The sequence below is a fragment of the Moschus berezovskii genome, chromosome 18 (genome assembly GCF_049115385.1).
Source record: "Moschus berezovskii isolate FMDL1 chromosome 18, NW_MosBer_1.0, whole genome shotgun sequence".
Taxonomy (NCBI): domain Eukaryota; kingdom Metazoa; phylum Chordata; class Mammalia; order Artiodactyla; family Moschidae; genus Moschus; species Moschus berezovskii.
This window is the reverse complement of record NC_142477.1, coordinates 46,033,855-46,178,033: the sequence shown is the minus strand read 5'-3', so window position 1 is coordinate 46,178,033 and position 144,179 is coordinate 46,033,855. Positions and strand designations below refer to the sequence as shown.

Sequence of the window (144,179 nt, the reverse complement as noted above, 5' to 3'; positions counted from 1 at the left end):
AGATAAAAAGGAGCACTGAAAATATATTCAATCCATAAAAAGACAATAAAGGAGGAAAAGAGGGATGAAAAACAAACATTTAGAGTAAAAGGAAAAATAAGAAACAATAGATTTGCAGCCAAAACATAAAAATTATATCAAAGATAAATGGCTTGAATATTTGCTTTCAATAGTTAATAATAACTGTCTCTATTCAGATACAGTATGATCAAATACATCAAAAATTATAAAGAACGCACAAGATAGTTCTTAGCACTAATAAGTAAAGTTATTAAGGTGGCAAAATACATGATTGATCTAGAAAAATCAATTGTGTTTCCATACTCTAACAAAGAAAAACGAAGAAATGAAATTTGAAGTATATATATATACACACACACATACATGTAGTAGTAGTAGTTTAGTCGCTAAGTCATGTCTGACTCTTGTGACCCCATGGACAGTAGCCTGCCAAGCTCCTCTGTCCATGGGATTCTCCAGGCAAGAATACTGGAGTGGAGTGTCATTTACTTCTCTAGGGGGTCTTCCCAACCCAGGAATTGAAACCAGGTTGCCCGCATTGCAGGCAGACCTTTCCCAGCTGAGCTACAACACCAGCTCCCAGAACATGACTCATTATTATTTTTCAGACAGAGCTCTATATGCCAGGTACAAGTCAAGATAAATAACAGTCCATTTTGATTTGGGGAATGTTGGACAAAGGAGAACTCTGTCTAAACTTCCCTCTCCTCAAGCTGGTCAAGTCTCTCTCTAGCAGGGGGCTGGGGCACCTCTTCCTACCTCCCCAACACCTACTGGGAGGGTGGGATCCAAACTATCAACACCAGCAGACAGGCACATGCCCTTCCAAAACAGACTGACCACTATGATTTTTTATTACATTTTTCTCTGCTCTATTGTAGTTCCTGATTTTCTAAAATAAGTGTGCTGGGGAAGAAAATATATTATGAAAGAGAAGAATAAAAGAAAGGAAGAGACAGTGAACAGTAAAGGTAAAGAAAAACAGGGGTGTTTGTGGGGGAAGGAAGGATATCAAGGGACACAGAAATAGAAGAAAAGAGGGAAGGAGGGGACTACACTAGTGGTCTTCTGGTTAGGACTTCACGTTTTCACTGCCTGGGTTCAATTCCTAGTCAGAGAACAGAGATCCCACAAGCCACAAGGTGTGGCCAAAAAGGCGGGTGGTGGGGAGAAAACAGGGAAGGAAGTAGAGATGAAGCAATTCTTAGCATTGAACCAGTGCTCTTCTACCCTTTATTTATTCTCAATAAATAAGACTGTGTGCTTGGTCTTGATATGTACACATACATGTACACATTTGTATATACACAAGCACCTAAATGCTTGAAATATTTAGGTATAAATTTAAGAAAATATGTACCAGTCCTGCACACCGAAAGCCACAAAACACTGCTGAGAGAACTTAAAGAAGACCTAAACAAATGGAGAGATATATGATATTCATGAATTTAAATACTGAAGGTTATTAAGATGTCAGTTGACAAACTGATCTGTAGATTCAGGATGATCTCATTCAAAGTTTCAGGAAAGTTGGCAGGGGATTTTTGGAGGGGAAAGGTATTTGTTTTAGTTTCTTTTTTAAATAGTAATTGAAAGCTGATTCTATAATTTACATGTAATAGAAATGCACTGTACCTAAATTAACAGAAGCATTTTTCAAAAAGAAGAAAGACAAGCATTTACATTACGTGATTTCAAGACTTACTTATAAAGCTACAGTAATTAGAACAATACAATAATGGCATATAGATAATTAAATAGAATAAAGAGTTCATAAATAGACCTACAGATATGGGACTAATGGATTTTCAAAAAGATACCAAAATAATTAAACAGGACATTCTCTTCAACAATTAATGTCAAAGCAATTGGACAGCCATGTTAAAAAAAAAAAAAAGGAATTTGACAGCACACAAAAATTAGGTTTAAATAATTGGATCATAGACTTAAGCATAATAGTCCAAATACCATAACACTTCTAAAATAATTCATAAGAGAAAATAGTTTTAAACATGAAGTTAATCAAAGATCTTTAAAAATAAAAAAGTATGTGTGCATACACACACTATGATTCATAAAGAAAAAACAATAACTTAGGCTTTATCAAATTAAAAACTAGTACTCTTTAAAATATGCCATTAAGAAAATTAAAAGGCCACAAACTTGGAAAAAAATATTTTCAGTATTTCTGACAAAGAACATGTATTCAGAAAACAAAAAGAACTCTTAAAACTCAGAGACAAATATAGAGAAGGAAACAGCAACCAACTCTAGTATACTTACATGGGAAATCCCATGGATAGAGGAGGCCCGTGGGATACAGTCCATGGAGTCACAAAAGAGCTGAACATGACTTAGTGCCTGAACAGCAACAGAATATAAGGGAAAAGGCTGAGGAGTTTATACTTTACTCCTGATCTACTGAGTTAATTTTGAGAAGGAATAGCCAGTGATGGAACTCATGCAAGGAGACGGCCTGGGGCCAGCAGGTTGCACTGCTGTAGCATCCAAGACAAACAGAAAAAATAAACAGCTCTTTAAGAAGAAAATTGAAGTTTTCTCCCATTCACATGGTCAGCCCCTGCAAGGGGTGTTGTCTCACTCTTCTGATATTAGTTAGATCTGTGTTGTAATTGTAAAATACACACTAATTTTCAAAGACTTATAAAGTGTGTAAACTATCCGATTTTTTTCTGCTGATAACATGTTGAAATGACAATATTTTAGATATATTGAGTTAAATAAAATATAATAGTATTAATGAAAGTAAAAAAAAAAAAACCTCGGTGACAAATAGCCTAATTTATTTTAATTGGGAAGAAGACTTGAACAAACTCTTCATTGGAAAAGATATATAAATGGCCAAAAACCATGTGAAAAGATGCCTCATCATCACTGGTCACCAAAAAATTGCACATATAAAATTACATTGAGCTAACCAGGGACTCCGGGAGTTGGTGATGGACAGGGAGGCCTGGCGTGCTGTGATTCATGGGGTCGCGGAGAGTCGGACACGACTGAGCGACTGAACTGAACTGAACTGAACCAGGGACAGTGGAGCCTGGTCGGCTGCCATCCATGGGGTCGCACAGAGTCGGACACGACTGAAGCGACTTAGCAGCAGCAGCAGCAGCAGCAACCAGGGAGATCAATCCTGGGTGTTCATTGGAAGGACTGATGCTAAAGCTGAAACTGCAATACTATGGCCACCTCATGCGACAAGTTGACTCACTGGAAAAGACTCTGATGCTGGGAAAGGTTGGGGGCGGGAGGAGAAGGGGACAACAAAGAATGAGATGGCTGGATGGCATCACCAACTCTGTGGACATGAGTTTGAGTGAACTCCGGGAGTTGCTGATGGACAGGGAGGCCGGGCGTGCTGTGATTCATGGGGTCGCAAAGAGTCGGACACGACTGAGCGACTGAACTGAACTGAACTGAACTGAACTATACACATAGCATGATGCTGCGAGAAACTTAGTCCTTAAATCTTTCCCAGCCTTGTTGGGAGATAGGACATGGGCATATTAGTTACCTATTGCTATGCAACAAGTTATCAAAAACTAAGCAACTTAGCAAAACACACATTTATTATCTTACAGTTTCTGTGGGTCAGGAGTTCATTCATAGTTTAACTGGGTACTCTGGCCTAGGGTCACACAACTGAAATCAAAGGTGTTAGTTAACTGCCTTCTCACCTCGAAGCTCAAATGGGAAAGAATCTGTTCCCAGGCTCACTCAGACTGTTAGCAGAATTCATTAATTTTTCAGTGGTTCTAGGAGTGAGGGTACCAGCTTCTTGCCTCATATCTGGAGGCCTCTCTCAACTCTTAAAGGCTACCCTCAACTCCGTGCCTCCAAGCATGACTGCTTATTTCCTCAGTGACAGCATAATCAAGGGAGTAACATCGAATTGCTTGCATGCATGTGTATGCTCAGTCGTGTCCGACTGTTTGCAGCCCCAAGGACTAGAGCTCACTAGGACCCCCTGTCCATGGGGTTTTCCAGGCAAGAATACTGGAGTGAGTTGCCATTTCCTACTCCAGGGGATCTTCCCAATCCTGGGATCAAACCTGTGTCTTTTGTATCTCCTGCGTTGGCAGGAGAGTTCTTTACCACTAGCACCACCTGATAACCCAATATCCATTACCTTTGTTATATTCTATTGGTTACTAGCAAGACACAATTTCTACCTGCCCTCAAAAGGAGTAAATTATACAAGGCCATGAACATCAGGAGGCCCATATCTTGGTAGGCCACTCTAGAGATAATCTTCCTCAGGCTCAAAGAGGAATACAATAAAATATATGACCAAAAGGGAAATGGTATGATACACACCACTGGTTCTCAAAGCACCTAAAAATTAAAGAATATAGAAATTATTAAGTTAGGCTTCATGGAGAAAGAAAGATCTTGGATTGTTTTTGAACACTATGTAGGCTAAAGTTTTCATAAAGTACCTTGGGAAATGACACCATTCAGCATAATGCTACCACAGCAATATAATTGGAGATTTGCTGTAATATGCTGTGACTCACTAGAATCTAATCCCTTTGAAGACTATATGTTACCAGTATTTAAATCAAGAATAAACTCCACTCCCTCAAATAAAAGCCCTATACAAAGCTCATTATCAACTAAAAGAATATAATCATTGCATTCATTCCAGTCCTATCTAATTTGATTCAGTTCAGTTCAGTTCAGTTCAGTCGCTCAGTTGTGTCCGACTCTTTGCGACCCCATGAATCACAGCACGCCCGGCCTCCCTGTTCATCAGCAACTCCCGGAGTTCACTCAAACTCATGTCCATCGAGTCGGTGATGCCACCCAGCCATCTCATTCTCTGTCGTTGCCATCTCCTCCCACCCTCAATCCCTCCCAGCATCAGAGTCTTTTCCAGTGAGTCAACTCGTCGCATGAGGTGGCCAAAGTATTGTAGTTTCAGCTTTAGCATCAGTCCTTCCAATGAACACCCAGGATTGATCTCCTTTAGAAGTTATGTTAATACTATTCCACTTAGTAGAAACAAAAGGGCGGGAAAGGAATAAAAAGAGAAAAGGGGACAGTTTTTATTTCTCCAGCATTTACAGAACACTTACACTGCTGCAGAAAATGGGTCCAAATATGGAGACTCTGATAAACTATTAGCATAGACTACACAATGCAACTGATGATAATTCATGTTTACAATTCTTTACAGTCACCAGAAGCAGTTTCATAACTAAAGGAAGTGGGCATTTCTGGCTTCTCAAATTCAAATGTTATTTTTGATTCACTTCTAACTGCCTTATTTAAACATTTTCTCTCAAATTAGCCAAGAGATTCTTTCTCAGTGAGCACAAACCACATGGAAAGTTACAGTTTTAAGTTGCTCCCAATTTTTGGTTCTCAATAAGCCGAAAGGATTACATTGCTTCAGATCAAGAAATCTAACTTTAAAAATTCCTGTTTGAACAAAAACAGACTTGCAGACAGAGAACGAACTTATGGTTGGCAGGAGGGAATGATGCGGGGAAGGGAGTTTGGGACCAATCTGTACACACTGCTATATTGAAAATGGATAACCAATTAGGACCTATTATATAGCACAGGGAACTCTGTTCAATGTTATGTGGCAGCCTGGATGGGAGTGAAGTTTGAGGGAGAATGGATATATGGATAAGTATGGTTTAGTCCCTTTGCTGTCCACCTGAAACTATTATTACACTGTTGATCAGTCATGGTATTATAGTATTATAGTGTTAATCACTCAGTCATGTCTGACCCTTTGCAACGCTATGGACTGTAGCCTGCAAGGCTTCTCTGTCCATGAAATTCTCCAGGCAAGAATTCTGGAGTGGGTTGCCATTCCCTTCTCCAGGAGATCTTCCTGACCCAGGGACCGAACCCAAGTCTCCTGCATTGGCAGGCAGATTCTTCACTGTCTGAGACACAAGGGAAGCCCTAGTCAACTATATCCAATATAAAAAAAAGTTTTTTATAAACTTCCTATTTGAGTTAAGAAAAAGAATGGAAATTCCTTCCCTAAAAGATAACTCTAGGAGATTCATGTGAATTCAAAAATGCCAACTCTATATTCACAAACACTGATCAAATGATCCGAAATGATAGATGCATTGATGTCCCCAATAATTATACTAAGTGAAGGATAACCATATTAGTGAAATAAATATATGAGAGATAAAAATAAAACTTAGTCAATAAAAACCTGGAATTTTCTGTAATGACAGGTGAATCAACACCATTTAATCTCCCAGATGTGGGTTTCCAGGAAAATATGCAACTCTGAGTCTACTGAAAAAAAGCTCTAGTATAAAAAGTGGTTCTTTCTGAGACAAAGTTTCAGACCAGTTGGGTCTCAATACAAAGACTAAGTTGCACGTAACGGACATTTTGACCTCTATCCACATGACTTACAAAGAAAAAAAACCTTTAGTCGTTACTTATGCTGACGATTATTTGGATAATACCTTAGTTTATCGTATCATATCTTATCATATCATGCTCAGTCCAAACTCATGCTTTGATTCCTTATTACTAGTAATTATAGAACAATTTTCCTTATAGAAACCTGATTCCTAAGGCTCTTCTTGAATCCCACCATGTCTTCACCTATCTATTCAATGAAACACCAAATCCCAGATTATTGCACTTCGCCCCACTTGGTTTCGTGCCTTATGGCCTCATGGCTGGACTACTGAAACTGCCGCTAAGTGATTCACTCTGCCTGGATTTTCTTCAACATGTCCTACCACTCACACTGCTACTGGGATTTAGCACTTCCTAAGAATGGGTAGTAAGAACTCCCTTTGGCTGTTAGAAGGTGCAGATTCCTTGACTTTACTCCACGATATCCCTAAATTTGAGCAAATTCCGGGAGATAGTGGAGGTCAGAGGAGCCTGGGGTGCTACCATCCATGGGGTTGCAAAGAGTAGGACACAACTTAGCAACTCAGTTCAGTTCAGTCGCTCAGTCATGTCCGACTCTTTAATCACAGCACACCAGGCCTCCCTGTCCATCGCCAACTCCCGGAGTTCACTCAAACTCATGTCCATAGAGTCGGTGATGCCATCCAGCCATCTCATTCTCTGTCGTCCCCTTCTCCTCCCACCCCCAATCCTTCCCAGCATCAGAGTCTTTTCCAGTGAGTCAACTCATCGCATGAGGAGGCCAAAGTATTGGAGTTTCAGCTTTAGCATCAGTCCTTTCAATGAACACCTGGGACTGATCTCCTTTAGAATGGACTGGTTGGATCTCCTTGCAGTCCAAGGGACTCTCAAGAGTCTTCTATAGCACCATAGTTCAAAAGCATCAATTCTTCGGCGATCAGCTTTCTTCACAGTCCAACTCTCACATCCATACGTGACCACTGGGAAAACCATAGTCTTGATTAGATGGACCTTGGTTGTCAAAGTAATGTCTCTGCTTTTTAATATGCTGTCTAGGTTGGTCATAACTTTCCTTCCAAGGAGAAAGTGTCTTTTAATTTCATGGCTGCAATCAGCATCCACAGTGATTTTGGAGCTCAAAAAAATAAAGTCTGACACTGTTTCCACTGTTTTTCCATCTATTTCCCATGAAGTGATGGGACCAGATGCCATGATCTTTGTTTTCTGAATGTTGAGCTTCAAGCCAACCTTTTCACTCTCCTCTTTCACTTTCATCAAGAGGCTTTTGCAACTCAACAACAGCCCAAATCTGAGACCATGCTTCACCAAGTTGACTTTTCTCTTTATCTCTACTCTATTTTAATTTATGTTGTTCTTTTCTCCTGGGGCTTCTACTCTGCCTCTTCTTAGCTTAATAGCATGTCTTCATGAAAATTCCCATAGACATATCACCCTTCTTATTCTAAATGCAAATAGCACTCTGCACCAAACTCAACTTTTTATCAATGACTGTGTCTTACTCTTATAATTACTCTTGACTAAGCTTTATCTCTCTTACTATTGTATGAGCATAATGGACTATTTATGCTTTATCCACAAATACATTTTGAACAACAACAACAAAGGTCTTAAAACTACTTGTAGAATGAATGTAATAGAGTAATCTTTGAAAACCAAATTGCCATCTATTGCTAAGTATGATGACTATAAACAGAAGTTGTACTTAACTGATAAGTACAACTAACAGACTCACAAACTCTGGATGGAAAGTTATTTCCTATTTCAATTCTGAAAGTTTCTGTAGAACTAGCACAAATGACTCCGAGCCTGATAAACTTGAAGTGGCATTAATAAGAGGCTGCATTAACAAAACACACCTGAAACGGATTTTTATTAAAGTCCAAGAGGGAATCCAATTGAGCTTTTCTATAAAACACATACAGATTGCAAGCTTCAGTCATTCTGAGTTTCACATTTCATAAGAGAGTAGCCATAAAATACATACATCCAGATGAGAACTGACTCCAACATCAGTCTGGTCCATTACATCATCACATCTGACCATGTATGTGTGTGTCCGACTTTTTGCAACTCCATGGACTACAGCCAGCCAGGCTCCTCTGTCCATGAAATTTCCCAGGCTGGAGTGGGTTGCATTTCCTTGTCACATCTGCCCAGGTGTGGATGATTATTTGCTACACTTGTATTACACTTTCTGCCCAGCAGTCCTCCTGCTGATGGTCCTTAGTGCCTACAAGGCCTCTGTCATGGAGACCTTCCGCCACCTCTGTCTGAGCACTGATGATGGGAATGCTGGCCCTCCGCACCCTGGTCCTGTGTGTCACCTACCTTTGTCAATGTGCACGCCTAGGCTTGGTGTCCCAGACTTTCACATACCTTCTCCCTGTCTTCAGGTTTTAGTGAAGTAAACAGTAAAAGTTGAATAAAATAAAATATGATTTCAGAAGTTTTCAACCCAATAATAATCATAGCCTCCAAATCCACTGAAAATAAAAAATAATTGTGTAAGGAATATTTCACAAATATTGCCACTTTTGTCAACTTAGATGGATGATTATATATACATATATATATGAAAAATGCTAATATAATTTCAGAAATTAACCACTTTACAATGTTACTAGAACATATTTAGAAACATGGACTTCATCAATATACCTAAGGACTTTATAGAACTAATGGTTAAAATAAAGTTACCTTATAAAGATTGAGAGGATATCTTTTAATCTAAAAATTTAAAACATAACCCAACTTCTTAAATGTTCTATTTCTTTGTGTACACTGGTTAGAGACCATGGAATTGTGATTCTCTCTTTTTGTTGTTGTTGTCAGTGGAGAAAATATTTTTTCATGCTTGCTAAATTCCTGAGAGATAGCTGTTCCTTCAGTCATTTATTCAATAACTAAACTATTTACTGAACACCAACTGCATGTCACCCATTCTTCTAGGTACCAGGGATACAGCAGTAAGAAAGGCAAATAAGATTCCTACTCTCCAGAGCTTAACAATGACCAAGGTAAGGTCAATGAGTAATTACACAAATCAACAAGTAAGGAAATTTTAAGAATTCTGAGGGCACGAAAAGTAGCTAACGCAAGAAAGAGCATCTCAAGAGCAACATTAAATCAGGTGGTTAAGGAAAGTTACTTTGAGATGATAATCTTTGAACCTGGAATTAAATGAAAATAAGGAGTCAGACTCATGAAGATCTGAAGGAAGAGCATTTCAGGTGTAAGGAGTGATGCAAGCAAAGGACCTAAAATGGAAAGGAGCTTAACCAGCTCAAGGAAAAGGAGGGAGTCCAGCATGCCACAGCGGTGCAAGCAGAGGAAGATAGGGAAGAAGACAGTGCTGGAGAGGTAGGAGAGTCAATTCTGTGCTTCATTGACCTTGTGAAGACCTTTAGATTTTATGTGAATTGCAATAGGAAGCAAGCATATAAGTAAGCAAGTGAATGATATGACTTGATTCATACTACACAGAAGATGAGGTCCCAACTGTTTAAACAAACAAACAGTTTATTCTTGGGTACAAAAATAGAATTACAATGAATTTAAACTCTGGCTTGGATTTATGGAGTAGCTTTCTTCCATAGAAACTCAATATGCTATGTAAATCACCATCTATTTTATTCTTCTAGCATAGGTGCTGTTATTCATTTCACAGCTGGGGATGGAGTTAGTGTGTTTCATTTTTTCATTCCCTAAATATAATAATGACCATCACATGGACTATCCACCCCGGTAGCAACTTTGTGGCTGCCGTCTAATGAAGGCAAATATCTTGTCTTGCTGATTTTATTGAACACTTTTCCTCATCTGTTACTTCTGAGAGAAGAATTTTTCTAAGTGCTTCTGGAAGACAAAATGCTGTTTGCCAAATTACAAGCAGACAGTCAGCCCTGCTTTAATTGATGGATGGTATGAGTGTTATGAGTCACTAAGCTCCAAACCAGCTCAATTTAGCCACTTGAACTATTCAGCCAAATCCTACCAACACACAGTAGGGAGTGAGAGTCTTATTGCTTTTAGGAAACAGAATTCACAAATAAAAATAAGATGGTATTTGGGTGTTTTACTGACCTCATAGTACAGACAAGTCAAATAAACACCATCTTCTGTTTTTCAGCCCAGAGATCAGAAGCTTAAAAGAAGTCAATCTTGAAAGTCAACCCATTAACCTCTGCCTTTCCATTATCTCGTGTTAGACTTTTAGAGAAAATTCTGTATAGCGGCAGCTTCTTAAAACTCGTAATCTTGAGAAGAACTCAGAGGACTTGACATGTCTTAGGGGCCATTAAAGTGGGGTTAGGAGACTTAGTGAAAATTTAAAAGATCATAGAAACATTTTTGCAGGCCAATGAATTTTTTTCTTAATCTTTCTGCAGGTCTTTTGTTGTATAATAACATATCTGCAAGAAAAGTTGCCACAATCATCACTCAAAAACCTGACTTCTCTGCATGTTTTCTTTGAAATTATTAAAGGCAAGTAAGTGTTGATGGCAGAGTTCCTAAAGTTGTTCAAGTGTCACTTCATTGCAAGGGTTCGTGCTGGCAAGTCCCATTGTGGAATAGCCTTCCTTCTGATAAGTTGAAAGGGAATAACAATTTCCTGCTATAGGCGGTCTTTGGGTATATCATCATCTTTTGTTGGTTTCCTTAACCCTGTCCACACTTCTGTTCATAGTGCCCTCCAATTCTTTCCAATTAAACCGTTTGACTGTGACATCTGTTTTCTGTTGGGATACTGACTGATTCTGTACCTGACCTCTGGTCCAAAACAGACCAGAATGCTATTGAAAGGATCACCTCTTAAAATCTTTCTGAGCCTTCAGGACTCTCTTGTCCTTTGCCCCTTGCTGTCCTTGCTGCTGATATTGTGCTGTCACACTGATTCCGGGGACCTAGTTTAGTGAAGGAAAAAAAGCAAACACACAAATCAAATCAAATTAACCAGTATTTCTTGAGCATCTACTATTTACCCAGAATTGTGCAAGGAACTGGAAAGACAGAGATGTAGAAGAGTCTTCCGATGGATGCTCTCTGAGATCTCACAGCATCCTGAGTTAGTATACCATCTCTAAACTAAAAACCTCAAAAAAACTTTCTCATGGATGTTTCTTCACATAAAACCAACCCATATGTGACACAAAGAAATACAGAAGCTGCCTCTACATAATTATAGTAGAGGTAGTAAACTATTGGTGTTTAGAGAGCTTGGTAGGAATTCTGGTACATGAGGGAGAGTAGTAGAAAGAAAAGACTTCAAATTTGTCTGAAACCAGGTAATAGAAAGTGTTGAATATCATACTAACTTATTTGGGTATAAATCAATAAAATAATAGACCTTTAAAGAGGAGTGTGAAATGACCAGATCTAAATTTTAAAAATATCACACCAGACATCCTTGAGTGTGAAGTCAAGTGGGCCTTACGAAACACTACAAACAAAGCTAGTGGAGGTGATGAAACTCCAGCTGAGTTTTTTCAAATCCTAAAAAATGATGCTGTAAAAGTGTTATACTCAGTATGTCAGAAAACATGAAAAACTCAGCAGAGGCCACAAACTGGAAATGATCATTTTTCATTCCAATCCCAAAGAAGACAATGCCAAAGAATGTTCAAGCTACCATACAATTTTGCTCATTTCACATGCTATTAAGTAGGGTTATGCTCAAATTCCTTCAAGCTAGGCTTCAGCAGTACGTGAACTGAGAAATTCCAGAGGTACAAGCCAGGTTTACAAAAGGTAAAGGAACCAGAGATCTAATTGCCAATATTTGCTGGCTCATAGAGAAAAGAAAGGAATTCCAGAAAAAAATCTACTTCTGCTTCACTGACTATGGTAAAGCCTTTGACTATGTAGATCACAACAAACTATGGAAAATTCTTAAACAGATGGGAATACCAGACAACCTTACCTATCTTCTGAGAAATCTGTATGCAGGTCAAGAACCAACAGTTAGAACCAGACATGGAACAACAGACTGGTTCAAAATTGGAAAAGAAATATATACATCAAGGCTGTATACTGTCAAGTCTGCTTATTTAACTTATGTGCAGAGTACACAGTGCAAAATGCTGGGCTGTATAAATCACAAGCCAGAATCAAGGTTGCCAGGAGAAATATCAACAACCTCAGATATGCAGTGACACCATTCTAATGGCAAAAAGTGAAGAGGAACTAAAGAACCTCTTAATAAGGATGAAAGAAGACAGTAAAAAAGTTGGCTTGAAACTCAACATTATAAAAAAACAAAGATCATGGGATCTGGCCCCACCACTTCATGGCTAATAGAAGAGGGAAAAGTGGAAGCAGTGGCAGATTTTCTTTTCTTGGGCTCCAAAATCACAATGGATAATGACTGCAGTTATGAAATTAAAAGACTCTTGCTTCTTAAAAGGAAAACTATGACAAAGCTAGATAGTGTATTAAAGGGCAGAGACATCATTTTGTTGAGAAATGTCCACATAGTCAAAGCTATGGTTTTTCCAGTAGTTATGTACAGTTGTGAGATTTGGACCATTAATAAAGCAGATCACAGAAGAACTGGTGCTTTTGAATTGTGGTGCTGGAGAAGACTCTTGTGAGTCCCGTGGACTTCAAGGAGATTAAACTAGTCAATCCTAAAGGAAATCAACTCTGAATATTCATTGGAAGGACTAATGCTGAAGTTGCAACTCCAATACTTTGGCCACCTGATGCAAAGAGCTGACTCATTGGAGAAGACCCTGATGCTGGGAAAGACTGAAGGCAAAAGGAAAAGCAGGAAGCAAAGCATGAGATGATTAGATATCATCACTGACTCAATGGTCATCAATCTGAGCAAACTCTGGGAAATACTGAAGGGCAGGGGAGCCTGGCATGCTGCAGTCCATGGGCTCACAAAGAGTCAGACACGACTTAGCAACTGAACTCTGGAATATACTAACTTGAATTAAAGAATACTGAAAAAAAGAGGAAAGAAGACCAGGTTTAAGACAACAATATCCCCAGCAAAAGGCTGAAATAATGAACACAAAAGGGAAGCAATAAATAGAGTAAACTGCAAATACTGAAAAATAAATGGAGATTGCTCATTAATTCCAGCAGTAATATTGAAGGACAGAAAATCTCTAATAAATTTTTGCTGTTACATAACTGTTAACCCAGAATAGCTTTGGTCTCAGTTCAGATTTACTTTTCCCTCCTACCCCATACTACTGCTCTGTGTGGATTTTTGGCATATTTTTTACTTAGAAATAATTAAACAAATATTCATTTCACCCACTATTGCTCCATTTTAGAAGAGTTTCTGAAATGCATCTATTTCAATGAAATAGCATGGTGGTCATCATTCTATTAGAAAGAATGTGGTGTGGTTTTTCTCTCTTACATCAGATAATAAGGAAAACGTTGGAAGCTTCATAATGAGGAAGTGAAGCTATAATCATGGCTCAACATGAGTCCGTAACATTTCACTTTCTCCATAAACTCTCTTTGAAAATGACTGAGAAAAAATTGGAAACATTCCTTCAACTTTTAAGACAAGGGAACAGAAAGCAACATAGTTTTACAAATACAATGTGACTTGATTTATATGGAAAAGGTTGTTATAATAGTATCAATCATTCTTAAAAACAAAAGTATTTAAAAAGATTGAACAGCAAAGTCTCTAACAGAAGATCTCTCATATGCAAAGGAGAAGTTCTTAGAATTCTCCTCTACCATTTATTTCTCCATATTGGATCACAACAAACTGTGAAAAATTCTTAAAGAGGTGGAAATACCAGACCACCTTATCTGTCTCCTGATTAACCTGTATGCAAGTCAAGAAGCTACAGTTAGAACCAGACATGGAACAACGGACATGTTCAAAATTAGGAAAGGAGTATGTTAAGGCTGTATGTTTCACCCTGCTTATTTAACTTCTATGCAGAGTACATTATGAGGAATACCAGGCTGGGTGAATCACAAGCTGGAATCAAGATTACCAAAAGAAATATCCACAACCTCAGTACACAGACTATACCATTCTAATGGCAGAAAGCAAGGAGGAACTATAGAGCCTATTGATGAAAGTGAAAGAGAAGAGTGAAAAAGCTGGTTCAGAACTCAACATTTAAAAAACTAAGATCATGGCATCCAGTCCCATCACTTGATGGCTAACTGATGGGGAAAAATGGGAAACAATGGCAGATTTTACTCTCTTGGGTTCCAAAATCATTGCTGATGGTAATTGCAGCCACAAAATTAAAAGATGCTTGTTCTTTAGAAGGAATGCTATTATAAAGCTAGGCAGCATATTACAAAGCAGAGACATCATTTTGCTGAAAAAGGTCCATATAGTCAAAACTATGGCTTTTCCAGCAGTCGTGTATGGATGTGAGAGTTGGACCATAAAAAAGGCAGATCACAGAAGAATTGATGCTTTTCAATTGTGGTGCTGGTGAAGACTCTTTGGACTTCAAGGAGATCAAACCAGTCAATACTAAAGGAAATCAACCCTGAATATTCATTGGAAGGACTGATGCTGAAGCTGAAACTCCAATACTTTGGCCCCATGATGCAAAGAGCACCATCAGAAAAGACCCTGATGCTAGGAAAGATTGAGGGCAGGAGGAGAAGTTGGTGACAGAAGATGAGATGGTTGGATGCCATCACTGACTCAATGGACATGAGATTGAGCAAACTGTGGAAGATGGTAAAGCATAGGGAAGCATGGCATGCTGCTGTCCATGGGGTCACAAAAAATTGGACATGACTTAGCGACTGAACAACAATTGAATCCTCAGATAAATAGTCTAAGACAAAAATCAAAGATATATATCTCAGCATCCTGAAAGGCTCAGTTCTTAGCCCTTGACTCTTCCTTTTTCATGTTCCTTTCATCTGAGAGCTCATCTATCAATATTTCATGGGATCATTACCTTCTCAATAGTCTGCAACTCTATACCTACCATCTCTTCTAAACTGAAACTCCCTTTTCTCTTTGTCTACTGGACATTTCTGTGTGATTTCTTGCAACTGCCTCAAAATCACTGTAAAAATCCTCTAAAAATCTTTTTTTTTTTTAATGTCTAAAATCTAAAGCAAAATCCATCATCCTCTCTCTTCAATTCACTATCATCACTGTATTCAAAGCACCACATTCCACCATCACCCAACCTTAAAATACTGACATTTTCTTTTTTCCACTTCTTTATCTCATTCATTCCCATAAATGTTTCCTTCCAAATATGCACCATTCTTCACCTCTAGTGCCTTCATGTCTGGATAAATAACTATACCATTTTAGTTGTGGTCCTGGGTATTCATTGGAAGGACTGATATTAAAGCTGAAACTCCAGTATTTGGTCACCTGATGCAAAGAGCTGACTCATTTGAAAAGACCCTGATGTTGGGAAAGACTGAAGGCAGCAGGAGAAGGGGATGACAGAGGATGAGATGGTTGGATGGCATCACCAACTCAATGGACATGAGTTTGGGTAAACTCTGGGAGTTGGTAATGGACAGGGAGGCCTGGCATGCTGCGGTTCATGGGGTCGCAAAGAGTCAGACACGACTGAGTGACTGAATTGAAACTGAACTGACCCATACTAGACACTCTTGCATAGCAAAATGTTGAAAACACTGCTGTGAATTCCAGGACCAGCCCTGACCAAACTTTGTAGCCTTAAGCAAGTTAAACTTCTTAAACTCTAATCTTTTCCTCTGTAAAACGGGGGTAATAATAATAATGCCTCATAGGACATTCTCCTGACATAAGTCAGGAGAATGAGATGACATGACATACACATAAAAATGCATAGCACCATAATTAGTACCTAATAAGAACTCAGGAAGTTTTAGCTGCTGGCATCATCACATCCTCATCTGGATTCAATGCATCATATATTATAGCTTGTGGTGGGTGGTTTAGTCACTAACTCGTGTCCGACTCTTGCAACCTCATGGACTGTAGCCTGCCAGGCTCCCCTGTCCATGAGATTTTCCAGGCAAGAATACTGGAGTGGGTTGCCATTTCTTTCTCCAGGGGATCTTCCTGACCCAGGAATCAAACCCGGGTCTCCTGCACTGCAGGCAGATTCTTTCCCAGCTGAACAACAAGGGAAGCCCATATTATAGCTAAGCTAATCTTAACTGAGCATATATCAAGACAATGATATATTGTTCTTGCTGAAACTCCATTTATCAGCCACCTAAAACATCAGAATTAATTGATCAAATTTTTCTCTGCTGGAACTTGTTTTAATTGCATTTAAAGCATTTCTTATTAATACTTATGATGGTACTGAAACCACCATTTGAAAGGCCTCCCCACTTTGTCATCAATTACTCCAAGTACAAGGCTCTTAAAGATTATCCTTTTTTGGTCCTTCTAATTCAAAACCTAAAAAGGAAATGCCAACCATTCACACATTTCGTGTTAAACAAAAGCCGTAAAAACTCTAGTAAGGTCATTCACTTTTGACTTTGAAAAACTGGAGTTCAGTAACAGGTGCAAGTATAATTTCTTTTGGAATGTGATGTCTATGGTCTGGTCAGGCAGATCACGGAATTTGAATAACTGATTCAAGTAGGGAATTTTCACAGGCAGGTGGAGTCCTGCAGGATCCTCTGTCAATGTACTCTGATAAGTGAACACGACAAGCACTCTGACGCTGGGAAATGTTTCAAACCCTTTTATAAAAATTGAGGATTTGGCATTATTTTTTTCTCCCCATAATTTTTAAACCCTATTGTGTTTCAAAGGAAATTCAACCCAGCTGTTTCTGCTTCTTCAAGACACTGTTGTTTTGCAAGAGCTATTTGATGTCACAAAGCCTGATGAGTCTCAACAAAGCCATTTGCTTCCCAATAGAAGGCTACAGCTCTCTCCAAGGAACTGATGAAACTAGAACCTGAGGCATCTTAGACCTCACAGACCTCTATCGCATTTCTAGAGTTTCTCTCAAACTTGAGTTTCCTTTCATGAAGAGCATCTCATTATGAAGTTGCTCCCAAAAGCTTCATTAATCAGATATTTCAAAATGTGGTATCTTGCTTATCTTTATCTTTTCAGTACATTTTAATTCTGACCACTGTGTCACAAATAGGGAACATTCTGAGGAAATAAAGCGCTTGTGATAAGCATTTAAATATTTTATTTCTGTAACAATGACATTTTGCTAGGGGAAAAAAAATGTTCCCTCATACAGCACATCTTACAAGCTTTTGAGGAAAACATCTTATAATATATAGAAATTAAAAGGTAACAATAATGAGAGGGCTTCCTTTGCCCAAACAGCCATTTGATAAATTTCTAAGAAATAAATATAAACTAGTAGGTACAGAAATCATTTCATAAGAATAAGCTAAAGAGTATAGCTTTTCTCCTTCTTACAGTAAGCTACAATTGTAAATCGAGTCCCAGGGCTCTGAACTGAAGCAATGAGGGAAATTAAATTGCAAACTAATTAAGAAAGATGCAATTTCACCAAATTATAATTTTGCCTTCCTGATGTCACCAGGCTTTTGTTACTGCTTTCTCAAAGAAGCCAGTGAATTTAAAAGGAAATAACTCAAATTAATGTTTTGATCTCCATCAATTTGCTATTTGTAAGCTTTTCTATGGAAAGCTGAATTTAATCAAAACAGGAAAGAGAATTGTTCATGCTAAATTTTAAATATTACAGTTTGAAGAGGCCAGGATTCTAAAATGCTTCCACAATTAATTGATATGTGAGAATGCCATCACATTTCTTTTTACAAAACTTTCCCTCTAAATATATATTTACAGTGATGAGTATCTTATAAACATGGAGCTCATATTGACATGAAGATTGATATAATGTCAACCAAACCCCAAAATGGCCATTCTCTGGCAATAGGATAAACAAATTGGGCAACAGGAAGAATAAATATCCTAATAGGTTATCAGAAATAGATCAGTATATATGCTAGAATTTCATCTTTTCCTAGTCCTTCTCACTTTACTTGGTTAGTTTTTATCGATGGGTCGTGAATTCTTCCATAAGATAAAATTCTCCAAATTATTTTCCTTTCAAATAAGACACTATTAGCTAGGTAAATAATGTTCAAGCTAGTCAAATGTGAAACATGTCCATAACCTGGGGTGCAGACTTCAGGTGAGACTGCTGAGAAACCAGATTCCTTTCATTCAGATCACACAAAGTTACAAGACCCCAGGATGGGTGGGTATGTGTGCTCACGACACTGACATCTTGCACACGTTCCTTTTCCTTTGATATAGACATAATCTAGTTAAAATGGAAATGTATTAGGAAAGTCAAACAATTAATTGATGCAAGAAAGGTTGTTTCATGTTTTGTATAAATCAAAGCTAAAAATTCATTTGAGGAACAGCCCTGTATTGTAGACTAAACACAATTTGGCCTGAGTATAAGGTTTGGTGTGGGTGTTAAAGTTGTTCTGGGCTACACATGGTCGGTAATCCTCAGCAGAAATGTTAACTCAATTTGTCAGTATTATCTTTATGTCAACAGTAATGCTTAAATATTTACAATAGGCATAGTACGCTGAGAGTTAGTAACGCAAGATAAATTGGAAAAATGCTAACAAAATGGATGGTACTAATAGAAAGCCCTGGCACTATAGTCTCTGATTTTATATACAAGAGGCTTGCCTGAAGGTAAGATTTTATTAGGTTCTATCATTGATATGCTGTTCCAAAAGCTTCCTTAAAATATAAAGAAAAAAAGATAAGTTTTTTAAAAGGAAGCAAAGCGATGAGTTTTCTAAATTTATACTACAGAAGTCAACATTTGAGTCTGAAGTACATGCTGCTACTATTCTTTTTAAAAAGACATAAGTAATATTGAACAACTTGAACGTCTACACATTCTCCAGATATATTGCGTTTTTAAACTCTCCACAAAATTAAATAGCTACCATGTTAAAATACAGAACAAAGTGCTTTGAAGAAAGCTAAAATGCTCTCTTTCTTTTTTCATTTCCCCCGTCCTGCTTCTGTTGCTACTGTTTGTTGTGTTAAAGGAGTGCTGGGTGTTGAAAATCTTTGTGTCCTGAGTTCTTGGAAAAACACAGATAAAACTAATAAATACATCTCCTGGACTACAACACTGCCACTGTACCCAGTCACCTAACAAAAAAACAAATAAATCTTTAAAAGCATGAATCCCAGGTACCAAAAACAAAAGAAAAATTCGTATACCAAAAGCTTCACATTTTAGGAAGAAAAAGAGAAAAATATGAAACAAATGAAAGAAGTACACAGAAGTGAAAAACATAAAATTAGGAATTTGTGGAGTTTTTTGTTGTTTTTTTTTGTTTGTTTTGTTTTTTGGTTTTTTGTTTGTTCGTTTTAAGGAAGGGAACAAAACATTTGTAAAACTCCAAAATAAACACCTGCTTATAAAAGACTGGTGGCTCATACAGTAAAGAATCTGCCTGCAATGCAGGAGACCTGGGTTCAATCTCTGGGTTAGAAAGATCCCCTAGAGAAGGGAATGGCAACCCATGCCAGTATTCTTGCCTGGAGAATCCCATGGACAGAGGAACCTGGCAGGCTACAGTCCATGGGGTCACAAAGAGTCAACACAACTGACTTTCACTTTACTTCACTTATGAAAGACTAGCATTTGTTATCCACAAGAAGGTTAAATGAAAAGAGCAGACCAAATGATATTTCCACTATAAATCCACTTTTAGTTTTCAATGTTTCTTTAGGATTAATTCATTTAATTGAGTCTGTGTTTAAAGAGAAAGACCAAGGCCACTTATGATTTGATCAGCCTGCATCTTTATGCTGTGCTCTTCTCCCCATTCAAACTGTCCTGTAATAATTTTGTTATAACTTTTTAAGGAGAATTAATGGGAGATGTTCTATGCTGAAAAATATGCAACAGTCTTTCTGTGACACCTGTCTCAGGGCCTAACATAGCATCACCAATTAAATGGACATGAATTTGACCAAACTCCAGGAGACAGTGGAGGACAGAGGAGCCTAGTGTGCTGCAGTTCCTGGGGTCACAAACAGATAAGCATAGCGTTCTGAAAGACTGCATTTTATTGTAAGAAAAGAACACTAGCACTCTACTGAAAAGAATCTTCACTTTACCTTTATGAGGACTTTTCAAGCCAGAGGTAGTCCTCAAAAGTAGCAATGTCAGCCATTGCTAGGTAGCCTTCTGGTTTTCACTAATCTCTTCTCCCTATGCCACAGGTATTCGAGTACAAGTACTAATGGCCATCAGTTCTTTGTTTCTATATGTAAATTCATAACACTAATACTATTGATTTTGATTGTAGTTACTTGTATAATATTCAGTATTTGCTGTTATTACTATCAATAATGATACATTCATAGAAGAGACAAATTGACCACAGTTTACTCGAAGACATGCATAGTGGATTTATTATGAACAATTATAAACAAATGTTGTCCTGGATACTCCAATAGTAAGTTGAATACCAAAAGTGCCCAAGACCCATCCCATTTGGCTCCAACCAACCTCTCTAGCTCTGCCTCCTACAACTCTTCTTGCCTTTTTCTTCAATGTACTTCCTGTTATTTGTACATGCTTTACTCTCTATCTATGTTCCTCTCTCTTCCCCTTAAGGGGAATTCTTGTCCATTCTTCAAGAACGTGCTTAAATGTCACCTATTTTTCCCAAACCCTCTCAGATGGCTGTGTGTCCCCCTTCTTGGTTCTCACACCATTATTATTACTATTATTATTAGGCAGTGATCCCATTGCTGTTGGCTCCCTCACCAGAAAATGAACACCCTTAGGCTGTTGTTGTTCAGTTAAATCTGATTCTGGGACCCCAGGAATTGCAGCACTCCAAGCTCCTCTGTCTGTCACTATCACTAGAGTTTGCTCAGATTCATGTCCATTTAGTCAGTGAAGCTATCTAACCATCTCATTCTCAGCTGCCCTCTTCTCCTTTTGCCTTCAATCTTTCCCAGCATCAGGGTCTTTTCCAATGAGAAAAGACTTTGGCTTTTTGCATCAGGCAGTCAAAGTATTGGAGCTTTAGCTTCAGCAATAGTCCCTGCAATAAATATTCAGTTGATTTCTTTTAGGATTGACTGCTTTGATCTCCTTGAGGACAGGGCCATTTATTATTTACCTTTGTATTTCCAGTGCATATCACAATGTCTGGTGTGTATCAAGTTATCTATTGCCACAAAAAAGTTGTGTTACAAATTACCCCAAAACTCAATGGATTAGACAACAACCATTTATTACTGCTCACAGGTCAACTGAGTGGTTTCTTGGGTCACAACTGGGTTCACTCTTCCACTTGCAATGTGCAGTGGATTGGACAGGATCTGCTGTCACCTGAAAATCCTTTCACATCTTTGGATTTAGCTGGCTTTAGCTCTTCTTCATGTATATGTCAAAGACCTCCCTTAGACAGGTTCAGGCACATTGTGAGCACTCAGTAAATATCAGTTCTCTTCTTCTTCCCCTTTTTCTTCTTTGTTTTCTTTTCCTTTTTACTTAGCCTTCTATTTTTCAACACTATCTTCTCCAATCCCCTATCAATCTCATACCAAGAATGATAGATATTCCTGAGATAACACTCTCACTTTACTTCAGATTTTATCTTCTTTATACTGTATTTCCTCAAGAAGTTTCAAGGATTGGTTATTATTTCTACTTAGCTAATTTTCCAGTGTTAATGACTATAATAAATTTTGCATTTTAAACACCTTAACTTAAACTAATTAGTTATTTCAGGAACCATAAAGGAAGGTAGAGTCTTTGGACACTCCTAAAACCAATTCATCAAGTTCCTATTCCAATTACAGATCTGGTCTGAATTTTGTTTGATCTGCTCTGAATTTTGTTTTGAGTTTTAAAGATCCAAGGCAGATGAACAGTAGCCATAAGAAACTGATGTCTTCATTCCTAAAAATTACAATTAAATGAGTTACATCGCATAATTATTTTTACATGTATTATCAAAACTAAAAGGGCCACAATCATTCTCAAAACCAATTAAACGGGGAAGGAACAAGATGCGGGAGGAATATGATGGCGAGACCACTCTCTCCCCCACAAATTCATCAAAAGAACATTTGAACATGGAGTAGGGTCCACAAAACAACTTCTGAATGCTGGCAGAGGACATGAGGCATCCAGAAAAGCAGCCCATTGTCTTCTAAAGAGGTAGGAAAAAACATAAAAGATAAAAATAGAGACAAAAGAGGTAACGACGGAGCTCCATCTGGGGAAGGGAGTCTTTAAAAAGAGAGAAGTTTCCAAACACCAGGAAACACTCTCACTGGCTAGTCTGTGGTGAGCCTTGGAATCTCAGAGGGCCACATAACCAGGAGGAAAAAAAAAAGAAATAATTAAACCCCACAGATTACCCGCCAAATGGTAACTCCCAGCGGAGGAGCAGCGCAGACACCTGCATATGCCCTTAGCAAGCGGGGGCTGGGCAGGGAGGAGCCAGCTGAACTGCTTAGAGAGAGGACTGGGCTTGAATGCCGCAAGAACAATCTGAGAGATATAACAGGGGATAGCAAAGCAGACTGGGATAGCTTCCCCACAAAAAGTCAGAAAGCTCTAACCTAAGACTCGGCCAGCCCCACTCAAAGAACAAAGGGCTGAGCAGAGTGAGCCGGCTGCGGTCGGCCCATCCCCCATCCCCCACGAGACAGGCAGGGAGGGCAGCCAGAGCCGGAGGGGGCAACCATGGCCCCAGAAAGGCATCCGATACAAACTGCAGACAGGCTTCTTGCTAATCAAGACTTCTTGGGCTCGGGCCGGTCGATATCCCCCTGAGAAGGTGCACCGGTTGTACAACGAGAAACCCGAGTGGCAGGGACTGGGGAGGCGATAAGTCACAGTGACCGCGCTCGCCAAACACCTGGTCCCCTGAGCTGCTCGGACAGGGGAAGGCACAAAACGCAGGCCCAACCAAGTCTGCGCCTTTGTGGAGTACCCGAGAAACTGAACTTGAGACACTCAGACCTGGGAAGTGCATACAACCCAGCGCCAGCCTCGGACAGTTCCCGGCAGAGCAACCTAGAGCCTGTGCAGTGTAGACTGGGACAGCACACGCGCTGTGAGCAGGGGCAAACCCAGTGTGGCCAAGACGCTGCGAGCACTCCCCACAGATGCCAGAGATATTTGTCAGCAGCGTTCCTCCCTTCCCAGAACAGGACTGAAAAACTGAGTCTTAAAAAGTGTCCACCCGCCCCCTAGTATCAGGGGTGGAAATTAGACACTGAAGAGACCAGCAAACAGAAGCTAAAACAGAGGGAACCACCTCGGAAATGACAGAGAACTCTAGAGACTACTCCAAGAATAAGACCAAAAACCAGAGGCAAGAGGATTAAGCCTGAATCCTGAGAACACCAGAGAACTCCTGACTCCAGGGAACCTTAATCGATAGGAGCTCATCAAACGCCTCCATACCTACACTAAAACCAAGCACCACCCAAGGGTCAATAAGTTCCAGAGCAAGACATACCATGCAAATTCTCCAGCAACACAGGAAAATAGCCCTGAGTTTCAATATACAGGCTGCCCAAAGTCACTCCAAACCCACTGACATCTCATAACGCATTACTGGACACTACATTGCACTCCAGAGACAAGAAATCCAGCTCCACCCACCAGAACACCGACACAAGCTTCCCTAACCAGGGAACCTTGACAAGTCACCCGTCCAACCCCACACACAGCAAGGAAACTACATAATAAAGAGAACTCCACAAACCGCCAGAAGAGGGAAAGGCCACCCCAAGCAAAGCATTATAAGCAAGATGAACATGCAGAGAAATACCCAGCAAGTAAAAGAACAAGATAAATGCCCACCAACACAAACAAGGGAATCTACCTGATAAAGAATTTCGAATTTTGATGGTGAAAATGATTCAAAATCTTGAAAGCAAAATGGAGTTACAGATAAATAACCTGGAGAAAAGGATTGAGAAGATGGAAGAAAGGTTTAATAAGGACTTAGAGGAAATAAAAAAGAGTCAATATACAATGAATAATGCAATAGATGAGATCAGAAACACTCTGGAGGGAACAAACAGTAGAATAACAGAGGCAGAAGAAAGAATAAGTGAGCTAGAAGATCGAATTGCAGAAATAAATGAAACAGAGAGGGAAAAAAAACGAATTAAAAGAAATGAGGACAATATTAGAGACCTCTGGGACAATGTTAAAAGCTCCAACATTCAAATCATAGGAGTCCCAGAAGAAGAAGACAAAAAGAAAGACCATGAGAGAATACTTAAGGAGATAATAGTTGAAAACTTCCCTAAAATGGGGAAAGAAATAATCACCCAAGTCCAAGAAACCCAGAGAGTCCCCAACAGGATAAATCCAAGGTGAAATACTCCAAGACACATATTAATCAAATTAACAAAGATCAAACACAAAGAACAAATATTAAAAGCAGCAAGGGAAAAGCAGCAAATAACACACAAGGGGATTCCCATAAGGATAACAGTTGATCTTTCAACAGAAACTCTTCAGGCCAGGAGGGAATGGCAAGACATACTTAAAGTGATGAAAGAAAATAACCTACAGCCCAGACTACTGTACCCAGCAAGGATCTCATTCAAATATGAAGGAGAAATCAAAAGCTTTACAGACAAGCAAAAGCTGAGAGAATTCAGCATTACCAAACCAGCTCTTCAACAAATGCTAAAGGATCTTCTCTAGACAGGAAACACAGAAAGGGAATATAAACTCGAACCCAAACAATAAAGAAAATGGCTACGGGATTGTACTTATCAATAATTATCTTAAACGTAAATGGGTTGAATGCCCCAACCAAAGACAAAGGCTGGCTGAATGGATACAAAAACAAGACCCCCATATATGTTGTCTACAAGAGACCCACCTCAAAACGAGGGACACATACAGACTGAAAGTGAAGGGCTGGAAAAAGATATTCCACGCAAATAGAGAACAAAAGAAAGCAGGAGTAGCAATACTCATATCAGATAAAATAGACTTTAAAACAAAGGCTGTGAAAAGAGACAAAGAAGGAAACTACATAATGATCAAAGGCTCAATCCAAGAAGAAGATATAACAATTATAAATATTTATGCACCCAACATAGGAGCACCGCAATATGTAAGACAATTACTAACAAGTATGAAAGGGGAAATTAACAACAATGCAATAATAGTGGGAGATTTTAATACCCCACTTACACCTATGGATAGATCAACTAAACAGAAAATTAACAAGGAAACACAAACTTTAAATGATACAATAGACCAATTAGACCTAATAGATCTCTATAGGACATTTCACCCCAAAACAATGAATTTCACCTTTTTCTCAAGCGCACACGGAACCTTTTCCAGGATAGATCACATCCTGGGCCATAAATCTAGCCTTGGTAAATTCAAAAATTTGAAATCATTCCAAGCATCTTTTCTGACCACAATGCAATAAGATTAGATCTCAATTACGGGAGAAAAACCATTAAAAATTCCAACATATGGAGGCTGAACAACATGAGCTAAATAATGAACAAATCATAAGAAATAAAAAGAGAAATCAAAATATGCATAGAAATGAATGAAAATGAAAACACAACAACCCAAAACCTCTGGGACACTGTAAAAGCAGTGCTAAGGGGGAAGTTCATAGCAATACAGGCACACCTCAAGAAACAAGAAAAAAGTCAACTAAATAACCTAACTCTACATATAAAGCAACTAGAAAAGGAAGAAATGAAGAACCCCAGGGTCAGTAGAAGGAAAGAAATCGTAAAAATTAGCGCAGAGATAAATGCAAAAGAAACAAAAGAGACCATAGCAAAAATCAACAAAGCCAAAAGCTGGTTCTTTGAGAAGGTAAATAAAATTGACAAACCACTAGCCAGACTCATCAAGAAACAAAGGGAGAAGAGCCAAATCAATAAAATTAGAAATGAAAATGGAGAGATCACAACTGACAACACAGAAATACAAAGAATTATCAGAGAATACTATCAGCAATTATATGGCAATAAAATGAATAACCTGGAAGAAATGGACAAATTCCTAGAAAAGTACAACTTTCCAAAACTGACCCAGGAAGAAATAGAAAATCTGAACAGACCCATCACAAGCAGGGAACTAGAGGCTGTAATCAGAAATCTTCCAGCAAACAAAAGCCCAGGTCCAGACAGCTTCACAGCTGAATTCTACCAAAAATTTAGAGAAGAGCTAACACCTATTCTACTCAAACTCTTCCAGAAAATTGCTGAGGAAGGGAAACTTCCAAACTCATTCTATGAGGCCACCATCACCTTAATCCCAAAACCTGGTAAAGATCCCACGAAAAAAGAAAACTACAGGCCAATATCACTGATGAACATAGATGCAAAAATCATGAACAAAATTCTAGCAATCAGAATCCAACAACATATTAAGAAGATCATACATCATGACCAAGTGGGCTTTATCCCAGGAATGCAAGGATTCTTCAATATCTGCAAATCAATCAACATAATACACCACATTAACAAACTGAAAAATAAAAATCATATGATTATCTCAATAGATGCAGAGAAAGCCTTCGACAAAATTCAACATCCATTTATGATAAAAACCCTCCAGAAAGTGGGAATAGAAGGGTCATATCTCAACATAATAAAAGCTATATATGACAGACCCACAGCAAACATTATCCTCAATGGTGAAAAACTGAAAGCATTTCCCCTAAAGTCAGGAACAAGGCAAGGGTGCCCACTCTCACCACTACTATTCAACATAGTTCTGGAAGTTTTGGCTACAGCAATCAGAGCAGAAAAAGACATAAAAGGAATACAAATTGGAAAAGAAGAAGTAAAACTTTCACTGTTCACTGATGACATGATCCTTTATACAGAAAACCCTAAAGACTCTACCAGAAAACTACTAGAGCTAATCAATGAATACAGTAAAGTTGCAGGATATAAAATCAACACACAGAAATCACTTGCATTCCTATACACTAATAATGAGAAAATAGAAAGAGAAATTAAGGAAACTATTCCATTCACTGTTGCAACGAAAAGAATTAAATACTTAGGAATATATCTACCTAAGGAAACAAAAGACTTGAACATAGAAAACTATAAAACACTAGTGAAAGTAATCAAAGAGGACACTAATAGATGGAGAAATATACCATGTTCATGGATTAGAAGAATAAATATTGTAAAAATGAGTATACTACTCAAAGTAATTTATACATTCAATGTAATCCCTATCAAGCTACCAATGATATTTTTCACAGAACTAGAACAAATAATCTCACAGTTTGTATGGAAATACAAAAAACCTCGAATAGCCAAAGCAATCTTGAGAAAGAAAAATGGAACTGGGGGAATTAACCTGCCAGACTTCAGGCTCTACTACAAAGCCACAGTCATCAAAACAGTATGGTACTGGCATAAAGACAGAAATATAGATCAATGGAACAAAAGAGAAAGCCCAGAGATAAACCCACGCACCTATGGACACCTTATCTTTGACAAAGGAGGTAAGAATATAAAATGGAGAAAAGACAGTCTCTTTAACAAGTGGTGCTGGGAAAACTGGTCAGCCACCTGTAAAAGAATGAAACTAGAACACTTCCTAACACCATACACCAAAATAAACTCAAAATGGATTAGAGAGCTAAATGTAAGTCCAGAAACTATAAAACTCCTAGAGGAGAACATAGGCAAAACACTCTCCGACATAAATCACAACAGGATCCTCCAAGACCCACCTCCCAGAATATTGGAAATAAAAGCAAAAATAAACAAATGGGACCTAATGAAAATCAAAAGCTTCTGCACAGCAAAGGAAACTATAAGGTGAAAAGACAGCCTTCAGAATGGGAGAAAATAATAGCAAATGAAGCAACTGATAAAGGATTAATCTCCAAAATATACAAGCAGCTCCTGCAGCTCAATTCCAGAAAAATAAATGACCCAATCAAAAAAATGGGCCAAAGAACTAAACAGACATTTCTCCAAAGAAGACATAAAGATGGCTAACAAACACATGAAAAAATGCTCAACATCCCTCATAAGCAGAGAAATGCAAATCAAAACCACAATGAGATACCATTTCACACCAGTCAGAATGGCTGCTATCCAAAAGTCTACATGCAATAAATGCTGGAGAGGGGGTGGAGATAAGGGAACACTCTTACACTGTTGGTGGGAATGCAAACTAGTACAGCCACTATGGAGAACAGTGTGGGGGTTCCTCAAAAAACTGGAAATAGAACTGCCATATGATCCAGCAATCGCACTCCTGGGCATACACACCGAGGAAACCAGAATTGAAAGAGACACATGTACTCCAACGTTCATTGCAGCATTGTTTATAATAGCCAGGATACGGAAGCAACCTAGATGTCCATCTGCAGACGAATGGATAAGAAAGCTTTGGTACATATATGCAATGGAGCGTTGCTGCTGCTGCTGCTAAGTCGCTTCTGTCGTGTCCGACTCTATGCGACCCCATAGACGGCAGCCCACCAGGCTCCCTCATCCCTGGGATTCTCCAGGCAATGAGTGTTACTCAGCCATTAAAAAGAATGCATTTGAACCAGTTCTAATGAGGTGGATGATACTAGAGCCTATTATACAGAGTGAAGTAAGCCAGAAAGAAAAACACCAATACAGTATACTAACGCATATATATGGAATTTAGAAAGATGCAAATGATAACCCTGTATACAAGACAGCAAAAGAGACACAGATGTATAGAACAGTCTTTGGGACTCTGTGGGAGAGGGTGAGGGTGGGACGATTTGGGAGAATGACATTGAAATATGTATATTATCATATATGAAACGAATCGCCAGCTCAGGGTTGATGCATGATACAGGATGCTCGGGGCTGGTGTGCGGGGATGACCCAGAGGGAGGATAAGGGGAGGAGGGAGGTGGGAGGGGGGTTCAGGAGGGGGAACTCACGTACACCCGGGGCGGATTCATGTCAATGTATGGCAAAACCAACCAATATAATATTGTAAAATAATTCAGTCAGTCCAATAAAAAAAAAAAAACAATTAAACTGCAGTTGATAACGGTATGGCTGCAAACTTTCCATCTCTAACCTTTTCATGACTTGCTTTCCAGAAAGTTGAACTTCTGAATCATTAGTAAAGAATCTTTCCTAAAATTAAAGACAAATGAGCAGTCTGCCAAGAGGAAAAAATAGCAAATAAGAAAAACAAGCATATATTTAGTCACCTCTATGTCATTTATCATCATGACCCAGAAAACTGATCTCAAAATATACCACTTACAGACATTTGCACATCATTATGAAATGTCTGGTCCTCTGTATAGGTAATAGAAGGAAGAAACAACAAATGTTTACTGAATACTACAACATGTATACACTCAGTAAAGGCAACTGGGATTTTGAAAGGACACTAAGATAAAAGAGGATGTCTTCCCTCAATGGGGATTCCTTTGGTGGTTCAGGGGTAAAGAATCCACCTACAATTCAGGAGCCACAGGAGATGCAATTTGATCGTTGCTTCGGGAAGATCCCCTGGAGGAAGGAATGGCTACCCACTCCAATATTCTTGCCTGGAGAATCCCATGGACAGAGGAGCCTGGCGGGTGTCACAGAGTCAGACATGACTGAGCAACTAACACTTTCACTTTCACTTCCCTCAATGATTAAATTTATAAATCCAGGGCAACATACAGACTTTCAATCTCACCATTGCATACTCTATCATATGCATTTCCAAAAATCTAGAGTTTTTTTTTTTAAGGCACTGTGAGCCACCAAGGAAGAAGTGATTAATTTCAACTGAAAGAAAATCTTGAAGAATATCCCATTCAAGCCTTGAAAGATTTGTTTGATTTCAACAATGGCAGTTAGAAGGCATTCTTGGCTTAATGAGTAACACAAATCAAATGTAATGTGAAAAAGTTTCTAGTGTTCACTGAGAAGCAGTGAGTAACAGAGTGGCAAGGTGTAATGTGTGCATGTGAGGGACTGTCTAGGAAGAAATGTACCTGGAATTGCATATTTGAAATCAAATTGAGTACAGAATACTATACTAAACATTTAACCCAGAAGTCATCCACAAATTCCCCTTCTCACATTCAATCCATTTGTATTATAGATGCTAGCTCCTGAAATTACTCATTAGTTTAAGGATTTAAAATTAAAATATTATAGCTGTTAAACTTAGAAATTAGCTACCTAGAATGGATAACCAATTTTTTACAACTTCTTAGGAAATATAAACAAATAAAAGATTATTGTAGCTGCAGTTTGGAGAAGGCATTGGAGATGAGCAAGAAAAAAACAGGGAGGCCAGAAAGAGGCTAGTGTTGAAATCCAGTCAAGAGATGATAGTAGCATTATTTAGAGGTGCATGATGGATAATGCAGAGAAAAGTAACAGACATGACAGCTATTGAAAAAAGCATTCATAACACAGGGCGACCTGAATCAGTATCTGTGGAATAAGTAGATTTATCTCGAGGCCATGGAGAACCAAATATTCTTGAGAGTGAAAATTTGTATTTCATAATTCTGACAAGTGTGGCCATTGGATAATGGTGGTTTAGAGATCAGAATTCTGAAGGTAGCAAAATTAATTAAGAAGCTAGGATAAATATGTAGGAGAAAGAGGCCTGTGGTTCAGAAACAGGATAGGGCAGAATAAAGGAAATTCAAAAGATGGAATTTTAAAGAAAGGGCTGGGTGAATCTAGAGGTTAATCCTGTAGAGCGTTCAGAGAACAATAAGGAACTAAAAGACTCCCAATGCTGTATAACCGAGAAGGCAATGGCAAGCCACTCCAGTACTCTTGCCTGGAAAATCCCATGGATGGAGGAGCCTGGTGGGCTGCAGTCCGTGGGGTCGCAAAGAGTTGGACACAACTGAGCGACTTCACTTTCACTTTTCACTTTCACACATTGGAGAAGGAAATGGCAACCCACTCCAGTGTTCTTACCTGGAGAATCCCAGGGACGGGGGAGCCTGGTGGGCTTCCATCTATGGGGGTCACACAGAGTCAGACACGACTGAAGTGACTTAGCAGCAGCAGCAGCAGCAATGCTGTATAAGCATAGTGCCCTCAACAGAAATAGGGCACAAAGATAAACCAAGTTCAAGGTAGAAAAAGCTGGTAAGTCTCTTTTAAACATGTTGAAATTGAAATGAGAGGTAACCATGTAAAAAAAGATAATCACAGTTTCTCTGGTCCATACCAGGACCAAACTAGGGACCAGGTTCATAGAGCCTAGCCACAATGCAGAGTGGCTAGGTTACAGGGCATGCTGCTCTGTGGTGGATAACAAAAGCATACAAGTCAGAAGACATGAGGAAGGCTAACCTCTTTGGGCACAAATGCTGCTGTACAGGGAAAGTTGAAGAGGACCCTTCCTCATGCACCTTGTTTCTTGGTAAGGACACAAAGAAGATCCGAGGTCTTACTCCTGACAAAAACAAGTTTACTGAAGAAAGAACAGAAAGAACACCTCAAGGGAGAGGTGGGCCAAAGCCAAGAGAGGCACTGGTGCCAGAATGAAGAGGTATTTAAGACAGGGCTTTTACATTTTCATCTAGGCAGGTGTAGACTGACAGTTTTGACTGACAGTTACAAGTTGCATCAGCTCAGTTCAGCTCAGTTCAGTCGCCCAGTTGTGTCCGACTCTTTGCGACCCCATGAATCACAGCACGCCAGGCCTCCCTGTCTATCACCAACTCCCGGAGTTCACTCAAACTCACGTCCATTGAGTCAGTGATGCCATCCAGCCATCTCATTCTCTGTCGTCCCTTTCTCCTCCTGCCCCCAATCCCTCCCAGCATCAGAGTCTTTTCCAGTGAGTCAACTCGTCGCATGAGGTGGCCAAAATATTGGAGTTTCAGCTTTAACATCAGTCCTTCCAATGAACACCCAGGATTGATCTCCTTTAGAATGGACTGGTTGGATCTCCTTGCAGTCCAAGGGACTCTCAAGAGTCTTCTCCAGCACCACAGTTCAAAAGCATCAATTCTTCGGTGATCAGCTTTCTTCACAGTCCAACTCTCACATCCATGACCACGGGAAAAACCATAGCCTTGACTAGACAGACCTTTATTGGCAAAGTAATGTCTCTGCTTTTTAATATGCTTTCTAGGTTGGTCATAACTTTCCTTCCAAGGAGCAAGCGTCTTTTAATTTCATGGCTGCAATCAGCATCTGCAGTGATTTTAGAGCCGAAAAAAATAAAGTCTGACACTGTTTCCACTGTTTTTCCATCTATTTCCCATGAAGTGATAGGACCAGATGCCATGATCTTTGTTTTCTGAATGTGGAGCTTCAAGCCAACATTTTCACTCTCCTCTTTCACTTTCATCAAGAGGTTCCTTAGTTCCTCTTCACTTTCTGCCATAAGGGTGGTGTCATCTGCATATCTGAGGTTATTGATATTTTTCCCAGCAATCTTGATTCCAGCTTGTGCTTCTTCCAGCCCAGCGTTCCTTATGATGTACTCTGCATATAAGTTAAATAAGCAGGGTGACAATATACAACCTTGACGTACTCCTTTTCCTATTTGGAACCAGTCTGTTGTTCCATGTCCAGTTCCAACTGTTGCTTTCTGACCTGCACACAGGGTCCATGACAGGCTCTATTGTGCATGTCTTTCTATAATTCAGTTCATTATAATCAGATGTGTGTATGTATAGACTATTTATGAACGCTTAATAGACTTCTGGGCTTCCCTAGTGGCTTGGTGGAGAAGGCAATGGCAAGCCACTCCAGCACTCTTGCCTAGAAATTCCCATGGATGGAGGAACCTGGTAGGCTGCAGTCCATGGGGTCGCTAAGGGTCGGACACGACTGAGCGACTTCACTTTCACTTTTCACTTTCACACATTGGAGAAGGAAATGGCAGCCCGCTGGGGTGTTCTTGCCTGGAGAATCCCAGGGATGGGGGAGCCTGGTGGGCTTCCGTCTATGGGGTCACACAGAGTCGGACACGACTGAAGTGACTCAGCAGCAGCAGCAGCAGTGGCTTAGTGGTAAAAAGTCTGCCTGCAATGCAGTAGCCGCAGGAAATGTGGGATCAATCCCCAGATAGGGAAGATCCTCTGGAGGAGGGCATGGCAACCCACTCAAGTATTCTGGCCTGGAGAATCCCATGGACAGAGGTGCCTGGTGGGCTACAATCCATAGAGTCACAAACAAACACAACTGAAGCAACTTAGCACGCAATAGGCTCCCAGCTGCTGAAGGCCACTTGAGGACATAACTGTGCATTAAGGGCATATGTGCCAGAATTGAAGTCCCTGTGGTTAGTTTATATCCACTGTGAACCTAGGGTGCATGTGCAGGAGTTGGAAAAGTCTCTGCAGTTATTTTGCAGCATATCTGTGAACTCTCCTGGGCCACACTAGTGTGGGTCTGGAGTGGGGTTTAGAGATCAGTTTGAAGCTTTTTCTGCTAAGCCAGCCTGTTTTGCCTAACTTCCTGCCTAATACAAATACATCGTACAAAAAAAAAGATAACAGTAGGGGAGATATAGCAACAGATGAGCATGCATGCATGCTAAGTTGCTTCAGTCATGTCCGACATTTTGAGACCCTATGAACTATAGCCCACCAGGCTCCTCTGTCCATGCAGATTCTTTAGACAAGAATACTGTAGCGGGTTATCTTGCCCTCCTCTAGGGGATCTTCCTGACCCAGGGAGCCAACCTGCATCTCTTGTGTCTCCTGCATTGGCAGGCAGGTTCTTTACCACTAGCTCCACCTGAGACATCGTCCCAATTTTACCCCAGGAAAGCAAGACACACTAGAAAAGGAAGTTAACCCTGAGAGAAGCTCAGGTAAGTTTCTTGCCCAGACTCCCAACTGGGATTCTGTACAGAGAGTCTCACCACAAGAAAGAAGCCCTGAAGTGTCAAGAAAATGAAACATTCTGGTCAGATAGAGGGAAACCATGAAGTGTGGTTTTCCTCAGCTATCTTTCCATGTAGTATAGGCAGGACAGAACCCTAGAGAAGTGAATCTGAGTGAGGCATTTTCAGAGATTAGGGGATTAGAAAGCCCTGAATTAACATCTGTAAAGTACAATACCCAGAAAGGGCCTAAAGAGCTCTGTGGCACATTCATAAGGTGGATACAACTAAATTTGCCTGGGAATACCAAGGTGAATACCAGTTGCTGACCTTAGCTGCGAATCTGAGCAGAATAAACACCAATAATATGGGCAAGGGACATTGACACAGAGACCAGAGAAGCAAAGGATACCTTGCTCAAAGGAACCCTAGTTTTCTACTCGGATATATCCATTCCCCACCACCACCCTACCCCCACAAGATACCCATCAGATACCATCTTATGAGCCAGGATGGTAGAAGATTAAAACATCTAACAGACTGAGCATTTGCTCCCAGAGAGATTAAACATTACCCACGTAAAGTATTTAAATTACAACTAGTCTAAGGCTTAAACACAGTTGAACATTTAGTGTAGTTTCTTTGAGGGGAGGGGATCTCAAGGACAGAGGTTCCTGCCACCTAGGGTAAAGTTGAGTAGGGAGCAAGAAAATCACTGATAAAACTAAAAAATTGTATTTCTCTACACAAGTAAGTTTTAGTATGAGTTAAATTTATGACCCTGGAAAGGTAATAATATAAGAGTGGTAATGTTAGTAATACTGACCAGATACATTTCTTAATTGTTCACATTAGTAGGTAATATTCACCTGTCATGAAATAACATTCTCAGTATCAGGCACCATTTGCCCTAATAAAAGAAGCAACAAAGCATAGTTCACTGGATGGGCAGTGAGTAATAAAACCACTCAAACTGAAAGTCACTCAGTTGTGTCCAACTCTTTGCGACCCCATGGACTGGGGCCTGCCAGGCTCCTCTGTCCTTGGAATTCTCCAGGCAAGAATACTGGAGCAGGTAGCCATTTCCTTCTCGAAGAGATCTTCCCAACCCAGGGATTGAACCAGGTCTCCCACACTGCAGGCAAATTCTTTACCATCTGAGCCACCAGGGAAGCCCCATACTGAAATAGAGTGTTCATTAATATGAATAGCTAGAGATGACACTGAAAACATAAGAAAAAGCTCATGAAAACTCTTAAACATCAGACTAAGGAATTACTTCTATAAGTAGAGAGTAAACTCACATTTTTAAGGATTAGAATAACATTCAAGAAATCTGTGCTTTAAGATTAACCTGACAGTTATGTGGGGGATAGTTTGGGTATGGGGTGTCAGAAAATATGGGTCTCACAGACAGGGCAAACTTGAGAGATATGGGCCCTAGGGCCCCTTTCAACTATGAACATTCTGTAGTTCTTGGCTTCAAAAAAAAATACCTGGAGCATTTTACCAGAAGAAATGAAGTTAAAATGAATACCGGAAGCAGTCTTTAAAAAAGACAGAAAGCATGCCAAGTGACCTCTGGAGGGAAGGGTGTAAGAGAAGGAAGGAAGAAGTCTTGGTTACAAATGGATAGATGGAGACTGGTGCTGAGAGCACCATCTATCCTCACCCTCCTACCTCATTGCCAGCTTACTGGGTATACTTAGGGCACAAGAGTGGGATTGCATTGTGGCACCAGACCACGTGGGAAATGGTGAAGACTCAAGACTGGTGATGAGCCATGAATGCTAGGATGCAGGCAGATGTGACTGGTGCTCTGAAGGAACCAAGACCTCAGAAGGCAGTTAGGCAGTTAGAAGACCCAAGTTACAATCCAGCTCTGCCATTAACTAGCTACATGACCATGAGAAAATGATGTAATCCCTCTGAGCTTCATTCATTCTATCAAAATGAGACACAGTACACATTCAGTAAGTTTACCTCTCACAGACAATGACTCTAAGATCTCAAAGGTTATTCCTTTCTCCCCTAAAATTCACAAATACATATGTGTCAAAAGTCATGTTGTCTAAAATCCAGTGCAGCAGTAGCCTTTTGAGGGTAAGCTTACAAACTGAAGATAAGTTTCTCTTCCTGAATTAGTTCTATTCTAGTTCCCTTCAAGGAGACTGTTCAGAAGCTAAAATGGAAATTTATGTACTCTGATAAAGTAATGCTTAGGATTTTCTAGTTTGCCACAGAGGTTGTTTTCACTTTCATGCACCTTAAAATAAAGCCAAAAAGATTCTTTGCATAAATACTTTGAGTATACCTCTGATTATATTATTTTCCCATTTCATTTCCTCTATTAAAATTTTGTGGTAAAGCCAGCTTTTTTTACAGCCCAGTTATTCAACAAAATATCAAAAATAAAACTTACACTCTTTAGATGATTTTTAACTGATCAAAATGTTCCACACTAAGGAACTAAGGAAACTTACCCCCAAAAATACATTATAACATAAATAGTTCAGGTGTTCTTGTTATTAATATCAGAATATAAAATTCTTCTTTTAAAAATGACTTTAGCTTCAAAATCCTATGATAGCTTATAGCCAAAACTCATGTCATCTCATTTTACTTAGCCAGATCATGTATAGTTTGATTTGCCACTCCTACAAAATAAATAATTTAAAGGGCGTAATTACCCCAGATTGTGCCTTTCAGCTATCTTTCAAACTTGTAGTCTTTGGTCCTATTTCACATTATTTGACCTTATCATTCCCCTAGGTACTTGCTTCCTAGTAACGTGAACTTACCTTTCACAAAAATACCACTCAGAATACTACATGTCTCTGAAATATCTAGTAATTCTTTTTGCTAGTGATATTACAAGAGTGTCCCATGTCTCTAGCTTGCCCTAATTAATATCACTTAGATCATTACAGATGAGTTTGCTAGAAGAGCACCTTTATAAAGGAAAAACACAAAATATTCCTATGAGTATTTTCAAAATTACACAGCTAGAATTATTTACATGCATTAACATATTAACAGATGTTTGCATTTCTTGACCTTAGCTTTTATAAGTAGACTGATTATTTTTTAATTTACATGTGAAAATAATAGTTCTATTTTACTATCATAGTATTTTCGATGAGGAAAAATAAAATTCTATTTACAACATATACATATAAAGAACTAATCTTTAAAATACAACTGAAAATGTGAATCTTTTAAAAGGATCTAGTTTCTAAATGGAGTCCAATAAAATATGAATACTTCTACCATCCTTGAATAAACAGAAGCTCATATATATGCTTGAATATTGAATATTTACTGTCACCTGAATTCAAGAAAAGCAGCCGATGCTTTAAAGTTGAGCACAAAAGTAATGTTTTGAAAGTGGGTGAAATCCCATCTTCTCTTTGAGCTGTCATTCAAGCCCTTAGACTTTGACCATATATTCTATTTGATATTCTTGTTCTCAACCTGTGATACCTGATTCCCAGTTCAGTTATTTCCACCTTTTGTGCACAAGTATTTCCCCCTAACAATACACCATTCAGAAAAAGGTATGTCTTTGAATTGTCAACTAGTACTTTGTTCTGACAAAAGACACTCTAGTGTTTCAAGACTTTATGTTAGAAATCTTGAAATTAACACTGTTTGTTGACTATCAAAAATGAGTTTATTTCACAAGTGATACTTTAGAAAGTACAGTTAATAACACTGAAAAACAGAATCATACATTCTAAAATGTGCAAATATTTACCATAGGTTTACATAATATCTTTTTAAGGACTCTAAAGGATTATTCTCAGGTATGATTTCAGCATACATTTGTTATGACATATTCATTATATAGTAAGGCCTCTATTCCCTAGCCAAAGGAGGGGAAAAAATTAGGCAAATTAAGTAACTGAAGGAAAAACTAAATGGCCATAACTTCCTTGTAAAATTTATGTAGGTCAAATATACATAATAAAGCAAGGTCTTAATTGCCCAGAAAATGAAAGAAATAGAACTGAACTAAAAAGAGAGTTAAATTGGAACAATTGCAGTGTACTTTCCTCAAGCAACTATCTACCTTATTTTTGATGTAATACTGCAACATTAATGAAAAGATTATACTTTAAAAAATAAAATTATAATATAATTTAGGAATATTGAAATTGTTTAACTATGCTAAACTCCACCAATGCACATTTTATTAATATTATATTTATAATAATATATTTGATACACTATTAAATATAATTTAAATATAGTAAATTAGATTAACATAATTTGTCAAAATGTTTTAAAGAGCATACCACATATTAATAATATGAAAAATTATAGTTTATTACATTTTACTCCAAAGCTTAAAATGACAATATTCTTAATATTGTTTAAAAAATTGTGAGATAGATTGCTTTGATTCATTAATTATGGCACATATTTTCAGTTCTTGATTTTTAGATTTAAATTGGTAGCTGTATATAGTTAAATCATCTAAGAAAGCTGAGTGTCGAAGAATTGATGCTTTCTAATTGTGGTACTGGAGGAGACGCTTGAGAGTCCCTTGGATTGCTCGGAAATCAAACCAGTCAATCCTAAAGGGAATCAACCCTGAAAGGACTGATGCTGAAGTTGAAACTCCAATATTTTGGCCACCTGATGCAAAGAGCCAACTTATTAGAAAAGACTCTGATGCTGTGAAAGACTGAAGGTAAAAGAAGGGGGCGTCAGATGATGAGATGGTTAAATAAAATCACTGACTCAATGGACATGAATCTGAGCAAACTCCAGGAAACAGTAAAAGACAGGGGAGCCTGGGCCTGCTGCAGTCCATGGATTTGCAAAGAGTTGGACACAACTTAGTGACTGAAAAGCAACAACATTCAGCAACTAGTTGATCAAAAGTGCTAAAGTAATAAACATGTTTGCTTTTTTTAATTCTTATATTAATGTTTTCCTTTTTTTTGCTTTTACAAAAATATACCTCAACATTGAAATGGATCATATGAACAATGAACTAGTCAACATCTTCCATGTAATAGTATTTCAAATATTTTATAGATTATTCCAAAGACATTGAGACATATGCAAGTATATATATGTGAAATATATTTGAATATTACTTTTTCACAAATGATAGCAAACTATACGTACTGTTCCTAACTGGTTTCTTTAACAAGTATTCTCAGAGGTCTTTTCATATCAATAGTTAAACAACTCTCATACTTCTGTTTTATAGCTATATCTAATTCCATTGTGTGAAAGTGAAAGTTAAGTCACTCAGTCCTGTCCGACTCTCCAATCCCAGCCTACCAGGACTGCAGCCGACCAGGCTCCTTCGTCCATGGGATTCTCCAGGCAAGAGTGGGTTGCCATTTCCTTCTCCACAGGATCTTCCCAACCCAGTGATTGAACCTGAGTCTCAAACACTGCAGCCAGACATTTTACTCTCTGAGCCACCAGGGAAGTGCATACAATTTATACACTATCCATTACTGATAAATATATAAATTCATCATCTTTCCTTATTAAATGCCATTTCCCACATAGGAAAGTCTAGCTATAGAATAAGCTATCAGTGCAATCTCCAGTACAAGAGGTACTTTGCACATGTAAATTTGTTATTTGCCAAATTTCCCTCTATGCAGGCTGTACCAATTATGCTCTCACCAGCAATGTATGGGAATAACAATTTCTCTACATTCTTCCCACACACTGTATTCTCAAACTTTTTTTAATCTTTGCCAGTCTAATGAGTGAAAAATGGCATTTCACTGCAGTTTCATTTCCATTTATCTTACTCAGTGAGAATGAGAGTCTTAGTGTGTTGAAGGATGCTTTTGTAAAAGAAAAAAAAAATCTGAGGTACAATTTGTTAAATTGGTCCCTAACAATGTGAAACAATCAACTTATTGAATCTAATATTATTCCTGTACCACAGTCGTTCTTCCCAAAGGTCACTATCTCCACTTGTACACAAGATGCCATCATCACTCAGCTGCTCAGTGATGAAGCTCCAGCAACTCTCCTCTCTCTCCTGTACCACAGTGGGGTACTGACATTTGTATCCAAGTGCCTTATACTCCCTCTTTAAACAAAACAAAATCAAAATCTTTCCTGATCCCATATCTTCTTCCAGATTTCATCTCATTTTTGTTTCCTTTACAGCAAAACTCTTCAAAGGATGTATCTATACTCACTATTTGCTTTTCTTTTTGCAGAAGTGCCTTCTGCACTTTATAGTTAGTTTTCCTTCCTCAACACTCCAGAGAAATAACTCATGTCAAAGTCACAAGGGAACTCCAGGTTGCTGACTCAAATGGACATTTGCCAAGTCATCTTATGGACCTTATTAACAAGACTACCAAGTCATCTTATTAACAGCAGTGTGTGAAATTCTTGATCACTCTCCACTCTGAAACACTGTTTGCACTTGGCTCCCAGGATACCACATTTGTTGGCCTTCCGCCTTCTTCACCGGCAACTCCTTTTCAGTCTCTCTGCTTATTATTCCTCATCTCTTCAACCTATAAATTTTATGTGTTAGAGCATCCCATAGCTCAGACTTTAGATCGTTTTCCTGTTTAGACTCACACCTTAACAACAAAATCCATTTTCTTGCTTTATATGCCAACTACATTATGAATGACACCATATACTTCCAGCCTAAACATGTGCCTGAAGTTTAGACTTATACAGTCTACTGTCTCCTTGACATCTCATCATTGGTGGCTAACGCAGGAATCTCGAATTACTGCCAACAGAACTCCTAATTTCTGTATCCACCCCAAATCTCTTCTGATCATATTCTTCTTCCCCATCTCATAAATTATGACTCTGTCTTTCCAACTGTTCAAGCCAAAAATCTTGAACTCTTCCTAGACTCCTTTCTTTCTCTCACACCTCAAATTCAATACCTCAGCAAATCCTACTGGTTTTCATAGTCAGAATGCAAACACTTCTTATCGCCTCTACCTAAATCATTCTAGTCCTAGCCAGCATCATCTCTCACCTGGATTATTACTAGTCACTATCCTGATTGGCATTCATCTTTGTCCCATAAAATCAAATCTCAGATACTAGCAAGAGTTATTCTTTTAAAATATGTCAGATTAAGTTATGCTTTATTAAAATCCCTCCAATATCTTACAATCTCACTCAAAGTAAAATCCAAAGTCATTAATGGCATGTTAATGAAGGTCTGGCATACCTTCATTTCTGGACTTACCTCCCATACAGCTGCCCGCTGCACTCAGTCTGCTCCAGTCAGTTATGGACTGAGACCCTTTGCTACTCCTGGAGCTTACCAAACGTGATCTTCACAACCTTTGCACTTGGTGTTCTCTTTCCCTAGAACACTCTTCTTGCAGAGAACTATAAGCCTGGCCCCCTCCTTCCTCTCAGATCTCTACTCAACTCTCACCTTATCAAAGAAAACGTCCCTAATCAACTATGTAAAATATTATCATTTCAATAAGTAATCAATGGGAAAGAGTTCTCAATGAGGCATTCTACATTCTTTTTTGTACTGTTTCTAAAATCCAGTACGTATTTAATACATATAACACGTCTCAATTCAGATACTAAATTTTCATAGGAAATACTTGCTGTGTATTTAGACTTCATGTATTTACTCAAAAAGTAAACTGACATACCCAGGTTGTTTCAAACATTCACAAAAGTTTTCCAATGACTGAACTATATGTGAGTTTTTTCAATTTAAAATAACTAAAATCAAGTAAAATTTAAAATTCTTACCATATTTCAAGTACTAGGTAACCACATTGGCTAGTGACTACCATATTAAGCATCAAAGATTTATTCTTTTTGTTAGATCATTAACTGAGTACAGTATCTTATATTGCTATCGGTATGTGGTTCGTTATGATAATAAAAGTTATCTCATTGATCACCAAACTATTTTGTCCTCTATAAAATATTGTTACCATTAATGTTAGCTAATTCAAATGAATGTTTTAGACACAATTTCCAATATGAAGCATTATTTTCTTGAGACACTAAATTCCAAAAGCATACGTATATTTGCATGCATGTAAGAGAGTTTATTTTCCCCTTAACATTTCTTGACCTCTTAGTACATCTCTATTGATCTAAATAAACAGAATTAAATTAGAATTAATCTGGTATTTCATTTGATCTTGCCACAGACAAGACCTGACTCGTCAGGCGAAACTTGAGCAGATGAGTTTACTATTATTGCTTTCTGACCACCAATAGGTCTTGCCTCATTTCCTAAGGAAAGAAACTCTATGTAGATCAACAAGGATGTGAGTTCCAGAGACACAATAATTGCATAGAAACTAACTCTATTCCACATGCCACAAAATTGTGTTTAGGAACAGTTGACTTTAGACATAACACTATAAACAGTAAGACATTAGTTTTGAAAATTACTGAGGACCAATATTCATAGACATATCACCTGAATGGATATTTAAGGCACCCCCAAATATTGTTGCAGATTCTATTATCATAAACAGCCTACAGGAAATAAACATATCTATGATATTTTCCTAATCTGGGCATAGCATTATAGTTCCAGGAGGTTTTTAAGCATGCTTGTGCAGCCTGAAGAAAATCCAAGATGTAGCTGAATGTCAGAGTGCAAGAACAGCAAAAGAAAATAAAAGCATTTCAGGAATTTAGGATCCATGAAACCCTCAAAAATTCAGACGTGAGCTGCATCATGAACAATAAACGTTTACCGAACACCTGCTGTATGCAAAACACATTGCTTCTTGCTGTGATTAAATTAAATCCTCTCTACTTAAGCATCAGAGACCACCCTACTTGTGTTCTCTAGAAGCATAAGTCCATATCTATTAGGCCACAGCATTCCTTCTTATTATAGTTGACAACCCCTTTCAACCTAGTCCTTGACTCAGAAAAATGCTGGAAAAGTCCATGGATCCCACTCATGGGATAATTAATCATACCTATGCTCCTTCTCAGTTTGCCCACAATAAGTGTCTAAAATACTTTGGAAATCTATTTCTATCTAATGGGACAATTTTTAAAACAAGTCTTTGTCCCTAATTCATCACATTTATTCCACAATAGTCTATTTTGTCTTACTAAAACATCCTTATAAACTCACCTAAATCATCCCACAATTTTCTGATCAGAACACTTCTATCTCCAAATAAACACTTCATGCTTCTAAGCGTGTATATGCTTTAGATAGATAGGTAGTTGGCTATGAACTTCACTCATATCTAAAATATATTGTAAATCTCTTTAAGTCAGAAATCACATCTTCCACTGTTTTCCTACTATTTAATCCACAATTTCATGTGGATTTCTATCAAACTATCCACATTCAATTTGATGTGGATTCCGATCAAACTTTTGCATTGAATCAAACTGAAAGCATGAGATAATTCTGGTAGATAAGATTTCATTTTCAGAATAGGAATAAAGTAATCCCCACAGATTCCACTCTAGACCTCCCCAGCCAGCTGCTGTGACTTTTCACCTGGCCCCTCTTGGGAAACACAGGAAAAAGAAAAATGAGAGATCAGGACACAGCCTGGACATGGCCCTAGGCTAGGATTTGCTAGTAAGCAAACAGCTTCTGACCTGAACTTGCTTTCATTCTCTCTCTATGAGAGAGCAACAGAGATGGAACGTGTACAATGGGGCTTCTAATTTTCAGTAGGCCTTCAAGTCAGATCACTTTACACTTGTACATTTTATCACTTGAACACACCAACTTTCCCAAAAGGATGCCCTCTCAAACTGGATATTCAGGATCAAAAGACAAGTCGCTGGAATCAAAGCCCACCAGCCACAAAGAAGATCCACTTAGGTTAAATATATCCATTCAGTTGTCCAATTTGGACTCTATTTCGAGTACATATGGATCATCATCACTTTCCTTTCTAGCAATGGTGCTTTTACTTAGCGCTAAAGAAAGTTTCAGTTCAGTTCAGTCGCTCAGTCGTGTCCAACTCTTTGCGATCCCATGAATCACAGCACACCAGGCCTCCCTGTCCATCACCAACTCCCAGAGTTCACTCAAACTCATCTCCATCGAGTCGGTGATGCCATCCGGCCATCTCATTCTCTGTCGTCCCGTCTCCTCCCACCCCTAATCCCTCCCAGCATCAGAGTCTTTTCCAGTGAGTTTACCTCCATCTTTATCATATTTCCTGAAAAGGTCCAAAATAAGTTTATCTTATCTATGAAATGTAAGATAAAGAAGAAAAAGAATCTGCTTCAAACTGTAATCCTGTATGTAAAGCTACAACATAATAACAAAATAACAAAAAATTATTAATAATAATACTTTACACTTATATGGTGTTCCTTTTTAGAACAGGAACTTTAGGTATATTAAATCATTTAATCACAATTTGTCAATTTCAACAAAATTTTTCCAGCAGTCATTTCAAGTCCTATGGAATAAAAAAAAAAAAGAAAAGAAAAATTGTTCTTCTGATAGGCTTGCATTTGCCTTTTCCTAAAAGGGTAATGTCGGGAGGACCAGTAGAATGTGTAAGATGACAAAACACTTCCCTGTCCCAACAGTCCTTTTTCACTCCCCATCCGTAGACGTTATCTTCATAATAACTGAGCCTGCACGACACTTCACCCTTCAGGAAAGCAGACTTGGCCAACTGCCCTTCTCAGCAGCCCACAGAGGCCAGATGGAGGAAGTGTATTTGCTCCCCTCATTGACTCCTCCCTGGCAGATTGCAGAACTGTTATTGGCTGTGGCTTCAAGCTTATCTAGGGATGTGTCACATGTTTGGGCTGTTATGTGATCCACCCTGGCTGCCTTGTACTCCTGAAAGCTTTTTTCAATTCAATGACTTTTACACATTTCTAACAATTGTGAATGAGGTGCCATGTGAGTCCATAGTGCAATCCCTAGGAAAGGAGCTCTCTCACCACCTGAAAGCAGACCAACTGTAAAAGCAGAGCATTCTTCCTGGCACTTACTCCACTTCCCACCACCAACCCCATCCCAGCTACTCAACAACCACCCTTCACCGTCACCTCTAGCCCACATCCCTCTTCACTGAGCCCTCTCTTATCAAATTACATAACTGTCAAACGCAAGGACACTTCTTGGCCTCATTTGGCTTTTCTGAGGCATGCTGACCATCCTGCCCCTGGAACTGTCTTCTCCGGGCTTCCCAGGATCATACTATGTTCCTCCTCCCTCCACGGCAGCTTTTCAGCTCCCTTTCCTGCGTATTTTCCTCCAGTTTCCCCTTAAATGTTGGCCTTACCCAGGTATCTTAGTGAATTCAGGCCACTATCACAAAGTACCATGGACTTTGTATAACTTATGCAGTATAAACAGCAGACAGGTACTCCCCACAGCACTGGAACTACAAGTCAAGCAGATCAGGGTGCCAACCTGGTCAGATTCCAGTGAGGACATTCTTTTGGTTACAGACTGCCCCCTTCTCATTGCATCCTCAGATGGCAGAAAGAGGATGAGAAGGTGTTCCTCTTTAAAAAGACACTAATCCCATCACAGGGGCTCCATCTCATGACCTAATCACCTCCTGAAGGCCCCACCTCCTTACACCCTCACATTGCAGGTGTTAGGATTTCAACATGAATTTGAGGAGGGTAGTGATAGTGCTAAAAATCCCACCTGCAAACTCAGGAAACTTAAGGGACACAGGTTCCATCCCTGGATCAGGAAGATCCCCTAGAGGATGAAATGGCAATCCACTCCAGTATTCTTGCTGGAGAATCCCATGGACAGAGCCTGGTGGGCTACAGTCCATGGGGTTGCAAAGAGCTGGACATGACTGAAGCGAATTAGCACGCTCCCACCTTCTTTCTATAACACCAAGTCTATGTCCAAGCTTCTCTTCTTCTCTGTAAAATTTCCCCAGAAAATCTTACTTGTGCTTATGCTTGCATAGCATCAACCTAAAATGAGGGTCTAAACCTTAACCTTCATTTTCAACTCCCGCCTCTCTCCTGAGCTCGACATACATCTTCCTAGCTGTCCCTAGCATCAGCACAGGATGCTTTCCTGTGTCTCATACCCAAACACATTGTTTTACCTGCTTTCTTACCCAGTAAACTCTCTTCTACCAGATCCCTTATGTCAATTAGTGGCATCACTAGCCCCACAGTTGCTGTGCCAGTTTGAACCATGGCTATAAATTCTTTGACATGCCTGAGACTCTCAAGGGTGCAGCTTCTGCTTTAGTTTCTGGTAACACTTGTTCTTGGAGCCCTGAGCCATGACACTAAGGCAATCATGCTTGAGAGGTCACATATAGGTGCTCTGAAGAGGGTCCTCCAGCACCACCCTTCCAGCTCCCAGCCATTCTAGGCACACCCTGCCATTTGCATCAACTTCAGCAAAGATCTCAGACATTGTAAAGCAAAGGGGAGTTGTCCTCACTGTGGTCTTTCTGAATTACAAACCCACAAAAACCATGAACATTTTTTAAAAACATTGTTTTATGCCACTAAATTTCGGGTGGTTATATAACAATAAACAACTATAACAGTTCCCCAAGCTTCAAACATGAGGGCATTACCTTCGTCTCTCTCTCCCATGTTTTTAACTAACACATAATTTCATTAAGGGCCTACTAGGTGCCAGGCACTGTACCAAGCACTGCTGCTGCTGCTAAATCACTTCAGTCATGTCCAACTCTGTGTGACCCCACAGACGGCAGCCCACCAGGTTCCCCCGTCCCTGGGATTCTTCAGGCAAGAACACTGGGGTGGGTTGCTATTTCCTTCTCCAATGCATGAAAGTGAAAAATGACAGTGAAGTCACTCAGTCGTGTCCGACTCTTAGCAACCCCATGGACTGCAACCCACCAGGCTCCTCCATCTATGGGATTTTCTAGGCAAGAGTACTAGAGTGGGATGCCATTGCCTTCTCCGATGAAGCACTGGTGATACCAATAAATATGATCTAGTGGAGAAGGCAATGCAAGCCACTCCAGTACTATTGCCTAGAAAATCCCATGGATGGAGGAGCCTGGTAGGCTGCAGTCCATGGGGTGGCTAAGGGTCAGACAAGACTGAGCAAATTCACTTTCACTTTTCACTTACACACATTGGAGAAGGAAATGGCAACCCACTCCAGTGTTCTTGCCTGGAGAATTCCAGGGACGGGGGAGCCTGGTGGGCTTCCATCTATGGGGTCACACCGAGCCGGACACGACTGAAGTGACTTAGCAGCAGCAGCAGCAGTGGAGACAACAGTTCAAAGAAAACAAATTGTAAGAAAATGAGACAGCAAGCATTTCCCAACCTTGTTCCAGGGAAATCTGCAGATAGATGTTTCTCCAAAGAGCTATTTTATGGAAAATTAATTCTGGAAACATTGGATAAAAATAAGTTTCTTTCCTGAATATCTTCTCAGGACCACTAATACTCAAATCAGTATGGTACATACGTAAGATGAGTCTAGAATACAGTTTTCCAAAATTATTTGACCACAAAACAGGTCTGGGGTTTGTTTGTTTTGCTGTGTTTTGAAGAGATACTCAAGGAACTAGATTTCTGCAAAGCACTGTGGGAATAATGCCCTTGATTATTAGATGTGTGTATAAAATAAACCGGGAGCCTAGAACGGCCATGGAGACTTTCTTTGGTTATCAGGCAATGCCTCATGGAGGAAGTGGTATTCGAAGTGATCCATAAAGAGTAAGGAAATGGCAACCCACTCCAGTATTCTTGCCTGGAGAATCCTATGGATGGAGGAGCCTGGCGGGCTACAGTCCATGGGATTGCAAAGAGTCGGACACAACTGAGCAACTTCACTTCATAAAGAGTAAGAGGAAGGTGCCAGGTGGCAAGCTGTGGGAAGGAAGGCAAAAAACTGACTAGTGTAGAGGGCCTGAAACTGGAGCGGGCCTGCGTATTTAGGGAAACAGTAAGGAAATATTTTCTGTCTCTTCTGCAAGAGACAGATGCTACAATTTGAAGTTCGGGTCAGAAGTTGTTTACTTACTAGCAAATCCTAGCCTAGGGCTGTGTCCAAGCTTTGTCCTCATCTCTTATTTTTCTCTTTCCTGTTTCTCAAGAGGGGCCAGGTGAGGAGCCATGGCAGCTGCCTGGCATTTTCTTATTCTTTTATTTCTATATCTACAGTAAATGTTTTCTTACTTCTAAAATCCAATTCTCATGTCTGCAGTTTGAAAGCAAGAACTCAATCTGATCCAGTGAACCCACAACTTTTATAAAACTGCACACAAGATACTGAGGTTTAGATCAGACAGACCATGTCCAAGATGTATTCCCTCACTTAATAACTTGTGTATTTCATGTAATATCCTGAGAGGATTTCAAATATATGCACCCTGATTCCATGTGAAGAATTTCTACTGAAGTTTTGGTATTTTACATAACAAATGCTGAAGAGATTTTTATAGAAATTTATGAAGCCTATTTTAAGATGCTAGATCAGATTATAACAATATAAAGGTAACAATTGGAGGATATAGATACACTGAGTTGTGATTTTTTCATGTAGAAATTGGCTGCCAGAACATATAAGCAGACTTCAAAGTCATTTATATACAAAAAGGATTAACTATCTCTCTCTCCTCTTTCCAAAAAATGGAGTATCCATAAGAGAATTCTAGCAGTTGAGAACTAATGAAGCATGGCTAAAGACCAAGAAAAATCTACTAAATGGCTTTGATTTGGGGAGGCTTAAAAACAAATAATATTTAATTCTGTAGCTGATGAGCCATTAACTGCAAAATGAAAGCATTCCAGGCTAGAATTTTTCTTGTGAGGACCACCCAATCTCTGAGGCTAGAAAGATGTGAGTAATAAAGCAAGGTGTGGCAGATCTTATCTCATTCTAAACTGAGACTTTCACATAGAAGTACTAAGGACATCACTTCAACAATCCGTGTAAAAATGTCTCTAGTCTGACATATTCAAGAATAAGAATGGAATGAGACCACCAAATGGTGAAGTAGGAAACCCCAGCCTCTGTCTTCCCACAAGATCAGCAAACAGCTATCCACAAACAGAACCAGCTCTGGAACAGCCCAGAAGTCCACTTAAGAAATTTCAGCAACAAACATAACAACAAAACTGAGAACAACCTCACTGAAAGGGGAAGAAAAATAATTTCATTTTGCTGGCATCATCTCCTCCCCCAGGCAGGCACTGTCCAGAGCCCAGAGGGAACTCCACAATTAAAAAGATCTCTCCTGGCTGGGAAAGAGAGCAGGGTGAGCAAGCAGCTTCCCCTGACTTCCAAGGCACTATGTGAGAGATCCACTTTGGCTTCACATCACCCAGAGACTGGCAGAGTTGAGACTACGGAGGTGACGAGAAACAAGAAAGAAGAGAGAGCACCGATAGCAGTCATACGGGAGGAGTGCCCACGATTCCCAGTGACTCACTGTGCAGAGGACCCCAGCAGCTTTCACCACAGACTGCCCCCCTGAAGATTTTACCGATTTCCACCCCACAGGTATTGGCCAAGCAGATGCCAGCTAGCTGCCTGAGTCCCTCCTCTTCCCTCCCCTGCTATATCCTGGAATCCATAGCAGCTGGCTCAGGCCTTTGCAGCTGCATGAGTGCAAGACCTCAGCCTGGAGCCCCGAGGCTGACCCCCACTGCTGTAGGTATTTCAGGGCTAACCCCTCCAACTGCGCGCTTGCACACCTTGGCCTGACTCCTCTCACCAACCTCCACTGCAGCAGGTGCTGGGTGAGACCTGAAGCCACAGAAATGCACACGAATAGCCAGAGCCCCCACATCTGCTCTAGGCTCAGCTCTGGCCCTGTGACCTTCAAAGTGAGACAGAAAGGAGTGATACCACCAAATGGGGAGGAGGTACGTGTGCCCAAGGTGAGACAAAAATACATGCCAACCCTCAAGTGCCCCAGCAGCATCCAGCGTACCTGCAGTAGGTCCTGGCCCTAGCTGTTGGCCCCAGTCCCCGCCCCTACATGTGTCTACAACAGCTCCTGTGATACAGAGCCGGTACCTGCAGTCCTGTGTTTGCATATGACTGGCACTGCCCACCACCTCTGCCTGCCCTGATCCCTAGCCACTGAACCCGGAGGTGCTGTGAGGACCTCAACAGCCTTTAGTACCACTGTGGACCCCTGCAGCAAGTGCCAAGATCACTCAGTCATCAATCCTGTGAACATCGGTGGCCTGAGCTAACAAGACATCATACCTCCCTGGACCAGAGCCACCATGCACTGTCGCACTTGGTGCCCAGCAGCACAAGACCCAGAGTCACAGCACACTCTAGCACACCACACCAGGTGAAGGTCTTTCCCTGTTGATCAGTCCATAAAGTCTAAAAGAGGCAGATAAAGAACGAAGGCAAATAAAGACTTCCGAACAAACAAGAGATGAGGAGACCACTAGACCTGCCTATACAAAAAATGCTGAAAGGAGTTGTTCAAACTGAAATGAAAGGATATAATTAGTAAAAATAAAATTGTATGAAAACAGGAAATATGCAAAACACTGGTAACATTCATAGATTTCAGTTCAGTTCAGTTCAGTTCAGTCGCTCAGTCGTGTCCGACTCTCCGCGACCCCATGAATCAAAGCAGGCCAGGCCTCCCTGTCCATCACCAACTCCCGGAGTACACTCAAACTCATGTTCACAGAGTCGGTGATGCCATCCAGCCATCTCATTCTCGGTCGTCCCCGTCTCCTCCCACCCCCAACCTTTCCCAGCATCAGAGTCTTTTCCAGTGAGTCAACTCGTCGCATGAGGTGGCCAAAGTATTGGAGTTTCAGCTTCAGCATCAGTCCCTCCAATGAACATCCAGGATTGATCTCCTTTAGAATGGACTGGTTGGATCTCCTTGCAGTATAAGGGACTCTCAAGAGTCTTCTCCAACACCACAGTTCAAAAGCATCGATTCTTCGGCGATCAGCTTTCTTCACAGTCCAACTCTCACATCCATACATGACCACGGGAAAAACCATTGCCTTGACTAGACGGACCTTGGTCGGCAAAGTAATGTCTCTGCTTTTTAATATACTATCAAGGTTGGTCATAACTTTCCTTCCAAGGAGCAAGCGTCTTTTAATTTCATGGCTGCAATCAGCATCTGCAGTGATTTTGGAGCCCAAAAAAACAAAGTCTGACACTGTTTCCATTGTTTTTCCATCTATTTCCCATGAAGTGATGGGACCAGATGCCATGATCTTTGTTTTCTGAATGTTGAGCTTCAAGCCAACCTTTTCACTCTCCCCTTTCACTTTCATCAAGAGGCTTTTGAGTTCCTCTTCACTTTCTGCCATAAGGGTAGTGTCATCTGCATATCTGAGGTTATTGATATTTCTCCCAGCAATCTTGATTCCAGCTTGTGCTTCTTCCAGCCCAGCGTTCCTCATGATGTACTCTGCATATAAGTTAAATAAGCAAGGTGACAATATACAACCTTGACGTACACCTTTTCCTATTTGGAACCAGTCTGTTGTTCCATGACCGGTTCTAACTGTTGCTTCCTGACCTGCATACAGGTTTCTCAAGAGGCAGGTCAGGTGGTCTGGGATTCCCATCTCCTTCAGAATGTTCAACACTCAAATACGTAAAAATGGTGGTGTGCTAACCATTTGAGTCTAGTATAAATGTTAAAGGACAAAAGTGCTAAAAAATAGCTGTATCTACAATGATTTGTCAATGGATACACAATATTAAAAAGATATGTGCTGTGCTTAGTCGCTCAGTCATGTCCAACTCTGCAACACCACGGACTGTACTTCACCAGGTTCCTCTGTCCATGGAATTCTCCAGGCAAGAATACTGGAGTAGGTAACCACTCTCTTCTCCAGAAGATCTTCCCAACCCAGGGACTGAACCCAGGTCTCCCACATTTCAGGCAGATTCTTTTACTCTCTGAGCCACCAGGGAAAGCCAAGAATACTGGAGTGGGTAGCCTATCCCTTCTCAAGGGGATTTTCCCAACCCAGGAATTAAATAGGGGTCTCGTTTTGGCACTGAAAACATAAAACACAGGGAGGGAGTCAAAAGGTTAGAATTTTTATATACAATGAAAGTTATCGTCAGCTTCAAATAGACCGCTATATGAGCACAGGGAACTTTATTCAATATCTTATGATAAAACATAATGGAAAGTAATATGTATCAGTTCAGTTCAGTCACTTAGTCGTGTCCAACGCTTTTGCGACCCCATGGACTGCAGTACGCCAAGCCTCCCTGTCCATCACCAACTCCTGGAGTTTACCCAAACCCATGTCCATTGAGTCAGTGATGCCATCCAACCACCTCACCCTCTGTCATCCCCTTCTCCTCCTGCCCTCAGTCTTTCCCAGCATCAGGGTATTTTCCAATGAGACAGCTCTTCACAACAGGTGGCCAAAGTATTAGAGTTTCGGCTTCAACATCAGTCCTTCCAGCGAATACCCAGGACTGATCTTTTTTAGGATTGACTGGTTGGATCTCCTTGCAGTCCAAGGGACTTTCAAGAGTCTTCACCAACACCACATTTCAAAAGCATCAATTCTTCGGCATCCAACTTTCTTTACAATCCAACTCTCACATCCATACATGACTACTGGAAAAACCATAGCCTTGACTAAACGGATGTTTGTTGGCAAAGTAATGTCTCTGCTTTTTAATATGCTGTCTAGGTTGGCCATAACTTTCCTTCCAAGAAGTAAGCGTCTTTTAATTTCATGGCTGCAGTTATCATCTGCAGTGATTTTAGAGCCCCAAAAAATAAAAGTTTGCCACTGTTTCCACTGTTTCTCCATCTATTTGCCATGAAGTGATGGGACTATAAAGAAAGCTGAACGCCGAAGAATTGATGTTTTTGAACTGTGGTGTTGGAGAAGACTCTTGAGAGTCCCTTGGACTGCAAGGAGATCCAACCAGTTTATCCTAAAGGAAATCAGTCCTGGGTGTTCATTGGAAGGACTGATATTGAAGCTGAAACTCCAATACTTTGGCCACCTGATGCGAAGAGCTGACCCATTTGAAAAGACCCTGATGCTGGGAAAGATTGAGGACAGGAGGAGAAGGGGACGACAGAGGGTGAGATGGTTGGACGGCATCACCGACTCAATGGACATAGGTTTGGACAGACTCCGGCAGTTGGTGATGGATAGGGAGGCCTGGCGTGCTGTGGTTCATGGGGTTGCAAAAAGTCGACACGACTGAGAGACTGAAGTGAACTGAACTGATGGGACCGGATGCCATAATCTTCGTTTTCCGAATGCTGAGTTTTAAGCCAACCTTTTCACTCTCCTCTTTCACTTTCATCAAGAGGCTTTTGAGTTCCTCTTCACTGTCTGCCATAAGGGTGGTGTCATCTGCATATCTGAGGTTATTGATATTTCTCCCAGCAATCTTGATTCCAGCTTGTGCTTCTTCCAGCCCAGCATTCCTCTGGATGTACTCTGCATATAAGTTAAATAAGCAGGGTGACAATATACAACCTTGACATACTCCTTTTCCTATTTGGAACCAGTCTGTTGTTCCATGTCCAGTTCTGACTGTTGCTTCCAGACCTTCATACAGGTTTCTCAAGAGGCTGGTCAGGTGGTCTGGTATTCCCATCTCTTTCAGAATGTTACACAGTTTATTGTGATCCACACAGTCAAAGGCTTTGGCATAGTCAATGAAGCAGTGAGCAGTGACTGTGTGGTCCTGGAGCAATGGTAAGGAGATAATATGTATATGTACATGTATAAATGAGTTGCTTTGCTGTATTGCAGAAACTAATACAACATTGCAGTTCAACTATACTTCAATAAAAAATGAATTTAAAACAAACGGACTGCTGTATCCATAGGGTGTTACAAGTGAGCCTCATGCATGAGTGAGTGCAAGGTCACTTCAGTTGTGTCCGACTCTGTGCAACTTTATGGACTGAAACTTGCCAGGCTTCTCTGTCCATGGGATTCTCCAGGCAAGGATACTGGAGAGGGTTGTGCTCTCCTCCAGGGGATCTTCCCAATCCAGGGATCAAAGCCTCATCTCTTAAATCTACCTGCATTAGCAGGTGGGTTCTTCACCACTAGCGCCACCTGGTAAACCCCAAGTAAGCCTCAAGGTACCACAAAACTAAAGCCTATGGTAGATACACATGAGATAAAAAGAAAGTATACTAACTATGAAAATCACCAGTTCACAAAGGACAGCAAGAGAGGAAGAAAGGAACAAAGGAACTACAAAACAGCAAGCAAGCAATTAATAGCATGGCCTTGGTAAGACTTTACCTATTAGTAACTATTAGAAATGGAAATGAATTAAATGTCCCAATCAAAAATTTTAGAGTGGCTGATGGATCAAAAAAATAAAAGACTCCACTAAATACTGCCTAAAAGAAACTCCAATAGCCATGATGGGGAAACAACCTAAGTGCCCAATGGCAGATGAACTGATAAAGAAAACGTGATGCTGTCTTGAAATGAAATGTTATCCAGCCATAAAAAGGAATGAAACCCTGCCATTTTTTATGACATAGATGGACTTTGTGTGAATTATGCTAAGTGAAATAAATTAGACAGAGAAAGACAAATACTATATGACTCACTTACATATGAAATTTAAAAATAGCAGACTCAGAAATAGGGAGTAAAGAAAGTTTCTCAGGACATTATTGTTTCTATGTTAGAGTATATGAGCTACTCACATTTGTGACTCCAGTGATGAAAAAGAGCTAAATCATTTTGTATTTACAATCCCTAGTTAGACATGTGATGCATAATAATAAAAATGCTTGAAATTGAAAGCACTGACACGTTAAAATTATCTTTTATGGAACACTGCCATAATTCTGTATTTTGCATTCCATATAAAAAAGCTATTCACATACCAGATGTCAACTACTCAGAAAATAAACTTTGTATCTAAAATATCTTATTTATTCTTTTCTTGACCACTTTGAAATTGCTTGTTGAGAGCTCTTTGCAGGCATTTCATCTTGAATCAGTTTGGCACTCCTAAAAGCCATAATTTCTTCAATGTTTGGAAGTGGTTTCATTTAGATTTCAAGTTCTTAAGCCATTGTTTTTATCCAAAATCCATGCAACATCAGTAATAATAAATGCTAAATCTCAGTGATATGCCATACAAGCTTGGCAACCAAAAAGAAACTTTACCATCCAAGAACACTGCTTTGATAATCTCTACATATTATGGAAGAATTGTCTCATCTTCTCCCAACAGATTACTCCTTCCCTGCATCCTTGTAATTTTCCTTTTAGGTAGTTGGAAGTCAATATCTTTTCTGTGGCTTACATTTTTCTTAAAAACTCTTAGTGATAAGAAAGAGAAAAAAATTAAAACTTAATTCTATCTTAGTAAGCATGGTTTGTGGTTTAGTCACTAAGTCGTGTCCAACTCTTTGCGACCCCATGGACAATAGCCTGACAGGTTCCTCTGTCCATGGGATTCTCCAGGCAAGAATACTGGAGTGGGTTGCCATTTCCTTCTCCAGGGCATCTTCCCAGCCCAGGTATCAAACCTGGGTCTCCTGCATTGCAGGCAGATTCTTTACCAACTGAGCTACGAGTTGCTGCTGCTGCTGAGTCACTTCAGTCGTGTCCGACTCTGTGTGACCCCATAGACGGAAGCCCACCAGGCTCCCCCGTCCCTGGGATTCTCCAGGCAAGAACACTGGAGTGGGTTGCCATTTCCTTCTCCAATGTGTGAAAGTGAAAAGTGAAAGTGAAGTCGCTCAGTCGTGTCCGACCCTTAGTGATCCCACGGACTGCAGCCTACCAGGCTCCTCCATCCATGGGATTTTCTAGGCAAGAGTACGAGGGAAGCCCCTTATTAAGCATATATTGTATCTAACAAATTGATCCAAAATTCCTTGACTCAAAGAAGAGAATCAATACTTTTGGAGCATGAATTAATAATATTAAGACTCAACAAGCTAACTCTCAGTAGTTGCACCCAGCAAAGTATTTTCTCCCCAAATAAAACAGCAAAACCTTAGTTTGAGGTTATTTACAGATAGGCTTATCTGGGAAGAACCTTATCCAACATAGACAAAAATGGACACTACATTAGAGAAACTACCAGCATGATCTGAGTCACTTTCTCATGGTGACCTCTGCCACATGATTGCTTCTCAGATAATATGGGCTTTCTCGATCATTAGACACTATTTCTTAGTTAATAAGCTTATCGTTTGAGGTGCATTGAAAGCATTGAATGCACTCTAAGGTACATTAAAGTTCTATTCACATTTAGCTTGTTACCAAAATATACACATTTGTGTGTACATGTGTATGCTTTTGTCTAGAGAGAGAAAAAAATTATGGAAAAACATTACCTCTGTTTTTCTTCGTTTATATTAATTTTTCTACAAAACATTCATACTTTCATAATAATAAAAATACAAGTTTTTAAGTTAAAAACTGAGAACTCAGCTGTGTCTTTTATAGAGTTAAGCATTGCACAGCAGAATAAAATAATTAATTCATATGTTAAAAAGTAAAAAACATTTTCAACATCTTTAATTGCACATGTTTAGAAAGGGAGAGAGTAAGAGAAAACTGGTCCAAAATCCATCTCCTACAGGCTACCTATTTTCCAGTAGTCATGCATGGATGTGAGAGTTGGACTGTAAAGAAAGCTGAGCACTGAAGAATTGGTGCTTTTGAACTATGGTGTTGGAGAAGACTCTTGAGAGTCCCTTGGACTGCAAGGAGATCAAACCAGTCTATCCTAAAGGAGATCAGTCCTGGGTGTTCATTGGAAGGACTGATGTTGAAGCTGAAACTCCAATACTTTGGCCACCTGATGCAAAGAGCTGACTCATTTGAAAAGACCCTGATGCTGGGAAAGATTGAGGGCAGGAGGAGAAGGGGATGACAGAGGATGAGATGGTTGGATAGCATCACCGACTCAATGGACATGGGTTTGGGTGAACTCCAGGAGTTGATGATGGACAGGGAGGCCTGGCATGCTGCAGTTCATGGGGTCACAAAGAGTCAGACACGACTGACCAACTGAACTGAACGGACAGGCTACCTCTCAGAGGGAAGTTTCAGTTCAGTTCAGTTCAGTTCAGTCACTCAGTCGTGTCCAACTCTTCGCAACCCCATGAATCACAGCACACCAGGCCTCCCTGTCCATCACCAACTCCCGGAGTTCACTCAAACTCATGTCCACAGAGTCGGTGATGCCATCCAGCCATCTCATTCTCGGTCGTCCCCTTCTCCTCCCACCCTCAACCTTTCCCAGCATCAGAGTCTTTTCCAGTGAATCAGCTCGTCGCATGAGGTGGCCAAAGTATTGCAGTTTCAGCTTTAGCATAAGTCCCTCCAATGAACACCCAGGATTGATCTCCTCTAGAATGGACTGGTTGGATCTCCTTGCAGTCCAAGGGACTCTCAAGAGTCTTCTCCAACACCACAGTTCAAAAGCATCAATTCTTCGGCGATCCGGCCTCCCGCAAAACTCAATGGAAGCTGGCAGTGGCCAAGGGCTTAAAACAAGCAAAACTGATCAACAGAAATATCCAGACCCCAGCTCCCCATCAAGTCAGGAAAACAACTGGTGCTCCCTTCAACACTGATAAGAGTAATCTGGCTGAGTCTGCCACTTCATAAGCTGCAAATACACTGTGTGGGCCCCAGAACCCTGATCACCCCTGGAGAGAGGCTGGTGCTTCCCCACCAGCACCACAGCCCCTAAGGTGAGGTGGTGGTTTAGAGCTGCAGACCAGCTGAATGTCTCCAATGTCATATCGCTAGTACCCGACTCCAATCATATTAGATGCTGTCTGTGCTTCCCTAACCATGCAGGATTTGGATCCCCCTCCTAGAGGACATTTATATATACCTTTGAGGAAACAAATGAAATATAAGTGACATGCTTACCACGCATACCAGTCTGTGGTAAAAACTAAAAGATGAAGGCAGTCCTACAAAAATATTTCTCTAGATTAACTCCCACCTGTTTCACAAAAACTCTAATCTCCTTCCAATTCCTCCCAGATAGATCCGGGGGTCCACAATCTAGTGGGCTGTCCGATGGTCTGGTTGTCTGCTCATTATATCAATTTTTCCTCCTCCCGTTCCATTTTAAGGAGGTGATGTGCCCAGTCACTGCAATAATAGAAAGCAGCCTGCTGCCACAGTGCCCCAAAGGCATCGGTGCCACCTTTTCTCTGCTGAGGTCACAGTAGCAATGTTATGCTAGCTCCCTGTGTACCAAGGATGCTGCAAAACACTTAGGATGAAGAAAAGGAAGAATATTCCAGAAGTTCAGTATCTGGACCATGAGAGAGAGAATGTATCCAACTGCAGTGGATTAACTGGAGATGAATATGTGCCAAACAAATTCACAGTAATTCTTAGAGAATCAATCTCAGAGATAAAGACATCTGAAACAGATGAAGCATTATCAAGACATCATTTAGCGAGGAGCTAAGATATACCATAAACATATGGAAAGCAATAAGGTAAGCCCATATGGGGGCTTCCCTGGTGGCTCATATGGTAAAGAATCTGCCTGCAATGCAGGAGACCTGGTTTTGATCCCAGAGTCAGGAAGATTCCCTGGAGAAGGGAATGGCTACCCACTCCAGTAATCTTGCCTGGAGAATTCCATGGACAGAGGAGCTTGGTGGGCTACAGTCCACAGGGTTGCAAAGAATCAGACACAACTGAGCGACTAACACAAGCCCATAAGACAGGTACACAGAGCAGTGGGAGTTGAAAACAGGAAGAAGGTATTTCCCAACTGTGAAAATCAAGGAACGTTGGGGCAGACAGTCTCTGCAAAAGGATGGAAGAGGATTTTCACGGAAAAGCAACAGCCCATGATCTTCGCGGCCTGAACCTGGAGCAACATATTGATAAATGGTAGAACTATATCTCAGAAAAGTATGTTGGGCCAGATCCTCAAAGGCTCTGGATGTCAAATTATTCACATGTCCCCACTGCTCTCACCATTAGGTCCTAACTCCTTCCCCAGCTTACAACCTGTAAGCCCCCAGCTTCCACATCAGCCTCATCTCAGCACCACTCACACTCTACATTCCAGCCAGACTATTTGGTTCCCTAAATAGGTCCAATTCTCCCTGACCAATGGACACATGCTATTCTCTCTTCCTCTAATGCTTTTCACACTTTTCCTTCTCTAATCTCATCCTCCTGTAACTTCTACACCTATATTTTCCTTATCACACTTTTTGTTAGGGACTTATTTGCTTTCCACAAGTCTATAAGCTCCCTGACGGCAAATGACTGTGGCTTTCTCATTCATAATTTCATTCTCAGTGCCCTACACAACAGCTGATATACAGTAAGTGCTCAATTAATAATTGTTGACTGAATGAGTACATGGGTAAATAAATGACAAAATAAATGTTTTGACTAATCAAGCTATTTTAAAACTATAAACAAACTAGGGCAAATGACAGCAACAAATATTTTATGCTTATTCAACATCTTTAAAAACATGAAGTATTTTATTGATAATAAACATTTCACAACCAGATGGTTATTTAACAAATACTAATTGCTAAAAGGAAAATTCCGTGCAGTTTTCAGGTTATTTAACTTTTATGTATCCTATCTCAGAGACTTAATAAGCTTTCTATCTCTGATTATGTGGTGGTGACTGCAAAAGATAAAATTCTGCCTATGGTTTATTTCAGAAATCTTCAATGATGTATTACAAAGAAAACTCCTCTCCTCAAACTTCCAAGGAAAATCAAAATTCTGCTGTCTCCCAGAGCTGACACAATTGTAATGTGGATTTTTAATTTATGAGTGTTTATACTGAGCAAAATGTGGGAGAATTATACTTATGATTTGACAGAGGGAATGTAATAGTAAAGTGAAATGTTGACATTTTAAAGAGAAATAGAGTTCAAAAACATGAAGAAGTTGAAAAATAAGAAACCAATTCTACATGTTAGGTAGAGATATCCCAAAGTATCGTGCATGCATGCTGTCATGTCCAACATTTTGGACCCCACGGATTGTCGCCCAGTAGGCTCCTGTGTCCATGGAATTCTCCAAGCAAGAATACTAGAGTGGGTTGCCATTTCCAAAGGATCTTCCTGACCCAGGGATCAAATCCATGTCTCTTTCATCTTCTGTATTGGCAGGTGGATTCTTTACCGCTGAGCCACCTGGGAAGCCCATACGGAAGTATCATGACACATTTAAAACTGAAGAAGAGAACGAGATGGAGAACGTGAAGAAATAAAACAATTCAGAATGACTTCCACAAAAGAAAAAAAAATTATTGCTATTCAAACTATCGAAAAAGGGTTTATCATTAAGAAAGACAAAAATTTGCTGCTCTAGAAAGGAATGCTGGAACTTAAATAAGGTTGAAATGCCTAAAGAGAATGCCTGTTTCAACCTGGAGTTGAAAGCTAAACCAATAGGCCAAGAAAGCAAAACTAAGTGACCAGAGAATTTAACCTACCATACCTGGGTAGCCAGTAACATAAACAAACCAAGAGCCTCATATGCCCATTGAAGAGTCTATGTAAATGAAGCAGCAGAAGAACGAGGCTGTGAATTTGAAACTTCCAGGTCATATGTAACTTATATCCAAGATCTCTACAAACAGCAGTAACAAATCCCTATACATGGGAGACATAATTTATCATTCAAACTGGAACAGTTTTAAGATGTAAAAGAGTGCCACTAATAATTAAGCTGGTACTTAATTAAATTAAAACGGTCTCAGTCAAACTGAGATGTAAGGTCAACCTTATTACATATTAAACCCCTGTGTTATACCAGAGAAACACTTTGAAGAAAGGGCACCAAAGGTGAAATCTTCAGAGGAAAAACACAACTTCTTTGAGGAGGCGGCCAAAAGTTTCCCAAACAGGAAAGAACTACAGGGCCTTCTGCTAGTTGCTGACCTCGATGAAAGTGGCTGCACATGTAATGTCCTATATTATTGGGCATACACACCATTTGTGCAACTTGTAAATAACATCTCTGAAATTTCTCAGTGTTTACATGCCCTTCCACTGCTTTTTTCTACGTTGATGACATCTATGAAATTTTAAGGCCCTAAACGTCAGGAATTTTGTTTCAATTTCCTGTATATAGCCTTAGTCAGGGTTGATTTTGCATAATACATACAGGAGAATATGAAGATTACTTCCATCTCTGAAGAAATATCTTGTTACAGCTCATGGATTAACCACCATCATTTTCGTAAGCATGGCACATTATGTGACGATGCAGTACAGATGTCTTTGGATTACATATAGGTCAGAGCCCCAACAGCACATAGATGGCACACTCAAAAGGGGTGAATAATCTCAGTTCAATGAAGGGCCATTTACAAAGGTTGCGGGCAGAACAAAGGAAACTGTAAGGTATGACAAAAACACCCAAAGGAGACCACTATCATTCCTAGGCTTGAAAGGGCAAGGGAGAAAGCCATCATAGGAACATGGCGAACTCTATAACTGTAGAAGCCTGCCAGGCAGGAGTTGGCCAAAGGAGCCTTCTTTGGTGAAAAAACACAGCCACTGCCAGTATACAACCCTGTGGAAAAGAAGTTGTGGAGTAAATACTCCAAATTCTCTCTTTTCCAGCCATCTAGTCTCTAGCTGGCACTTTCCTTTGGCCTGATCCTTAGGGCAAGAGTGCCTAACCATTAATAATCTATAGAGATCAGCCTCCTAGGAAACAAAAAAGAATGGAGAAGACAAAAGATTGTATCTTAAAAGATAAATGGAGATTATCTGGCAGAATTTAATTGAATACTATAAAAGCCCATATTTCTAAAGCCCAAATAGATCACAAACATCTTTTAAATTTATAAGTGAAAACTAATAATAATTTGATCTTCACAGGGATACTAGAGATAGAGAGGATGTTATTAGTATTACCTTCATTTTACAGAGGAAGAAATCACGGACAGAGAAGAGAAATTAATTGTCTAAATCACCCAAGAAAAGATTTAGTGAAGGCCACTGTGTCCATGGACCTGTCTGAGACCAGTTATTTCCCAACTTCAGCTTCAACCTCTAAATCTAGAGATCCTTCCACTTGGCCTTACGCATATTAGCCGCTATGTATGTGTGCTGCATCTAAGTCACTTCGGTCATATCCAACTCTTTGAAACCCTATGGACTGTAGCCCACCACGCTAATCTGTCCAACGGATTTTCCAGACAAGAATACTGGAGTGGGATGCCATGCCCTTCTTAAGAGGATCTTCCTGATTTAGGGATCGAACCTGTGTCTTATGTCTCCTACGTTGGCGAGTGGGTTCTTTACCACTAGAGCTACCTGGGAAGCCCAAAGTGCAAGTGTTAGCCACACAATCATGTCTGACTCTTTGTAACCCAAGGGACTGTACCCCACCAGGCTCCTCTGTCCATGGAATTCTCCAGGCAAGAATACTAGAGTGGGTAGCCATTCCCTTCTCCAGAGGATCTTCCCAATCCAGGGATCAAACTAGGTCTCCTGCATTGCAGGCAGATTCTTTACCATTTGAGCCACCAGGTAAGATATTCCCCACTGTATGGCAGAAAGAGACTAAGAACTAATTAAACAAACACATACCAAAAGAGATTTACAGAATGAAAGCATTGTCTGTGCCTGCCAGGGGCTCTCAGATTATGGACTGGAAAGAACACCACACTGAAAAATATAGGAAGACTATATGTCAGTCAAGGAGCATTCCTCTAACACCTACTATGCACTAACTGTCTAGTACATAAAACTCGTGTGTAACTTCAATTAGCCATTTTATTTCTGGGGTCATTTATTATAATGATTTGTAGTTTATAAGGCAAAGGGGATTGGTGGTAAATTGTCAAGACTCTGACTCACAATGGAACAATGGTTGACACACAGAGTGTAAGTGGGCCAAAGAAATACTAAAAACCTGTTCCTACGCTTCTTCATATAGAACCAGGCTGCCAACATTAAGTTATGGTGGTGGCAACAGTAATGAGAATTGGTTACAAAATCAAGTGATGATATATATTGCTCTTTGACTGAAGCAGAGTCCTGGTAAAGCCAATGACAACTTAAAAACACAGGAAAGCATGAGAATGACTATACACGTGATCCAGGATCTAACCAGAGACTGCTCTGGATATACCAAAACCTTTTTTCTCCTGAGCATACAGGCCAGCCACACTTCCTACCCTTCTTAGAACTGAACTTTGGTCAATGTGGGAGAACATTGTTAGCCTAACCCATAAAACATTCCAGAGATCTTCCACTTTTCCTCTTTTCCCATCTGCCAATTGATAGTCAATATCCAGGGGACACTGAAAATTCTGAGTTAAAGATGGTGGAACCTATGCCAGCCTGAATCCTTGAATGACTATGTGGAGTAGCCCCACACCACCCTGAGCACCTCTCAGCCAACAACTGATTCAGTAAAATTATTGACGTTACTACATTGACCTTAAGAAAGACATTACCTCTCAAGCATAAGCTCTCAACATTTTTCATATTCATGTGTAAATAAAGATATACATGTACAAAAAGTATACTATATTATACACATTGTCATGTAACCATTTCATCTGCCATCATATTGTGAACAATTTCCCATATTCACTTAACGCTTTAACATTACAATTCTTAGTGACTAGAGTGTTCCAAGTTGTGATTATAACATGCTTTCAATTTCTAACTTTTTTTTATAACTTCCAATTTTCAGTCTTGCTAGTACACGGATCCAAAGACTTTTGAGATCCTGCTAACATAAACAAACATCACTTCTTCATTATAATTATTTGCTGATCTACAGCTGCCATTCAGATTAATGGACCATTGATTTTTGTGCTGTTCAACCTCACACAAGTTAATAATTTTCCTTGAGTTTGTTCCATATGATAAACCTTTCTTATGTCTCATAGGAAGATATTCCACAAAAGTTAATAAATGTCTTTTAAAAGGTTACAGAATAAAAGGCCTGGTATGAATCATCAGACATTGGTATCAACTCACTGACTGCTCTGTGACCTCTATTAGTATACAAAATGATTTATTTTCTTGTCCTAAACTGAGGATGATAAAATCAAAACTAAAATGTAGACCTATACACTGTGAGGCATATTTAATTTCTTGCTTCCAAAAGGAAACATGTCTATATAATCAGCTGCATTAACAGAACACTACCTGCTTTCTCACTTTCTCTATTAAAAGGGTAAATATAATCACCTTTTCAAAGTTTTTGAGAATAGTAAATGTCTCCATGGGCACACACAGCAAATTCAAGAGAAAGTGAATAATGTTGCCCTAGATTTTGTATAGTGCATGACTGCAACAGGATAGAAAATAGCAGCTATCTCAAAATGTATAAGGTGATGCAACCTTTGAAAATTATTTAAATCAGGGATATAAACATTTTTCTAAAATGTCAAAGAACGCTGTCAATTTGCAGTTAATATTTAAATGTAATTTCATTCAACACAACAGTAACACAACTTTAGGGGGATGGATAAATTAGGATCTTGAGATTAACAAATATACACTACTATATGTAAAACAGATAAATAACCAGGCCCTACTGGACATGGAACAACAGACTGGTTCCAAATAGGAAAAGGAGTGCGTCAGGGCTGTATATTGTCACCTTGCTTATTTAACTTATATGCAGAGTACATCATGAGGAACGCTGGGCTGGAAGAAGCACAAGCTGGAATCAAGATTGCCAGGAGAAATATCAATAATCTCAGATATGCAGACGACACTACCCTTATGGCAGAAAGTGAAGAGGAACTCAAGAGCCTCTTGATGAAAGTGAAAGAGGAGAGTGAAAAGGTTGGCTTGAAGCTCCACATTCAGAAAACAAAGATCATGGCATCTGGTCCCATCACTTCATGGGAAATAGATGGAAAAACAGTGGAAACAGTGTTAGACTTTATTTTTGGGGGCTCCAAAATCACTGCGGATGCTGATTGCAGCCAGGAAATTAAAAGACGCTTACTCCTTGGAAGGAAAGTTATTACCAACCTTGATAATATATTAAAAAGCAGAGACATTACTTTGCCAACAAAGGTCCGTCTAGTCAAGGCTATGGTTTTTCCCGTGGTCATGTATGGATGTGAGAGTTGGACTGTGAAGAAAGCTGATCGCCGAAGAACTGATGCTTTTGAACTGTGGTGTTGGAGAAGACTCTTGAGAGTCCCTTGTACCGCAAGGAGATCCAACCAGTCCATTCTAAGGGAGGTCGATCCTGGGTGTTCACTGGAAGGACTGATGCTAAAGCTGAAACTCCAATACTTTGGCCACCTCATGTGACGAGTTGACTCACTGGAAAAGACTCTGATGCTGGGAAAGGTTGGGGGCGGGAGGAGAAGGGGACGACCGAGAATGAGATGGCTGGATGGCATCACCGACTCTGTGGACATGAGTTTGAGTGAACTCCGGGAGTTGGTGATGGACAGGGAGGCCTGGCGTGCTGTGATTCATGGGGTCGTGGAGAGTCGGACACGACTGAGTGACTGAACTGAACTGTAGAGTACAGTAGGGAATTAGTGATCAACAATGTAATACCTTGTAAACCTATGATGTAAAACCTTGCAATAACTTATAAGGGAAAAAATTCTGAAAAAGAATATATGTATATATATATATAAAACTTCATCACTTTGCTGTATACCAGATTCTAATATAATACTGTAAATCAACTATTCTTCAATTTTTAAAAAAAAGTAAAATTTTGAAATGCTTTTCCCAACAGATCCTAAAATAAAGGATATAATATAATTATGACACAATGTTGATTAAACAATTGACAATTATATTTCTAGAAATATTATCCAACTCCTTATATGTGATTATTTTTAGATATAAATATTTTTAAGAAACTTTGTAAAAGAAATGTCAAAACTCATTGACGTCTATCAGAGGACACTATGGCACTAATGACCCATCTTACTGTCTTTCTCTGCCTCTTCATAAGAAACATGGTTAACGTAGAAAGCTTATGATATGTGAAATCAGTATTATCTTTGAAGGGCTTCCCAGTGGCTCAGTGGTAAAGAATCCACCTGCCAGTGCAGGAGACACAGGTCCTATCCCTGGGTTGGGAAGATCCCCTGAAAGAAGAAATGGCAACTCATTCCAGTATTCTTGCCTGAAAAATTTCAGGGACACAGGAACTTGGTGGGCTGCAGTCACAAAGAGTCAGATGCAACTTAGTAACTGAGCACACACCCACACATGAAGAAACTAGCATAGTACCTAGAACAAAGTAGTCAACAGCTGTCCGTTCCCTTTTTCACCAGTACATTTACTGAAATGATTTCTCCCTAATACTGTCATCTAGGACTTTTGCTTAAGGCAGCCAGATTTTGTATCATTGAATAGTTTCTTTGAGATCTATTTACACTTTTCTTATCCATTCATCCTTCTAATATACATTTGTCATAAATCCACTATGTTCCTGGGACTGTTCTGGGGGCCAAGGATACTACAGTGGAAAAAAACAAACCAAAAAAATCCTGACATTTATGAAGTTTACATTCTTATATAGGAATATATTTTTAAGTAAAACATGCTATAACATCTGGGTATAGGTGTTATGAAGAAAAGCATGGCAAGAAAAAGTTGCACAAAGTGATGTGACTGACTGTATTTGCAATTTTAAATAGAATGGCCAGAGTAGGCTTTACTGAGAAGGATATATTTCTGCAGATATTTGAATAAGATGAGGGAGAGCCATTGGAATATCTGAGGGAATAATAATAAGAGTGAGGAAAAAGTAGATGTAAAGATCCTAAGACAAGAACAAGCCAGGCATGTCAGAAAAATATCAAAGCCAGGGATGGCATGTCAAGAATGGCAGGATATAGGTGGGTTAAAATGGGGACTACATCATCTACAGCCTTCTAAGCCATTTTAAGAACTTCAGATTTTACTCCAAGTTAAATGAAAGGCATCTAAAATTAACTAGATGACAGCAAGTGTAAAAGTAACAAAGGTGTAAAAGGTGACCAATATTGTGCATTTTGCAACATTCCAAGTAAAAGATAACGGTGGCTTGATCAGGATGGCAGATATGAAAACAGTGAGGAAGTGTCAGATTCTGATGTTTTTTAAAGCAGAGGTGATTGGATTTGCTGATAGATTGGATGTAAGATGTGAGATCATGAAAAAAGGTGACAAGGATAACACCTGAGCTTTTGGCTGTGGTAGCTGGAAAGATGAACTTGTCACTTATGAGAAAAAGTATGAAAGGAGAAGCTTGGGGAGGAAAGAACAGGAGTTTGGCTTCACACATGCTAAGTTTGAAACATGCACTAGACATCTAAGTGGATACATAAAGAAGGCACCTGGATAATAAAGAGTCTGAAATTGATGATAAAATTCAGGCTGGTAATCAAAACCTGGGATTCAAGAATGTATAGATAATATTTAAAGTCATGAAACCGGATGCATTCTCCAATCAGGAGCCAGTGTAGACAGGGCAGAGACGAGATCCAGGGCTAATCCTGGGAGCAATCAGTGTTTAGAGTTTGGACAAACACAGAAGGGGTGGGTTTATCCTCAATTCTACTTTCCAACATCAAGAATGTGTCTTACAATTCAATTCTGACACTCACTACCTAGAGTTAGCATCAGACTCCATAGGTTTAATAGTTTACTCCCATGAGATTGCCCCACTTCAGATACCACTTGCTAATGTCAAAAATCAAAACAAGCCCAAAATGGAATCATTTATGCTAAGCCTCACGTCATCAGACAAAGACCTGACTTGATTACAGTCTGACTCTTCCAGAAATGGAATCCTAAGCCAATCAGTAATCACCCGATCAGCACTAGTTAGGTAAGTCTGCCAGACAGACCCTTGCCATCCCCTAAAGGAAAGTAACTTTGCAATAACCAACCCGCTTTTTTTGCCTAGTATAACTTCCATGTTCCCACTCCCTGCTGCCTGTAAAAGTCTTTCATTTTGTACAGCTCTTCAGAGTTCCTTTCCATCCATTCCAGACCAAATGCTGTACAATTCAAACTGATTTTCACTCAAACTCTTTAAATCTTTAATATGCTTCAGTTTATCTTTTAACAGTGTCAGAAGAGAGAATTGAAGGCGATGCCAACTGTCCCCAGGAGCAATAAGCAACCAGACATAAGCACTTGTTGAGCCCCTTGAGCTTGCTGGTTTCCTGATGCCTCTGGAGGTCATGGGTAAGTCCCTCTCAGATCCTGGCTCTACAGATTTTGCAGTATGAGCTTTCAGACTTAACCTGAGTATTTCTTTTTCTGGACTGGGTCCAGAAACAGCCAGAATTGGACTGGATCTGCCTTAAAAACCAGATTGGGTCTGGGGGCAGAGTGGTTCTGACTGACGCTGGATCCAGTCCAATTTCTAAGGCTGAACAAACAGGTTAACCTTACCAAAATAACCTTGAATTCAAGTAGTCACAGTGGAGAACTTTTAACCTCGTAAGCTTATCCATTAATATTTATGAGATGCCCTAGAGAAAATGGGGTCTCAGCCAAACATTTGGCACAAAAGGTAGAGGAAAAATTATTTTTCCCTCCTCTGCAGTTTATGGCACCAGAATGAGACCTGCTGGAATATCTCTACTTGCTCTAGAAACTTCAGACAGAAATCTGGGGAAACTGACAGAAACCTATAAAGGGTGGGAAGATACTTGCCCAAGTCAGTTCTCCCAGATTTCCATCTGTGGTGCCTAGTTGAGAAAGAAAGGTAAAATTTCACATTATCCCTTTCTTTCCAAATTCAAATTGGCAGGCAAAATAGTTTGGAAGAATTAGATCTTTGAATTGTGAATCAAGAATTTGCTTTTAGGAACCCACTGGTTGTCAAGTCTTTGTCCACCAGGAACAGGTATTGCCATCCTATTTGCCTCGTTTTGTGTCCTGAGAACTTGGCTCGGCAACCATCAGGTTGACACGGCCAAATATATGGCTAAATATAAATGTCGGTTGCATCCCATTAGTGGCTAGAAATGTACTCCCATTTGTAGCTAGGGTCCTGCCAGCTGTTGCCAGCTCTCAGGGGAATGATGTGAGTCTCTTTCTCTAAGCTATCCTTGAGAGTGAGTGACTCTGGATCTTGGGTGGGTGGTGTGTTTTGCACCATTTGTGGGGATGTACCCTGGAGAAGGAAACGGTGACCCACTCCAGTATTCTTGCCTGGAGAATCCCATGGACGGAGAAGCCTGGTAGGCTACAGTCCACGGGGTCGCAAAGAGTCGGACACGACTGAGCGACGGAACGGAACGGATCCTGTGGCCAAAGTGTTGTTCAGCCCTGCCAGGAATATTTACTGCTTGTCCTGGCTGAAATTTGACAAGATATTTGAGAGGATTTTTTTAAGTAACTCTATGGTCAGAAGTTGACCAAATTAGAAGCCAATATTCAAAGCCTGATAAGAACTTTTTTCAAGGCTTTCTCCCCTAAGCTAAAATGAACTCATGAGCCTAGAGGGAAAGAAAAACATTCTGAAACCTTTAGGAAAGGATTTACTAAAACATTCCAAAGACACCAGCTCTGAATCTAGGACATAGGAAATTTTTAGTTTCCATTTTAGTTGAAGATCTTCTCCTTGACATAAAGAAGCAAACTGAGATAATATAGTTCAGTGGGTGGAGCAGCCTCTTTACATTATTCAGTTTCTAACTCAATTCTTTGAGGAATTAAAAATAACTGAACTTATCTTTCAAATCTCATCTTTATAAGAACAGAAATATGGCTCTAAAAGCAATTCAAAGTTCATCTGTTTTTTAACCAATCTCAAAATCTCCATAGTCATTTCAAAGGCTTATGTTTATTGTAAAGATCTAGATTTATGGACCCTGGAAAAGGACTCTTGGAAATGGACCCTGATGCTGGGAAAGATTGAGGGCAGGAGAAGGGGACAACAGAGGATGAGATGGTTGGATGGCATCACTGACTCAATGGACATGAGTCTGAGCAAATTCCGGGAGATGGTGAAGGACAGGGAAGAATGGCATGCTGCCATTCATGGGTTGCAAAGAGTCAGACATGACTGAGTGACTGAACAATAAGACTTATGGAACAAAAGTCCCTCTTGGCGGAACTTGCATTCTTTCTCTGTATCTTTTGAGATGTAAGTTTTCTACCTAGTCTTCTTCAGTAATCAAGGTAATTCTTATCAGAAGAAGGAAGGGGAAAAAAGGAAAACCTACTTTGAAAACTAGACCTTTAAAAAAATGTGAAAAGTATCTTCCACAAATATTAGTAAAATTTTTACCATCTGAGAACGTAAACTTATTCCACCTGCTAGAAACATGATTTTGATCCAACTGTTCTTTTATAAACTAATAAGTTATAAATTATTGTGCCTGTCTTATGGCTAAAAGTTTAAAACAAGTCTTAAGATCTGTTAGCACATGTTTGTATGTTTATGTATGTCTGTGGTGGTTTAGTCGCTAAGTCGTGTCCAACTCTTGCGACCCCATGGACTGTAGCCTGCCAGGCTCCTCTGTCCATGGGATTCTCCAGGCAAGAATACTGTAGTGGCTTGCCATTTCCTTCTCAAGGGATCTTCCCGACCCAGGAATCGAACCTGGGTCTCCTGCACTGCAGGCAGATTCATTACTGACTGAGCTACGAGGGAAGCCTTGGCTATGTATGTATATTATAAATGTGATTTTTTTTCCACTTCCCAATGGGGTGTGTGTATTTTTGTGCTCAGTTACATCTGATTCTTTGTGACCCCATGGACTGCAGTCCACCAGGCTCCTCTGTCCATGGGATTCTCCAGGCAAGAATACTGAATGGGTGACCATTTCCTATTAAAGGGGACCTTCTTGATGCAGGGATTGAACCTGCGTCTCTTGCATTGGCAGGCAGATTCTTTACCACTAGCAGCACCTAGGAAGCCACCCAAATGGTATTGTAAAAATTAATTTGCAAAGAGATCTATTTAATTGGATTAAAGACAAGCATTTGTATAAATCAAGTATACTCTCAGAAATACAAAAACTAACACAATTATTTTTTTAAATTCACACAATCTAGGGTATTCTTCAGTAAATTAAAGCTAGTTTATGCTTTTTGGTTTAATTAAAACGCATATCTTTAGAGTTATCAGCATTAAATATAATACTTTTATTCTACCTAGGTTACTAACAGTCAAACAAACTCATGTCATCTCTGTCACAGAATTAGTCAGCAAGAAAGTGAAAGTCACTCAATGGTGTCCAACTCTTTGCAACTCCGTGGACTGTAGCCCACCAGGCTCCTCTGTCTGTGGGGTTCTCCAAGAAAGAATACTGGAGTTAGTTGCCATTCCCTTCTCCGGGAGATCTTCCCAACCCAGAAATTGAACCTGGGCCTCCCATATTTTTCACCTTCTGAGCCAGAAAGATAACTTAAAATGATAGTTTTAATGTCTCATGAAATTTTTGTGACTAATCTAAACATAATTGTTAACAACAAATAAATTAAATAGATGTAAGATAAAAGTTTGTAAATGAAATTTCCAACTACAATTATGTTTTGTGATATGTCTACTTAAAAACAGTTTCCAAATTCTTATCGGTAGCTTGAAATCTTAAAGCGCCACTGAAACCAGTTAAAAACGTACATTCATTGAAAGTCTAGATAATTTCCAAATACTGAACATTAATTATTTTGCATAGTTTTATTTACTTTTGGTTTCTTTTTTACAGTGGGACTAGAGATATTTGCGTTTATTAATGAACATGTTTTATACCACATTGAAAAATTTACTCTAAGAGAGACTATACTGCTAGAAATTATAAAATGTATGTATAAGTTTAGCTAGAACTGAAGGCAATTGTCCCAAGGCCACTCCAGCCTTCACGTGTGTTAAAATAGTCAAGTACAGGCCCTTTCTCAATACTGGGTTCTAGAAACATTCAGTGTTATATGTTGAGTTTGACTGATCCACTTTGCTAACTTCCTACCTTCCTAGTCTGACGTCCACCCTTTGCCTTCCTCCTAGAGAGAACACCCTCTGATAGGTTTTTCCGAGTTAAAAAATTCTTTTCCTTTGAGTGGTACTCCTCTTTAGAAACAAATTCAGTTTGTCTCAGGATACCTAGACTGGCATCGATCTCCACTAAAGCCTTTTCTGTCCTATGAGCCAGTGTTATTTAATCTATCATGCATGTTGCTGCCATTTTGTGCCAATGCATGTTGGATTTAGAATGCATGGAGTTAGAATGCATGCAGTTAGAATGCATGTTTTGCACCCCAAAATGTTTGAGCCCCCATACTAGGGTTAGTTAGGTGTTATGCACACCTTCAGTAGTACAGTCTAGTATAAACCATTTCCATTTTAAACCATTTCTGGTATAAACCATCTTATTGTAGAACCCTTCTGGGCACTGTTCTCTCCATTAGAATGTTTCTTTAACATCATCCATGAATTGGTGCTGTTCTAGAAAATCCCATTCCTGATGCCAAATGATTGGCTTTTTCCTCACACCAACCAATTTTCCAACTCTCTGACACCAACCAAATGTCCTACAATGTCACACTAACTATCCAGAGCTAGTGTCAGATGCCACGGGTTTAATAACTCAGTCCCACAAGACTACCTCACTTCAGGCACCAGTGGTCAATATCAAGTCCTCAGCTTACCATACTTTCGTCCAACTTGGTCACAAAGTCAGCGATTCCCACACATCATCCCCTCAGGTTCAGTAACGTGCTACAAAAAAAGCTGAGAGGAAAGATAATGAAGGAGGAAGAAAATTACAAGAGCATGGTGTCCTGAAGCCAAGTGAAGAAAGGGTCTCAAAAAAGAGGGATGATTGAGTGTATAAAAAATCACTGATAGCACAAGAAAATTAAAGACAAATGATCACTAGATTAAACAAAGGACATATGATTGGTAACATTTCTGAGAAATGCTTATCTGGAGTGGCGGGGATAAAAGTCTGGTTGGAACAGGTTTGAGAAAGAATGAGACGAGAAAAATAAGGGTACATGCTGCCCTTAAAAAAATGTGAAGTCAAGAGAGATTTCAGGAGGGTTGTTTGTTTTTATTTTTATGATAGGAGATAATATCAGCATATTGTTTTCCTGATGGGAATGACCGACAAGGGAGGATATCAGAATTCAAGACATAAAATGGAAAACTACTGGCACCCTGTCCCTGAGTAGAGGAGAGGGAATGGGACCCAGTACACGTTTAGAGGGCTTGTCTTGTCAGGGCCAGAGACAGCCATCCATAGTAAGGAAGGAAAGCACAGATACAAGACGGTAGGAACGCGCCGATGTGCGCTTCTGCAAGTCTCTTGAAACTGGTCTTTTCAAGTGAAAAAAGAAAACCATTAGTTGAAAGTACACATTAGAGCAAGTGTTGGAAAGTTTAAAGAGAGAAAAGATGTTACATGTTTTACACAGGGATTCTCAACCTTAGTACTACAGATGCTTGTGGGATGATAATTCTTTGTGGGGCAGGGTGGGCAGTCTGGGCATCATAGGATGTTTAGCAGCATCCCTGATCTTTACCTATGAGATGCCAGTCATATTCCCTCCTCCAGGTTATGACAACCAAAACTATTTCCAGATATTGCCAATGTCCTCTGGGGGTGAAATCACCCTAATTGAGAACCATTGATTCTACTACGTGATGGAGAGAGGGAATGGACTAGGGAAATGCAAACATTGTGGTCATCTTGAGGCTCACTTGAGGTTAGTGGTCACGGATTTCAAATGAGGCCAGTACCCTTGCTTTTCAGTGTTTTTCCAGCTATGTTCAGCTGCACAGGATTGGAGCAGGCAAGTTAGTACAGCAAAGTCAGAAAAAACCAAAGAGTTGAAGATAATATGCAAGTAGGTGATTATAATGATACATTGTAAGTTAGATAAGGAGCAAATGAAGGGTGTGAGACCATGGAGGGACAAGGAAAGAAGGAAAAACAGATTATAGATCCCAGGTAGATGTAGCTGGCTGGGTACCAGAGGGTATGAACTGAAAAATTATGAGGTAACAGGGAGAGAGATGATTGGAACTCATATAACATTATATATCCATAATGTTATATATATATGCATACCATATATCTATCATATACAATATTATATATATATACTATGTATTATATTATTATATAGCAATGTGTCCAGGTGATCAGTAATAACTTTGAGCAGTTATAAATGAGTTCCAACCATCTCTCCCCCTAAGCATTACTTCATAATTTCTCAGTTCATACCCTCTGGTACCCAGACACCTACATCTATCTGGGATCTATATAATCTGTTGTTCCCTCATCTTTCCTTGATCCTCCACAGGAGAGTTGAACTGTAAAGAAGACAGAACACCAAAGAATTGAGGCCTTCAAACTACAGTGCTATAAAAGACTCCTGAAAATCCCTTGGACAGCAAGGAGATCAAACCAATCAATCCTAAGGGAGATCAACCCTGAATATTCACTGGAAGGACTGATGCTGATCTCCAGTAGCACACTGGGCACCTACCTTCCTGGGAGGCTCATCTTTCAGTGTCCTATCTTTTTGTCTTTTCATACTGTTCGTGGGGTTCTCAAGGCAAGAATACTGAAGTTGTTTGCCATTCCCTTCTCCAGTAGACCACATTTTGTCAGAACTCTCCACCAGGACCCATCTATCTTGGGTGGCCCTACATGGCATGGCTCATAGTTTCATTGAGTTAGGCAAGGCTGTGGTCCACGTGATTCGATTGATTAGTTTTCTGTGATTGTGGTTTTCAATCTGCAATCTGTTTGTCCTCTGATAGAGAATGATAAGAGGCTTATGGAAGCTTCCTGGTGGGAGAGACTGACTGAGGGGAAAACTGGGTGTTGTTCTGATGGGCAGGGCCATGCTCAGTAAATCGTTAATCCAGTTTTTTGTTGGGTGGAGCTGTGTTCCCTCCCTGCTATTTCAGTTCAGTTCAGTTCAGTTCAGTCGCTCAGTCGTGTCCAACTCTCCGCGACCCCATGAATCACAGCACGCCAGGCCTCCCTGTCCATCACCAACTCCCGGAGTTCACTCAAACTCATGTCCATCGAGTCGGTGATGCCATCCAGCCATCTCATTCTCCGTCGTCCCCTTCTCCTCCCGCCCCCAACCTTTCCCAGCATCAGAGTCTTTTCCAGTGAGTCAACTCGTCGCATGAGGTGGCCAAAGTATTGCAGTTTCAGCTTTAGCATCAGTCCCTCCAATGAACATCCAGGATTGATCTCCTCTAGAATGGACTGGTTGGATCTCCTTGCAGTATAAGGGACTCTCAAGAGTCTTCTCCAACACCACAGTTCAAAAGCATCGATTCTTCGGCGATCAGCCTTCTTCACAGTCCAACTCTCACATCCATACATGACCAAGGGAAAAACCATTGCCTTGACTAGACGGACCTTGGTTGGCAAAGTAATGTCTCTGCTTTTTAATATACTATCAAGGTTGGTCATAACTTTCCTTCCAAGGAGCAAGCGTCTTTTAATTTCATGGCTGCAATCAGCATCTGCAGTGATTTTGGAGCCCAAAAAAATGAAGTCTGACACTGTTTCCACTGTTTTTCCATCTATTTCCCATGAAGTGACGGGACCAGATGCCATGATCTTTGTTTTCTGAATGTTGAGCTTCAAGCCAACCTTTTCACTCTCCTCTTTCACTTTCATCAAGAGGCTTTTGAGTTCCTCTTCACTTTCTGCCATAAGGGTAGTGTCATCTGCATATCTGAGGTTATTGATATTTCTCCCGGCAATCTTGATTCCAGCTTGTGCTTCTTCCAGCCCAGCGTTCCTCATGATGTACTCTGCATATAAGTTAAATAAGCAAGGTGACAATATACAACCTTGACGTACACCTTTTCCTATTTGGAACCAGTCTGTTGTTCCATGTCCAGTTCTAACAGTTGCTTCCTGACCTGCATACAGGTTTCTCAAGAGGCAGGTCAGGTGGTCTGGGATTCCCATCTCTTTCAGAATGTTCCACAGTTTATTGTGATCCACACAGTCAAAGGCTTTGGCATAGTCAATAAAGCAGAAATAGATGTTTTTCTGAAACTCTCTTGCTTTCTCCATGATCCAGCGGATGTTGGCAATTTGATCTCTGGTGCCTCTGCCTTTTCTAAAACCTGCTTGAACATCTGGGAGTTCATGGTTTATATACTGCTGAAGCCTGGCTTGGAGAATTTTGAGCATGACTTTACTAGCGTGTGAGATGAGTGCAATTGTGCGGTAGTTTGAGCATTCTTTGGCATTGCCTTTCTTTGGGATTGGAATGAAGACTGACCTCTTCCAGTCCTGTGGCCACTGCTGAGTTTTCCAAATCTGCTGGCATATTGAGTGCAGCACTTTCACAGCATCATCTTTCAAGACTTGAAATAGCTCAACTGGAATTCCATCACCTCCACTAGCTTTGTTCGTAGTGATGCTTTCTAAGGCCCACTTGACTTCACATTCCAAGATGTCTGGCTCTAGGTCAGTGATCACGTTATCGTGACTATCTTGGTCGTGAAGATCTTTTTTGTACAGTTCTTCTGTGTATTCCTGCCACCTCTTTTTAATATCTTCTGGTTCTGTTAGGTCCATACCATTTCTGTCCTTTATCGAGCCCATCTTTGCATGAAATGTTCCCTTGGAATCTCTAATTTTCTTGAAGAGCTCTCTTGTTTTTCCCATTCCGTTGTTTTCCTCTATTTCTTTGCATTGATCACTGAGGAAGGCTTTCTTATCTCTCCTTGCTATTCTTTGGAACTCTGCATTTAGATGCTTGTATCTTTCCTTTTCTCCTTTGCTTTTCGCCTCTCTTCTTTTCACAGCTATTTGTAAGGCCTCCTCAGACAGCCATTTCGCTCTTTTGCATTTCTTTTCCATGGGGATGGTCTTGGTCCCTGTCTCCTGTACAATGTCACGAACCTCCGTCCAGAGTTCATCAGGCACTCTATCAATCAGATCTAGTCCCTTAAATCTATTTCTCACTTCCACTGTATAATCATAAGGGATTTGATTGAGGTCATATCTGAATGGTCTAGTGGTTTTCCCTACTTTCTTCAATTTAAGTCTGAACTTCGCAATAAGGAGTTCGTGATCTGAGCCACAGTCAGCTCCTGGTCTTGTTTTCGCTAACTGTATACAGCTTCTCCATCTTTGGCTGCAAAGAATATAATCAATCTGATTTCGGTGTTGACCATCTGGTGATGTCCATGTGTAGAGTCTTCTCTTGTGTTGTTGGAAGAGGGTGTTTGCTATGACCAGTGCGTTCTCTTGACAAAACTCTATTAGCCTTTGCCCTGCTTCATTCCGTGCTCCAAGGCCAAATTTGCCTGTTACTCCAGGTGTTTCTTGACTTCCTACTTTTGCATTCCAGTCCCCTATAATGAAAACGACATCTTTTTTGGGTGTTAGTTCTAAAAGGTCTTGTAGGTCTTCATAGAACCGATTAACTTCAGCTTCTTCAGCACTACTCGTTGGGGCATAGGCCTGGATTACAGTAATATTGAATGGTTTGCCTTGGAAACGAACAGAAATCATCCTGTCATTTTTAAGATTGCATCCAAGTACTGCATTTCGGACTCTTTTGTTGACCATGATGGCTACTCCATTTCTTCTAAGGGATTCCTGCCCACAGTAGTAGATATAATGGTCGTCTGAGTTAAATTCACCCATTCCAGTCCATTTTAATTCACTGATTCCTAGAATGTCAACGTTCACTCTTGCCATCTCCTGTTTGACCACTTCCCTGCTATTTACCTGGGGTCAAACTACAAACTTTATTTTTGGGGGCTCCAAAATCACTTCGGATGCTGATTACAGCCATGAAATTAAAAGACGCTTACTCCTTGGAAGGAAAGTTATGACCAACCTAGATAGCATATTAAAAAGCAAAGACATTACTTTGCCAACAAAGGTCCGTCTAGTCAAGGCTATGGTTTTTCCTGTGGTCATGTATGGATGTGAGAGTTGGACTGTGAAGAAAGCTGATCGCTGAAGAATTGATGCTTTTGAACTGTGGTGCTGGAGAAGACTCTTGATAGTCCCTTGGACTGCAAGGAGATCCAACCAGCCCATTCTAAAGGAGATCAATCCTGGGTGTTCATTGGAAGGACTGATGCTAAAGCTGAAACTGCAATACTTTGGCCACCTCATGCGACGAGTTGACTCACTGGAAAAGACTCTGATGCCAAGAGGGATTGGGGACGGGAGGAGACGGGGACGACAGAGAATGAGATGGCTGGATGGCATCACCGACTCGATGGACATGAGTTTGAGTGAACTCCGGGATTTGCTGATGGACAGGGAGGCCTGGTGTGCTGTGATTCATGGGGTCGCAAAGAGTTGGACATAACTGAGTGACTGAACTGAACTGAAACTATGGTGGAGGTAATGAAGATAATGGTGACCTCCATCAAAAGATCCCATGCATGTACCGCTACACTCAGTGCCCTCAACCCTGCAGCAGGCCACCACCAACCCACGCCTCCACTGGGAACTCCTGGACACTCACTGGCAAGTCTGGGTCAGGTTTTGGGGTCACTGCTCCTTTCTTCTGGGTCCTGCTGCATAAGGTTCTGTTGTGCCCTCCAAGAGTCTCTTTTCCAGGCCTGTGTAAGTTCTGGCAGCTCTATGGTGGGGTTAATGGCGACCTCCTCCAAGAGGGCTTATTCCATACCCAAGGCTGCTGCACTAAGAGCCTCTGTCCCTGTGGCCGACCACAGGAAATGCTCAAGCACAGTTCTGTCTCAGTCTTTGTGGGGTCCCTGGGTCCTGGTGCACACAAGGTTTGTTTGAGCCCTCTGAGCATCTCTGGCAGGAATGGGGTTTGATTCTAAATGCGAATTCACCCCTCCTACCATCTTGCTGGGGCTTCTCCTTTGCCCTTGGATGTGAGGTATCGCCTCACAGCCACTCCACCACCTACCGTCTTATTGGGGTTTCTCTGACCTTGGACGTGGGGTATCTCCACAGGGCCAGTCCAGCGAAGTGCGGCCACTGCTCCTGACCTTGGACGTAGGGTATCTCCTCTTGGCCACTCCAGCACCGTGCAGCTGCAGTTCATGCTTAGTGGGATACTAATATCCCATTAGTAAAGTTTAAGTTTCAAATAGAGCTTCCCCTGTGGCTCAGTGATAAAGAATCCACCTGTAATGCAGGAGACACAAGTTTGAACACTGAGTCAGGAAGATCCCCTGAAGGAGGGCATGGCAACCCACTCCAGTATTCTCACCTGGAGAATCCCATGGACAGAGGAACCTGGAAGGTTACTGTCCACAGGGTCTCAAAGAGTCAGACACGACTGAAGTCACAAAGCATACATAAGATTCAAATATCCTTTAGAGTTTACCTTTAGAAAACATAGTCTAATATATCCTATTTAGCCAAGCCTTGCTTTTTATTTGATAATAATTCTCTATATATCTCAAAAAATAAATGAAGGCACCAGGATTCCAGCTTGATACAAGTTCAAGGATTGACATGATATTTAACTTACTTACCTGTGAGGCAAAAGGCCTTTTTCTCTGAAACGGGGCTATCAAGCTTGTGGAATCAAAGCAGCTAAACAAACCTCTTATTATTAGAATAATGACTATGATATTCAATATCCTTCAGGGAAAATTTAACCTGGTCTTTTAGCTACTTTGAAATTAAATCAAACAATAAAGAGGGGAAAAGACTACAGGACAAAAGACAAAATAATGTCATATACCAATTTTACTTCAGCATGTCTGAAAGAAAAATAAGAACAAAGTATATTTTCCTTAAGTTCTAACTAATGTTTCACCCTTCTCCTTCTGAAGAATAATGTGTTTTTCTGTGGTTTTATAATAAATCTAAAACACTATCATTTTTACCATGAAACACTAAGTGATTGTTTCACCAAAAATAGTCACCCTGTATTACAAACATCTAAGTTTGTTTTAATAATTCTCAGATACCCACTTCCACTATGTCAGGCCCCTTAGTACACCACTATGATTATCTGTTGTTTAAAAAAAGATGTCCTAAGTACGTTATCTAAGTGAACAAAAGCATAAACATTTCAACTATCAAATCATCAGAACTGCTTAGGCAAGCATAAATATCTCCTGGCTCCAGTGTATCCCTTATGGAATTTTTGTGTGTGTGTATTACTTGCTCTGCTGTTGCAATGATAGCAGGCCCACGCTGAGATAATAAAATTATGGATCTCCTTTTTATAGCTTAAGTGCTTTTCATTTCTTATGAAATAGAGGTTTATTTCCAGATAGTGATACATTTTAATATAGTACAAATAAAGGAAAAACAAGATGTTTAGTAAATCAGGAACACAATAAATAAAAAATACCACAAGGAAAAATAAATTGAGTTTAGGAAAAGACTCAAGCTTCTTGACTGGATTACAATAGAGAAGGCAAAAAGTAATATACTTTTTATATACTTCAAGTTATTGATATTTTTCTCAGTTTCATCAGCAAGCCGAGTTCTTCAAGCCCTGCACTAATTTTCCCAACAATTCTTTGGTTTTGCAAAAAGTGAAGTACCCCTCCAGAGTGATGTAACTCAGTGACTAACTGACTTAGAAATTTCCTTTTTTTTAGGTCTCATCTTCATATCACACAAGAGCACTGACTCTGGCTTGACAACAAAGGTGACATGCCTTAGAGGATTACAGAGCAATACAAGAGAAACCAAGTCCTATTATACCCTCCACTGGTGAAATAACTTCTTTTGCATTGGTATCAGATTCCATTTAATACTGTCAATTTCTGGGATCTTTCTTTTTTCCTCCAACAGAAGTCCTCTCAACTGTCATACTGACAAGACAGCCTTTTTCTCATGTCCCTAAGTGTCTGCACTACCAAGGTTTCAGATAAGAACTGGAGATGAGTGACTGGGTTAATGTTAAAATTGCTAATTAAAGCCCTGTTTTCAACACTCCTGAAAGATTAACCAACTGGGCCAAACTATAGAACACAGAGGAAGTTTTGCTTTTAACAGCGTACACTGTTTGATAAACAAAAGGTTTTAACAATTTCAAAGACAGTAATGTCAAGAAATTTCCAAAGACATGTTTCCCTCCAACACAGTACACAGATGGACAATTTAAGCAAAGCTTCATAAGGGTTTTCTTCCTAGTGAGCACTGTTGCTTGACAGGAAAGCACAGAAGTTGATCAATTGAATGTTTATATATCATTGAGCAGACACAACAAAAGCAACACAAATCTAGAAGCGTCATTTTCTTTCAAAAATTAACCTAATTATTTCAATTTTAAAACTGGTGAGAAACAAAAAAATTCTATTTCTGACTTTCTCAGTGAGAAAGTCAGAGACATAGTATAATGGTGGCCAAGAGCCTTGCTTTGGACTCTACATCTGCTACTTTCTAACTGGGTAACCTTGAGCTAGTTACTTAACTTCTCTATGCCTCAGTTATCCCATCTGAAAAACTGAAACGAGAACAATAGTACCTAACTTGTAGTGTTTAGTGAAAGTAAAATGAATTAAATCAAGTGCTTGGAAGAGTATGAGACACAGAAAATCATATAGGAAGTGTGTGTTATTATTATTATTATAAGTACATAAACAAGGATGACCATTATGTGTCTCAACATAAGATTTAACTCCCCTTTGTGTGTGTATTATAATGAAAAATCACTTCTCGGAGACCAAAAACATCATCTATAAAATGAATTTCTTGTACAATGTGATTGCTAAACTTTGTTCCTGCTCAAATGATCATCAGTCTTAAGTCTGGAATCCCTGACTTCCTTGGCCCATTGGCTAATTATCATTCTCTTTTGACTACTTTCCAGGCGTGCTGTAAATCTACCAAGTGCCCAATCCCAAAAATGAATATAACCCACTCAGTTGGGAAAAGCTCACATAAAATTCTCTATCATGGAATTTGTCTTTTTTTTTTAATTGTAAAAAGAAGTGGGTTCATTATTCCTGAGACGTCTTGTTTTTCCCCCAGAACAAGTCAATCCCTCTAGTGACAGATGTGTGGCATATGGATAGTCTGGGGAAGGAAAGATGGAGAGTGGGTGGGCAGGAGAGTTAAAAGCAGGGAAGAAATACAGCCTCACCAAGTTTTCCCTTGCCTGTTGCCCTCTCTGTGACTGAAAGGCCATTAAAATGTGACCATCTTTGATATCACTGCTAATATGGCTGGAAACAGGACTCTTGCAGTTCAAACGTGGGGTGTTTAGACTGTATTAAAACATGAGGCTCCAGGAACATCAAAGGCTACTCGTGGGTGGTTTGGGCCAGTGCGAGGTCACCACTGCTCACAACTGTAATAGGTGTGGAGACACTGTGTACCTGAGAAATGGTGGTGTTTGCTTTTTTCCTGCTGATAAATGTGGAGCTTGGAAAGAGGATGCCTTTGTGTGCTTGAGGGATGATCTACTGTGGAAGGTTTAAAGGCAAACAGGTATCAGGTTAGGGTTACAGGGGGCAACTTTTTGAACGGGATGTCCTTTGTTCTCAGAGAATAGGCTTCTTAAATTGGTGGAGCAAGGACAGACATTGATAGGAAAGGCTTCCTGCTTGACCACCAAATTTAAAATAAAGGTAATGTTATTCTGTCAATAGGAAATTTGGATGACATCAAGAAAGGATAGATATAAAACATGAGGGGACGTTAAACTCATTTTGCTTTTTTATATGTAAATATTTTTGTCTTACAATAGTTCGGCAACACTCATCCAATATCCTTTTTTTAACTGCAATAACATAAAATTGAGGTAAGAAAACTTCACATAGTTTCTTCTAACCTATAGGACATGTTCTAAGAAATATCTCTCTACTTACTATTATTTATATTTATTTATTATAAATAAATCTATTTATCTATCATGGTTTCAAAGGTTTTAGCATAATATTCTAAAGTAAAAGTGTCCCCGTGGACTGTAGCGCACCAGGCTCCTCTGTCCATGGAGTTCTTCAGGCAAGAATACTGGAATGGGTAGCCATTCCTTTCTCCAGGGGATCTTCCCAACCCAGGGACTGAACCCGGGTCTCCTACATTACAGGCAGATTCTTCACCATCTGAGCTACCAGGTAAAAGTTCTTAAAATTAGAGATTTAGCTATGATAGAGACCTCATTGAAATAATCCTAACCATTTTTCAGAGAAAAAGTTAATTCGATATCCACAGGAAAACGGATAATAAATAAATATTTTACTTCTAATATAGACAGCAGAATAATACAACAAGAAAAAAGCCAAACAGAGACCAACCAAAACAAAGGAAATGAGAGAGAGTGACCAGACAGATTCTAAAGGACTAGTTCAGGGAAATGCTATCTCCACCTCTCACAGTTTGGACTTGGTGGCATTCTCATTCTCCGCCAGAAACCTGTTCATTAGGAACTTCACTTGAGGGAGTTCATTCCCTAATTCTCAGGCTCTCCTGAGTTCTATCAATACTTATCCGTCTCATTGGAGCTCATGAATTGCCTCAAAATTATAACATATATATTGTAACTCCTCAAATAATTGCAAATTCTAGAAAGTAGTTTGCTTCCTCCTTTCTTTTCCTCCCACATTCATCTAATGCAACACTATGAAAGAGAAATTTATTTATTATTGGTTGAGGTAGAAATGACGTCTCTACCTGATAGGAAGAAAAGAAAGAGTAACAGGAAAATCTCACTCTCTGCATCTTCTGAGTGAACTAAAAGCGCATACAGACTTTCGTTTCTAATTGTGTGTTATACATTTTAGGGGAAAAAATCATTTTCTGCTTGACTCAGGTCCAATTTCCATTGTGATTTTTTTCCCTCCAGAAATAAATATCGTGGTCAGGATGTCTGCCCGGCATCCTTCTGGCCCAACAAGACGGTGGTTTTCTATGAAATGCAAGTGCTCTGGTGAGACTGTGCGGGCTCCAGTGGCTGCAAACTCATGAACCACAGGTTTTTTAACCACTGGCAGGATTTCAGACCACTAAATTCAATGACAAGTCCCTTAAACAGCTGTCACTTAAGATTCCTGGGTTTCTATGAAAGGCCAGAAGTACTTGCAATTACTTCCCTCTAGCACCCTTTTCCTAAACACAACACACAGCACTGGCAACAATTCTCAATAAAATAACCAGTCTGAATATGGGATGATGAAGCAGGCATCTAATGACTGATAGAAAAAAGACAAAGAGGCCTTTGTTTTCTTTTTTTGTTTTTCCAGTTACAAGAAAACCCCAAGGTCTAAAAACAATTACATCTCTTAAGGCCCCACTAATTTTAATCTCCTTCCATCTTTCATTGGCTTCCAAGGTTCAGTTCCCTGTGGCAACTTTGTTGAACCCCATTTCACCTAGAGTAGTTCATCTGAGATGGGAACGCTGATTTCCTGAGTGGAGGAAGTCATTCCTTTGGATGCATATCATCATTCCACTTGGAACTTTGATACTGATAAAGTCTAACTTCTCTAAGAAAAAATTATTGTAATTGCTGAATTTAAACAGTGTTTAGTTTAACTTTAATGATCCCTCACTCCAAAGAAATATTTATATATGTACATATATACATAATATGGGCTTCCCAGGTAACTCAGTGGTAAAGAATCCACTCTCAAATGCAGGAGATGCAGGTTGTATCCCTGGGTCAGGAAGGTCCCCTGGAGCAGGACATGGCAACCCACTCCAGTATTCTTGTCTGAAGAATCCCATGGACAGGGATACAGTCTGGCAGGCTACAGTCCATGGGGCCACACAGTCGGATGCAACTCAGCACATATACTCATACATAATATGACCATACTAAAATGACTATAAAGACAAAAGAGTGAAAAATGTCTGGCAAGTGTCATTCAGTTCAGTTCAGTTCAGTTCAGTCGCTCAGTCGTGTCCGACTCTCCGCGACCCCATGAATCACAGCACGCCAGGCCTCCCTGTCCATCACCAACTCCCGGAGTACACTCAAACTCATGTCCACAGAGTCGGTGATGCCATCCAGCCATCTCATTCTCCGTCGTCCCCTTCTCCTCCCGCCCCCAACCTTTCCCAGCATCACAGTCTTTTCCAGTGAGTCAACTCGTCGCATGAGGTGGCCAAAGTATTGGAGTTTCAGCTTTAGCATCAGTCCCTCCAATTATCCTGATGTTACACATTGAGCAATAATGTTTAACTGTTAGTTTTCTAGCCCTGAAGCTCTATTAGCTGATAGTCAGAACTGAAATTCACAACCCAATGATTTCAAGTCTAGTTAATAATCATACTTGAAAATGCAGTCACTTCTTTCATATTCATTTCTTCTTGCTATACCTAATCAGCTGCATTTTCTGATCCAGTCATTCACACTCAGCATCCTCCTAGCAAACCTCCACTCTTCTATTAGGTCAGTATGAAAGTAATTGTGGTTTTGGACCATGAATTTAAATCATCATCATTAGGCTCAAACACATCTTTATCAATCAAAATAGGAACCATTGCAATCAATTCATTTTTGCAAACAAGAAATAAGTTTGTTTATTCCTGTAGCACAAAAATCCATGCTTCAGAATTCAATGAAGAAACAATTTTCTTCCTCCTGCCGCTTATGGAAGTGTTTTCTCTGAAAAAAAAGTTGTCGAGATGCTCAAAGAAGTAATAGTCAGCTGGTGAGAGATTGGGTGAATGTTGGATGAGGTAAGACTTTGTAGCCCAATTTGTTCAACTTTTAAAGTGCTGATTGTGCAATGTGCGGTCGGTGTTGTCTCAGAGAAGAATTGGACCCATTCTGTTTACCAATACCTGCTGCAGGCATTGAAGGTTTTGGTGCATCTCATTGATTTGCTGAGCATACTTCTCAGATTATAATGCTTTCATCAGGATTCCGAAAGCTACAGTGGATCAGACCAGCAGCAGACCACCAAGCCGTGATCATGACCTTTTTCCTGGTGCAAGTTTGGTTTTGAGAAGTGCTTTGGAGCTTTTTCTCGGCCCAAGCACTGAGCTGGTCATCATCCAGTGTCATATAAAATCTACTTTTCCTTGCATATGATGATTGAATTGAGAAACTATTTGCTGTTGTGTAGAATAAGAGATGACACTTCAAAATGATGATTTTTTGTTTTTCAGCCCACGAGGCACCCACTTATAGAACTTTTTCACCTTTACAATTTGTTTCAATGCCAAATACCATAGAATGGTCAACATTGAGTTCTTCGGCAACTTCTTGTGTAGTAGTAAGAGGATCAGCTTGGATGATGGCTCTCAATTGGTCACTGTCAACTTTTGAAGACCAGCTACTGCACTCTTCATCTTTAAGGCTCTTACCTCTTTTGCAAAACTTCTTGAACCATCACTGCACTATAAGTTTGTCAGATTTCCTGGGCCAAATGGGTTTTTGATGTTGTATGTTGTCTCCTCTACTTTATTACCCCATTTTGAACTCAAATTAAAAAAGTGCTCGAGTTTGCTTTTTGTCTAACATTCCTATAGTCTAAAATAAACGTAAAAGTAACAGCAAATAATAAGTTATTATCAAGAAAACATGAAGTGAAATGCACATTAAAACGATGTATAATATAACCAAATTTATTTAAGAATGTATTAATACTCCAATATCAAAGGGCAAGGTTCAACAATGTAAAACCCCAATTACTTTTGCACCAAACTAGTAATTTCCTCCATGCTTTTTCTTATTCCACATGGCCACTCCAATGCCAACACCTAGTCTACCCAATCTATCTCTCCCATTCTGCTCTGTTGAAGTCCTGTTCAATCAGCAACAAAGTTTGAGAATCTCTAAAGGCTCACAGTTTTATTTGAACTGTCTTTCCACAACCAACTCTTAAATGTACCCAGGTCACCGCCATCCAGGGAAAGCACAAGGCCAATAGATATATATCCAGGGTTGAATACTCCATCCTGGGCCTTGTTGTAAAAAAATCCCATTTCCTCCCAAATACCTTTCCTCATCCTATTTTCCATCAAATACCAGTTTCTAGAACACTCCTCTCTTTTTGCTGTATTTACCATTTGCAAACTGTGGAAAATTCTTAAAGAGATGAGAATATCAGACCACCTTACCTGTCTCCAGAGAAATATGTTTGCAGGTCAAGAAGCAACAGTTAAAACCAGACATGGAACAATAAACTGATTCCAAATTGGGAAAGGAATATGTCAAGGCTGTATATTGTCACCCTGCTTATTTAACTTCTGTGCAGAGTACGTCATGCAAAATGCCAGATGAAGAACAAGCTGGAATCAAGACTGCCAGGAGAAATTGCAATAACCTCAGATATATAGATGACACCACCCTTATGGCAGAAAATGAAGAGGAATTAAAGAGCCTCTTGATGAAGATGAAAGAGGAAAGTGAAAAATTTGGCTTCAAACTCAACATTCAGAAAATTAAGATCATGGCATCTGGTCCCATAACTTAATGGCAAATAGATGGGGAAATAATGGAAACAGTGACAGACTTTATTTTCTTGGGCTCCAAAATCACTGCAGATGGTGACTGCAGCCATGAAATTAAAAGACGCTTGCTCCTTGGAAGGAAAGCTATGACAAACCTAGACAAAAAGCAGAGACATTATTTTGCAGACAAAGGTCTGTATAGTCAAAGCTATGGTTTTTCCAGTAGTCATGTATGGATGTGAGAGTTGGACAGTAAAGAAGGTGATCATGGAAGAATTGATGGTTTTGAACTGTGGTGTTAGAGAAGACTTGAGAGTCCCTTGGACAGCAAGGAGATCAAACCAGTCAATTGTAAAGAAAATAAATCCTGAATATTCATTGGAAGGACTGATGCTGAAGCTGAAGCACCAATACTTAGGCCACTTGATGCATACATCTGATACAGTAAAAAAAAAAAAAAAAAAAAACACCCTAATGCTGGGAAAGACTGAAGGCAGGAGAAGAAGAGGATGACAGAGGATGAGATGGTTTGATGGCATCACTGACTCAATGGACATGAGTTTGAGCAAGCTCTGGGAGACAGTGAAGGACAGGGAAGCCTGGTGTGCTACAAGTCCTTGGGGTCACAAAGAGTTGGACACAACTGAGTGGCTGAACAATGACAACCACTTGCTCCTAATTCTCCTTTACACTCTCACAAGTTATCGCTCTTAGTGTCTAGATGCTGGCTGATAATGATTCTATTGCCCCAATGTCTAATTTCTAGAAAGACTAGTAAGACAGATACGCAGAGGTTAAGCGAAGGAACTGTGTTCTAAGAAATGAGACTATATGAGAAATGACAAGGAGGTTCCAGTGTGTCTTGCATTTGTGAAAGTGAAAATACAGGCATACCTCAGAGATACTACAGGTTTAGTTCTGGACTGCCACTATAAAGCAAATATCACAATAAAGCACATTACACAAATTTTTTTGTTTGCCACTGCATATGAAATTTATCTTTACAACATGCTGTAGTCTATTAATTATGAAATAGCACTATTTCTAAAGAAATAATGTATGTACTTTAGTTTTAAAATGCTAATCATCATCTGAGCTTTGAGCAAGTCATAATCTTTTTGCTGGTAGAGGGTCTTGCCTTGATGTTGATGGCTACTCACTGATCAGAGTGATGGCTGCTTAAGATTAGGGTGGCTATGGCAATTTCTTAAAATGAGACAATGAGTTTGCTGTGTCAATTGATTCTTCCTTTAATGAACAATTTTTCTGTAGTATATGATGCTGTTTGATAGCACTTTAACCACAAAAGAATTTCTTTCAACATTGGAATCAATCCTTTTCAAACCTGCCACTACTTGATTAACTAAGTGTATGTAATATTCTAAATTCTTTGTCATCATTTCAACAATCTTCACAGCATATTCACATAAATTTCATCTCAATATACTGCCCTGTTTACTCATGTATAGATGGGGAAACAGTGGAAACAGTGGCAGACTTTATTCTGGGGGGCTCCAAAATCACAGCAGATGATGACTCCAGCCATGAAGTTAAAAGATGCTCGCTCCTTGCCAGGAAAGTTTTGATCAACCTAAACAGCATGTTAAAAACCAGAGACATTACTTTGCCAACAAAGGTCCACTTAATCAAGGCTATGGTTTTTCCAGTAGTCATGTATGGATGTGAGAGTTGGACTATAAAGAAAGCTGAACACTGAAGAATTGATGCTTTTGAGCTGTGGTGTTGGAGAAGACTCTTGAGAGCCCCTTGGACTGCAAGAAGATCCAACCAGTCCATCCTAAAGGAGATCAATCCTGAGTGTTCATTGGAAGGACTGATGTTGAAGCTGAAACTCCAATACTTGGAAACCTGATGCGAAGAGCTGACTCATTTGAAAAGACCCTGATGCTGGGAAAGATTGAGGGCAGGAGGAGAAGGGGACAACAGAAGATTTATGGTTGTATGGCATCACCAACTCAATGGACATGAGTTCGGGTAAACTCTGCGAGTTGGTGATGAACAGGGAGGCCTGGCGTCCTGCAGTCCGTGGGTCACAAAGAGTCAGACACGACTGAGTGACTGAACTGAATTGAACTGAAGAAGCAACACCTCATCCATTAAAGTTTTGTCATGATATTACAGCAACTCAGTCACACCATCAGGCTCTATTTTTAACTGTAGTTCTTTGGCAATTTTCACCACCTCTGCAGTTACTTCTACTTAAGTCTTGAACCTTTTCAAGTCATCCATGAGGGTTGGAATCAACTTCTTCCAAACTCCTATTAATGTTAACATTTTGACCCCTGCCATCATGAATCATGAATGTTCTTAATGGCATGAAGAATTATATATCCTTTCCAGATTTTCAATTTACTTTGCCCAGATCCATCAGAGGAATCATTGTCTATGGCAACTATAACCTTATGAAATGTATTTTTTAAATAGTAAGATTTGAAAGTTGAAATTTTTCACTGATCTGTAGGCTGTAGAATGGATGTTGTGTCAGAAGGCATAAAAATATTAATCTGTTGTATGACTACATCAGAGATCTTGGGTAACCAGGTACACTGTCAATGAGCAGTAATGTTTCAAAAGGAATCATTTTCCTTAGCAGTAGATCTCAACAGTGGGCTTAAAATATTTTATAAACCATGCTGAAAACAGATGGGCTTTGTAGGCTATTGATAGAGCATAGGCAGAGGAGATTTAGCATAATTCTTAAGCACCCTAGGATTTTAAGAATGGTAAATAAGCACTGGCTTCAACTTAAAGTCACCAGATGCATTAGGCCCCTAACAAGGGAGTCAGCCTGTCCTTTGAAGCTTTGAAGTGAGCTACTGACTTCTCCTCTGTAGCTATATAAGTCTTAAATGGCATCTTCTTCCAATATAAGACTGTTCTGTCTACATGGAAAGTCTCTTGTTTAGGGTAGGCACCCTTATTAGTGATCTTAACTAGATATTCTGGATAACTTGTTGCTTCACTTGTACTTTTATGTTATAAAGATGGCTTCTTCCTTTCAATTTCATTCTACTTCATTCAACTTCCTTCTTAGAGCTTCAAACTTTTCTTCTGCAGCTTCCTCACCTCTCTCAGCATTCATAGTATTGAAGAGAGTTAGGGCCTGGCTCTGGATTAGATTTTGGCTTTAGTGATGTTGTGGCTGGCTTGATATTCTATTCAGACTACTAAAACTTTCTCCACATCAGCATTAGAATTGCTGCTATGCTTCTGCTTTCTTATCATGCATCTCTTCACTAGAATAGCACCTTTAAGTTTCAAGAAATTTTCCTTTGAATGAACAAGTTTGTCAGCTGAATGGTGCAAGAGGCCTAGCTTTTGACCTATCTCAACTTTTGACATGTCTTCTTGAGTAAGCTTAATCATATCTAGCTTTTGATTTAAAACAATAGATATGCAATTCTTCCTTTCACTTTAACACTTAGATGCCATTGCAGGATTATTAATTGGCCTAACTTCAAAATTCTCAGGGAATAGGGATGCCTGAGGAGAGGGAGAGAGTGGGGCTGATCAGTGGAGCAGTAGGAAAACACACATTTATTAAGTTCACCAACTTATACGGACACAGTTCATAGCATCTCAAAACAATAGTAAATCAAAGATCACTAATCACAGATCACCATAATAAATATAATATTAAAGAAAAAATTGAAATACTGCAAAAATTGCCAAAATGTGACACAGAGACATGAAACAAAGGCTGTTAGAAAAATGGCACCAATAGACCTATTCAATGCTGACTTGCCACAAACCTTTGACCTGTTAAAAAAAAGGCCATATCTGTGAGGAGTAATAAAGCAAAGTGCAATAAAATAGATATACCTATAATACAGTTTGCCTAAATGATAGAAGACAAGAAATAGAGGGAGATAAGAGTAAAAGACTATTCAGCTCTTCATATTTATATATATCTTCATTACTTAATCATAAGGTTCATGAAGGCAGAGGCACCTCTGAGATCACTTTCATTTCCCTACATTCAGGTGTCCCCAACTTACATGACACTCTGTGCTTCCAATGGAAAGTTAATTAGATAAGACATTCTCTACTAGACATTTTTAAGATTAGAGAGTGTGCCCAAGAGTCCACTCTTCAGTTAGAAGCTATTAAATTTTCAAAGAACTTTACTGTTTATAACTCAGGATCTTCACTTTGTATATTCAGTTCAGTTCAGTTCAGTCACTCAGTCGTGTCCGACTCTCCGCGACCCCATGAATCACAGCACTCCAGGCCTCCCTGTCCATCACCAAATCCCAGAGTTCACTCAAACTCATGTCCATCGAGTCGGTGATGCCATCCAGCCATCTCATTCTCTGTCGTCCCCTTCTCCTCCTGCCCCCAATCCCTCCCAGCATCAGAGTCTTTTCCAGTGAGTCAACTCGTCGCATGAGGTGGCCAATGTATTGGAGTTTCAGCTTTAGCATCAGTCCTTCCAATGAACACCCAGGATTGATCTCCTTTAGAATGGACTGGTTGGATCTCCTTGCAGTCCAAGGGACTCTCAAGAGTCTTCTCTAGCACCACAGTTCAAAAGCATCAATTCTTCAGCGATCAGCTTTCTTCACAGTCCAACTCTCACATCCATACATGACCACGGGAAAAACCATAGCCTTGACTAGACGGACCTTTGTTGGCAAAGTAATGCCTCTGCTTTTTAATATGCTATCTAGGTTGGTCATAACTTTCCTTAACTTTGTATATTACCTACATCCAAAACAAGCTACTTCTTACTATTCACAAATATGGTCTATACCTATTTGAATTTCTCACCAATCAAGATGCTTTGCTTCAAACTGTGTTCTATTTTGTTCTTGTACTATTATCAGACGTTGAAATTCTCCGTGGCCAAATCATTAATGATTGCTCCTTAAAATTGTCTCACATCTTTCTCATCTACATCACCAAAATACTTCAGTGTTTTAGTTAAGAAGATAAATTGCTTCCTTTTATTTTTCCACACAGAACTAATGATTTGTTTCTCATGACATTTATTGCTTGAGTAAAACAAATACCTCTCTAAAGACCATAGCTTAATCATATTACTGAAGTTTCCATCTCAAATAGACTGCCCAGTGGTCACCTATAATTTAGGGGTAAATCAGTCCAATAGTGAAAAGAATTTCACTTCTCTCTTAGATATCAGTTGGGTAAATCGCTTACGGAATAATTTGCATCAAAGTAACACAATCCGACATACTCCTTCTGGGTGATAATGTGGCAAGTATAGTAGACAGATGGGCTTCCCTGATGGGTCAGTGGATAAAGAATCCACCCACAATACAGGAGAGGCAGGAGACATGGGTTTGATCCCTGAGTCGGTAAGATCCCCTGGAGGAGGGCATGGCAACTACTCCAGTGTTCTTGCCTGGAGAATCCCATGGACAGAGGAGTCTGAAGGGCTACAGTCAATGGGGGTCACAAAGAGTCAGACACAACTGACCAACTAACACACATAGTAGAAAGAGTGCTGGACCAGGACCCAAAATACATGGCTTTTAGTTAGTTGATACACATGGTTTCACAAATAAAAATATTCCAAATGTAACACTAAGAAGAAATCTGAAATCATGACTCTGCTGAAAAATTAAGATTGCTGTAGCTCTCATTCGACTTCTTGTATTTACTGTCTCTGAAATTTTGTACAAGTTATGTCACCATTCACCTATCTCATCTGTACAGTGGAAATCATATCTACCTAACTGAACCCAGAGCACCAGTTATTATAACACAGAAAATGGAGGTTCCTCTCATTCCTCTCTGTGACTATCCCAGCTTCTACTGGCAAAAATTAGCCCATTACTCTACATCTTATTTCTCAAAATAACATGTCAAGATTATTTGACTCTTCCCTGATCCTCCTTCTTTCTTCCCTTACCACTTTTGTTTTCTTTATTTATTCCCATGTCAGTCTTCTTCTGAAGGATAAGCTTAGCATCAGCTGGGTTTCTCTGATTCATGGGCACATGAAATGGAAGATATTGCCAATTGTTCTATTTTTCTTGCTAAGAGACTTAACTTTTTACCAAAAATAGGCTGCTCAAAGAAAAGCAGCAAATTAACCCAGACTAGACTCATGTTTTCTGTCTGCAATGTTCCCATAAAATTCATAGTCTGCATGTTTTCTTTAATGCTTCATCCAAAACTTTCCCATTCTGGAATACTATCTAGCCATCTACTTTGTGTAAGTGCCCAAGTTAAAATTGGAGTGTGTGTTTCTATGGACAATTAACATTACTTTAAAAGTCTGAGAATCGAGTCATCATCCTTAAGACAGGATTGTTTATAGTTAGTCTATATAGGGGTTGAAAGTCTGTTTTAGTCAGTGAACTGTTGTTATTGGGCATTTACTTAACTCAAGACATTTTTGCCATTATAAATGTCTCAAAAACAAAGTACAAACACTTGACACAGTAAAATTGGACTTGTCTTCTCACATGATCCTAAGTTCTTTGATTTCCTCTTTCTGTACTCTCTGCTCTGGGAAACTAATATGATCACATCTTTTCAACCACTGGTACAAGTACACAATGGCTTTTAAATATTAGTTTAAAGATCAGTCTTAAAAATAAATGACCCAATCAAAAAATGGGCCAAAGAACTAAACAGACATTTCTCCAAAGAAGACAGAAAGATGGCTAACAAACACATGAAAAAATGCTCAACATCCCTCATAAGCAGAGAAATGCAAATCAAAACCACAATGAGATACCATTTCACACCAGTCAGAATGGCTGCTATCCAAAAGTCTACATGCAATAAATGCTGGAGAGGGTGTGGAGAGAAGGGAACACTCTTACACTGTTGGTGGGAATGCAAACTAGTACAGCCACTATGGAAAACAGTGTGGAGATTCCTCAAAAAACTGGAAATAGAACTGCCATACGATCCAGCAATCGCACTCCTGGGCATACACACCGAGGAAACCAGAATTGAAAGAGACACATGTACTCCAATGTTCACTGCAGCATTGTTTATAATAGCCAGGATATGGAAGCAACCTAGATGTCCATCTGCAGACGAATGGATAAGATAGCTTTGGTACATATACACAATGGAGTATTACTCAGCCATTAAAAAGAATGCATTTGAACCAGTTCTAATGAGGTGGATGAAACTGGAGCCTATTATACAGAGTGAAGTAAGCCAGAAAGAAAAACACCAATACAGTATACTAACGCATATATTTGGAATTTAGAAAGATGCAAATGATAACCCTGTATACGAGACAGCAAAAGAGACACAGATGTATAGAACAGTCTTTGAGACTCTGTGGGAGAGGGTGAGGGTGGGATGATTTGGGAGAATTGCATTGAAACATGTATGTTGTCATATGTGAAACGAATCACCAGTTCAGGGTCGATGCATGTTACAGGATGCTCGGGGCTAGTGTGCGGGGATGACCCAGAGGGAGGATAAAGAGAGGAGGGAGGTGGGAGGGGGATTCAGGAGGGGGAATTCATGTACACCCGGGGTGGATTCATGTCAATGTATGGCAAAACCAACCAATATAATATTGTAAAATAATTAGCCTCCAATAAAAAAATAAAGATCAGTCTTAAAATCATTACCCAGTAATTTTTGTGCTTCGCTCCCTCTCTTAAACTTTGCATCTTAAATATGAAGCAATTTCTTTCTCCATAAATTATCAATTCTTAATTCTCTGTGACATTGAATGACATTTCAACCTCTTGATCCTTCACTCTCAAACATTATAATGGATATTACTTCAATCTTTAATCTTCTTACTCAAGAAGGGAACTATTCCTGAAATTGAGATCAGGTTACATAAAACCTATCTTATCACTCCTGGAATAAAATTCCTTACTATGGCCTACAAAGCCCAAGACCCTCAGTGATATGGATTCTGCCTGTTTCTCTAGCCTCATCTCCTAATACTTTTTACTCTAACCCCAGTGACAGTAGCTTCCTTTTTGTTCCCGTGCTATGGATACCTACCTTCTTGTAATGCAAGTCTCAGCCAAAATTCGACCTTCTAAAAGAGAATTTCCCTCCACCTATCTCTTGCCAAGTCACGATCTCATCATCTGCTTTTATTTTTTTCAGAAAACTCACCATTTACTTGATCATCTTCCCCAAACACCCACCCACACAGAGAGAGAGATCTGAATGCAATCCACAAGAGTGAGAGCTTGTCTGTTTTGTTCTCAGTTGTTTCCTCAATACCCACTAAACCAAATGGAGATGCCCTGGGTTCCATTATTCTTTCCCAGGATACTCTCTACTTGGCCTTTCCACTCACTCATCACACGGCATTCTGTCAGGTTCTGTCTACCACCATCGACTGTAAGTTCAAAAGGAAGATGAAATAGATCTGTCCCACTCACCACTATTTCTGAGCCACTTAGCACAGATATTGACATAACAGGCAATCAGTAAATATCTGTGGAAGCAAGGAAAAAAAGAAAGAAGGAAAGAGAGAAAGAAAGGAGGGCAAGAGGAAGGGAGGGAGGGAAAGGAAAGAAAAAGGACTTGACTTTAGAGTGACCAACCTCCCAGCATGCTTGGGACTGACAAATTTCAGTTTGAGGGACTTTCAGTGCTCAAACCCAGAAACACTCAAGAAAGCCAAGACAATTTGGCCACACTAGCTTTGAAGGAAACCATTAGAAAACAGTCATCTCAGACATCAAAATGCCTGCAGATGTTATATGCAAGTCTCTCCTACATGTTTAACAAAATAGAAATCATTCTTATTTGTCTGGTTGAGTAACGTACTTCATAATTATATTGACAACCTCAGAGAAGTCTTCAAGTTCTTCCAAATCCACAAACTCACAAATAAGGAAGGTATCCTAATACCCTGGTCTTGATGTGTGGACAAGGAATGTGCTGCTGACCCAGAAGCTGCCATTTAGAGGTTGGCTACTAGACTGACAAGTAATCTCCATGAGAAATCAGTCCACTGTGGGAGCTAGGAAAGCACTTTAAAATAGATGTTGATTAACTATACCACCCTTGGAGTCGGGGGGTGGATCAAGCTTAATGTTTAACCAGGAGGAGGTCAGGGAGAAGTATCATAAGTAGTAGATCCAGAAATAGCAAGTAATGTCAAGATAATATAATGGTGACATGTAGAATAGGGAGTCAGAGAAGGCAATGGCAAGCCACTCCAGTACTCTTGCCTAGAAAATCCCATGGATGGAGGAGCCTGGTAGGCTGCAGTCCGTGGGGTCGCTAAGGGTCAGACAGGACTGAGCGACTTCACTTTCCCTTTTCACTTTCATGCATTGGAGAAGGAAATGGCAACCCACTCCAGTGTTCTTGCCTGGAGAATCCCAGGGACGGGGGACCCTGGTGGGCTTCTGTCTGTGGGGTCACACAGAGTCGGACACGACTGAAGTGACGCAGCAGCAGCAGCAGAATAGGGAGTAAGAGGTTTCTGGAGTTTCTGAGTCTCAGGGTGATAGAGCTAAGAACTATATCCTAAAATACACTGTGGTCTCCTAGAGGCCTGAATGTCTGGTGTTGAAACTGTTTCTGGCTTCCTTATTTCCCAGTGTATCATTACAATAAATTCCATTAAGTAAGGTAAACATGTCTCTGCTTCTTGGAAGTTAAAAGAATCTAAAAGACAATTATTTCTTCAGTTGAGGAATGGGACAAAAAGTAAGAATCAAGACCTAAAAGTCAGAAGAAGAAAAGAAAAAAAAAAAAAAAAAAACAAGTCCTTAGGCTATCAAGTGATCATAAACCTCTAGTAAAGAAAGATTGGTGGCCAAGCAACCAATAGTATTTTGAATTATTAAGAGCTGTCTCTATGAGTTATATGTACTTGTCTGGCTATTTTGAATAATCACTTGATGACTCAATTGTATTTTTGAAGGGTTCTTTAAAATTTTGTTTGATGAGGTATTACCTCACACAAGCTAGAATGGCCATCAGATTAAAATCTATAAATAACAAATGCCGGAGAGGGTGTGGAGAAAAGGTAACCCTCCTACACTGTTAGTGGGAATGTAAATTGGTAAAGCCACTATGGAGAACAGCATGGAGATTTCTTTAAAAACTAACATTAGAGTTACCATGTGGTCCTACAATCCCACTCCTGGGCATATATCTGGAGAAAATTATAATTCAAAAAGATAAATGCACCCCAATGTTCATAGCAGCACTATTTACAATGGCCAAGATACAGAAGCAACCTAAATATCCATTGAGAGATGAATGGATAAAGAAGATGTGGTACATATATACAGTGGAATACTACTAGGCCATGAAAAATGAAATAACTGCTATTTGCACAACATGAATGGACCTAGAGAATATCATACAAAGTGGCATAAATCAGAAAGATGAGCACCACATGATTATCACTCATGCATGGAATCTAAAATATGACACAAATGAATTTATTTATAAAATAGAAACAGACTCACAGACATAGAGAACAGACTTGTGGTTACCAAACAGGAAAATGACAAAGGATGAATAAATTAGGAGTCAATGATTAGCAGATAAACTACTGTCTATGTAATACATAAACAACGAGGTCCTACTGTATAGCACAAGAAACTGTATTTTATACCCTATAATAAACCATAATGGATCAGCATGTGAGTTTTGACCTGCTCCATTTTGGAACTGGGGCAGTTCACCCTCTCCTTATGCAAACTGGTGGTCCCTCACTCCCAGGAGGTCACCATATTGATGCTGAATTTAGTGCAGACACCCTATTGGTAGAGCGTGCTACAGGCCTGCTAGGCTCAAGCAGTCCTCCTGCCTCAGCATCCTGAGTAGCTGGAACTATAGGCACAGACTGTCATGCTTGGCTGTAATAACCCATAATGGAGAAGGAAAAAATTGTTTACAGTGGAAACCTGAATTTGATTGGATAAACTGCAACTCATTCAGTAAAGAGTCAGCCTGCAATGTGGGAGACCAGGGGTCTCTGGGTCAGGAAGATTTTCTGGAGAAGGAAATGGCAATCCACTCCAGTATTCTTGCCTGGAGAATCCCATGGATGGAGGAGCCTGGCAGACTACAGTCCATGGGGTCACAAAGAGTCGGACATGACTGAGCAACTAATGCATACACACAAACTGCAATAACCTTCTGATAGATAATGTGGAATATAAGTAGGATTGAAGTACTTTGATTTGAAATATGTCCATCCATATTTGGGGGCTTCCTTTGTGGCTCAACTGGTAAAGAATACTTCTACAATGCAGGAGACCTGGGTTCAATCCCTGGGTTGGGAAGATCCCCGGGAGAAGGGAAAGGCTAACCACTCCAGTATTCTGGCCTGGAGAATTCCGTGGACTATAGCCCATGGGGTCGCAAAGAGTCAGACTCGACTGAGTGACTTTCACTTGTCACATTTATTTATCCATATTTGGGAGGAGACGGAGACAGAATTATATAATTATATGATTGCCAATATAATTACCACATAATATTTTGTGTTTATTTTAAAATAAATATAAGATAACACAAATAGAGAACAAGAATATAATCTACCTATTCATTTTCTTAGTTCTATAATTTCCATGGAACTCTGTGTGTATGTGTGTGTGTGTGAGTTGCTCAGTCATGTCCAACTTTTTGCTACCCCATGGACTGTAGCCCACCAGACTCCTCTGTCCATTGAATTTCCCAGGCAGGAATACTAGAGTTGGTTGCCATTTCCTTCTCCAGGGGATCTTCCCAAATTAGGGACTTACCTGACTCCTATATTTCCTGCATTGGCAGGCAGACTCTTTACCACAGCACCACCTGGGAAGCTCACTTGTTGCCAGACTCATTACCAAATATTTGGAAGATTTTTTTCTGCATCTGCTAACAGCAAGTTGGAAGTATCCTTACTGTCTGTGACTTCTTTCACCTGCTTACTTTGCTTGCTTATCTTTCTCTCAATGCTTCTATTATCTCAGTTCAAGTAAGCTGCTGAGAGGTTAAGCAATAGGCAGAATGAGATTAGCCACACAACCATGCCTGTGATATATACAGATACTACCACTCCTAAAAAAAAATCCATTTTTTTAAATTAATTGATCTTTTCACAAAGGCAAAAGCACAGTCAATGAGAGAAGCTATAAACAATAATGTAAATACATTGTGTATTTTTTTCTTATTATTTCATCTGTATATATAAATGTCAAAAGTTTGGGGAGTAAAATAATTACAAAATAAGAGAGGAAAAATTAGCATATGATAAATCAACCTCATATCCTACAGCATTTGATTGACTCTACATCACACTGTTCATGTAATATGATTAAATGTGGAGAGAAACATTGTCTGCTCAAACATAGCCCCCTCCACCATCACCAGATGGAATAAAATTCAATATTTCACCATTAGAAATTTCTTTTGCTTAAAATGACTGCATTTTCAAAAGACCCCTATCAAAATTATTCTACCTGCATACAACTTTATTTGCATAAAATAATTGTATTTAATCCTGACCACAAACCAGTGAAGCAGATATCACTGACCTCATTTTAAAATAAGGAAACTGAGGCTAAGAAAGCCAATTCATATAGTTTGTTGCAGGCTGGTTGAGAATTCAAACTCTGAGGCCAAGTTCCATGTTCTGTTTGCATACTGCCCACTCTGGACACAGATGTGCAGGGCAGAGTTTTGTAGTAGAATCCTCCCTGCCACATGCCATCCTCAGGAAATCCAACTCAGATTTCCTTGCAGAGCAGAAACAGGACATTATACCACTATAATCATGTAACAAAGTCTGCTTATTTATTTCCAGATGCCCCCTGGCCAAAGAATCCCTTTTCCTTATGTTTCTACACAAATACTATCTCCTCATTTGGCAGAAAACATGATAATAGCAATGACAGAGTTACAGAGCTTCACGACACTTAAGGAATTCTCCTTTTTTAGGATTCCAGCCAAGTAACCAACAAGCTATGCAGACCTCAGTATAAATGGTATTTCCTCTACTGAGAAATAAGCTCACCCCTAAAGGGGTGATTCTTTGCTGAAATAAGTGGAAAATGCCTAATTTTCCAAAGGTCAGAAAGCCAAGCCTGGCAAGCTCCTTATGTAACATAAACTGATAAGATTTCATAATCATAAGAGTTCAGACATATTTTTAAATAGAAAAGTCAAAATGGAAACTATTTCTCCTTTATACTTTACTAATGAGTCATTCTTTAAAGTATGAAACAGTCATTAAAACAACAGGCGTTTGTTAGCACCTGTGTATAGAAGCTAGTTGGTACCAACAATTCACATCAACAAGGTAAAAGCTGTGAGAAGCCACACCTAATCCTACCTTGAGGAAGCTACTCTTAAATTTAACCTGAAGAATAAGTAGGAGTTCTTTGGGACAATAAGGTGGAGAAGTCCTTTTGCACAGAATATATAGCACATTCAGAAGCATGGGTGCAAGATTAAGAAAAATACAACTACCTGGTTCTAGAGGGAACCACGGATCTGCCAGGGAAATTGCCCAGAACAAGGGTGGAAAGATGAGCAAATATTTGATCCTTAATTGCTGGCTGCCTACAAGGCTCAGTGCAAGGTGTGAAAACTCTTATCCATCATTCTTCAAAACAATTGCCTACAAATTATAAACTCAGAATCTGAAAAAACTAATGTTGGTGTATGATTTACAAACCCATATATGATGCACCACCAAGCATTTTCTTACTTTCTTTGTCAGATAAGTACTATTATTCCTATTTCACAGAGTAAATTAAAAGCAAAATAAGTTTAAAAACTACCCAAACTTGTACCATTAGTGAGAGAACCAAGAAAGCAATAACTCAGCCTAACACCTAAGTCCAATGAAATTTCCATACACTACATGAAAAAAATTAATTCCAAAAATAATAACTACCAACACTTGTTCTATTAATTTTACAGAATAATTTCAAATGCATCATTTGTATCAATCCTTATGAAAACCCTATAAAAAAATTTAATACTCAGCTACCCCATGTTTGTTTGACTGGTTAAGTGGTGAATCACAGGCCCGAGAAATCTTAGGATGCTGACCTATTTGTTAAGCCATTATTTTTCTAATAAAAGCTATAGATTTGGGTTTACAAAAGAATTTAAATCCTTTAAGGAAAAATTTGGAATAAAGTTACAAAAAATGCAACCTAGAAATAAATGAAAGAACTAACTGATCTGAATTTTCTCTTTACCTCTCCACCGAATACATTCTTATTAGGGTCACCACAGATCCTTGCTTCATAGAAGCTATTAGAGTGGGAGCATTCCAAACCACTTCTAATTTGTTACTCCCAGATTCAAATCAATTTTTTCTCAACCCCACCACCACCACCAGCAGCCCCCAGGAGCAACCAAACCTAGGTATCTGTGGAACACGTGACCTCAGGTTTCTTGCTGCTTCTGGAGGTTATGGGCAAGTCCTTGGATCCTGGAACCTAGCTCCACAGCTTTCGTATTATGAGCTTTTTTACTTTATTTGAGCATTTCTTTTTCGAAACTGGTCCAGAATCAGCCTGAGAGTAACTAGGTCCAACTTAAAAAAAAAGTATGGGTCCAGGAGCAGCCTGGGTCTGATTTAAGCTGGACTAAATCCAGTGTGAGGCCACACGTGAATAAAATTTTGTTTTAAAGCTGAAGGAGTGGGTTAACCCTACCAAAGAGAACCTTGAATTATAGTGGCCACCATTGGAGAACTTTAAATATAGATACATTTATTTATTCATGAGGTATCCTAGAGAAAAGGGGGTCTCAGCCAGGGACTCACCATAATGGGTATTCAGTTCAGTTCAGTTCATTTCAGTCACTCAGTCGTGTCCGACTCTCCGCGACCCCATGAATCACAGCACGCCAGGCCTCCCTGTCCATCACCAACTCCCGGAGTTCACTCAAACTCATGTCCACAGAGTCGGTGATGCCATCCAGCCATCTCAGTCTCGGTCGTCCCCTTCTCCTCCCACCCCCAACCTTTCCCAGCATCAGACTCTTTTCCAGTGAGTCAACTCGTCGCATGAGGTGGCCAAAGTATTGCAGCTTCAGCTTTAGCATCAGTCCTTCCAATGAACACCCAGGATTGATCTCCCTTAGAATGGACTGGTTGGATCTCCTGGCGGTACAAGGGACTCTCAAGAGTCTTCTCCAACACCACAGTTCAAAAGCATCAATTCTTCGGCGATCAGCTTTCTTCACAGTCCAACTCTCACATCCATACATGACCACGGGAAAAACCATAGCCTTGACTAGATGGACCTTTGTTGGCAAAGTAATGTCTCTGCTTTTCAATATATTATCAAGGTTGGTCATAACTTTCCTTCCAAGGAGTAAGCGTCTTTTAATTTCATGGCTGATAGGGAAAGGCATTTTCCTCCTCTACCGCTTCTGGTGACCATAATGAGAGCTGCTGAGACAAACCCATTCACTCCAGAGCCTACAGATGGGATCCTGGGAAAATTGGCAAAAGCCAGAAAAAAGTAAGAATTCTTACCAAAGTCAACTTTCTCAATTCTCTATCTGTGGTGCCTGGTCAAAACAGGAAGGTAAAATTTCACATGGTCGCTTCCTTTCCAAATTCAGATTGTCAGGAAAAAAAAGAGGTTATCAATCCTTTCTCTCCCAAAGACAGCTATTACCTCTTTGTTTATCTCATTTGTGTCCTGAGAACTTGGCTTGAAAATTGTCAGGTTGTGGCGGGGGCGGTCCCAAAAATATGACTGGACAGAAATGTGAGTTGTACCCCATTTGCAGCTATAAACGGTTATTGCCAAAATTAATTTATAAAGAGCTCTATTTAACTGGCTTAAAGACAAACAAGCATTTATATAAATCAAGTATATACTCAAAAATAAGAGAACTAGCCCAAATGCTTTTCAAGTTCATGTGATTTAGGATAATATTCAGTAAATAAAAATAGTTTAAGTTTGCTAGTTTAATTAAGACCAGCATGTTTTAGAGTTAACAGCATTAAATATAATATACTTTATTCTACCTAAGTTGACTAATAGTCAAATAAGCTCGTGTTATCGCTGTCACAGAATCTGTCAGCAAGAAAGATAACTTAAAATGATGGATAGTTGTTTAAAGTCTCGTGAAATTTTTAAGAGTAATCCAAACATAATTGTTAAGAACAAGTGTATTAAATAGATGCAAGATAAAAGTTTACAAATAAAATTTTCAACAATAATTATACTTTATTTTATGTTTACTTTAAAATTTTCCAAAATCTTTTTGGTAATTTGAAAGCGTAAATTTACACTGAGATAAATTAAATGAATATTCAATACTCATTGACTATCTAGACAATTTCCAAAAGACATAAAAGTACTAAAACATTAACTATTGAAAATAGATTTATCTACTTTTACTTTTCTATTTGTTCTATTAATAAACATGTTTTGTGCCACATTGAAAATGAATTCTTCTTTGAAGGAAGAATATCCTTCTGGAAATTGTGAAATATGTTTATAAATTTGTCAATCCACAGAATGCTAGTGAAACAGACACAACTGCTTACTTCTTAGTTTTCACTAGGAATAAAGGGTTCTAAAGGTTAAGAATTCTAATAAATATGTGTAATTAAAACTACTTAGAAATTATAAGGGTGAAAAGAAACAACTGTGTATGAAATGTAGGTAAGGAAAGGAGAATAATCAGTTATCCAAGATTGAGAAAGAGGAAAACCATAGGACAAAACCTGAATGGATATCTTAAAGTTTCAAAAGGTTTATGGAAAAGTAAACTTGGAAAAAGAATTCATCTGTGGTCAAATTGACTAAGATTTGAATGAATTTATTTAAGGTTTTAAAGCATGAGTTTTAATATCAAAAGTACAAAATTAGAATTTGGTTTTCTCTGTTGAAAGGACAAATTTATTTTAGACTATTGGTCTGCTCTTAGTAAGAGACTGTGAAAGGCATTTTTTAATCTTTTAGGTAATCGACTTCAAAAGCAAAAATTTTGTATCTTACCAAAATAATTTACTATGCCTTACATTGTCTTTTAATTAATTTATTTTTTATAGACGGATAATTGCTTTACAGAATTTTGCTGTTTTCTGTCAAACCTCAGCATGAATCAGCCATAGTCTTTGATTACTTAAGAAAACCTAGGCTCTTCAGTATTAAAAGAGAGTTTTGTTCATAACTATGTAATCTTTATTTAATTTTAAAATCTTCTATTGTCACTTTGGTTAAATAATCAAGTATTATTTCATTATGATCTGGGATCCTGTATAGTGTTTGAAACTTTTGACATTTTGACAACTTCCTCAAATCAAATTCTAAGTGGAGTCTTTCTGATCTCAAAGTAACAGATTTTCCAGAAGGCTCCTAGAAATCTCTAAGGATTTTTCTATTACCTTGCAAAAGAGAGATGGTAAACTAATCAATTTATTCTGTATGTTAAATAACTTGGGAAGCATTGTCAAGTAAGAAGTGATAATAAACCTTCTTAGTTTATGTGTATGAATATATATACCTAAATGTGTATTCCAGAAATTGTTCACAGTTTCTCGATATTTGTCAATACTCTCCTTGTCCAGTTATTATCACAAATTATTGTATGTGATATAAATAGCAGTTCCTTATCAAATGAATCTCATCAGATTTTTAAATATGGCCAATATTTTTATATCTTTTTGTCATTTATTCACAGTTATTGTTTTACTCTGGTGCTTTTGCCCAGGTGATTCATCTTTAGAGAGATTCATGGAAGGATCCTGACAAGTATTCTAGAATATAGGCTTCTGATAACTTTAAGATTATAAAGCTGAACTGGGTAAGAAGTCCCAGAACTAATGGGAAAACTGGATTCAAACAGAATAAGAATTAATAATATGGAATTGAATAAATGAACTAGGACTGTTTTAATTTTTTATATTTTTTCTTTGAGATGGGCTTTCCTCATAGCTCAGTTGGTAAGAATCCGCCTGCAATTCAGGAGACTCTGGTTCGATTCCTGGATTGGGAAGATCCGCTAGAGAAGGGATAGGCTACCTACTCAAGTATGCTTGGGCTTCCTTTGTGGCTCAGCTAGCAAAGAATCCACCTGCAATACAGGAGACCTGGGTTCAATCCCTGGGTTGGGAGATCTCCTGGAGAAGGAAAAGGCTACCCATTCCAGTATTCTGGCTGGAGAATTCCATGGTCTGTATAGACCATGGGGTCACAAAGAGTGGGACACGACTGAGCAACTTTCACTTTCTTTGAAACACTGTTGGATCCTTAATGCTTTACTTTTCCAGATTTAAGGAAAGTATCTTTTCTTTTCTCTTAAACTATCTATGACTAATTTTTTTATATCTCTAAACAGAAGTGAAACATATACTATTTCTGCTTACTTGATCTCTCTAGAACTCAGAAATGTACTGAGTATTCTTATTTTCATGACAATACAGCAATTTTATAAGTTCAGTAAGAATCTCTTCTCCTTATAATAGACACAATTGGAAACATTGATTATATTACCAAGGCTTTGACTATCATATTTGAGAATATGCATAAAATCAGATATGTCTAGACAGTTTCACGGCAGTAAAGTTGACTTTATAGCACCTATAAAAGCATCTTTCCAAAACTAGCCTGGTACTCCGTCAGAGTTTCCGGTAATCATACTAGTTAAGTAAGAAAGATCATTTCCTGGCAGACCCAAGTACCTCATAAAGATGAATTAACCCCAAAATACAGGAATTTCAGGTGAAAGTATGTCTAGGATGTGAGAGTTGGACTGTGAAGAAGGCTGATCGCCGAAGAATTGATGCTTTTGAACTGTGGTACTGGAGAAGACTCTTGAGAGTCCCTTGGACTGCAAGGAGATCCAACCAGTCCATTCTAAAGGAGATCAATCCTGGGTGTTCATTGGAAAGACTGATTCTGGGAAGGATTGGGGGCAGGAGGAGACGGGGACGACAGAGAATGAGATGGCTGGATGGCATCACCGACTCGATGGACATGAGTTTGAGTGAACTCCGGGAGTTGGTGATGGACAGGGAGGCCTGTTGTGCTGTGATTCATGGGGTCGCAAAGAGTCGGACACGACTGAGTGACTGAACTGAACTGAACTGACTGATGATAGTTCTTGGCTTGGTTTCTTAGCCTAGGGAGCTTATAAAAGTCTAACTTAAAGATTCTTATCTAAAGTTCCAGCAAAGCAGGTTTTTAAAAACCCTGTATAGTCAATCATTATTCTTGAGACACATATAAATAATCAGGCCCATTTAAAGAGACTATACTAACTTTGCAAAGAAATTAGTCTCACTGTGATATCTTTGAAAGAAAATGAATCTTGACTATGCTAAAGCCTTTGACTCACAATAAACTGAAAAGTTCTGAGAGATGGGAATACCAGATCACCTTACCTGCCTCCTGAGAAATCTGTATGCAAGTCATGAAGCAACAGTGAGAACCAGACATGGAAAAATGGAATGGTTCCAAATTGGAAAAGGAGTACGTCAAGGCTGTATATTGTCACCCTGCTTATTTAACTTCTATGCAGAGTACATCCTGCAAAATGCCAGGCTGGATGAATCATGAACTGGAATCAAGATTGCCAGGAGAAATAGCAATAACCTCAGATATGAAGGTGACACAACCCTAAAGGCAAAAAGTGAAGAGGAACTAAAAAGCCTCTTGATAAATGTGAAAGAGGAGAGTGAAAAAGCTGTCTTGAAGCTCAACATTCAAGAAACAAAGATCATGGCATCTGGTCCCATCACTTCATGGCAAAGAGATGGGGAAAAATAGAAACAGTGACAGACTCTAATTCTTGGGCTCCAAAATCACTGTGGACAGTGACTGCAGCCATGAAATTAAAAGACACTTGCTCCTTGGAAGGAAAATTATGACAAACCTAGACAGTATATTAAAAAGCAGAGATATCACTTTGCTGACAAAGGTCCGTATAATCAAAGCTGTGGTTTTTCAAGTAGTCATATACAAATGTGAGAGTTGGACCATAAAGAAGGCTGAACACCAAAGAATTGATGCTTTCAAAGTGTGCTATTGGAAAACACTCTTGAGAGTCCCTTGGACAGCAAGATCTAACCAGTCAATCCTAAAGAAAATCAGTCCTGAATATTCATTAGAAGGACTGATGCTGAAGCTGAAGCTCCAGTATTTTGGCCACCTGATGTGAAAAGCTGACTCACTGGAAAAGACTTTGATGCTGGAAAAGACTGAGGGCAAGAGGAGAATGGGGCAACAGAGGATGAGACGGTTGGATGGCATCATCAACTCAATGGAAATGAGTCTGAGCAAACTGAGAGACAGTGAAAGACAGGGAAGTCTGGTGTGTTGCAGTCCATGGGGTCACAAAAAGTCAGATACAACTGAGTGACTGAACAACAACAGAGGAAAAAATTATGCTTCAGTAGAAAATTACTGCATGACTTACAAGATTTTTGGCCTGTTTATTGTTTTTGAGATTTCAGGTGCTGTTGTTGTTGTCGTTCAGTTGCCAGTCGTGTCTGACTCTTTGTGACCCCATGGACTGCAGCACAACAGGCCTACATGTCCCTCACCATTTCCTGAAGTTTGCCCAAGTTCATGTCCATTGCACTGGTGAGGCCATCCAGCCATCTCATCCACAGTTCAAAGGTATCAATCGTTTGGCATTCTGCCTTCTTTACAGTCCAGCTCCCACAAACTTATGTGACCGCTGGGAAGACCATAGCCTTGACTACATGGACCTTTGTTTCAGTACATATCTGTGAACCAAACCGGATCCTGAATTCCAGTTTCCTCAAATATCTGGCGAAAACACTCCAAACTAACATTTCCAATTTTCTCCCACCCTTCTGTTTTGGATTCACTAAAAACAAAGAATTCTCTTGAACTCCCTTGGAACGTAACGTACCAGGTCACCCTCACCACCTCAGTTCAGTTCAGTTGCTCAGTCATGTCCAACTCTTTGCGACCCTGTGGACCGTAGCATGCCAGGCTTCCCTGTCCATGACCAACTCCTGGAGCTTGCTCAAACTCATGTCCATCCAAACATCTCATCTTCTGCTATCTCCTCCTCTTCCTGTCCTCAATCTTTCCCAGCACCAGGGTCTTTCCTAATGAGTCAGCTCTTCCCATCAGGTGGCCAAAGTATTGGAGCTTCAGCTACAGGATCAGTACTTCCAATGAATACTCAGGACTGATTTCCTTTAGGTAGGATTCACTGGTTGGATCTCCTTGCAGTCCAAGGGACTCTCAAGAGCCTTCCCAACACCACAGTTCAAAAGCATCAATTCTTCAGTGCTCAGCTTTCTTTATAGTGCAACTCTCACATCAATACATGACCACTGGAAAAACCATAGCTTTGACTAGCCGGACCTTTGTTGCCAAAGTAATGTCTCTGCTTTTTAATATGCTGTCTAGGTTGGTCATAGCTTTTCTTCCAAGGAGCAAGAGTCTTTTAATTTCATAGCTGCAGTCACCATCTGCAGTGATTTTGGAGCCCAAAAAAATAAATTCTGTCACTGTATCCATTGTTTCCCCATCTATATGTCATGAAGTGATAGGACCAGATGTCATGATTTAAGTTTTCTGAATGTTGAGTTTTAAGCCAACTTTTTCACTCTCCTCTTTCACTTTCATCAAGAGGCTCTTTAGTTCTCCTTTGCTTTCTGCCATAAGGGTGGTGTCATCTGCATATCTGAGGTTACTGATATTTCTCCTGGCAATCTTGATTCCAGCTTGTGCTTCATCCAGTCTGACATTTCACATGATGTACTCTGCATATAAGTTAAATAATTAGGGTGACAATATATAGCATTGACTTACTCCTTTCCCAATTTGGAACCAGTCTGTTCCATGTCTGGTTCTAACTGTTGCTTCCTGACCTGCATACAGATTTCTCAGGAGGCAGGTCAGGTAGTCTGGTATTCCCATTTCTTTAAGAATTTTCCACAGTTTGTTGTGATCCACACAGTCAAAGGCTTTAGCATAGTCAATAAAGCAGAAGTAGATGTTTTTACAGAACTCTCTTGCTTTTTTGATGATCCAGTGGATGTTGGCAATTTGATCTCTGGTTCCTCTGCCTTTTTGAAATCCAACTTGATCATTTCAAAGTTCACGGTTCACATACTGTTGAAGCCTGGCTTGGAGAATTTTGAGCATTACTTTGCTAGCGCGTGAGATGAGTGCAATTGTACGGTAGTTTGAACATTCTTTGGCATTGCCCTTCTTTGGGACTGTAATGAAATTGACCTTTTCCAATCTTGTGGCCCCTGCTGAGTTTTCCAAATTGGCTGGCACATTGAATGCAGCACTTTCACAGCATCCTCTTTCAGGATTTGAAATAGCTCAACTGGAATTCCATCACCTCCACTAGCTTTCTTTGTTGTGATGCTTCCTAAGACCCACTTGACTTCACATTCCAGGATGTCTGACTAGTGGGTGATCACACCATCATGGTTATCTGGGTCATGAATATCTTTTTTGTATAGTTCTTCTGCGTATTTTTGCCACCTCTTCTTAATGTCTTCTGCTTCTGTTAGGTCCACACCATTTCTGTCCTTTATTGTGCCCATCTTTGCATGAAATGTTCCCTTGGAATCTCTCATTTTCTTGATGAGATCTCTAGTCTTTCCTATTCTATTGTTTTCCTCTATTTTTGCATTGATCACTGAGGAAGGCTTTCTTATCTCTCCTTGCTATTCTTTGGAACTCTGCATTCAAATGTGTATATCTATCCTTTTCTTCTTTGCCTTTAGCTTCTCTTCTTTGCACATCTATTTGTAAGGCCTCCTCAGACAACCATTTTGCATTTTTGCATTTCTTTTACTTGAGGAAGGTCTTGACCACTGCCTCCTGTACAATGTCATGAACCTCATCCATAGTTCTTCAGGGACTCTGTCTATCAGATCTAGTCCCTTAAATCTATTTGTCACTTGCACCGTATAATCAGAAGGGATTTGATTTAGGTCATACCTGAATGGTCTAGTGGTTTTTCCTACTTTCTTCAATTTAGGTCTGAATTTGGCAATAAGAAGTTCATGATCTGAGCCACAGTCAGCTCCCAGTCTTGTTTTTGCTGACTATATAGAGCTTCTCCATCTTTGGCTGCAAAGAATACAATGAAACTGACTTCAGTATTGACCATCTGGTGATGTCCATGTGTAGAGTCTTCTCTTGTGTTGTTGGAAGAGGGTGTTTGCTATGACCAGTGCATTCTCTTGGCAAAACTCTGTTAGCCTTTGCCCTGCTTCATTTTGTACTCCAAGGCCAAATTTGCCTGTTACTCCAGGTATCCCTTGATTTCCTACTTTTGCATTCCAGTCCTCTACAATGAAAAGGACATCTTTTTTGGTGTTAGTTCTAGGAGGTCTTGTCGGTCTTCATAGAACTGTTCAATTTCAGCTTATTCACAGAGATCATTCTGTCATCTTTGAGACTGCACCCAAGTACCACATTTCAGACTCTTTTGTTTACATGATGGCTATTCCATTTCTTCTAAGGGATTCTTGCACACAGTAGTAGATATAATGGTCATCTGCATTAAATTCACCCATTCCAGTCCATTTTAGTTCACTGCTTCCTAAAATGTCAATGTTCAGTCTTGCCATCTTCTATTTGACCACTTCTAATTCACCTTGATTCATGGACCTAACATGAACCTAACAGGTTCCTATGCAATATTCCTCTTTATAGCATCAGACTTTACTTCCATCAACAGTCACATACACAACTGGGTGTTTTTTTCTCTTTGACTCTGTCTCTTCATTCTTTCTGGTGTTATCTCTCCACTCTTCTCTAGCAGCATATTAGGCACCTACCAACCTGGGAAGTTCCTCTTTCAGTGTCATATATTTTTGCCTTTTCATATGGTTCATGGGGTTCTCAAAGCAAGAATACTGAAGTGGCTTGCCATTCCCTTCTCCAGTGGACCACGTTTTGTCAGAACCCTCCACCATGACCTGTCCATCTTGGGAGGCCCTACATGACATGGCTAATAGTTTCATTGAGTTAGACATTAGACGATGTGATCAGTTTGTTTAGTTTCCTGTGATTGTGGTTTCATCCTGTCTGCCTTCTGAGGGATAAGGATATGAGGCTTATGGAAGTTTCCTGGTGGGAGAGACTGAGGGGAAAACTGGGTCTTGTTCTGATGGGTGGGGCCATGCTTGGTAAATCTTTAGTGCAATTTTCTGTTGATGGATGGGGCTGTGTTCCCTCCCTGGTGTTTGACCTGAGACCAAACTATGGCGGAGGTAATGAAGAAAATGGTGCCTCCTTCAAAAGGCCCCGCGCACACACCACCCCACTCAGTGCCTCCAACATTGCAGAGGCCACTGCCGACTCACACCTCCACCAGGGACCCCTGGACACGCACGGGCAAGTCTGGGTCAGTCTCTTGGGGGTTTAACTCTGATGGTGACTGAAAATGAAGCTAATACCAAGTTTTCAACCAATCTCTCACATGTGAGAGGATGACCAGAAGGAGGGAATTGTTAAACTAATTCAACCAGGAGGTCATTAGACTGATGTGGCTCTAATACCATGGCAGCGTATGTAAGCAAATCAAATTCTGTAAATGCAAAAAGGTTACGAAATCAAAACACTAGGGACAAACAATCACAAACAGCCAACCTACTTGAAGCTCTAACCAATCAATAATTGCCTTCCTCTGTCCTTTTCTCTATAAAATCCTCTTTTTAAAACACTTCTGGCTTCATGCTGCCCAATTCAAATCCATTTTTTTCCTAAATAAACTACTTTTAATTTTTTTTTAGTTATGAGTCATGATTTTACGTTTATTTTAGTAGTTCTTTGATTAATGTCTCTCTCCCCCCTGCATGATTATAAATTCCATGAGAGCAAGAACAGATCCATTTTTGTTCTCCATTACTGAATCTCTAACATTCAGCACATTTCAAATGGGCACTCGGTAAATGTCTATTGAATAAATGAACACTTCTCACATCCAACAACCTTTGCAATAAAATCATTACCTGAAGAATCTGACCGTGTTGCTCTCTCCTTCTTGTAACTCTTTCTAGCATTGCCTTAATATCACTCTCCTAATTTTTCTCTAACCTTTTCCATTCTTTCTTCTTGGTCCTTGAAAATTTTTTCTCTTCAAACCATGCATCAATATTGTTCCCAGATACAATCCTGGCTTCTTTTTTCTTTCAACTTTATTTACTCTCCCTGGGTAATCTCATATAAACTAAAAGACTTCACTTACTATTAGCAGTATTAATTGACTTTTAAATCTATCAGTAAGGACCTTTTGCTTGAGATCTTGATACATATTTTCCAAATATCTACTGGCTTTTCCACAGTCATTTATCTCACAACAGGTTTAGAACTGAACCATCATCTTGCCACAAAATTGTTTTCATGTATACCCATGTTTGACAAATACAGGTTGCCTAATCCAGAAATTTTGAAATACTCAACCACTAGTGAGTTTACCTTCAATCCTAGTTTCATTATTCCCCAACTTCTATATATTTGTCCCATAAATATTTTAGGAATTAGTCCCATTCTTCCCATTTCTCCTGGTACTGCCTCACTAATTCTTTTTAGCCTATTTAATTACCTCCAACTTAAGCTCCAGGGGTTTAAGTACAGGGCTTCCCTGGTGGCTCAGATGGTAAAGCATCTGCCTACAGTGCAGGAGAACCAGGTTCGATCCCTGGGTTGGGAACATCTCCTGGAGAAGGAAATGGCAACCCACTCCAGTACTCTCGCCTGAAGAATCCCATGGACGGAGGAGCCTGGAAAGCTACAGTCCATGGGGTCACAAAGAGTTGGACACGACTGTGTGTTAAAAACTTAAACCCCAGAAGCCAGTGTTTTCAGTTTCCAGTGTATTTTTTACTCGGATGGTCCTCAAATTGTGACCCCCAGTCTGGTGACAGTCTGATAACTGTTTGTTTCCACAAGGAGATAAGGAGCTTTCACCAGAAGGTCACTAAGCATACTGCTTAGTTCAGCTAACTTTTTTTTGGTAGCCATTCTTGCTCAATGAGGGAAGCTAGGCATTGATCTGAGTGCTGGCGCAAGCTCATCTCTTTGGAAACTTGTAGCAAACAGTTCACAGACTGCATCAGCTGAGACTACACCCTCCCTGAAAGAATTTCACATTCTAATCTGATCATGCACTGCCAGACCAAGTTATAAGTTCTCACCCTTCTGTGGAGCTTGCCTTGCTCCTCTTGCCCTAGGCTGAGTCAGAAGAGCCCTTTGCACTATGTGCTTATAACAATAAGAGCACCCATCATAATACCTTATAAGTTTTATTCACCTACTTCCTGCCACGTTGCATAATTTTAGCTGAATAAACGACTGCATGAGTGATGAATGACTTACACAAGAAAAATCCTACAGAATCAGATATAATTCTAGCCCACAGGCTTTTAATTAAGTTAAAATATGTTAAGTATGTACATATTTTAAAGCAAATAGTTTATTTTATTGGCTTATTTCAAGATGATTTTAGTCATATGACACACCATATACCTGATACAGACATTTTTTTTCTTTAAGCTTATATAGGAAGAAATTGTGACCTACTACAAATATTTTTGGCAGCAATTTCTCTAGGCAATTTGTTATCCAAATCAGATTTGGCACCCAAGGTCCATTTCTACATCTACTTGGCCCAAGCTTACTGTACATATCATTTGAAACCTAGTTTTTCAAGAAATTATCATGTTTCAAAATTTGTATAAGCATGCACTTTACTCCCATGTTAGGTAAATATGTGTGATTATGTGTGTGCTATATTCTTAGAGGAGCAAGAAATTTGATTTATGCAAAACACACATACATAAAAGCAAAACAAAAAACAAATACATCTAACCATCCTGTGTATGCAGTGATGTGAATGTTTTCAAAGCAACAGTTTGAAAATGTATTTCCCTACCCCATTTACAGTTGCAGCTGCTTATGCAGCTTGGCTTCCCAGGTGGTGCTAGTGGTAATGAACCCACCTGTCAATACAGGAAACATAAGAGACACAGGATCAATCCCTAGGTCAGGAAGACCCCCTGGAGGAGGGCATGGCAACCACTCCAGTATTCTTTCTGGGAAATCCCATGGTCAGAGGAGCCTGGCAGGCTACAGTTCATAGAATTGCAGAGAGTCAGACACAACTAAAGCAACTTAGCACACACACAAGTATGCAGCTTGCCACCATCTTCAGTCAAATATTTATACCTATGACTTGCAATAATGCTTGATGTATAAGTAATGCATTAAAAAGAAACAATATTTTGGACTTTCCTGGTGGCAAGTGGATAAGAATCCATCTGCCAATGCAGGGAACACAGGTTCAATCCCTATTCTGGGAAGATTCCACATGCTCGGAGCAACTAAGCCTGTATCCCATAGCTACAGAGGCCACGTGCTGAAACTACTGAAGCCCGCATGTCTAGAGCCTGCAAACCAAAACAAGAGAAGATGCCACAATGAGAAGCCCGTGCATCACAATGAAGAGTAAGGGTAAGCCCACTCACCACTGCTACAGAAAGCCTGCTGAACGCAACAAAGATCTAACGCAGCCAAAAATAATTTTTTTAAAAAGAAGAAAAAACAATATTTATTCTCAATTCTCCCACCATATTTCCCCTTTCTCCTTTAAATGAGAACTCAGAAGTCTGAATTTAGGCAATTCGGCTTGATCTATTCAAAAATCTTTTGGCTTTTTCAGTGAGGAATGTGTATCTGGGATAAATAATACAGGTGGACATGGGGAAGCTGCATTGCTTTCTAACCCCTCACAAATGAGATCTTTGCAAATGTTTTGTGATTTGTCGGAGAGGCTCTGTATGTCCTGATTGTCAAATGCCTTTCTGTACTACTGTAAGAGGTCTTTGTATGCTGTCTCTTGGTCAGGTCTGACTCTTTGTAACCCTATGGACAGTAACCCACCAGGCTCCTCTGTACATGGAATTTTCCAGGCAAGAATACTTGGAGCAGGTTTCCATTTCCTACTCCAGTGGATCTTCCCAACCCAGGGATAAAACCCACCTCTCTTTAATCTCGTGCATTGGCATGTGGATTCTTTACCACCGTGCCACCTGGGAAGCCCACTCTAAGTGGAGGAATGCATTATTTATTATTTCTGGCTTAGGATAATTTGCTATTTTTTGTTATCTGGGGCCCTGCTCATCTCCAAAATAAACAAGAGTTAGCTATTTTATTACTTGTTGGCCTATTCCATTGCTTGAATTATAAATCACATTTCTTTCATATTTTAAGAGTTCAGAAACTGAGACATGTCTGAAAATCAATGTGTACATAAATGAGGCACTCTCTTCTTTACCCCACAAAATAGTTGTTGTACTGGTGATGTGACTAATAACTAATGATATCTTAAAGTTGATGAAAAGCCATATTAAGTTCATAAAGGTGCAGCAAGTGGTGGTTATTTAAAAACAAGTATCCTGATGTCAAACAACTAATTTTTTAATGTCCTTCATAAAAGAATCCAAGTCACTGTTCAAAAATATCATATTTATTAAAGATGGGCTCGATAAAGGACAGAAATGGTATGGACCTAACAGAAACAGAAGATATTAAGAAGAGGTGGCAAGAATACACAGAAGAACTGTACAAAAAAGATCTTCACGACCAGGACAGTCACGATAATGTGATCACTGACCTAGAGCCAGACATCTTGGAATGTGAAGTCAAGTGGGCCTTAGAAAGCATTACTACGAACAAAGCTGGTGGAGGTGATGGAATTCCAGTTGAGCTATTTCAAATCTTGAAAGACGATGCTGTGAAGGTGCTGCACTCAATATGCCAGCAAATTTGGAAAACTCAGCAGTGGCCACAGGACTGGAAAAGGTCAGTCTTCATTCCAGTCCCAAAGAAAGGCAATGCCAAAGAGTGCTCAAACTACCACACAATTGCACTCATCTCACACGCTAGTAAAGTCATGCTCAAAATTCTCCAAGCCAGGCTTCAGCAATATGGGAACTGTGAACTCCCAGATGTTCAAGCAGGTTTTAGAAAAGGCAGAGGCACCAGAGATCAAATTGCCAACATCCACTGGATCATGGAGAAAGCAAGAGAGTTTCAGAAAAACATCTATTTCTGCTTTATTGACTATGCCAAAGCCTTTGACTGTGTGGGTCACAGTAAACTGTGGAACATTCTGAAAGAGATGGGAATCCCAGACCACCTGACCTGCCTCTTGAGAAACTTGTATGCAGGTCAGGAAGCAACAGTCAGAACTGTACATGGAACAACAGACTGGTTCCAAATAGGAAAAGGAGTACGTCAAGGCTGTATATTGTCACCTTGCTTATTTAACTTATATGCAGAGTACATCATGAGGAACGCTGGGCTGGAAGGAGCACAAGCTGGAATCAAGATTGCCGGGAAAAATATCAATAACCTCGGATATGCAGATGACACCACCCTTATGGCAGAAAGTGAAGAGGAACTCAAAAGCCTCTTGATGAAAGTGAAAGAGGAGAGTGAAAAGGTTGGCTTGAAGCTCAACATTCAGAAAACAAAGATCATGGCATCTGGTCCCATCACTTCATGGGAAATAGATGGAAAAACAGTGGAAACAGAGTCAGACTTTATTTTGGGGGGCTCCAAAATCACTGCAGATGCTGACTGCAGCCATGAAATTAAAAGACGCTTACTCCTTGGAAGGAAAGTTATGACCAACCTTGATAGTGTATTAAAAAGCAGAGACATTACTTTGCCAACCAAGGTCCGTCTAGTCAAGGCTATGGTTTTTCCCGTGGTCATGTATGGATGTGAGAGTTGGACTGTGAAGAAAGCTGATCGCCAAAGAATTGATGCTTTTGAACTGTGGTGTTGGAGAAGACTCTTGAGAGTCCCTTGGAATGCAAGGAGATCCAACCAGTCCATTCTAAAAGAGATCAATCCATGGGTGTTCATTGGAAGGACTGATGCTAAAGCTGAAACTGCAATACTTTGGCCACCTCATGCAATGAGTTGACTCACTGGAAAAGACTCTGATGCTAGGAAAGGTTGGGGGCGGGAGGAGAAAGGGACGACAGAGAATGAGATGGCTGGATGGCATCACGGACTCTGTGGACATGAGTTTGAGTGAACTCCGGGAGTTGGTGATGGACAGGGAGGCCTGGTGTGCTGTGATTCATGGGGTCGCGGAGAGTCAGACACGACTGAGCGACTGAACTGAACTGAACTGAATGCAGTACATAGGGGCTTCCTCATTCCTTCAGACAGTAAAGAATCTGCCTGCAATGCAGGAGACACGGGTTCAATCCCTGGGTTGGGAAGATCTGGAGAAGGGATGGCAATCCACTCCAGTATTCTTGCCTGCAGAATTCCATGGAGAGAAGAGCCTGGTGGGCTACAGTTCATGGATTGGCAAAGAGTCAGACACAACTGAGTGACTGCTGCTATTGCTGCTGCTGCTGCTGCTAAGTCGCTTCAGTCGTGTCCGACTCTGTGCGACCCCATAGACGGCAGTCCACCAGGCTCCCCCGTCCCTGGGATTCTCCAGGCAAGAACACTGGAGTGGGTTGCCATTTGCTTCTCCAATGCATGAAAGTGAACAGTGAAAGTGAAGTCGCTCAGTCATGTCCGACCCTTAGCGACCCCACCGACTGCAGCCTACCAGGCTCCTCCATCCATGGGATTTTCTAGGCAAGAGTACTGGAGTGGTTTGCCATTGCCTTCTCCGAACTAGAACATGGCAGGGTCTAAAAAGATCTCTGTTGAATGAATGAGTGACTAAAATCATTGTGTATAAACCACAGTGGTACCTAAGTTTCCTAGACCTAACTCTAAGGCAGGATTCAACAGAATTGTGAGACTTTCCACATATCACAAAATAGTCCTTAAATTGTTATGAAATTCCCCACCTAACATTTAACCTTGGAGTCAATACAAGAATCAGAGGTCAAGGGGAAAAAAGAAAAATTAGGAGACTTCCCTTTTCTAAGCCCCTGATTTCTGTTCACAGATCCAGGAGTGGGAGAATGAGCTATTTGGATTTTATTTTTATATGTTCCTTTTCCATAAACTTCAGTTTAAAAGTAACTGAGAAATGGTCTTATCTAATCAATAACTTTGAAGAAACTAAACCCCGTAATAAACAAGATTTGTCTCAAATTCACATCATTTCTAAGTGGCAGACCTGGGGTACTGGACCTTCTCTACTGACTCCAAAGCCAGCACGTTCTCCACTACATCAGTTCTGCCAAAGGAAAGCACTACTTCCTTGTGCCAAGGGTTGAAAAGTCCTCCAGCTCAGTAACAGGTTAATCTTAATATGATGCTCTGCACAGAATCTCCCTAAAGCTCAAATAAACCCTGGTCTTTATCCTACCCTTAGGTAGAACAGTTACTGGTATCCTTAAAGCTAAAGGGCAGATTAAGTTATATTTGCTGTCAACTCAACTTAAAATTCTTTTCCAATTTTAACAGCATACCTACCACTTCTACCCATAGCGTTTCTTTGCCATTTTTCTAGGTCTAGTTGAAATTATCCCTGAAATTTCATATGTTAGAATCTTGAGAAAAAGGTTTTACTTTATTTATATTAGCTTCTCATGCAATGGTATATGTTTTTGCTAGTGTTACTTTTACTATCATTTGATACTGTTTCAGCTTCATTCCATAATCTTTCTTGACCCACATCTGCATTTTATATTTTATTACTCACACTTTTTTCTTTCTCTGGATCATAGTATTTGATTCGGTTACTTTAAAATTTGAAAAACAATGTAGTGAATATTCTAGGTGGCCATTTCTTTTTGTACCTTCAATTTCGTCCTCTGGAGCCTTCTCCCTTGATTTTATATCTAGTATTGCCTTTCTTTTTACTGTTTTCTCTGCTTTAATTTGGTAATCGTCATTTGAAGTTTTACTTTTCTGGGTCTCACTTGATTCCCAATTACAATCTAACTGAATTATGATGGCTATCACTCTGTTAAGTAGTCCCTTATGTCTACATCTCCAATCATTTCCTCTGTGTTACTCAAAAGACAGACGTAAATTGTTTCCTTTCTTGTTTGTTCCTTTAAAGTCCATATTGGATAACCAACCGACTCCCTACCATGTACACAAACTTGGAGTGAAACTGATTTCTTTTAACATCCTGTAGGCCAGTTTATGTCCAAAGAGGTGAACACTTCCATAGCCCCTTATTTATCCTTTACATAAACCCTTTTCTTGTTTTTCCATTTCCTCATACAGCAACAGGCACATTCCTCATATCAGTTTACCCTATGACTAAATTTAATTTTGAGTTGCTTAACAATGATACTACGGTTCTTTAAAGGTCTTCCCACTCTCTCAATGACTCCCAAATTTCATTTAGTTAGAAATTTGTATCCTCAAATTGGGTGAGGCAGTCACATCTTGTTATACAGGAGCGGATGAGGAGAACACGCACACACGGGAAAGGGTAGATGAATCTGAAAAACTGCAAGCTTTCATTCAGTTCAGTATAAAAGTGGAATTTCTAAACTCCCTAGAAAGAGATTCTTCTCACAAGTTGCCCCTGGATGGGAATCAGGAGTCCTGAGCTATAGTCCTGTCTCTACCATTAATTACTATAGGACTTTAAGACAGTATCTTAACTTCCATATCCTATCCTAGAAATGTGACTCTCTTTGTAAGATCATTAAAGCTAATAATTTATTCAACTGTTTTCTCAGAAACTGTAAAATAAACTCAAGTCCATCTTAAACCACATCATCACAAATTCTGAATAAATTAGACTTGAATGAATGAATTTGAACTGGATTTCTTACAGTACGGTACTGGCATAAAGACAGAAATATACATCAATGGAACAAAATAGAAAGCCCAGAGATAAATCCACGCATCTATGGACACCTCACCTTTGACAAAGGAGGCAAGAATATAAAATGGAGAAAAGACAGTCTCTTTAACAAGTGGTCCTGGGAAAACTGGTCAGCCACTTGTAAAAGAATGAAACTAGAACACTTCCTAACACCATACACCAAAATAAACTCAAAATGGATTAGAGAGCTAAATGTAAGACCAGAAACTATAAAACTCCTAGAGGAGAACGTAGGCAAAACACTCTCCAACATAAATCACAGCAGGATCCTCCATGACCCACCTCCCAGAATATTGGAAATAAAAGCAAAAATAAACAAATGGGACCTAATGAAAATCAAAAGCTTCTGCACAGCAAAGGAAACTATAAGTAAGGTGAAAAGACAGCCTTCAGAATGGGAGAAAATAATAGCAAATGAAGCAACTGATAAAGGATTAATCTCCAAACTATACAAGCAGCTCCTGCAGCTCAATTCCAGAAAAATAAATGACCCAATCAAAAAATGGGCCGAAGAACTAAACAGACATTTCTCCAAAGAAGACATACAGATGGCTAACAAACACATGAAAAAATGCTCAACATCCCTCATAATCAGAGAGATGCAAATCAAAACCACAATGAGATACCATTTCACACCAGTCAGAATGGCTGCTATCCAAAAGTCTACATGCAATAAATGCTGGAGAGGATGTGGAGAGAAAGGAACCCTCTTACACTGTTGGTGGGAATGCAAACTAGTACAGCCACTATGGAGAACAGTGTGGAGATTCCTCAAAAAACTGGAAATAGAACTGCCATATGATCCAGCAATCGCACTCCTGGGCATACACACCGAGGAAACCAGAATTGAAAGAGACACGTGTACTCCAATGTTCACTGCAGCATTGTTTATAATAGCCAGGACATGGAAGCAACCTAGATGTCCATCTGCAGACGAATGGATAAGAAAGCTTTGGTACATATACACAATGGAGTATTATTCAGCCATTAAAAAGAATACATTTGAATCAGTTCTAATGAGGTGGATGAAACTGGAGCCTATTATACAGAGTGAAGTAAGCCAGAAAGAAAAACACCAATACAGTATACTAACACATATATATGGAATTTAGAAAGATGCAAATGATAACCCTGTATACGAGACAGCAAAAGAGACACAGATGTATAGAACAGTCTTTGGGACTCTATGGGAGAGGGTGAGGGTGGGATGATTTGGGAGAATGGCATTGAAACACGTATGTTGTCATATGTGAAACGAATCACTAGTTCAGGGTCAATGCATGTTATAGGATGCTCGGGGCTGGCATGCGGGGATGACCCAGAGGGAGGATAAAGGGAGGAGGGAGGTGGGAGGGGGGTTCAGGAGGGGGAACTTATGTAAACCCGGGGCAAATTCATATCAATGTATGGCAAAACCAACCAATATAATATTGTAAAATAATTTGCCTCCAATAAAAAATAAATTAACTACAAAAAAAAAAAAGAAGCTAGATAGAGGCTGAACAACCGAGATAACTGACTTCAGAAAAAACAATAAATTTTGTTTCTTTAGCTGAAATGAGAAAAAAAAAAGAACTGGATTTCTTAATTTTGAGACCTAGTGACACAGGCCTCACTTATTAAAACCAATTTAAAAGACAAAGAAACTGGAAAAAGAGATTATACATGTCTCCAATAACCAAATGGACTGGAATAAGCAGGAACACGGATGATTCCAAACAGTGAGCAATTCTAAAACCCACTTTGAAAGATTTTTTTTTTATTTGAATAGACATCATTGTAGTATTTCAACCAAGCTTAAAATGAAACCACTTCGTAAAAACATAACTAGTCTTTTCTTCTGCTAGTCCTCACTTTTATTCAATATGGGGTTAAGCATTCTTTATACTGATACAAAGAATTTATCAAACGGTGTTCTTAGTAATATACAAATTTGTAAGTAAACATCTTTCCTAAGGTAGGGTAATAATTGCTTTTGTTTTAATGCTATTTATTGATATTTAATAAACATTGAATCAACACAAATATAGAAGGTGACAGTACTTGAAACAGTTCAAAGTATGTGGGCATTACATATTGATAGGTATAGGTATGCGTGCTCAGTTGTGTCCCACTTTGCAACCCCATGGACTGTAGCCCATCAGGCTCCTCTGTCCATGGAATTTTCCAGGCAAGAATGTTGGAACGGGTTGCCATTTCCTTCTCCAGGGGATCTTCCCGACCCAGGGATCAAACCCATGTTTCCTGAATCTCCTGCATTGGCAGGAGGATTCTTTACCACTGTGCCACCTGGGAAACCCATACAAACTGATAGACAAATGTTAAATATGTTTGTTTTTTCTACATATTGAAGTAGAAAACAGAATATGTATAGCAAAATAAAAGTAATAGAGGCTATCTTTTTACCAAATGTATTGAAACATAATTGACAAATAAAATTGTGTGTATTTAAGGTGTATCATGTGCAGATTTGACAAACATATTCATTGTAAAGTGATTCCCACAATCAAGTTCATTAACACTCCATCACCTCACATAGTTGGGCTAATCTGTATGTATGTGTGTGAACACTTAAGGTCCACTCCCTTAGCAAATTTCAAGTATAAAAAACAATGTTATTAACTGCCACATTCTTAACTATGCTGTGCATTAGATCTGCAGAACTTATTCATCTTCAGTTCAGTTCAGTTCAGTCGTTCAGTCATGTCCGACTCTCCGCGACCCCATGAATATTCATCTTACAAGCTAAAAATTTGTACCCATTGACCACATTTCCTCATTTCTTCCACACTCCAGCCCCTGGTAACCAGAATTCTACTCTCTGTTTCTACAAGCTCAACTTTTTAAAATTTATGCATAAGTGAGGTCATGCAGTGTTAATTATTCTGCCCTCAACACATCTCTGCACACAAATAACATCACAACAATTCTATTTTGTACTTCTAAAATAGAATGAATTCTGATAGTGAAACCATACAGTTGAAGTGGTATGGATGACAGGGTAATTTTACATTTTTTCTATACCTCCAGGGGAACCTAGACATTCTCAGTATACAAAAGACAGGATCTCACCAAACAGGATTTCATTGTGTCAGTCATTAGAATCTCACCAATATCAGACCCTGGAATTAGTACATCACTACAAACATGAAATAGAACCATGAGAAAATCTTAGTGCTATCTTTGGATCTTGGCCACAAGAGTGCAAGATGACAAGTAGATTATTCTTTTTTTTTTGGTAATTAATTTATTTTTTATTGGAGGCAAATCATTTTACAATATTATATTGGTTGGTCTTGCCATACATTGACACGAACTCGCCCCGGGTTTACATAAGCTCCCCCTAAGTAGATTATTCTTATGTGCTAATACCTTTAGGGAAGCTTAAAGGTTGTCACTTTGAGATCTAAGTTATAGAATGGAATAGGATATATGAGCCTTGCAAAAAGCTGAATTGTGTAAGTTTGACTGTTTTAAGTTTTCTCTATCCTTTTTTTCCCTAAAATGTTATAAAATTTTAGTTCACTTCATCTGGGCTACCAGGGAAAGGTAGGAGACTGGTTTTAGTCTAGGCTTGAGTCAGAGCTTAAAGGGAGAAGCAGCAAGGAAAAGGGATCAAAAGAGGATGGTCAGGACTTCTCTGGTGGTACAGTGGCTAAGACTCCGTGCTCCCAGTGCAGGGGGTCCAGGGTTCTATCCCTGATCAGAGAACTAGAATAGATCCCACATGCTGCAATTAAGAATTCACATGCTGCAGCTAAAAGATCCTGAGTGCTGCAACTAAGATCCAGCACACCCAAATAAATACATAAACAAATATTTCTAAAAAAGAGATTGGCACCACAGCTCAGAGTAAAAGAACCTTGAACAGATACGTGTGTGTGTGTGTGCTCACGCGCGCGTGTGTATTTCCTTCCTTAGGGAAGAAATAAAATACATTATTAAAGATCCAGCTAATAGAGTTTAAAGATTACATTATGCTTTATTTAGTAAGACTTCTTTGAAACTTCCAATCAGTACATGTGGGTTGAGAACATTTCGAAGAGTTTTTCTTTTCAATGGAATATGAATGCATTACAAATTCAAAGTCCATTGATTCCAAAAGGTTCATTTCAATATACCAATTACAAATCTTTTGTTTCCACCTCTTTGCTCTGATAATGAATACTTTTTTCTTTGAAAACAAATCGTAAGTGATAAAAACTACTTTACAGACTATTTCATAATATAACTATTTTATAAATATTCTTCCTGAGTTTTTTCATTTTTAAAAGGTGTACTATTTTGAAACTTATGTCTTCACTGATACAGATTCACTTTTTAGCTACATTCAGCTAGCACTGTTGACATAAAAGTTGTTTTTCACTCTCCTTAGCCTTTAAGGCATCAGGTATCTCATTTTTTACGTTCCCTCTTAAGACAGATTATTAGAAGATTCAAAGCTAATTTATCATCACCATGACTCCAAATGTTATGGATTTGTGTTTCCATTTAGCCTCACATTATAACATAAGCTCTTCTGGGAGTAAGTTTCAATCTCAGGGAGAATCTACAATATTGATAAGCTGCTTTACCCGTTCATTCCCTAATGACCATTTAATGCACTCAAGAGTCATATATTAAGATATTCTTCATCAAATAATACTGTACCAGAGTCCCTAAATAAATTTCAGGCCTTGACCATTTCAGACTAATTAAATGGAAAGAAACAAGCTAGCAATCAGGGAAATTGAGCTTGCTAGACAGTTTTAAATAGATTCAGAATGATGCAATTATAAAATTCTAACCATTAGCTTATAGACTCTAGAAATTTCAAAACAACTTGAAGCATCCTATTCTGACTCTGCTCTTGTAATAAGATTTTTTTTTCTTTTTATTCCTTTTTTTCCCCTTTGGGTTCACTGTTTATCTTATCCTATAAATCATGCAGACTTTTTTTTTTTTTAGGGAATGTTATCCACCTAGTTGGGCTTCCTGGGTGGCTCAGTGGTAAAGAATGTGCCTGTGATGCAGAAAATTAAGGGGATGCTATGGGTTCAAGCCCTGGGTCAGGAAGATCCCTTGGAGGAAGGCATGGCAACCCACTCCAGTATCCTTGCATTGGATAATCCCACTGACAGAGGAGCCTGGCAGGCTACAGTCCATAGGGTCACACAGAGTTGGACATGACTGAAGTGACTGAGCGCGCACGCATCCACCTAGTTGATTACAAAAACAGCATTCAATTTGCAATAGAACTTTGCCTTTCTTCATATACCCCTTTTGAAGAAAGAGTTACACTTGGGAATAAGAAATTGGCCCTTTATATCCACTGACCTTCTCTAAGAGTTTCTGGCACATAGCCAGAAAGAATTAAGTGACTAACCCATAATATCTACTGCAAATTTCTGTGTTCATTTAGCTTATTCTTATCTTCGCCCTTGAATAAAATTTTTAAAAGGCATAAAATGCTAAAGGAAAGGAAAATTAAGGCCAAGCCCCTAAAGGACAAATAGAGAACAAGAATGATTTTTCAGTACATTTAGATAAATCGTTTATTTATTCACTCATTTACGCATTCTTCAAAAGTTTACTGAACACCTATATTAGTCAAGGTACTATTCTAGGTACTGACAATAAAAAGCAAATAAGTCAATAATGTAATCCCTACTGTAATGGAGCTTATATTCTAGTAAAGGAGATAGACGACAACAACTAAACAAATAAACAAGATAATTTCAGATAAAGCAGTTAAATGGCAACTTACTCCAGTATTCTTGCCTGGAAAATCCCATGGACAGAAAAGCCTGGCTGGCTACAGTCCATGGGGCCACATGTCCAAAATTTTTATATCTATCATCTAAATGACTAAGATGGCATTTCCATCAATCATTTATAATCAAAGAAATGGTGCTTGTTCTCAGAATAAAGATGTTTAGGGGAGAAAACTAATCAAAACATTTTAAGAAGGAAAAGTAAAAATGATAATTTTTCTCCAGTTTCCATTCAGATCTTAGGGTGATGCTTTAATACATATGCCCATTTATAAGACTAATCAGTGACACAACAGCATAGCCAATGATAGAATTATCACATCTACTTGAAATCCAACTAAACAGACTCATTTCACTTTACTCCTTCATAAACCAGACTAGTTGCTGTTCCAGGTTCAGCCCTTCACCTTTTCTTTCAAGTCATCATGGCAACGCACCAGTGCAACTGGCACCTTCTGGGCACTGAAGGGGTGGACCTGGGCCAACTTCACCTCTCCGAGTTATTTCTATGGCTACCAAAATAGGGAATAAAATGCAAAGAGAAGGTCTGAATGAACAGACTCATTATTAACCTTCTCCCTACTTGCTAACAATTAGGGGAACAATTTTAATGCAACTGAAGCTTTTGAGTAAATAACTGGCCAGATACCATTTTCAGTGACAGTCTTTTATTAGATGATACATTGGACCTGGCTCATATAGTTCACCAAAACAAATAATTAAATTTTCAGGAATTTTGGTCATCAGCTGACATGTTGGTAGCTTAAATCAGCCACAGTAGGAGTGCTTATACCACAGAAATTGACAAACACTAAAAATCAGAACATTTTTAGAGTTATCATGTGATCTAGCAATCCTGCTCCTGGATATAGAACTGGAGAAAACTCTAATTTGAAAAAGATACATGCACCCCAGTGTTCAAGGCAGCACTATTTACAATAGCCAAGACATGGAAGCAACCTAAATGTCCACCAATAGATAAATGAAGAAACATTTGTGGTATACATATACAATGGAATACTACTCCACCATAAAAAGGATGAAATAATGCCATTGGCTGCAACATGGATGGACCTAGAGGTTATCATAGGACGTAAAGTAAATCAATCCTGGGTGTTCATTGGAAGGACTGATGCTAAAGCTGAAACTCCAGTACTTTGGCCACCTCATGCGAAAAGTTGACTCACTGGAAAAGACTCTGATGCTGGGAGGGATTGGGGGCGGGAGGAGATGGGGACGACAGAGAATGAGATGGCTGGATGGCATCACCAACTCAATGGACATGAGTCTGAGTGAACTCCGGGAGTTGGTGATGGACAGGGAGGCCTGACGTGCTGTGATTCATGGGGTCTCAAAGAGTCAGACACGACTGAGCGACTGAACTGAACTGAAAGTAAATCAGACAGAGAAAGATAAATATCAGATAATATCACTTGAAGGTAGAATCTTAAAAAATGATACAAATGAACTTATTTACAAAACAGAAATAGACTCAAAGACATTGAAAACAAACTTGTGGTTCAGTTCAGTTCAGTTCAGTCGCTCAGTCATGTCCGACTCTCCGCGACGCCATGATTACAGCACGCCAGGCCTCCCTGTCCATCACCAACTCCCGGAGTACACTCAAACTCATGTCCACAGAGTCAGTGATGCCATCCAGCCATCTCATGCTCCGTCGTCCCCTTCTCCTCCCGCCCCCAACCTTTCCCAGCATCAGAGTCTTTTCCAGTGAGTCAACTCGTCGCATGAGGTGGCCAAAGTATTGCAGTTTCAGCTTTAGCATCAGTCCTTCCAATGAATATCCAGGATTGATCCCCTTTAGAATGGACTGGTTGGATCTCCTTGCAGTATAAGGGACTCTCAAGAGTCTTCTCCAACACCACAGTTCAAAAGCATTGATTCTTCGGCGATCAGCTTTCTTCACAGTCCAACTCTCACATCCATACATGACCACAGGAAAAACCATTGCCTTGACTAGACGGACCTTGGTTGGCAAAGTAATGTCTCTGCTTTTTAATATACTATCAAGGTTGGTCATAACTTTCCTTCCAAGGAGCAAGCGTCTTTTAATTTCATGGCTGCAATCAGCATCTGCAGTGATTTTGGAGCCCAAAAAAATAAAGTCTGACACTGTTTCCACTGTTTTTCCATCTATTTCCCATGAAGTGATGGGACCAGATGACATGATCTTTGTTTTCTGAATGTGGAGCTTCAAGCCAACCTTTTCACTCTCCTCTTTCACTTTCATCAAGAGGCTTTTGAGTTCCTCTTCACTTTCTGCCATAAGGGTAGTGTCATCTGCATATCTGAGGTTATTGATATTTCTCCCAGCAATCTTCCAGCCCAGCGTTCCTCATGATGTACTCTGCATATAAGTTAAATAGTTTCAGTGCTTCTTCCAGCCCAGCGTTCCTCATGATGTACTCTGCATATAAGTTAAATAAGCAAGGTGACAATATACAGCCTTGACGTACTCCTTTTCCTATTTGGAACCAGTCTGTTGTTCCATGTCCAGTTCTAACTGTTGCTTCCTGACCTGCATACAGGTTTCTCAAGAGGCAGGTCAGGTGGTCTGGGATTCCCATCTCTTTCAGAATGTTCCACAGTTTATTGTGATCCACACAGTCAAAGGCTTTGGCATAGTCAATGAAGCAGAAATAGATGTTTTTCTGAAACTCTCTTGCTTTCTCCATGATCCAGTGGATGTTGGCAATTTGATCTCTGGTGCCTCTGCCTTTTCTAAAACCTGCTTGAACATCTGGGAGTTCACGGTTTACATACTGCTGAAGCCTGGCTTGGAGAATTTTGAGCATGACTTTACTAGCGTGTGAGATGAATGCAATTGTGCGGTAGTTTGAGCATTCTTTGGCATTGCCTTTCTTTGGGATTGGAATGAAGACTGACCTCTTCCAGTCCTGTGGTCACTGCTGAGTTTTCCAAATTTGCTGGCATATTGAGTGCAGCACTTTCACAGCATCATCTTTCAAGACTTGAAATAGCTCAACTGTAATTCCATCACCTCCACTAGCTTTGTTCATAGTGATGCTCTCTAAGGCCCACTTGACTTCACATTCCAAGATGTCTGGCTTAGGTCAGTGATCACGTTATCATGACTATCTTGGTCGTGAAGATCTTTTTTGTACAGTTCTTCTGTGTATTCCTGCCACCTCTTGTTAATATCTTCTGCTTCTGTTAGGTCCATACCATTTCTGTCCTTTATCGAGCCCATCTTTGCATGAAATGTTCCCTTGGTATCTCTAATTTTCTTGAAGAGTTCTCTTGTTTTTCCTATTCTGTTGTTTTCCTCTATTTCTTTGCATTGATCACTGAGGAAGTCTTTCTTATCTCTCCTTGCTATTCTTTGCAACTCTGCATTCAGATGCTTATATCTTTCCTTTTCTCCTTTGCTTTTTGCCTCTCTTCTTTTCACAGCTATTTGTAAGGCCTCCTCAGACAGCCATTTCGCTCTTCTGCATTTCTTTTCCATGGGGATGGTCTTGGTCCCTGTCTCCTGTACAATGTCACGAACCTCCGTCCAGAGTTCATCAGGCACTCTATCAATCAGATCTAGTCCCTTAAATCTATTTCTCACTTCCACTGTATAATCATAAGGGATTTGATTGAGGTCATATCTGAATGGTCTAGTGGTTTTCCCTACTTTCTTCAATTTCAGTCTGAATTTCGCAATAAGGAGTTAATGATCTGAGCCACAGTCAGCTCCTGGTCTTGTTTTCGCTAACTGTATACAGCTTCTCCATCTTTGGTTGCAAAGAATATAATCAATCTGATTTCGGTGTTGACCATCTGGTGATGTCCATGTGTAGAGTCTTCTCTTGTGTTGTTGGAAGAGGGTGTTTGCTATGACCAGTGCATTCTCTTGACAAAACTCTATTAGCCTTTGCCCTGCTTCATTCCGTGCTCCAAGGCCAAATTTGCCTGTTACTCCAGGTGTTTCTTGACTTCCTACTTTTGCATTCCAGTCCCCTATAATGAAAAGGACATCTTTTTTGGGTGGTTACCAAAGGGTAAAGGGGAGAAGAGGGATAAACTAGAAATTTGGAAGTAGCAAATGCAAACTACTATAAACAACAAGGTAGATAGACAACAAGGTCCTACTTTACAGAACATAGAACCATATTCAATATCTTGTAATAAACTATAATTGAAAAAAATCTGAAAAAGAATATATATGTATATAAAACTGAATCACTTTGTTGTACACCAGAAACTAACACAACACTGTAAATCAACTATGCATCAGTTAAAAAAAAAAATCATGACTTTTTTTTAAGATCCAATTGTTATTTACCATTGCCTCCAATTAACAATAATAATAAATGCTAACTATATTAAAAGAAACTATTTTTCAACCCTAACTTGAAAATTCAGCATGCTAAGGATATATCCAATAATGTGCTAAGTACACAAACTAATTTAATCCTCCCAATAACCATTTTAGTTGAAGTTACCATTAACTCCATTTTATAAATGAGAACACTGAAACATAGGAAGATTAAATAAAATTTTCTGTGTCACATAACTGTAGAGCCAAGACTCAGGCCTTCAGATTCTAGAGCCCTTAGTGAAAGTTATGCAGTCATGTCCAACTCTATGCAACCCCATGGACTATACAGTCCATGGAATTCTCCAGGCCAGAATCCTGGAGTCGGTAGCCTTTCCCTTCTCCAAGGGGATCTTCCCAACACAGGTCTCGTGCATTGCAGGAAGATTCTTCAGGCAGATCCTTTACCAGGGGAAGCCCATGAATACTGGAGTGGGTAGCCTATGCATTCTCCAGCAGATCTTCCTGGCCAAGGAATCGAATTGGGGTCTCCTGCATTGCAGGCAGATTCTTTACCAACTGAGCCATCAGGGAAGACTTCCCAACCCAGGGATCAAACCCAGGTCTCCCATATTGCAGGAGGATTCTTTAGCAGCTGAGCCACAAGGGAAGCTAGAGCTCTTACTCTTAAATAAAATGATGGCATCATCTAAATCATGTTCTAAAGATAAATAGCCTCTGAGTTCCTTTTCTTTTTTTTGTTTTTGTTTGGAGGATAATTGTGCTGGTTTCTGCCATACAACAACATAAATCATTCATAAGTATACATATGTCCCCTCCCTTTTGAACCTCCCTCCCATACTTCTAGTTTGTCGCAGAGCACCAGGTTGTGCTTCCTGTGTTATACAGCAACTTACCACTAGCTATCTATTTTAATATCATAACATATATGTTTCAACGCTACTCTCTCAATTCATCCCATCCCTTTCTTAACTTTACTCCAGGGCTGGTTGCTGGACCCTCAAAGACATCATGGACATTTGATTATGTATCCTCATACCACAAAATAAACTTCTTCCTTAGCTTATAGAACCCTATCTGTTTGATAACAATATTCTCAGGGAAGATGTTTCTAAGATTTTAAGTAATCTTTTTCTATAATGAGGCTCATTACTCATCTTCCCAAAAACCTCAAATAAACTTCTATTAAACTTCAGTATTCTGGAGTCAGATTTGATTGTGTAGGTTTCTTTTTTTTAATATGGCAACATTTGACCTTGGCCAAATGATTAGTGTAGTGAAAGATCGGAGAATGCTGAAAAGGTCTTGATGTACAAAATGTACATAGTTTAAAGTAATAATCCCATTATTTAAGAGACCAATATTAGGAATTGTTAATTTTGCTTTCAGAAAATCTGTAAGAAGAAAAATAAACCCACATGGCTTAGAAGGGAGAAGATAGGTCGAGAATAGGAATAGATCACTGAAACCTGGTCCTATTCCCTTAGTACCCTATCCATCAGACAGATTTTGTAATGAAAAAATAATCTTCATTTATAATATTAATAATTGTCACATATCTCCCTGACCCATTGCTACCTTAGCCTGTTTCTTATCCAGTCCTCTCTGTATGCTTGTTTTCTTCAGGTACTAGCATTATTAATCATTAGTATATCATTGTAGCAACGTTTAACTGTGTTTAAAGAGGATATATAAGTATATAATCTTAAAGATTTTTAATGTTTTTAAAACAACATTACAAATTACCTCATCTTGATGCTTCCATTTTAAAATATTGAAACTATTAATATTTGCTTCTTTGCTTCCCAAAGAAGCAGCTTGCTACTTCAATCTCAAAATAAATATATTCTTGGGCTTCCTTGGTGGCTCAGTGGTAAAGAATCCCCCTGCCAATGCAGGAGACGGGTTCGATCCCTGATCTGGGAAGATCCCACATGCCACAGAGCAACTAAGCTCATGCACCACAACTATTAGGCCTGTGCTCTACAGCCCAGGAGCCACAACTATTGAGCCCATGTTGGCACTGAAGCCCAAGTGCCCTAAAGCCTGTGCTCCACAACAAGAAAAGCCACAGCAATAAGCCCACACACCGCAACCAGAGAGTAGCCCTTGCTCACCACAATTTGAGAAATGCCTGCGCCGCAATGAAGACCCAGCACAGCCAAAACTAAATAAATAAGCTTATAAACACTTATATATATTTTAAAAGCATGGTTATCAAGTCATTTGATATATGATCCTATTTATAAACTTGCATTTTAAAATCTTTCCCCACATATAGTGATATGGGTATTTTATTGAGGCTGTATTAAACATTTCTAGCCTACTAATATAACAGCATTCCTAATAATAATGACTAAGTATACATAGAGTTAAGAAGCACATATGTGACTCTGACTTAAGTTACAAAATCCAGCTTTCCTTGCACAAAGCAAAATGAGTTATATTAAGCCAATAAAAATTATTAACAATTTATTTGAAATTAGTTTATCAGATTAAATAATCAACAGAACCTCAGCAACCAAAGAACAAGGCAAGTATATTTTTATGAAATAAGTATATTTCACCTACTCAATACCAACCTCAAAAGTTGGCCAACCAAGGATATTCTAGAAGAATCATAAATAGTGCAATATAAGCTTTGAAAAAGTGCAAATGTCAAATTGATATTTTAATCACCTATATTTTTACATCAAGCTAAATCTTCATAGTTCCTTCCTGTCAAAAAAATGATTCCTCTGAATCTAATAATATTTTCCTCATAAATAGAATTCATAATTATTTGTAATATTTTATATCAATAATCTGGTATATCAAATCTTTCAAAAAGAGATCCTAAAATGCCTCTTCAAAAACTCTTTAAAATATTGACACTTGTCTCTGAGTAATTTTTCTTTCCTCCACCTTTTATTCTATATTTTTCCAAACTCTCCATATCTTCCAAATTAAATGAAAAAGTAACCTTTAAAACTTATGGAGGATATAATGTTGCACTGGTTCTATGCTTATTTGTGTACATACAAAAGAGTGATGAAAGATTGGAAAATTATGGATTCACTGATATAATCAAATTTGCAAAGCACCCCAGAGACAAACATTTAGTTTTCAAGCTGCAAATTTAATTTGGTTTCTTTAGACAGTAAATTAAATGTGCTTTAGTTAAACCCTTACAGTATGCTTTCCACCTTCAATTCTAAAATGTGGTTTTGAACATTTTATTAATTTCTTTCCAAAATTCCTCTATTAATACTTTTAATCATGTGAAGTTTACTTTCAAAAAGAAATTCAAAACTCCACTTTTCAGATTCTTTGCTAGGTTATATCTGTTCCCTTAACAGTTTTTGACTTCATATACCGCAACACACTTAAATGGTAACATTTTATTCAAATTTTCATTCTCTTAAAACTTGAGGAAGATTAATTATTCTTTTAAACTAGTGACACTGGGACTTTTCTGCCAGGAAATAAGAATAATCCATATTCTTTCTTTTCATAGAAAGAGAATTTTCAACTTGATTATTTAATTTGTGGTCAGTTCAAGTCCTGATTTTTTCTTCTTTCACAAAGAAAAATTTAGCAGCAGCCATTGGAAAGTACAATCTCAGGTGTATTAATTTTTCTTCCCAGAGGTATTGAAACTAATAGAAAAACTTAACAATTGGCTAAAAAAGCAACAAATTATAAGTCAAAACTCTGAAAATGCACAGCATGTAGTTTACCAGATATTAAGAGCTAATTGAAAATGACTATTTGCAATGAGTCCATTTTACATTTTCAGCTCCCACCAAAATTATACACTGATAGCCAGACTCATTGATGGGCAACATGGCAGGACTCATTTGACAGTCATCTTTTATTATGAATTGTTTTCACTGCTAGGATATTTGTATCACCAATAACAACCACTAATTAAAGCTGTTTATAACTAAAGATAACATACTGATAGAGATATAAATTTTTCTTTGTTTTAGGCTTAAATCTCTAAGTAATTCTTCACATAAAACAATGTTTTAAGTTTTTTCTGCCTGTAAAGACTGAACAAATCCATACCTGCACTTTTGAATCGCCTAGTTAAAACATTATTTAAAAATTTTACTAATCAAATATTTGGCATTTATAACTAGTTCCTTAACTAAAATCCACATTTTCCTTACTCCTTTCCAAGATAACCCTATTTGGGGGCGGGGGGCAAATGGAGGGGAAAATAGCAAGGTTCCCAAGTTTTTTTAAAAACATTGTGCAGGGGCTTTCCTGGTGGTTCAGTGGTAAAGAATCTGCCTGCCAATGCAGGAGACACAAGTTCGATTCCTGATGCAGGAAGATGTCATGTACTGCAGAACAGGTAGGCCTATGCACCACAACTGCTGAGCCTGTGCTCTAGAGCCTGGGAGCCACAACTACTGAGCCCACGTGCTGCAACTACTCAACCCCTGGTACCCTAGAGCCTGTGCTCTGCAACAAGGGAAGCCAACACAATGAGAGCTGCCACACCGCAACTGAAGCCCCCGTTCTCTGCAACTAGAGAAAGGCTCTGGCAGCAACAAACACTAAAAACAGCCAAAAATAAATTTAATTAATTAATTAAATTTTAAAATACATTGCACATCATCCCTTGCAGGCAGAAGTAACCTGTGACAGTTCTGACCAATGAAAGTTGGTCAAGGTTTCTGGGAAACCCAAGTTGAGGGTTTCTGGGAAAACTGTACTTCCCTGATACAGATAACACCCCTTTTCTACATTTCCTTCTTATTCCTTCCTGGAATATGGATTTCATGACTTAGCAGTCAGTTTGCAACTATGAAAGTAAAGCCAGAGAATCACAGAGAGGTTTTAGCACTGACATCCTTGTGGGTTCAGTCACTCAGTCATGTTTGACTCTTTGTGACCCAATGGACCATAGCTCTCCAGGCTCCTCTGTCCATGGGATTCTCCACGTAAGAATACTACAGGGGGTTTCTATGCCATCTCCAGGGGATCTTCCCCACCCAGAGATTGAACCTGCATCTCCTGCATTGAAGGCAGATTCTTTACCTCTAAGGCACCAGGAAAGCCCCAACTGACATCCTTGACCTGCTACAAAACCAGCCCCAGTAACTGCTTACCTCTTAACTATTTGGTTAAGCTACCACACTTGGTTCTCAAAAAACCTAAAGCAAATATTCACCAATAAAAGAATATAAAATTTAAGGGCTTCCCTTCTCTTTAGTTGATCAGATGATAAAAATAAACACTTCTAAACTTCACAGAATTTCCATCAGCTGAAAACTGTTTATTTCCCCAAGGTCATATCTACTTAGCCAATAATTAAGCCAGACAACCTATATGTGACCTTGTCCGTTGGTTAATCAAAGAAGTTTTCAAACTATTAATTTCTCCCAAAATTTTGTGTCATGAAAAAAACAGTTCTTCCCAGCCAAACATCTAGGTTCTCATTTCATTTTATTACTAGACAATGAAAATCTTGTATAACCTATCTTCTTTCCCTTTTAGTCAACTGACAGTTAAATTTTGTATTCAATTGCAATAATTATCTCAAATCAGGTACCTGAAGAAATTTTTCAACTGCTTCTAAAACTGAGGTCTCAAGCAAGGCTGTGCCTCATGTAGCCTTGAACAACCTGAAAATTTACAAAAAATATTTCTAAAATAAACTAGCAAAAATTAAGAGAATATGGCTCAGCAAGCAAAGAATTCTCCTGCAATGCAGGAGACAGAAGAGACATGAGTTCAATCTGGGTCAGAAAGATCCCCTAGTGAAGGAAATGGCAACCCACTCCAGTATTGTTATCTGGGAAATCCCATGGACAAAGGAGCCTGGCAGGCTACATTCCATGAGGTTGCAAAGAGTTGGAAATGCTGAGCAGCTTAGCTAAGCTAAAACAGCTTTACAACAAATTTTTAGGCAGGAAACACAAGAGAAGGAAAAGACCTGCAAAAACAAGCACAAAACAGTTACATACAAAATAAAAGCCCATCTCTTTCATCAGAATCTCAAGGGAGTTTATGACAGCACTCCCCCAATGTTATAAATCACTGCCCTAAATGTTTTGTTTATAAATGATTTTTAATCTCTTGATTTTCATATTTTTTCTCAAACTCTCTTTATATGCTAGTACTACTGATGCATAACAAGTTATAAAACTCCAAAATTTAATGACTTAAAAACAATATTTTATTACATCTCACCGTTCCTTCCAGGAGAGAATTCAGGAATGTCTTGGCCGGGCATTTCTGGTTCAGGTCTGTTAGTGGTTGCAGCAAGATGGTAACCCAAGTGCAGATGTCAGACACCAGGGTTGGCCAGGCATCTTGGTCTCTGCATGGAGTCTCAGAGTCTTGCCTGATGGTTTTTCACATGGATTAGTTTGAGCTTCTTCACAGGAAGGCAGCCTTAAAGGCGGTCAGATTGCTTTCCTGGCTACTGCAGGCTTTGAGGATAAATATAGTAGTCTCCTTCATCTGCAGTTTTGGTAATCCATAGTCAATCTCTGTCCAAAAATCTTAACATTATTGACCAGGGCATTTTTGCAGAAACGGACATCTGTGGTCAGCGATTTGTTACATGAGTGAATACTGAAACATTTACGGTCAATAACTTTCAGGTAACAAAAGATCACGGCATTTGGTCCCATCAATTCATGGGAAATAGATGGGGAAACAGTGGAAATAGTGTCAGACTTTATATTTTTGGGCTCCAAAATCACTGCGGATGCTGATTGCAACCATGAAATTAAAAGACGCTTACTCCTTGGAAGGAAAGTTATGACCAACCTAGATAGTATATTAAAAAACAGAGACATTACTTTTCCAACAAAGGCCCGTCTAGTCAGTTCAGTTCAGTTCAGTTCAGTCGCTCAGTCGTGTCCGACTCTCCGCGACCCCATGAATCACAGCACGCCAGGCCTCCCTGTCCATCACCAACTCCCGGAGTTCACGCAAACTCATGTCCACAGAGTCGGTGATGCCATCCAGCCATCTCACTCTCCGTCGTCCCCTTCTCCTCCCGCCCCCAACCTTTCCCAGCATCAGAGTCTTTTCCAGTGAGTCAACTCGTCGCATGAGGTGGCCAAAGTATTGCAGTTTCAGCTTTAGCATCAGTCCCTCCAATGAACATCCAGGATTGATCTCCTCTAGAATGGACTGGTTGGATCTCCTTGCAGTATAAGGGACTCTCAAGAGTCTTCTCCAACACCACAGTTCAAAAGCATCGATTCTTCGGCGGTCAGCCTTCTTCACAGTCCAACTCTCACATCCATACATGACCACGGGAAAAACCATTGCCTTGACTAGACGGACCTTGGTTGGCAAAGTAATGTCTCTGCTTTTTAGTATACTATCAAGGCTGGTCATAACTTTCCTTCCAAGGAGCAAGCGTCTTTTAATTTCATGGCTGCAATCAGCATCTGCAGTGATTTTGGAGCCCAAAAAAACAAAGTCTGACACTGTTTCCACTGTTTTTCCATCTATTTCCCATGAAGTGATGGGACCAGATGCCATGATCTCTGTTTTCTGAATGTTGAGCTTCAAGCCAACCTTTTCACTCTCCTCTTTCACTTTCATCAAAAGGCTTTTGAGTTCCTCTTCACTTTCTGCCATAAGGGTGGTGTCATCTGCATATCTGAGGTTATTGATATTTCTCCCAGCAATCTTGATTCCAGCTTGTGCTTCTTCCAGCCCAGCGTTCCTCATGATGTACTCTGCATATAAGTTAAATAAGCAAGGTGACAATATACAACCTTGACGTACACCTTTTCCTATTTGGAACCAGTCTGTGGTTCCATGTCCAGTTCTAACAGTTGCTTCCTGACCTGCATACAGGTTTCTCAAGAGGCAGGTCAGGTGGTCTGGGATTCCCATCTCTTTCAGAATGTTCCACAGTTTATTGTGATCCACACAGTCAAAGGCTTTGGCATAGTCAATAAAGCAGAAATAGATGTTTTTCTGAAACTCTCTTGCTTTCTCCATGATCCAGCGGATGTTGGCAATTTGATCTCTGGTGCCTCTGCCTTTTCTAAAACCTGCTTGAACATCTGGGAGTTCACGGTTTACATACTGCTGAAGCCTGGCTTGGAGAATTTTGAGCATGACTTTACTAGCGTGTGAGATGAGTGCAATTGTGCGGTAGTTTGAGCATTCTTTGGCATTGCCTTTCTTTGGGATTGGAATGAAGACTGACCTCTTCCAGTCCTGTGGTCACTGCTGAGTTTTCCAAATCTGCTGGCATATTGAGTGCAGCACTTTCACAGCATCATCTTTCAAGATTTGAAATAGCTCAACTGGAATTCCATCACCTCCACTAGCTTTGTTCGTAGTGATGCTTTCTAAGGCCCACTTGACTTCACATTCCAAGATGTCTGGCTCTAGGTCAGTGATCACGTTATCGTGACTATCTTGGTCGTGAAGATCTTTTTTGTACAGTCCTTCTGTGTATTCCTGCCACCTCTTCTTAATATCTTCTGCTTCTGTTAGGTCCATACCATTTCTGTCCTTTATCGAGCCCATCTTTGCATGAAATGTTCCCTTGGAATCTCTAATTTTCTTGAAGAGTTCTCTTGTTTTTCCTATTCTGTTGTTTTCCTCTATTTCTTTGCATTGATCACTGAGGAAGTCTTTCTTATCTCTCCTTGCTATTCTTTGGAACTCTGCATTCAGATGCTTATATCTTTCCTTTTCTCCTTTGCTTTTTGCCTCTCTTCTTTTCACAGCTATTTGTAAGCAGGCTATGGTTTTTCCCGTGGTCATGCATGGATGTGAGAGTTGGACTGTGAAGAAAGCTGATCGCGCAGAGATATATTAATATGTCTTTTGTTATCCGAACATTATTAACTGGAAGCAGATGTATTCGTTTTTAAGAGCTGGCCACAGGCATTAATTTCTGCAAAAATCTCCCAGTCAATAATGAGTTAAGATGGAAAAGTTGTTAAATTTGTACAAGATGTCTACAAAGAGACCCATGATTCTATCGGTTGAAGCAGTCACAAAAGCCCACCCAGTTCTGAGAAGGTTCTACCTCTCATTGGGAAGAGTAAAAAGGAATTTATGTTCATATTTGAAAACTGTCATATACTGGATATGTGCACATTATAAATTGTTAATATCAGGTAATGGCAAATTTCTCTGTAACTCAGGACCAAATTAAAAATCTCCTTGGATCCCACATTATGTCAAACAATAACATTATGCCCAATGTATTTTATTAATAAACATAACCTGCAACAGTTAGGACTAATTTTGACTTTTGGTTTATAAATACCTCTCTCAACTGAGCGGGCAACTGTATATATATATACTTGTAATATACATATATGAAAGTGAAAATGAAGCCGTTCAGTTCAGTTCAGTCGCTCAGTTGTGTCGGACTCTGCAACCCAATGAATCACAGCACGCCAAGCCTTCCTGTCCATCACCAACTCCTGGCACTACAGATGCTGATTGCAGCCAGGAAATTAAAAGACGCTTACTCCTTGGAAGGAAAGTTATGACCAACCTAGACAGCATATTAAAAAGCAGAGACATTACTTTGCCAACAAAGGTCCGTCTAGTCAAGGCTATGGTTTTTCCCGTGGTCATGTTGGATGTGAGAGTTGGACTGTGAAGAAAACTGATCACCGAAGAATTGATGCTTTTGAACTGTGGTGCTGGAGAAGACTCTTGAGAGTCCCTTGGACTGCAAGGAGATCCAACCAGTCCATTCTAAAGGAGATCAATCCTGGGTGTTCATTGGAAGGACTGATGCTAAAGCTGAAACTGCAATACTTTGGCCACCTCATGCGACGAGTTGACTCACTGGAAAAGAGTCTGATGCTAGGAAGGATTGGGGGTGGGAGGAGACGGGGACGACAGAGAATGAGATGGCTGGATAGCATCACCGACTCGATGGACATGAGTTTGAGTGAACTCCAGTCGTGTCCAATTCTTTGCAACCCCCATGGACTGTAGCCTAGCAGCTTCCTCCATCCATGGGATTTTCCAGGCAAGAGTACTGGAGTGAGTTGCCATTTTCTTCTCCAGGGGATCTTCCCCACCCAGGGATGAAACCCAGGTCTCCCACATTGCAGGCAGACGCTTTACCATCTGAGCCACCAAGGAAGCCTGATATATACATAATATACATATATAATAATTCTATAATTTTCGTAAAAATGGGAGATCCTACTCTAATCAAAATTAATTGCACCCTAACTTATCTTGTGTATCCAGATTTTAACTATAAAATTTGCTTAAAGCTGGATGCTCCTATATCACAACAAAGAGAGTGGTACACTTTTGGCAAATCTCTCAGGTGAAGGATTATGCAAATATAATTTAAAGCCTTTTGATTGTGAGTTATTGATTTATTGATAACATTTTAAATTTAGCATATGCTTAACAGTCCTGATATCAATAGCCATATTTCTGAGCTACACTTGAAATCATGAGAAAATTCTATAAGGAAGTACTTGGAAAATTCAGTCATTTATTTTTCATATACTTAACCTCAGCTCATTATGCCCAGAATTTAAATTCCTCCTTAGACAAATAACATATCATCACACAACATAATGTGTGTGTGGGTGTGGGTGTGGGTGTGTGTGTGTGTGTGTGTGTTAGTCTCTCAGTCATGTCTGACTCTTTGTGACTCCATGGGCTGTAGCCCACCAGGTTCTTCTGTGCATGGAATTCTCCAGGCCAGAATACTGGAGTTGAGTGACATCCCCTTCTCCAGGGGATCTTCCCAACCCAGGGATCAAACCTGAGTCTCCCACATTGTGGATCAATTCTTTACCATCTGAGCCACCAGGGAAGCCCAAGAATACTAGAGTGGGTAGCCTATCCCTTCTCCCACAGAGCTTCCCGACCCAGGAATCAAATTGGGGTCTCCTGCATTGCAGGCAGATTCTTTACCAACTGAGCTACCAGGGAAACCCAACCTAATGTATGCTATATATTAAAATGTAAACTGTTGTAAACCCAGCAATGAAAACCAGTTCAAGAAAACATGAGAATTTGAATCAGGCCTGAGGCCCGTATAGCTTATCTGCAACAAAAACAGAATCCTAAAACAAAATCATCTTCTCTAAAACACATTTCATTGTTTCTAATTTTCCTCAATAACCCATTTTTACTTACTATACACTAATTTATTTAAAACTGTTGTTTGGCATATTTTCATCCTATAATTTATTCCATAAATCCTTACTGCTATATTCATCATGATATTTCCTTTTTTTCCTAAAGTTTAATCTCTTTTACTCTTCAAGGAGTTTCCCCACTTTTAATACTCTGAAAAGCAGAAATGCAGTAAACCTGTCACTTTCTGCTAATCCACATCCACCTCAACTTCACTAGCTTCAAGCATTGCCCCCACAGAAACTGGTACTAATCTTCTGAGCCCGTCTTCATCAATTTGTTTCCTCCCCAGGCTCATTCCTTTTAACTGATGTAACTGTAACTGCTCCCTCCTCTTCCCAGCACCATCTCCAACAACACAGCAGACTCCTAAGGCTCAAAATTGAGCAAGAAACTATTTAGGACAGTGAGATAACACTATTTCCAAAATGCTTTACTCTTAAGTTTCACCAGAATGATATGGAATCTATAGCCAGGAAAGGACAAAAACAAGAAATTCATCTAAGATACTGGCAATGTTCTAATGCTTCTTTAGTATCCTGAAGACCAAGAAAACCTGCGTCCCCATAGTTGGCATTCCATCAGAGCATTCTATCACTAATCACTGTTCAACTAATCCCCTGTTGCATGAATCCAGAAACACTTTCTATAACATATCCCATGTGACTCTTAGGACAGTAATGACAAAAATGATAATTCTAAACAAGCACTTCAGAACATGAGTAGATACAGAGGAGACATGTCTGCAGACCTGTTAGGGAGGATTCAGTTCAGTTCAGTCACTCAGTCGTGTCCAACTCTTTGCGACCCCATGGACTGCAGCACACCAGGCTTCCCTGTCCATCACCAACTCCCAAAGCTTGCTCAAACTCATATCCACCGAGTCGGTGATGCCAATCAACCAACTCATCCTCTGTCATCCCCTTCTCTTCCCGCCTTCAATCTCTCATCAGGGTCTTTTCCCATGAGTCAGTTCTTCACATCAGGTGGCCAAAGTATTGGAGCTTCAGCTTCAGCATCAGTCCTTCCAATGAGTATTCAGGACTGATTTCCTTTAGGATTGACTGGATCTCCTTGCAGTCCAAAGGACTCTCATGAGTCTTCTCCAACACCACAGTTCAAAAGCATCAATTCTTTGGTGCTCAACTTTCTTTATAGTCCAACTCTCACATCCATACATGACTACTGGATAAACCATAGCTTTGACTAGACGGACCTTTGTTGGCAAAGTAATGTCTCTGCTTTTTATATGCTGTCTAGATTGGGCACAGCTTTTCTTCCAAGGAGCAAGCGTCTTTTAATTTCATGGCTGCAGTCAGCATGTGCTGTGATTTTGGAGCCCCCTAAAATAAAGTCTGTCACTGTTTCCATTATTTCCCCATATATTTGCCATGAAGTGATGGGACTGGATACCATAATCTTAGGAAGGATTACTGTCTTATTTATCTCTGGGTCCACAGCACCCAGGGTAACTATGGGATCACCATAGCCTTAAATACATATTGAATTTTGAACTCATTAATTATTATACAAACATACAACTATATAATAAAATAGACCTTACAAAACATCTAAAATAAACTCTTATTTTACAGGCAAACTGAAATCTAGAGATTTCATCTTGGCACAGCCTTGGGAACTTGCCCAGATTTAATATCTAGGTAGCTGACATAACAATTAATCATTTTCCCATAAAGTATGCCTTGTTTTACAAACTTTCTGAAAACCCTTTTTGTTTTTATAATATTTTAAAGAGATAATTAAATATTTATACTTTATAATTTAAAAAGAAAGCTCAACTGATGTATCATAGTAATTCAGTTGACTTTTTCCTGAGTCTCACACATTAAATCTGGTTGATGTTCTCACCACATCCCCAGCTCCTGCCCTGTACACTGTCCTGATCCAACTTCCCTGCTTGATCTGACTTTGTTTATTGAATCTAATGTTGTTATGCCCAGCTATTTTATGCATTGCTAATTTTGTAATGTGTTAAGATTGACAAGGCCACTGATGTGAACTACAATAGAAATTCATGAAATATTTATTTCCGAACTCAACTGAACAAAAACCATGTATCTCTGCTTTGTGAAAAGACTCATGCTCTTTGCTGTTGCATAGAGTTGCAGATAATTCTCTGCCTTGAAAGGAAATAATTTGGGGAGCAATTAATTCAAATCACTTAAAATATGATATCCCATGGAGGCTCATTTCAACCCCTGACATGAGTCTGTGTGTACACTGCATCTGCTCCCACTAGCTCACTGCCATTTGCTCCCCACCCAGTTTGTCTCTGTTCAATGTGCTTCAACAAGAGGGTGCATGGGGGTGAAGAAGATGTGGGATTTGAACCCCTTGTCCTTGGCACACTGCTCCTGATTACAGGATCAGCAAAACCCAACACCAACATCTGGGAAATAGAGTTAACAGCATTGAAATAAGGCTCCAGATGTCACATGGCCACGTACTCTGTACCCAAGTCAGACGGTCCCTAATGATAACAAAAAGTTAAACATCTCCAAGAAAAGAGCTGTAATAACCTCCTTTGGTATCTATCTCCTTTTCCTATGATAAAATGATGGAGTGAGTGTGTTCCAGTTCATGTTCTTATGATCCAGATGGCTCTCTCTTATACAGTGGAATTATCCCTCAGATGTCAACAGAACAAGAGTATGGATATCTGTTCAGAGTCACATGCAAGAAGATACACAATCTGACTTGTGCACAAGTTGTTAAGGGAGAAGAATGGGGAGGAATGGAGATACAGGGAAGAGAAGCTTTGCTTGCTTAAACACTCATGACATTAACGTTTAAAGACTACATGCCCTTGCCTTGCTCAGAAAATACCATTGGAAGGCATCCGTGCAAAATGAAGACAAAAGTTGAGATTTTAGCATAGATGTTGCTTCTGATAGATGATAAATCACAACCAAAGTCCTTGTGTTCTGACTATATAT

The 144,179-nt window shown here is 39.6% G+C and overlaps 1 non-coding gene across 1 annotated transcript; it reads right to left on the bottom strand.

Annotated features, from left to right (window-relative positions):
- Positions 1 to 97,869: 97,869 nt before the first annotated feature.
- On the bottom strand, positions 97,870 to 98,160 carry LOC148774980 (signal recognition particle RNA). Its single transcript, XR_016035267.1, has one exon.
- Between the last annotated feature and the right edge of the window lie 46,019 nt (positions 98,161 to 144,179).